We start from the raw sequence: 130,406 nt of genomic DNA on the forward strand, positions 1-130,406 counted from the left end.
TGGGACATGTCATATTTTGACATTTTTGCCATACTATAGCCTTGCTTCTTTTGTCATTTTTTTGACATACCAAATTTTGGTGTTTTTGACTATTTTTACAACTTTCTATGCCATGGCATGTTTTCCGAGAGGTATTTTATTGGTTTAAAGTTGTTTTTAGCTGTTTTTGGGACATGTAACATTTTGACATTTTTGCCATACTATAGCCTTGCTTTTTTTTGTCATTTTTTCGACATACCGAATTTTGGTGTTTTTGACTATTTTTACAACTTTCTATGCCATGGCATGTTTCCGAGGGGTATTTTATTTGGTTTAAAGTTGTTTTTAGCTGTTTTTGGGACATGTCAAATTTTGACATTTTCACAATACTATAGCCTTCCTTTTTTGGTCATTTTTTCAACATCCTATTTTATGCACTTTTGTGCCGTTTTGGATGTTTTTACAACACTGTATGCTATAACATGCCTCTACATGGTATACTTAGTGACTTTTATCTGGTTTTTGGACATGTTAAGTTTTGACATTTTTACTTACTACTACTATAGTATTGCCTTTTTACTCTTTTTTTCAACATGTAGAGGCATGTCATAGTATACATTGTTGAAAAAAAGACCAAATAGGCAATACGCCACAGTATGACGAAAAATGTCAAAAAATAACATTTCTGAAAAACATCTGAAAATCACATGAAATAGTGTGCCAAGATACGTCATAGCATAGAACATTGCAAAAACGGCCCAGAGCATCATAATATAGCCTGTCAAAAAATCGACCGAAAATGTAATACTATAGTAGGGCAAAAATGTCAAAATATAACATGTCCCATAAACAGCCAAAAACTGCATTAAATAGCGTGCTGAGACAGACCATAGCATAGAATGTTGCAAAAACGACCAAAAATACTATAATATAGCATTCAAAAAACAACAGAATACGCCATACTGTAGTTTGGCAAAAAAAAGTCAAAATATGACATGTCCCATAAACAGCTGAAAACTGCATTAAATAGCGTGCCAAGACACACCATAGCATAGAATGTTGCAAAAAAGGCCCAAAACACCATAATACAGTATGTTGACAAAACGACCGAAAAATGCCATACTACATAGTATTGCAAAAAATGTCAAAGTATGACTTAACCCTGAAAACAGCTAAAAAACACATAAAATAGAGTGCCGAGACACACCATAGCATAGAACGTTGCAAAAGCGAACAAAATGAAAAAAAAAAAAACAACTTAAATCCACATAAAATCGCTCATCGAGACACGTCATAGTATTGAATATACAAAAAATGTCCAACAACAAGATTGTGTGTCTTTTTCTTTTCTGAGTGATGGATACCCAACAGCGTTTACTTTCACGGTTGAACAGACCAGGAGATAAACCCTCTACACTCAGGCCGAGGGAGTGTCTCCAGTCCATTCCCTCTTGAGGGATCCTGGGCAGCTCTGGGAGTACCTCTGGTACTACCCCGCCTTATTTTTTTGTGAGTTTTTATTCACTTATAGTCGGTCAAAGCCAAGCGCAGCAAACTGAAAGTTAGCTTTTGTCCAGCAACCTGTTTCTTTTTTGTCTTTTTTTTTTGTCTTTTAGCCACTCACCAGATTCTCAGAAGGATGAATTGTGAAAACCCAAGGATGGTTGAAAACACTGCTTGAGGCAGGCTTTATTCAAAGAAAAATGTCACAAGCGTAAATCAAAAGCAACAGTTACCTCACTCCCGTTTACAGGAGCTACATGTACAGTCTAACACAAGGTCTAAGCAGGATAAAGCAGAAGCACAAAAAGCCCCCCCCAAAAAAAAACAACACAGTGATCTGCTGTTCCTCTTAATCTGGAAGTCCGTCCTGTCATCACTCTCTCCACCCGCCGTCTCTCCTCATTGGCTGGCCTTGGAGTGGCATGTCCAAATAAAAGCTTCCTCCTGCTGCTTGGGGTGTCATGTTTGGGTACAAGCTTCTTTCTCCCGATGCAGGGGAGTTTCCACCCCTCCGCATGTGGTTTCCTGTCGCTGTTTGCTCAGACGGCTGCTGCTGCTGGTTCATGAACATGTTAAACGTGCTCATTAGCCAGGGTGCGGCTGTTTGCATCTTCATGAAGGGGTTAATTTCCCTCGGGGGGAATGGACAGCTTGGGTTAGGATGTGGGTGTGAGTTCTTGGCTGGTCTCCCAACAGTCAGACTATAATATGTCATCCACAATATGATAAAAACATCATACTGTTGTATGTAGTTCAAAATATGACAAAAGTCATACTATAGTATGTCATGAAAATATGACAAAAAAGTTATGCTATGGTAAGTCTTTGAAAATATGACAAAAAAGGCATACTAAAGTATGGTGTTCAAAACATGTGAAAAAAATCAGAAATACTATGTAATCCAAAATTTGATTAAAAAAAAAAAATCATACTACAGCATGTCATTCGAAATATGACCAAAAAGTCATTCGATAGTATGTCGTCCACAATGTGAAAAAAAGTCATACTATTGTAAGGCATTAAGTATATAGGACAAAAAAAAGTAATATTATGTTGTTAAAAATATGACAAAACAGTCATGTCATAGTATGTCATCCAAAAAGTGCTAAAAAAGTCATACTATAGTATGGTGTCGAAAATATGATAAAATATTGTCATATTCAAAATATGACATACAAGTCATAGCATAGTATGGCGTCAAATATAGGACAAAAATACTATCGTATGTCGTTCAAAATATGAGAAAAAAAGTCATACCATAGTGTATAATCCAAAATATGATAAAACATCATTCTATAGTATGTTGTTCAAATATGACAAAAAAGTCATACCGTACATTGTCATCCAAAACATGATAAAATAGTCATACTAGTGTATGGTGTCCAAATTTCCTTTAAATCCTCACAAAAGAAACTCAACAGCTTATAACAAGCACAATTAGAAGAACAGATAAGAAAATTAGATGCAGAAAATGCACATCAAGCATCCACAGCCTTTACATTTACTAAACAAACCTATTTTGAATTCGGAAAGAAGCCACATAAACTGGCAAGACAGCTGCGGAAAAAGTAAAGTGCTAGGACCATTCACACAAGAAAATCAGACTGAGGAACTCTTCACATAATGAAAGGCATTTCGCCAGTTTTATGAAAACTTGTGTATCTCTCAAGCCCAGGCACCTGAGGCGATGAAACATTTCCAAACTACATGTAAATTACGAACTTTATCCAAGAGGGATCAGCAATCCTCAGGACTGGAAATTACAGAAGGAAAAATAAGACAAAAGAATAATGCCCTAAAAAATGGCAAGAGCCCTGGATCTGACAGGTCTATGATTAAAAAGTCAGACTGTAGTATGCCGTCGAAAATATGATTTTAAAAAGTCATATTATAGTATGTCATCCAAAATGTGAAAAAAAATTCACACCATAGTCCGTCGTCCAAAATATGAAAAAGAAAGCCATACTGTAGCATGGCATATAAAATATGATAAAGAAAAAAAAACATACTATAGTATGTTGTCCAAAATATGATAAAAATGTCATATTATAACTGTATACAAAAATCTGAAAAAAGAGGTTTCTCTATAGCATTTCATCCAAAATATTAAATAAGTCATACTATAGCGCGGCATCAAAAATATGATAAAAAAGTCAAAGTATAGTACTTAAAAAAAAAAAAAAAAAGTCATACTATATGATGTTGTGTAAAATATGATTTAAAAAAGTCATGCTGTAGTCTGTCGTCTGATTTATGATTAAAAAAAAAATACTATAGCATGTCATTCAAAACATCAGCACTCTGTCAGGTGCCTGTTCAACCACACCTAGTGTTGTTGATCTCCCATTTTTGCTAAACCTGCTTAACAAAATGAGAAATTAGCCAAAATTATGACAGTGAAAATAATAATAAAGTAATTAATAAAGTAATCATTAATTATAGTACATTCTGCTTAGGGCAGTAGTGCCACTGCAGCTTTGCATACACAACAACTCTACACCAGGTGAGGTTATGTGTGTGTTTGGTCAGGTGACCTAGTTGCTATGAAACACTTACACCAAGCATAAGCTCCTTTGTGGAGCACAATCTATTATTAATACAGCTACCACAGTGAAAACAGCAGGGACACTTCATCATTTGCTCTTTTTCTTTTGACCAGAGAGAATCACTCTCTACACTATGTCCTCGTTACTTGACCATGGGTCGATCAGGACTGCAGAGGTGGAAAAGGTGGTTGCACCAATAGCAAGTAATTTATGCCACATGGTGCTGCTGTGTGACAGTGCGGAGGAACCTGAGCAGTTCAGCCAGCTGGAGGGTGCAGCACAGACTGTGGCTAAAGCTACTGCGAACATGGCAGCAGTGGCCTCCAGGTGGGTACAGGGTCAAGTTTACTTAGGTAAAGAAGATATGTCTGACGTATTATCAGATTAACACCAGGCTCTTTTCTTCCAGGCAAATAATCGACACCGAGGATGAAGTTTTGCACATGGAGATGTCATTGCTTTTGGAGTCAGTCACTGTGTCTGGACAACATGTGCTGCTGGCTGCCCAGAAACTCAGCATCCAGCCCAATTTGACTGAGCACAGAGAGGAACTCATCAGTGCTACACAAAACGTCTTCCTGGGAGTAGTCAAAGTAAAGTATTCTTTTTCTTCTCATGGCTTCAAGTATATTACTAAATATACCATTCAATATAAGACATCACACTATTAAAAATAAACAGAGATAGTGAGGGAGGAATGGCTGCAGACGCAGACTGATAAAAAGCAAAGAAAGTTTCCAACAGATTCTTCTTTCACAGCTGCATCTGCCGCTTTTTCCTAGAGGTTTCCTTAAATGGGAATACTACCTAACACATCAAAAGGCCAAACTGCTGGCTGTTTAAAATTTTACACCATGAAAACTATGCATTCCATTATCCTTGGCTTAAAATTCTAGTTAATTTAGTTAATTTGTGAGGACACTGAACTTTTTCTAATGTTAGCTTCAGACTGTATTTTATCTGTAATGTCAGTGTGCAGACGGTGCAGTTCTACACTGAGATAACATCACATGGTGTGTGACAAATTCTTCTTCTTTCTTTTCTTTGGTCGTGGGAAATGTTTTTGAGATCTGCCAAACCTATTTCAGCACACTAGAATAGCCTATCATATTTTTATACAGTGATTTGGGTAATTTTAATTTCAACATTTTCTTAAAACAACAAGCTTTTACCTTCAGAACACGCAGACATGTGAAAGCTTTGTTTCCCATCATTGTCCAGCGGTTTAAGGAAAGATTGCAAAATGATCTGGGACTTAATCTTAACCCATAATTTCTGTTTTTGGAATATTATTTACTCACAGTGTAAAGCAAGTCGTGGTCATGGCAACACAAGGGCCTTTCAATTCATCAGTGTTTGACTTATGTGCATACAAGCCTAGTTTTTTTTCTAGGTTTAGTCACTGAATTAAGTACGTGGCATTATTGCATGATTAGGTAATATCTAGTATTACTTCATAGGAATACAAGCAACACGTGTAACAAGACTAAGAGTCTGCCATGGCAGCTTTATGTGAGGCTAATGTTAGTATGCTAACATGCTCACAATGACAATACTAACATGCAGGTATAATTTCTACCATGTTCTCCATCTTAGTTTAACATGTTAGCATGCTAACATTTGCTAATTGGCGCTAAAGTTAAAGTTGCAGCTAAGACTGCTAGGTATATCATTCGTTTTGCAGGAATTTTGTCATTTGCCACCACTTAAGTATTTAGCACGTTATTTTCACCTTATTCAGGGGACATGAACAAATCTAAACAAAATTTTGTGTCAATCCATCCCACAGTTGTAAAGACATTTTACCTAAAGCCAAAAATATCAACCTCACGGTGGCAGTAGAGAAAAAGTCAGAGGATCATTAAAGTCAGTTTTCATCATCCACTGGGAACCATGAATGTTGCCAAATGTCATGCTAATTTATCCAGTAGTTATTGAGATATTTCAGTCGAAATTATGACTGACAGGCAGCGTAGCCCTCCACAGTTTCATGCTGCTAACATGGCTAAAAAGCATAACAAACAAGCATTAAGAAGTACCCTCATCTGTCTCCCTGTTCATAGGTTCTGCTAGTGGAAGACGATGCTATCGTCAGGAGAGTTGTAGCCGCTGCTGATCGAGTCTTAGAGTGCCTGTCTGAGCTCGGCTCCGCCTCAGACATCAAGTCTCTACTCAAATCTTTTCAGGTGTTTTCTGAGGCTCTGCTTCTTCTCAACAGTCTGACAGTGGAGAGAGCAAATTCCTTACAGGATCCTAGACAGACCAAACAGCTTTTTGATTCCTTGGAGACCTTGAGGAGGTGCATCTCAATGCTGCACACGGCCATGTGCACTACAATCAAACACCCTACAAGCGAGCTGGCACAGGCTGCCAAGAGGTACATTCTGGATAAGGTGCAGAGCACAGTGAGTGACATTGTTTTAACCCTGAAAAGTGAATGCCACAGTGGATCACTGGGTCCTTGTGGGTATTACACAGGAAGGAGGAACAGTCTGTTGCAGGTCCTATCTAGTTCCTCCACCTTTTCAATCAGAGGCAGCGGCTGTGACAGCATGATAAGAGATCTGGTATTTCACTGTATGGTTGTGGCAAACTCATCTCGTAAAGAGTTTCAGCAAATAGTGGTCAATCATTGTCGTCACATCCTGCAGTTCTGGTCAGACATAAAAAGGATTTCAAAGGCTTCAGAAGCTCCTGATGATTCTGAGCAATACCTTGAGAAAATCTGCACTTTGTTGGCGCAGCAAATAAAAATGCTTGACAAAGCATTGGTTACTACAGTTCTTTATCAAGTCTTGGACACATTTCTCACAGCATCTTCTTTAGTTGAGGAACTTTCAAGTGTAACAAGACAGATCCTAGTTGCACACTCTTCTACAAAGATGGATTTGAACTTCATTCAGCCACTTGTCGAGGATTTCATATCTTCCACTGATAGAATAATCCAAGTGGCAAATTTTATCTCAGCTGTGGCTATTGATGCAAAGAGTTTGGAGAATGTGGAGAATTCACGAGTATGCATCACAAGACTCAGAGCTCGGATCACACCTCTGTCACTGGAGCTGGAGGATAATTCAGTGCAGATTGTTCAAAAGCTTCATGAGGTGTGTCAACAATGGGAGGAGGACACAAGTCAGCTTCAGGATGCTCTCAGTGATGTGATGGATGTGAGGGAGTTCACAAGCATTGCTACTGAAGAGATGGCCAATGATCAGCATGGATGTGATACCGCATACAGAGAGCAAAGCTACAAACTGTTTAATGAACATGCAACAAATCTTATTTGTCACATGAAGCTGGTGGTTCACTCTGTGAGGAGGCACTTGGACAGAAGTGATAACCCTATCTACAGGAATGGCCTCCTGGTCCTGCTGAAACAGGTTCAGTCATCTCAAACCAAAGTGAGCGAGTCAGTCAGAGACATGCTTTTAGGTTCCAGTCTTAATGTGGAGGTATATTCTACCTTTTCAGACAATGTTTCCATTGCTATTCAGCATTTTAAAGTGCTCAGAAAGGGACTGGACGGCCAACTGCATCCACATCTCCTGAGCCCGCTACGAGAGGAGGCACGTCAGGATGAAATGTCACAGTCATGTGAGCTAGTCAAAGACACCTGTGAACTGAACCTGGATCATATGATAAGACACTCTCCTGTTGTGGAGGTTACAGAGAGGGATTCCCAACCCAAACACGAGGAGAACACAGAGGAGGAAACCATAGAAGCCGAACTGGCTCATAAATATGACATCAGTGATTTAAAGATCCCAGCTGTCTCCGAAGAGCCCAGACTGATCCACAAGCCCCTTGAATTTGACCTTTTACCCCTCTTGTATGAAGTTGTGACTGTGACTAAAGGGAAAGATGTGACAGTACTCAACCAGGCCTGCACTGGCGTTCTTGAGCTCTCAAACTGTTACGCTCAAGCTGCAAAGGAAGCTTTGGCCATTGTTGATGCGGCTGATTGTCAGACGTTAGAAAGTTTTAGAGCAGAGCTGGTGTCACTGACCCCGCTGCTCATCCAGACAGCTCAAGAGACGGCAATGAGCTCGGCGATGGGTACTGACAGCATCTACAAACACAGCACACAGTTTACCGACCTTATCAACAACACTCGAAAGGTTTTGCTGCCAGTAGCTGGAACCTGGTATCATACTGTTTACGCTGAGCTGCAAAGAAATCTACCAACAATGGAAGCCAGTGTTATCCAACAACTAAATGAAATGATGACGTTATGTGCTGATGTGGTCCAGCTCTTAACATCGTCTGATTTAACCTCACAAAGCGACAGTCAAGAAACATTCAGCGTTTTACACAACAAGCTAAACAAAGCCCAGAACAACACCAAGTATCTAGTAGAATTTTCCACTTCACTGGTAGGGCAGATAGATCAACTAGAGGGACGATGTATCCTCTGGGGACTATCTTTGCAGATTTTGCTGAGTTCTCTTGATAAGATTTTGGGGACGTCAACTGCAATAAACCAGTTGAGCCCTCAGAAACAGCTATCGGCATTGTTGGAGAACTCGCTTCGAATCCAGGAGGCAGCAAGGCTAACCAGCCTGAATTGTAAAAGTGTTTACAAATCAAAACAGTTAACAGGACACCAGGATGAACTAAAAACCCTCACTGAGGCCTATCTCAAAGCTGCAGAAGAGCTTGACATAATGCCAAGTGTAATGCAACTTGCAAAGTCTGAATTCTTTCAGAGACGTCTTTTGATAAAAATTAGAGTGCTCTGTGGTCATTTAAGTAAAGCAAATAAAGATTATGACACAGCACTTCAAAATATTGTCAGTATTGCTTATTTTGCTGCTGAACACTTTAGGGAGAACAATACAGAAGATGCAGTGCAGAAGTTTGACAGCGCAGCACAAACACTCGCTGAAAGCGTAAAACATGTGACCAAAAGAGTCGAGGACTGCTTACACTACGTCCGTGACCCACGTGCCCGTTCTAACCTGAGGTCCATCAACGACCACCTGTCTTTTCAGATCTCAGATATAATCAGCAGGGCGAGGCTCATGGTAGAGACTCACTACATTTGTGATACCCTCAGTCTGGATGTGCAGATACAGTGCTGGTCCGCCAAAGCTCACTATGTGGCAGAGGAGATCAGGAAGCAGGATGGGATTCACCAAGATGCTAAAGAGCACATCAGGGCCAGTTTGCAGGGCCAAGCATCTGAGGATTTCAAAGAAGTGTTGTCTACAATCCCATCAAAAGTCAAAGAAGTGGAATTTCCCTCTGACATGCTGAAGACATCATGGCTGAAAGGCAACACAGAAGGTGTAGATGCTGCAAAACCAAGTATGAACATGGCAGCTGTTGCCACATATTTGCCTGTAAATATGGAAAAAGATGTAGGTATCACATGATTAACATGATTTTAAAGTTTAGTGATTCTTTTACGTCACATAAATTCCTATTTTTCTATACAGGACTTTGCTGGGTCAGGTGCATACAAAGAGGCTGCTTCACTGACCTACGCATCCCTTTCTCTAAAGCGAGAAAGTGACCGCTGGGATCCTAAGGACAACATAATTGTCCAGGTGACCAGGAAGATGGCGGACACACTTTGTTACATGACTCAGTACCTGAAGAAGAAAGGCCCAATAGCAGTAAGAACCTTGGAGGGCACTTTATTGCCTTGATCTTGATAACTGCAGCCACTCTCATCCACAGTCATTTCTTTGTCTTTTTGTTCTTTCAGAATAAAGAGGCATTTCTCAGTGCGGCCAAAGATGTGATCTCAGACTGCCAGTCAGTAACTCATTTTGTCAGAGTTATAGCCAACCACTGCCTGGATAAACAGTGTACGGTCGAACTCTCCCTCATTGTTGAACAAATTCTCACCATCACTAACCAGCTCAACATCATCTCCAGGTCAGAAAAGTGTGGACATCAATCACATACTGAAAACTTTGTTAGAAAAAAATGATGAATAAAGGTAATGTACCAGTTTGTCTTCATGTTTACTTAGTGTCAATGCTGTAACACCTGGGTGCAAATCATCTGATGAGATTCTAGTGAAGAATGCACAAAATCTACTCCAGACGGCCCTGCGTGGGGTCCACGCTGCAGAGACGGCCTGTATCACGGTAATCTTAAATAAATCTGTAATGATACAAGGTCTTCCCCAAATACGATATACTGATAAGAGACAGCTCAAACTCTCTGTTACGTGAGCTGTCTCCTGGTTCCATTGAAGTTGCACAATCACTCTGTTGTTTCAGGGTTTGAGGCAGCCTGAGCCAAACTCAGATGGTGAGGAGGCTACAGCCTTGTGTTTCCAGTGGAGGAGGAAACTGGAGATCCATCGAGCCCAGCAGACGTCTAATCCTGAAACTGATGAACTGGGTCTGAGGAAGACTTCATCCCACCCTATAGCACCTAGTCTCGCGTTGCCTGTTGACTACAAGTGACCACGACCCCTTAAAACACAAGTAGTATTTGTGTCTCAAGAAATAGGCCTTACACACATCACATTTTTGTCTTCAATTTGAAATAATATAATGCAGAACCCACTCTGTCCATAAAGGGAGCTGTTCGCAGACTATCATGCTCAAGGACACTTCAGTAAGAAGGATGATGATTTTGTGTTAAAGCTAAATTTGATATAATGCTGACAATGCTTGTAATTTTTTTTGAGACAAGACAAACTGATGTGTGATTCTGAAATAAAACATATCATGTTTTATCTTTATTTCAGATATTCATAGTAAAATCACTGAAATGTGACAGGCATATGTGCTGTTAAAATGTCATACAGTATTATTACAACCATAACCACCAAACTGAGAGGAATAAAACAAAGCATTATTCCTTAAAACACTCAAAAACAGACTGTACAGGTGATACAAAATAGGCATTTACAATGTCAATTATGAAAATGATAAAAAAAAAGAAAGATATAGCTTAGTTTTACCCCAACACAGCTCACCTTCACAGACACAGCACTGAGCATAATACCACCTTAAACCCAAAACATTCACCCTTTGTAGAACACATAACCCAAATGAGTTAAAATCAACTCCAACAAAACATAACATGACACATAGTCAGAAATGTCATATTTATATATGTATCAATGCAATCTAACCAAGATATTTATCTCTTTGTATAGTCCACCGCTCTTTCTTATTCTGATGAAAACAAGTGAAAAACAATTTCCCTGCTATTTACAAGATTGTCATCAGTGAAGGTTTTGAGGAATTAAAATGATGAATCAAATTAAAGGAAATGTTCACCCACAAAATGATCATTTGTAATTAAGTTAACTTGAATTTGTGAAGAAAATTCCACTCCTCGACCGACAAACATATTGATTAATTAAAGACCGCCATCTCACAGAAATCTTCATATTGGAGTCTGGCTTTGAGGGGAACATACATGAGTTTCACTTTAAGGTCAATTTTAAATAGTAATATTTCAGAAAAAAAATCTTCTGTTTGGGAAATACTAAGCATACAGCCAGTTAAATGAAACTTAAATAAAACAGTACAAGAGTTTGCAAACTGCTGGTTTGATAATTTTGCTGCCATTAAACATGGTCCCCATTCATCCATATATCAATATTTTTTTCCATTTTCCTTGGAGGCATGCAAGAAAAACACAGTTTTCTTTACAAATTCGGCATAATATAGGGTGAATAATTGATATACAAATCGATTTTTTTAGGGTGAAGTATTCCATTACATTAATCAATATTACTTATTAAATTAACTGGTCGGGCTCTCAAGAAGCTGGTCATTTTGGAAGCCAAAATGACCAGCCCGAACTCTGCACACCAGAAGAAATAAGACAGCCCACGTCCGGTTGCCCGATTCAGCTAAAATTCGGGATATACAGCGCCCCAGAATTGAACCAAATAAACTGGCCTGTTTCTAGTTGCTGATACTGCCATCACTGGCTACTGCTAAGATAAATAGAAAAGCTTACAACAGTAACTTCACATCCTAAAAGCATTTAGGCCACTTAAAATCCAAAAAAGGTCCAACAATAAACAAAACACAAACTTAACGGATGCAACGTTGCAAAATGTATTCTCATCTAAGCAGGGATCTGTCTCATTTTGTAGATAATTATATTTCTGTTTTGATTATCTGACGTGATCATGAGAAAAAACAAATTGCAAACTCATATCAGGGTGTGTAATAAAAAAAATTTAAAAGTAAATATTCAAGAAAACATCTTGACCTATTGTTAAAAATCCCTTTTCATAAAAGTGAGCATAAACAGAAAGAACTCTGAATATAAAAGTGTCTTGAAATAAAAAATAAATATGAAAATACAAAAATTCTCAAGGGAACAATTCTTTTTTCGGTCGATTATTTAGTATTATCTCCCTCTGCTTGTTATATGAGTGAGTGATCTTTTCTACAGGGTGTAATGCCTGGAATTAACCCATGCGGGTAAATACTTAGTGAAAATTATATACAAGTTAACATAATTATTTTTCTGATTGTTAAAACCTACATGAAAAATACACAATGATAAAAGACCATAACATTCACACTTTCAAAACACACATTTCAGCATTAATATGATTATGTTATAAGTAACTATACACTGTGTCTGTGCACATATCTAGCATCATCTCCATACTGATAATGTGTAGCGCACTAGATAGTATGTGATTATATACAGGATCATTTATATACAGAAATAAATAGTAAAGCTAAATAAAGATTAATAGACACGTCTCATCAAAATACAAATCTTTTGCAACTTTATATATTTCCACTCTATATTTACTGACAGAAAGGAGAAGCAGTGGGATCAAAAGTCTTGAAAACATCTTTCAGCGTCCTGTCATCTGCCTCCTCCTCTGGGTCGTCCTGTTTTGCTTTTTCCTCCACATCCTCCTCCTGCTCCTTCTTTTCCTCTTGCTTCTTTTCCTCCGCCTCTTCTTGTGCTCCCGTGGAGCCCTGTCCTCCAAGTTTTGCCTGCCTGGGGTCAGTGTACTGGGGTCGGATCAGTCCGGCCAGTGCCTGGATGGGGAGGTTATGAACTGCGGGGGGTTTGACTGGTGAGGCAGGAGGCACTGTGGGAGAACTGGAAGGTGGAGGCTGATCTGAGGCGACGTCTGTGCTTTTGGTCTCTTCGAAAGAGCCACTGCGTTGGGTTGGTGAGAGCGGCGGAGTGTTGTCTTTCTTAGCTGGGAGTTTGAGTATTCCCGTCTTTTTAGGAGGCTCTGGTGGCTCCTTCTGAGCCTGCTCAGTTTGATTACGAGGATCGTACAGACTGATGCCCCCAAGGATTGTAGTGGGACTCTCCAGCCCTCCACCAGAGGACGCCAGACGGGGGGCATATGGTGGCAGCCTCTCAGGCTCTAACTTCACTTGGACAGTATGAGGAGAGGAGCTAGCACTGGCCTTCTGTAACCTGGGATCCACAACTCCTCCTCCAGAGGAGGGCACTTTCTGACCGAGCAGCTTGGAGTCCAGACTTACTGTACGCTTGAGTCTGGGGTCCAGAGTCTTCTGCTGACGTGGATCTACAGGTCTGTCCGTGGAGGATCTTGACTCTAGAGATCCAGAGGGTAATCTACTCATACGGTCCTTCAAACGTGCAGCGACCAGTCTAGGGTCAGTCGGTGGGGGGCTAGAGACGGGAGGATGGTCAGACAGGCTTGTTCGGTTCATCTGAGCATCTGCAATTAGAGGTGGAAGGGGCAGGTTGATGGAGTGTTCCTGTTTGGGCACCAGGGAAGGGATGAGGTCCTCAGGGGCCCACACAACTGTCTGAGCGAAGGCTGGGCGCTGAAGCAGGATGTCCACCCGGATGTGGCTGAACTGCTTTAACTGGCAACGAGGGTCACGCAGCCCCGCACCAGGGCTGGCGTCTAGAGGGATGAGAACTGCTTTATCCCTGAGCTCCCTCTCTCCCTCATCATCCTCGTCTCCTGCAGGAGGCTTCTGAGGAACAGGGTGGCTCTGCTGGCGGTATGAACTCTGCTCCATGGGTCTCATCTTCCTAGGGTCTCTGGAGAACCGTGGGTCGGCGCCTCCATCTGACTCCTTTTTCATCTCTGTGGGTCGCTGTCGAGGGTCTGTTTTCACACGGGGATCAGTGGGTGGCGCCCTCTCCTTCAAAAGTCGAGGGTCACCCAGCGCTGGAGCCACTGGGGCAGCCTGGGGGGGCTTGGACTGAGACTGCTGCATCTCATTTTGCTTCTTGAGAGTTTTGAGGATGGAGGAAACACAGCTTCCGTCCTCCTCATCACTTGAGTACCAGTTTGTAGTTTCATCTGTAAAAGAAGATTAAATCACACTAAAAATGTTCGTTCTCTAAAGTCCTATTTGAATGGGACTGGTATTACCAGGTGACCTCATGTGATTTAGAAATTATCCCCCCTACATGTTTCGTGCTCCGCATTTGCATGGGACAAGGGGAGTCTGTATTTCATTCAAATTTTATTCATTTTATTTAAATTTCCAAATATTATAGACATGATGCACACTGTCATTTGTAACTCTCAACACAATGGGCGTCATGCAGCAACGTTCTCTTAAATTTCTTTTATATTTTCTCTTACTATTTTGGTAAGAGAAAAAATAAGAGAAATAAAAAAGGTACAAGGTACAATGTACAAGGTAGATTTGTCGTATTCTTAAACATTGTTTAAGAAGAAATGAAATTAAAGTTGACTCTAAATCCTGCAACATCTTTCTGGCGTTAAAGGAGGAGTTGAGGAGTCTCACAGCCTGGGGAAAGAAGCTGCTCCGTAGTCTGGTTGTTCGGCAGCAAATACTCCTGTATCTTTTCCCAGATGGCAGCAGGGTGTACAGACTGTGGCTGGGGTGTCTGCTGTCTTTCAGTATCCTTTGGGCTCTGTGCAGACACCTCACTTCACAGAGGTCACTGATGCTCTGTAGATGGGAACCTGTGATGTTCTGGGCGGTTTTACTCACCCGTTGAACCATGCCATGTCTTGATGTTTCCAGTCAGTATGCTTTCTGTTGCTCCTCTGTAGGAGTTAACCAGGATTGTGCCTTGGAAGTTTCTGTAGGAAGTAGAGCCTTTTCTGTACTTTTTTATTTTAACCTGGGTGTTTATGTGTGATGACCAAAATAGGTTCTCAGTGATGGTAATTCAAAGGAACCTATGGCTGTTCACCTGCTCCACCTCAGCTCCACTGATATGGACAGGGGTGTGTGTCTTTGCCTCCTCCTTTCTAAAATCAGTCATCAGCTCCTTGGTTTTACTAATGTTGAGCAGTAGGTTGTTCTCTGTGCACCACTCTGCAAGATTGTCGTCTTCCTTCGGTATGAATTCTCATCGTTGTTTGTAATACGACCAATTATGGTGGTGTCGTCCGCACACTTCACAATAGAGTTCTCCTGAAGTCTGGGAGTGCAGTCATGAGTGTACAGTGTGAACAGGAGGGGGTGAGCACACAGCCCTGGGGGGCTCCAGTGTTGAGCACTAACTTAGAGAAGGTGTGACTGCCAATTCGAGATGGAAGTCTATGTGACAAAGTCCAGTATCAAGTTGCAGAGTGTTGTACTGAAGCCCAGAGTATTACGTTTTCCAATCAGCTTCATGGGACAGATTGTGTTGAATGCTGAGCTGAAGTCAACAAACAACTGAGTGAAGAGCAGTAGATATGGCATCCTCTGTGGATCTGTTGGTTCTGAAAGCATACTGGTGAGGGTCCAGGCTGGCAGGGATGTTGTCTTTGATGTGCTAGAGAACCAGTTTCCCATAGCGCTTTATCGGGGTCGGGGTAAGAGCCACAGGGCAGTAGTCATTATATATAGATATATCTATATATATATCATTAACTAGCTGATCAGAAGTTTTTAATGCATGTCCAGGAATGTTGTCTGGACCGACAGACTTGTTTATATCCACTCTCAGCAGGAGTTACCTCACATCTGCTGTGGTCACTGAGAGGGGCCGGTCCTCTGGAGGTGGAGTAGACTTCACAGCTGAGTCCTTGGTGAAGAGGTCAAAGCGAGCGTAAAATCTGTTCAACTCATCCGGCACTGGGACCTCACATATGATGGGGGTGCTCCTGCTTTTGTAACCTGTGACATTTTGGATCGCCTGTCACATATCTTTAGTACTGTTGCAGTCTGACTCCAGTCTCTGCTGGATGATGCACCAAACACTCTTAACCACCGAAATCTGCTGTTACCCTGGTGTGCTCAATGATGAATCCCACTTGATCGTAGGTCACCTACTTGCACAGGTAATGCCTCCTTAACACTATGTAAGGGCAGGTTTTGTGCTGTGTGCAAATACTTGGCACAAGGCCAATACTGGAGAAATCACACCAAAAAAGGTTGTAAGGAGAAGAAGAATTTTTGCAGTAGTGAAACTGATGCAGGCTTAAATCTGTTAAATAAACTTCATTTCAGGATGATGCATTTAGGTATTAAAAGTAAAAGTACACATGCAAAAAGGTTTAAATAAATTTAATAAATCAAAATAATTAAAAGAAAAAAAGAGCAAATCCTCATACATAGAGTATATATGAGATCTGGAACCATGAAATGTTTTTTTGTATGAAAAACGACTTACACAAAATAAATAGTTGCCAATTAATTTTGCAATTAATCGACAAATTCTTTCAGCTGCACATGCACATATTTTTATATTTTTGCTTTGTGTGAAAAAATCTTTATTTGTAAAGTAGTTATCTAACCATAGTAGTGGAGTAAACAGTACAGTATTTCCCTCTGAAGTGTAGTGGAGTAGAAGTGAACAGTGGCATGAGATTAAGATAATCAAGTGATGTAAAAGTAACCTCAGATTTGTACTTTAGTATAGTATTTGACTAAATGTACTTAATTACAGTTGGACAACAATTTGTGACCTGTGAAAACAAAATGTTTTTCTCTTATCTCAGAGCAAGTGCTCTGGACCACTCTTAAAATTTCTCTTACCTAAGAGAAAAGAAAAAATAAGAACACATTGGTGAATACCAAAAATCAGTAGGTACTAACAAAATAAGAACAATTGCTGGATACAAGAAAAAATAAGAGAAAATTCATTTGTATAGAGTTTCTTGCATGAGGCCCAATGTCACGTTATTCATTGCATCATCTTTCGAGATTTCACTCTTCTGATGGATTTAAGCTTGCTTTTTCTGTGAATAAGTCACCATGCCGTTTAACGATACGAGCCTCCTACACTCATAATGCTGTCAAAACTTTTATAAATAATTGCCCATGAAGCCTCCATAATTTTCGAGAGGAACAAAGGCACAGAGAAAACAAATAAATAAATAAATACAATGCATAAGATGCAGATTTGCAAGGGAGTAATATCATCACATGAACTCTAATATGATGGGTAATTTGTGGCGGAATATTTCACTTCACAAATTAGTCATGAAGATTTACACAGGATTAAAATCACAGATGACGTCCACAGTTTTTACAAATATTAGAGGTCTCCAGGTAATACTAGTTCAGTGTGATTAAGGCTTTAAAGTATATCTGTAAATTGTCTGTGTATCAACATCAAGGTTCAAGGTTCTTTCAGTGCATGTTGACACATAAAAAGAAGAAAACTAGTCACTCAGGTCCAGCAGCATATGCAAGAGTAACAAAATACGAAAGACTTGCTTATTAAATACATAAATAATACAAGAAATAACTTCATGCCTGAGATTTATGACCAAAAACAGAGCAGCATGTGAAAAACAGAGCAGAATCATAACAGCAGTAACAGCTTGTCACACACATGGTTTGTGACAAGAGGCATGTTCACGGATTTGGTTCGAAAAGGTCATTTTAGATTGGGGTGATGGATTTTACTTTTTTGTTTTTTTTTAAATCTTAATTCTACAATGATTAATTCAACCAGCTTCTTGTCCGTGTGCACTTACCTCTGTTTGCATTATCATCCTGGCCCTCTGCTCTCTGTGGCTCAGTCCCCTGCGGGTGTGACTCTTGTTGTTGCTGCGTCAGGTGTAAAAAGATGGCCTTCTGCACTGCTGGTGGTAAAGACTGCAACTGGGACTCTGCACCCATCTGCTGCAGGTTCTGCATGAAGGCTACGCTGGGGTCTACTACATTAAAAATCAAAAAAAAATTGCCATCTCAGTAATGGTTTCAAAAAAAAAAAAAACCTAATTGGATAATAAGATTATTATAATACGGACCTTGTTGACCCATGGTCTGATTTCGAAGGAGGTTGCTGAAGAACTCTACTGGGTTCTGACCCAATGATGGAAAAGGAAAGAGACTTTGCAGCATCTGTAGATCTGGCATAGGAGGGAACGGAGGTCTCTGCATGTTCATCTGAGGGTTGAGATTGGGTCGGTTTCCATGGAAGGGTGGGGGTTGACCAGGGGGGATCGATGGCTGCATTGGAAATCCTGATGGTGGGTGCTGTCCTGGGGGACTTTGTGGCATTGGTGGTCCTGTGGGGTGACCCACAGGAGGTGATCCAGGGGGAGGAACAGGAGGAGCAGAAGGGCCTGAAGGCACCATGCCTGCACTCTGTGGGTCCTCTGAGCCTCCACTAAACTGACCGGTGTCTTCACCTTGATTCTGGGAGTAGCTGGATCCACTGAAAAAATAATGAGCACAATAAGATTGGGAGATTGGGATAAAAAATCTAACTCTTTAGAGTTGGATTTGCATTTGATCACAGATTATTTTAGTTACCTCAGAGCAATTTTCTGTGCCAAGTCTACAGTTGGTTGGACCTTGATTTCGAACAGGGAGGGGATCTTCTTCCCTGCTTGGCTTGAGTCTGTAGGGCTGCTCTGACCAGGTGTGGGCAGCAAACCCACCCCAGGAGGAGGCTTCGGAAGTGGGGCAATACCCTGCTTTCTCAGATCCTCCAACTCCAACTCGTCCTCACGGGCGTTCTCCTCCTCGGTGTTAATTATCTGATAAATGAGTCAGGAAGCAGAAATAAGACAATGATTGACCATTAGAGCTGAGAATCACTTGGCATAGAGATGATAATTTTTCCTTCTTTTTGTTTTACCTTATCAAGCAACTCCTTGGTGACATCGTTCAAAGCCTCATGGGAGAATTTGCAGTTATCCCCTTGATAACATTTGGCTCCGGTATGAAAGAACTTGCACGGGTATTCATGTGCAATCACAGGTTAGGGAACAGGACTAATTAAAAGCTGTAATGAGATTTAACTGAATTGTGCAATTACACAACTGTGATTAAAAAGCCTTGTTAGTGAAGGATATTGTGCATGTAAATGCAATTATCTCCTTTGCTGCAGTATCCTTGGAGATAAAATTTGCAAAGTTCCTTTTTCTTATCTGGTACGACGAGCTCATGTTCAAACTTGCACTGTTCCCCCTGTACGAGAAAAAAAAAAGAGATTTTATCTTTCAGGTAGAGAAGTGTTTTTACAATTATTTAGCGTGCACTGTTTAAACAAGTAAAAGAACATTAGCGTTGCTATACCTTGATGCATCGACCCTCCAGGAAATACTTGCAGATGTATCGGCCATTGTGTTCGACTGTGTGCTGATTGATAAACTCTTTGCTCATAATTGGCCGTTTCTTCTGATAACCAGAGGAATTTTTTCCTTCCTGTGACACAAAATAAACAACAAATATGGTCTTAGTTTTGTCTTTTTCCCCAAATAATGTCATAATGTATAGTTAAAATATGTACAGCACAAAGCTGAAAGGTACAGTCAAAAGTGGAAACATAGATCACTCTATCACATATGTTTTGTCAATTTTTTATTCAAAATCTTTTCAAGAAATGTATAGAAATATGCTAGAAATATCCATAGAACCTTTTCACGTAATAGAAATATTTTTTAGCACGGTACAATGGGATCTACATCTCAGTCAATATGGCAAAGAGATGATAGCCTTTGCTATGCTCCAAGTCTGGAAACGTACACTGCTTGACTTGAAATAAAGGTTTTCCTCCAACTTTCAAGCTATAGATTAGAGATCTTATACATTATCTGACCCAAGAAAAAAATCATTTATGCTTCAAAAGGGTGTGCCTTCAACTTTAACACCATTTAGCAACCAGTTCTGGATCATGTAGAAAAGATGTTCATTTCCCCACCCCATCTTTTATTTCTTTTGCCCCCTGCTTTTTGTGTCCATTGTGTCTTTATAAATCATTTACCATATTCACTATTGAACTTTTGCTTTGATATGTCATATTGTAAATCTGTAAGGGTGCAATAGGTAAGGGTTACATGTGGATTTTGTTAAAATATATTAAACAGAATTTCAAATTGTATTTTGTGAAACCAAAAAAACTAAAAGAAAAAAAGCTTTGATACTTTGAGTAATAACAGATGCTGACAATCTTAAAAAATAAAAAGATTGTTTCGTGCTGTGCATTAACAGACAAAACAACTCCAAAAAAACAGTAAAAATACGTACAGTACTTTCGCTTGATTCCTCATGACTGATATAATATTAATGTAATTACTGAGGTGCAGTTGTGGCTCGGTATGATTATGAGAGTATGATATTCATCTAATATAATACATCTGGCTGAATTTTCAGGGGCAAACTTACAGGCACCATGTCGTCCATGCCCTGGTCTCCTCCTCTACCACGTCCACGTCCTCCCCAGGGTTTGCCCTTTAGTTTCTTGTTCTTGTTGAGCATCCCACGTCCTCTTCCTGGTCCGCTCCCTCTGCCCCTTCCTCTCTGCCCAACTGAAAAAGACATTTTGATCAAACATAAAACACAAAAAACATTATCAATCACCGTAAACCTACATAATCAAGGAGTAATGTGATATCAAGTGTTTGAATCTGAAAAGCACTCATACACTGCTGTTGTTTCATCCCCCTCATGCTTCCTCTCTTCATCTGCTCTTTAGCATGGCGTCCCTTGCCCTGACTCTGGGGATCTTTTGACGGATACTCGTCATCTTCGTAATCATCCTCCTCTTCATCGTAGTCATACTTGTCATCACTGTAGTCGCTGTATTTGTCAAAATCACTGCTCTTGTGCGGCGGGGACTTCTGGGAGTTGCCGTGACCTCCCTTTGAATCCCGTCCGTGCTGGCAAGTCAGCAATCACAGAGGAAAAAAGGTCACACAATACTGTTTTTATGAATATTAAGCTTCAACATGCCAGTGGTGGAAAACTCACCTGTGAGGACGAGCCATCAAATCCCTGACTCTTCCGGTTTTTGGGTCGTTCAGGTCGGTCATAGTCAGAGTCATAGCTGTCAGAGCTGGAACTGCTGGAGGGGGAGTGGTGCTGAAGAGAGGGAATAAAGGGGAAAAAAAAACATTTAAAGTTAATTTTGAATAAACCAAACTAGTTCCTAACTTCAATGCAGTAGTAGAAAGACATATTGACCAGTAATAACGAATCGGTTGCATCTTACTTTTTGTCTGTCACGCCTCCTTCTTTTAGACCTCCTCTTTTCTCTGGTCTTTTTGTATCTTTTCCTGGAGTGCCTGTGAGTCTTCTCTTCTTTCTCTTTAGCTTTTTCTTTTTCCTTCTCTTTCTCTTTGTCTTCATTCACCTCTGTTGCCTCTTTGTTTTCCTCCTCAATTCCGATCCCTTCATCATCTATTTCTCCATCTTCCAGTTCACCATCCTCTCTAAAAAGAGGAAAAAAGTCAGCACTGTGAGTGTCGGAGTTTATACACTGTATTTTGACAGCCTCGAATATCATTAAAATGCTTTTGCATTTTTATGCAGAGCCAGGATCTAGAATCACCTGCTGCAATAAATTAATAAGAAATAAAAATATAATTACACTAAAACTGACATAATGTCTTTTCCCTTCATTTGGAGCTGAGTACCAAATATCATGCCAGGCAGTTTTCAATAAACCCTGAATGTTTCCTGTTTTAAAAACATCCTGTCATTAATTCAAGACTCAGATCTGATTTCCTATGAACCAATGTGAGGTTATTCATGAAAGACAAATTAAATTTGGGTTGAGCAATATCCATGAAAAAGTCTGATTTCTAAAAGCAAGGTCATTCAGTTGTTTTATACAATGATGACCTGGAGTCAAAGACCAGTTAAGTGTATTTGAGGAACACAAAATCTTTATGACAGGTCCATTATTACTGTTTGGCAAAAGTAAACTATTCTTAGTTTAAAGATGGAATTTCAGCAAAAATGTGTCTGAAAGGACTGAGTACTCAGTACTCACTGAGTACTATAGAAACTCCCAAAAGGCGTAATAGTATTTGTAAATATCTAATAGCAGGGCATCTTCTCGCGAGTGTCCAGTGCTGGACACTGCAATACAAAAAAATTAATGCTTCACTTCTATTCCTTTTATGATCAGTATGTAAGCATATTTTTGTAAAGATTTTGGGCTTCCTGTCTATTACTTTGCTGCAGCACCCATGATCCCTCTGTGTCTGCAGAGGCATCATTAATGAAACATGACTGGGCTGACTGAGGTGAGTACTTCACATTAAAGGTGCAATGATTAATAGATTGTCAACTATTAGATTAATTTCCAACTAATTTAATTATTGATTTATTGGTTTGAACAATTTTATAGGAAATAAAAAGTCAAAATCCTCTGATTCCAGTTTCTTAAATGTGAGTATTTTCTGGTTTCTGTATTTTTTATGACAGTATAATGAATATCACTGGGTTGTGGACATAACAAGATTATAACATTTGGACATATTTATGCATTTTATGACATTTTATAGAACAAACAACTCATCAGTTAATCAACAGAGAAAATAATCATTGCTCCACTTCACAAACACACTGCTTTTGTAATCTGCCTTGTTTCACACAGGGGTGGTAAGGGTACAGTTATAACACTAAAGCTTGGCAAAAGCAAGCTTTTATAACACCTGCGCCAATATAAAATTATGACTATCACCGGTTGTGATTCAAATATCAAAAACTGAAATCAACACATACTGTGCTACACATACTATAGCCTAGATATTAAGTATATCAAAATATGTAAATATCAATAGTCTATCACCATTCAAGGGAAGTATTAATATCCCTTTCATACACATGAAATGTCAGCTGCTACAAAAATATGATACAGGTAGGAGCATGAAACAAAAAACATTCTGAAACAGGAAAAAGTATCCGCCCACTGATCCAGGACTGTTTTTACAGACAGCAGCTACCTCTTCTTCTCACACTAGTGCAGATCAGGCTTTAACCTGACACCCTCCACATCCAAAACCACCATGACACTGAACCAAAATGTCACTTTCATCCAGTTAAAGCCACCTCCAACAGCTGAGGCTACACCAGCTTGGGTTCCAATCAAATGCTACACCTGAGCAACAAAAATAATTGTTAATTGCAGCTCTGCTTCACAATCTCGCTGCTTTTATAATTTGCCATATTTCACAGGGGGATGTTAAGGGTACTGTTATTAAGTTAAAACACCTAAACTTGGCTTTTAAAAGCAAGCTTTTATAACACCTACTCCTACCCTATAATAATAAATGGCCATTAGAGAGCAATTATGTCATTTAAATGCATACATATAAATATAAAAGTACAACAGTGGTATATACTACCAGGTGCACTTTAAATATATTTTTTATAACGTGAAATGTCATCTACTTTAAAAATATGATGCAGGAGCATGAACGTAAACACCCTGAAAAAGGAAAGATTATCCACTGATCCAGGACTGTTTATAGGACAGCAGCTACCTCTTCCTCTGACACAGGTGCAGATTAAGCTGTAACCTGACACCCTCCACATCCAAAGCCACCATGACACTGTACCCAAACTTCACTTTTAGTCAATTTAATAGAGCCTTCAACAGCTGAGACGCTAGCTTGTGTCCAAACCAAATACTACACCTAAACACCAACTTCACAATCACCCTGCTTATATAATCTGCATTATTTCAAACAGGGGATACTAAGGGTACATTTTGAAGCATGCCTTTTTTACACCTACTCCAAACATTAAATTATGACTGTATCGGCTGTGACTATCTAAAACTGAAATCAACACATACTGCATTAGAACAGATGGCTGATACAAAGGAAATATCTCATTTAAAAATATCAATATAGATATCAAGTATGTCAAAGTATGTAAGTAAAAAAGTATGACCATAGTATATCACCATTCCAGTGCAGTGTTAATATTCTTTTCATAACAAGTAACGACAGCTGCTTTAACAACATGGTGCAAGTAGGAGTATGAAAACAAAAACACCCTAAAATGGGAAAGAACGCCCACTGATCCAAGTCTGTTTTCACAGACAGAGACCATCTCTTCCTCTGACACTAATGCAGATCAGGCTTCAATCTGACACGCTACTGTACAGAAGTGTCACTTTTAGTCCAGTTAAAGCAGCCTTCAACAGCTGAGCCGTCTGTTTCACCCAAACACCCGAACCTGAACTTGTGTTAGACAGGGAAATGACCAGGTGAAATCTTTGCTTTGACACTAGCACAACCTTGGCCCTCTTTATTCACATGGTCTGACAGCCCTGCAAGGACCTGAGACCAATCACATGGACACAGGCACGGCCTGGATCCAGCAGAGGCACATAATCTCAACCCTCAGTGAACCCTGTCTCAGCAGTACTGCCAGGTGCCCGGCAGGGGGAGCACAGCGCGAGGATGGGCGTGGCATTTACATCATAGTCATTTGCATAGTCTCCTGCAGATGGCAACAATGAAGCCAATTCATCCCAGCACCACAACAACACAAACGATGAGGTCTGCTATCTTGCATGGAAATGATCATGAATGAGTCTCGTCGACACGGTGATGGGAAATCTATTTGGACAGCGTTATTCAATTGCACCAAAGAGGCATGCAAAGATCCTTTTTAAGGGGGGAAACGGTGGTCTCTGCACCCTGCAATTCATGGTTAAAATAAAATAAGAAAACAGTAACACAAGCATGTAGACCCACAGCACTGAAACGCACAGATGAGCGTATTAAGAATTGCATAAGATTGTTACTCGACCTTTCATCCCCTGCAAGCTCAGAGTCTGTCATGTTTTTGTCAAGAACAGGGGCTGGGGGACTGGAAACAAGGCTCACAGAAGCCATTGGAAAACGGATCTGCCTCCTTTCTCTCCGGTAACGTTACAGGAGTGAATTATCTCAGTCACTCAAGGAGACGTTGGGTTGTGAGAGATGCTGGAAGATTTCAGACTGGAAAAAACTCACGGTGTTACATGTCTCGACAGAGACAGTAAACAGACACTCTCCTCTTTCATATCAATGACGTTTTAACTCTGTGAGCGCAGCTTGATACCCCGCTTTGCTAATGTCCCGTCGGTTGACAGCTGCCATGGTGAAATAGAGGAGACGGAGGGAGGAACAGACAGAAATGTAACCATGTTCGTTGATTTCAGCATCTTCATAGGCTTTCTCAACAGGGACATCATCTCAAAATGGCTTCTGAGGTCTGCAGCACATTCCTGCTCCAAGCCTTCCTCCGCGAATATATAGTCCCGTCGAGATCTATCTAACGTGAACGCAGCAAATCCCCATCAGCTATTGGTCAGACATGGCACGCGCAAAGAGCGCTGCGATTCTCATTGGCTGACAGCAACGTCAGTTATTTTCAACATCTGCAACAATGAAGTTTATACGACGCTCACTTTTGTCCTTTGTCAGTGTTTTAATTTACGACTGTGTGTATTGCGCAGTTAGAGTCACCGGAGTTTGTGGTGTTTTTTAAAGACAAAACAGCCGAAACCAGTTCTCCGTGTCGCTTCGTTAGTAATGTATTTCCTTCCTTGTTTTTTTTTTTACGCTCACGGACTTGCGCGCGCACGCATGCGCGCACTTTCTTGGACTTCACGCGCACGCGCAGTCCCTTCTTTGACCACCAGGTGTAGCCCCGACTCTACAAAACTTGACACTAAAAGACTTGCTTGTACAGCGGTTAAAATTGAGCCAATAAACATAAATTGCACGTTCAATAAAAATTTACTTAGTAGATTAACAATAACTTCAAATATTTTTTCTTGTCTAAATTACAAAATAAGTTATCTTTGGCTCTGTTAAAGTTAGACTACCTGATGCTACAAAAAGAAAGTTTATTATTATTTTAGGTGAGTTAAGGCGACTATTTTAGAGATACAACCTGTTTCATAATAAGCATCATATTTCGAGGAATGCATTCTGAGAAGATGCAATCCTTTGAGTTTATAAAGAAAAGTGAACGTTTTTACCCTTTAAGGTCGTGTAAACAAACACAATTAAGGTCATGTTACACTCGTGCAATCTGCCATAACTGCCTCTATGTTGTGGTAAACTTTTCCCTGGCAGCAGCAGCAGCAGAGAGATGTAAAGAGAAGAAAATACAAATGTTTGGGAGTATCTCAGTGGGAGGGATTCTTGCTGAAGGAAACCTAGGTGGCGTGCAGAGCTCAGAGGCTGAACTTTCCGAGAGCGCAGATAAAGAGACGGGAGAGAGCGCATCTCTCTCAGACACCTGATGAGCATCCTCCAAACTCTTCAAACCAGAGGACAGAAGTTCACAAGAGATAGCACTTTATTGGATTTTATCGAAGCAGCTTAAACAAAAAGCCCTCTAAATCTTGGAGAGGACCAACAAGGAACAGCATTACTTTTTCATTAGTATTATTACAGGACTTTCAGAGATGGCACTGTCTTTTCGACGCAGGTGTTTGCTTTTGTTGTGTTTGACAGCTATCCACAGTGGTCATGCCGCCGTTCAGGTAAGAGCAATTTACTTAGCATTAGTTTAACCCTTTGAAACATGAGCAAATCGGCTTGATTTCTGTCAAAAACAGACCAAAAAATTATAAAGATATACAATTTTAACAGTACAAGAAAATTACCGAAAATAAGTATAACAAGGAAATAAATAAAATGAAATGAAATAAATAATAATAATAATAGAATAAAACTAAATGAAATTAAATTAAAACAAAACAAAAATGGCCTGGAAAAAGTGCTTGTTATTGGAATAATTTTAACATAATTTTAAATATGTAATTTTAATAGTTATAAATATACTTTCCACTTGCCTTTTCCCCTAGATTTTTCCCTATTGTTTTGATGGTGAAGATTTGAAAAGGGTTAACTCTCAGAAATCAGCATCTTAAGCAATCGGACTCAACAAAGTGTGATGGCCTATATTAAATTTTAAAATTTGAGCATACCGCTCTTGTAAAATAATCAGAAATTTCAGGAAAAGTAATCTATTATCCTATAACCCATAAAAAGTCACCCCAACCAATGTTTTATTCTTTTTTATTACTTCATCCATTTTGTGCAGGTATTTTACATTTTGATTTTTGCATGCTTTTTGATCTAAACTTTCTCCTGGAGAATTTTCTTTGCTTTTTACTTTTCAAAAAAAAAAAAAACTTCCCATGTAGCATCCGGATATGAATCCTCTTATGTCTTGTCAGCTGGTGGCATTTCCCCTTTGCCTGGAGCAGAGCAGTGTCGAACTACTGCACAGCTCCAAACTATGTGCACAATGAATTTTAATGCATTGAAGCTAGTTGTTATTGTACAAAGCCCTCCAAATGCCAGTGCAGGAATTTAAGGTATGCTGGAGAACAGAGAAATCTTTCCAATGAGCATGTGATTAATAAACCCTCCTGAAAGGATTAGAGGCACTTTCTCTGAGGAACTTTGTAATGGCTCGTCAAGCTCTCTCCCTCAAGTAACTGCTCGTGGCACCCATGCTATTTTGAGTCTCCCCATTCAGGATTATCCAATGAGGATGTGCCTCCCTACGGCCATGCAAAATATACAGAGGAACAGCATTTTGGACTAATGTCCTACTGACATCTGCCAGACAGCTTTTGTCCAGCTGCATCTGCCACTAGAGTTGTGATAGCGGAGGGGGTGAGGAAGAAGAGAAGAGAGATGTTGGGCCTAGAGTATCTCACATGTGAGTGCAATGAGGTCAAATGGAAAATAGTGAAAAGAAAATATAGTCTAAAATAAAATAAACTATCACGCAAGTACGGTAAAAGCACAGTCAGTGTTACATAATGTAGTTTAATATCATTAAAAACTCTTTGTAACCATAACAACCATGTGCCCACCAATGCGATGGATTTATTTCCAATTACATCATGTTCCACAGCTGCACATTAATGTTTATCCGCAGCTCATGTTTTATGTTTTACAACAGTTAAACTGAGGTAACCATTACCCCTGCGCTCGTTTTCTTGTTGGAAAGTCATCGCATTTTGAAATGTTTCGCCAAGGTGCTTTTATAACTCTTCATTCTGCTTTATTCACAGACGTGCATGGACAAGCACCAGGTGGTTGGGGTGCTTCGTCAAATGGAGAAGTTTCTGAAAGGTCAGGAGATGCGATTTACGGAGGGACTCAGGATCATGAAATCAAAGTTGGCGACACTTCAGAACTCTGTCTCCAAGTTACCTCAGGCTGACCAGTCAGCTGGTGAGTAATAAACAGATAACAACACGCACCACCCAAGGAAACAATTAAAGAAGGAAAGGTCATAGCATCAGTGACAGTTTTAAAATGTTGCATTGGAGCTAAACTTTGATGCCATTTCTTTTGAAGTTAATGGTGTGGTCGAGGCAAATCAAACTATAACCTGTTATATCTTTGTTGTTTCACCTTTGACCGAAAATTCTTCCACAAAATTAAAAAATGCATTATATTATGTGATGTTGACCCACATTTTGTATCTAAATGTGCTCATTTGTTTTTCTTATCATTGATCTCCAAACAGATAATCGTGACCTTTCCTTCTTTTAAGCATGTCATTTTACAGAAATGAGCAGTCATTTAATTTACTATCCACACTGTAAAAAGTTCATGCATGCATCATATGGCTGAGGTTTTGTTCAGCAACACAAAATTCCAAAGTATCAAATTTACAACATTTTGGGAACATTCAATTGTTTGAAGTCAATCTTCAAAAAGTTTTTTGACAATAGAGAGCCAGATATTCTATTAAGGGATTATATATTCATCCAACAGTGCAAGGCCATCTCTGTTACAGAGCTGGGTACTTGACAGGGGAAATGGATTTGAGGAATTGTGTTGTTTGGCAGCGGACGCTGAGACCAATTTGTTAGTGATGGACCAGTGCAGTCCATAACTCTGGAGAGTACTTGGCAAGACAGGAGGAAGCTGATATTTTACATTTACATCAATAAAGGCTCAACAAAATGAAAAGACGGTGGTGAAAGTATTGCACCACCTGCTTTAAAGACTCAGATCAGGATGACCTAAACATAAAAATCCAAATTAAAAAAATAATTAAAATACATTTTTGATTCAGATAGCGCAGGGGTCGGCAACCCTTACTATTGAAAGAGATGAAAAAATAAAATCTGTCTAGAGCTGAAAAACATTTTTGAGCCTTATGATGAAGATAATAAAGCCTAATAAATCGAAATTACCCTCTCAAAATCCCTAAAAGTCCGAAATGAGCATTCATCAATATGTTTTACCAAAATGTGGCAACAAATCTTTGTTGTTGTGTGCATAATTATTTTTCATCAGATTCAAGACTGGCCACCACTATTGCAGCTCGGCATAATTAAGAGAGCTTTAGATGTATGACGCACATTTTAGTTGATGAAATGTTTTTTAAAAATTGTATTTTCTTTATTTAGAGCATATGATACACATTTTTAAAATTGGAAAATGTAAGACTCACCTTATAGGTCAACAAAAATAATAAATGTAAATTAAAATGTTAAAAAATTATTTCCATACAATTTTTGTCAAAGCCACTGAAGATGGGCTAAAGAGCACATGCATAGTTGCAGGTCCTGAGATATAGTTACAATAAATGGATGTGTCAAACAATATAGATTATAACTTGCTAATAATGTTATTTAAACAATACTGTGCAGCATTTTCCATCTTCCCTCAGTACTTATCGCCATTAGGCATTGTTTGCCTATTCTACAGTATGTGTTTCCCTATATACAATACATGCAAAAAACACAGTGCACTGTGTAACCCCTGTGATGTCATGCAAAGACTTAAAGCGGTCAGAACAGGACACAATGGGTTTTCCTTATATCAGAAACACAAGCTGAAAATTGTGGAGGTCTGGCCATGTGAGATTGATTCATCATACAGTATCTTAAGTGTGCTGGCAGTGGTTTTCATTGGAGGTTGAACGATTAGGAAATATTTTATCTTGGTTGGATGAAGCATGCATCCTCATAAAAGTAAAAAAATGTAATTCATGTATAATGTTATGTAATGTCATTGCGTTCTTTATTATAAAAGTCTTAAATTTTCCAGAGCATGCAACACAGCATACCATTGGCTGCTGGTGAAATTCGGACTCTTCTAACTGCTGCTTGACTGTAAATGAGGCATTTGAAGCGTCCTCTCCCATGAAGGCTCCACGCTGCCCAGTGACACGTGTATATCCCCAGGCAGAGAATGCCAGAGGATGTCGGGAGGCTTACTCCACATGTGACCAGCCTCCCTCTCGTGCTTTCTTTCTCTCTCTCACAGCTCCCACCACCTGCCCCTCTCTGGAAGCCCCTGCTCACGGAACCAAGTTTGGCTCAAAGTATTTTGTCGGACATGAGGTCCATTTCACTTGCTCCCAGGGCTACCATCTTGTCGGTTCTGCCACACGTGTCTGCCGGGACAACGGCACCTGGACCGGCATCAGTGCCATCTGTAAAGGTGAGCGAGATGCAGAAACACTCTGCCACAAATCCTCATTTTTAACCATGTGTGAGACCAGTGTTACATTTGATTCAGGTCAGGAATGCAGTCTCACTTCAGCTGAGCTTTGGTATGTTTTCATCACAGGATTAGGAGCTTTTCACCCTTTTCACGCAATCATGACTCTTTCCATGTAAAAACACACTTGCACTACCACCTGAATAAGATTTGGAGGAATGTTTTGAGCGGGCCTGCTATGGCATTATTCACTGTCGAGCAGAAATCCTTGCACCAATTTTTGGGCGACCTTGGCTCAACAGTATCTTGATGCCAGGCTGAAAAGAGATGGCAGCCCAGAAGCCAAACTGAGATACACACACACACACACACACACACACACACACAATTACAGTGATAACAGGCAAAGAAAAGAGGCATTCTTTCGAGTGTCTGGAGCTCCTCGGCACACTGAATGAAGCCCTCGTTAAAATGGCATTAAATGTCTCTGAACACAGAAAAACACCTGTACTGCATTCCACTGTGGGGTGCTTTACCCTCCAGGTTTCTGTTCCTCGTGCACAGCACTGCTTGGGCTACTGAAAGATAAACCCTACCTCTCTTGCTCATGTTTCCCTGGTCCTTTGACAGCAGTCCCAATGGACAGGGTTAGGTCCAGACATTATACCCAAACCATGGTCTGATAGCACAGAAGTATGCTAAGCATGCTATTGATAGCCCCTTCAGCCTGTGCCGGTGGCACTCTTCCAAAAATTCCAAGTGGCGCACTCAGTCGAACATGTGCATACGTTTATTGACATTCATGGTTAAAACAACACGAGAAGGCTCGACAGTGCACAGTATTATCCCTGTTCATGTTTTTCAGCCCCGGCATAAGAGGTCTAAATTTAGACATGCCTAAAAAGCGGTATTGACAGAGTGTGAAAACTTTAAAGTTAAGAAGAGTTTAAAAATATCTAGCAGAGTGAAGTGGGCCTTTTCATGTCATGGCCGAGTGGTGGCCTCAGGGGAAGCCAAATAAACATTAAAGGGATTGGTTGTCATCCAGTAGACTGTGGCCTCAGAGAGCACAAGCTGCTTCATAATTTGAACATCTGCGCAAGTCTCAGTGCTGACTACAGTGACAAAGATCATGAGGCATGATGAACTAATATACCTCCTGTTGTTGACACTTGAATGCATTTTGTAGTATTTATGTATCAAGTGATACATTTTATGAAGGCTTATCACCTTCTTTTTCTATTTAATCAGACAAAAACTGTACTACTGTGCTCACAATCAGAAGTCATGTTATACCAATTTGCACATAACCAGCTGGAGGCCATAAAAACACTTGTAAAGACATATAAATGAAGTTTGCATAAGACATGAGTAGAGCCGCTGCAAACCTGAGACATTTTTATGGAAACTTCACAAGTTTGTTTTGCAAAGAGAAAAAAAAATGTGTATGCATTTGCTCTCATGTGTTTCACAATACTATAAAGATGTGAGTAAAATGCATCCATATAGACAAGCACCAACTTCTACTTTGATGATGCAGGTAGATTTTATTGTATTATGCTTTAAAAGCGAACTATGCCCATTTTCAAGTCAACTTGTTATTTCTATGGTGTTAGACTGTCTATTTGGGTACATTTTTTGTTTCAGAACTGCGAAAAGTACAACACAATAAAGCTCATTTGGGTACAAAAAAACAAACAAACTGTGGTTCAACAAAACCAGTATCCCATGCATTGTCTATGGAGCAGCTCTAGACTTTATACTCAATGAAATCACAAGTTTGAGATGTACTTCTCTTGTTTCATATTCACAAATATTGTTCGAACTTGGATAGGTTAGGAAAATAATATATTAGAATTCTTAATTTAGATGGCGTTCCTCTTTAATAGTCACCCCCATTAGATGTCATCAAGATAACTACTGGTTTTCCTCAAATAGAACAAATAAAAGGGCATCACTGACTCACGGTTGACATACTGTGCCCATAATGACAGTACCAGTTTCTCATTCTTAAGTATCAGTTATCAAACTGGGTGGACACTCATTGCCGCTCTGTGGATTAATAGTGGATGGAAATGGCTTACAGAGACTCTCTAATTTTGGTGACGTATTACTTTTTTCTTTTTCTTTCAGAGCCTAATATTGCCATCATGTTTCCTTATGCTTTTGAAGATTATTTCAGCCAACCATTGTGGTGAATTGTCATATGTATTTTATTACAGCACCTAGCAGTCTTATTCATTTTGTCAAGGCTGACAAAGGCACACTGATAGGTTGTAAAGATATCTGAATAAACTTTTGAGAATTTCGAGCCTAAAGCAAAGATTACAAAAAGAACTATGAAAGCATTGTTAAAGGTGGGCATCAAAAATGAAGTTTCTTATCTTCATTTTTATTTTTAAAAAAGTATCTCTGAGGGAAATAGCTTCAAAAGTGTAACTGTTTTTGTATGCCTTTGAACTGTGTGCGTCATTATGTTGAAAAAATAAAATAAAATAAAAACAGAAGCAGGACTGCAAGTTTTTCAACAAACTGACCACAGTGATAATTCTCTCCTACACCCGCAGATATAAGTGAATGTGCAAGTAATCCCTGCCAAAATGGAGGTACCTGTGTGGAAGGTGCTAACCAGTACAAATGCACCTGTCCCCAAAACTGGAGCGGCTCTCACTGTCAGCACCAAACGCAGACAGGTCGGTACCACAGATGTCCTAGAGTCTTTGATCTACATCTTAACATGTTTACAATGTGTTCAGCTTTGTTTAAATCAGTGGATCCCCACTGGTCCAGCCACTGGGTCCAGATTTCTACTTAGTCATTAGTTCAAGTTCCACTCTTAAGAGAAATAACCACATATTTGATTTTATTTGACAAAATGTAAGTAACATGTGGGTTTAAAACACAATGAAACATATTTCAAGAACAAAGTGCAATTAGTTAAAAACAGAGGTATTTCTTTTCTAGGATTTGAGGACATTGGGGGTTTGCCCCAGACCTCTGTATGAAAAAAACATGTCTTAGGTTTGTTTCTTTTCTATTTTCTTTAGGATTTTTTAGATTTTTTTTTTTACCTTTTAAGTTTTTTGTATATTGTATAAACTTCTTTTTTTTGTTCCCCCCCCCCCCCCAAAAAAATAGAAATTATTGTTGAATTTTTAAGTTTGCGACAGTCCTTGAACACATCATGTGGGGTGAGCACCTCATGCTTTTTTTCCCAAGTCATTCAGGGAGGCTCAAGGAAAATTCTTAGTAGCTTTGGGGAGGGTAGAAAAACAGCCAGCCAGTTTTTCACAAATTCGACCTTGTTGCGAGTCACTTTCGGTCCATTCAGAATTGACTCACGACACACTTTTTGACTGCTAGCCACCAGTTGGAAGCCACTGGTTTAAATGTCAGCACAGGTCTTCAACTTTAATATTTTCTCCTCTGATGCAGCACCACCTGAGTGGAGTGTCATGAATGATCCAGCATTCAGCCGGAGACCTCGCTGTGCTCAAGTGAACCGAGCCCAACACTGCAGCTGTGATGCAGGCTTCCACATGAGTGGCACCTCTGACAACAGTATCTGTCAGGGTGAGCTGTAATTACGTGTTAACTTAATTGATCCCTGTGGGGAAGTTCTCCTTTTGCTGCTGCTCCTCACAGGGAGGCAGGGTCAGCTATAGAGCACTGCCCTCGAGTTGATGCCTCGCTAAACAACATCTCAGCAGGGCACGTAGCAGATGTTGTAGGGACTTAACTGCTGAAAAGATGCCTGAAAAATACCGGGATCTTTTATTCCTCTAGTGATTAATATGGTTACAAGTGAGAGTAATCTGTAGGGCCAGTCTGTGACAAACAAAATAATCCTCTCGAGAGGTCACAAGCTGATTAGCATCCATTTAGGTCACAGTTCAGTTGTTTTTAAGATGTAATTGGTTGAGTAAGATTTTGAAACAAGTGATTTCATGCAGGTTTTCAAATGTGTTAATGTCAGAGATGCTCAAAGAGAAAAACTAAGGGACAGAAATGCTGACGACAACCTGAGAGACAGAAACAACATATTTAAGTTGAGTGCGTTGCAAACTGTATGAAGTGCGTGAGTTTCATTTATATGCATAATGCATTGGCGTGGTCATGTGACAGATGTTTAAGACATCCACTTCTTTGTTTCTTGACAGATGTAAATGAATGTGAAGTGTACCGCCTGGACCAAGGAGGGAAGCTGTGCGTCCACGAGTGTGTGAATGTCCCGGGCTCGTACCACTGCTCTTGCCCCAACGGCTACAAGCTGCTCCCAGACGGGCGGAGCTGTGAGGGTGAGTGACATGAGGGAACAGAGGACAAAGGCTCATTCACAGAGCCCTGGCTGCAGATCTGGCTGGGTATGCAGCTCCAGAGAGGAATACCTGTGACTTAAAAAAGATGAGGAGCCTTCAGCGCCAAAGCTATTAGTTTCTGCAAAGGTGTCTGTCAGCCCCGAACCTCGTTACCACTTTCATTTGCACCCTGAAGCTTACAATGCTTGCCAGTGGAATGAATGACCTCACCCTTTCCCAGCAGAGAAGGGATCTTTAGGACATGAGGCGTTTGTGGGAGACTAAACTTAAAAAACCAAATAAACAATCACAGCACCCCCTGCTCAGACTGTGGTAACCAGGAAGCAGGGAGTCAGTCTGGCAAGTCTCTCTCTCTGCTTCTCATTCTTACATGCCTCCGCTGTTTTTGTCTTCCAGATGTGGATGAATGTTTAAGCCAGCAGCACAACTGCAGCCGAGGGACAACTTGTATCAACACGGGGGGAGGCTTTCAGTGCGTCAACCCAGAGTGTCCCCGTTCTCATGGCAACATCAGCTACGTCAAGACATCGCCCTTGTAAGTAGATACATCCCAATGTGACCTGTCTGCTTTTTTGAAAGCTGTAGAAGAAAATAAAACAGGAACCCATCGTCCACGTGTCAGCAGGAAATTATCATTAACTTTCAAATGACCCTGAGCTAAATCAGACCCAACTGTGAGACGTTAATGGATTCCTGGTGGACATTTTGACTCAGAAAAGCAAGACATACTCATCTTTGCTGTGTTCAGGTGTGCCAATAAACCATACCAGTTTGTCCGCATGCACAATTAGACATTAAAATGCATATAACAAGTGTCATTGACGAGGTGCACTTGGATAAGGTGTTACAGTCTCAGAGTTCTCCTATATGTAAAGGGAAATTCAGCTTTCATATAACTTGGGACTTAAGTTTGGGCCATCGCTGCTATGGTAGACATAACACTGAACTCGCCATGGTAACTGCTGAGATCTGGCGATGCAGCAACATCACGAACTGCCAAGTTAACCAAACCTTTTTTTGAAGAGAAGTCAAAGACTGCAGATGGAATCATTACTGAAACTTTTACAAACATCCATCACAATTGATCAACCAACCTTCTGCTTCTACTTTGACTCACAGCAGCTCCTTTAAGTGTGTGCTTACGGTATTTCTGTGCAATGAGAGATTATTACATTTTCTGTGCACATGAAATCCTGATGATAATCTTCCTAAACTGTTGTTTAAAACCTGTCTGATCTCCTGATTGGTCATAATTATTTTTCCCATCAGACTTTGTTGTTATTGCTCCAATTTTTCCATATCTTACTTTAGTGATTACAGTGTCATTATAACCAATATAATTGATGATGGTAAATCATAAGCGTTGTGGTTATAGTTGTATCACAGTGAAGCAAATCGTTTCTGACAAAGAACATGCACGCTCAGCAGAATTAAACCAGATGACGTTTGTTTTGTTTGTTTTTTTTCTTTAAAACCATGTAGAACGTCTGTCCTGGCCAAATGTTTGGAGACATTATAACTTCCACATCCCTATTTGCCAGTCATCAGCAAGCTGCCTCATTTAAGAGCATGAAACAAAGCTCTGTCTGCTTCTACTGAACCATCAATGTGGTGAAGTACTGCTCCGCTGCCAGCAAAGGGGATGAATAAATGTTTGGGAAAACATTTGTAACAAGGGAGAAAGCTGAGAATCAAGAAAGACAGTAGCCGTGTCCCCACTTCAGACTACATCATAAATGCAGGTCCTGAGATTGTAGTGCACAGAAATGGTTTGAAGTTTGGAAGTACTGCCCACAACACAGAAATAGTTTAGAGCTTGCTATGATCCAAGACTTCAGGGTACATGACCTCATATGTGCTGAATGTATGTGTGTCACTTCTCTTAAGTCACAAAGAAACAGTTATAAACACTTTCCCACGGGGATAGGTTAATTATGTAATCGTTTTCTTAGTAAAAAAAAAATGGCAGGATTACATGACAACTGCCAAACACAGACTGGAAAACATTTACCACCCTGTCCTGTAAAACCCCTGCTTAAAGGGACAGTTCACCTCCAATTAAAAAAAAATGCATTATACTTCTTACCTGTAATGCTATTTATCAGTCTACACAGTTTTGTAATGAGTTGTGGAGTGTTGGAGATATTGGCCATAGAGATTTCTGCCTTCAATATAATGGAACTAGTGATGCTTCAAGTGCCAAAAATACATCTGAAAAACTCAACAGCAATGTCTCTTTCCAGAAATCATGACCCAATTACTCAAGATAATCCACAGACCTTGTTGTGAGCAGTTTCATGTAGGAACTCCTTTCGCAATTAATGTTTATGTCTTGCACGCTCACAAGCACAAGCCTCTCGTCCATGAACAGACGCATTTCAGTAGCTCAGTAGGATAGAGAGAAAATAGTTCCTACATGAAACTGCTCACACCAGGTAATGATTACTGGAAAGATACATTACTGTTGATTTTTTATAAATGTATGTTTCGCACTTTGAGCACCAGAAAATGAGTGCCATTTAGTTCGATTATATTAGAGAGAAGGCAGACATCTCTACGGCTGATGTCTCCAATACTTGGCAACTTACACCAAAACAATCTAGACTGATAAATAACACTACAGGTAAGAGATAAAACAAGTATTTTTGATTTGGGGGTGAACTGTCCCTTTAAGCAGGGGGCATTACAAAACAAGTTGGTAAATTCTAGCTTCTGTGTATTTTGCAGGTGTCATGTAATACAGCCTTTTTTTTCTCAAGAAAATGATTGAATAATTAACCCATTCCTGTGGGAAAGTGTTTATAACTGTTTCTTTGTGACTTAAGAGAAGTCACACATACACACAGCACATATGAGGTCATGAACATTAGTCCCTTTAACATTTCCTTCATTTCTCTCTGCAGTCAGTGTGAGAGAAACCCTTGCCCCATGGACAGCCGCTCCTGCCACCTGGCTCCTAAGACCGTGTCCTTCCACTACCTGTCTCTGACCTCCAACCTGCAGACTCCTGCAACACTATTCCGTATGGCAACCGCCGCCGCCCCAGGGCGCACGGGGCCGGACAGCCTGCGCTTCGGCATAGTGGGAGGAAACTCCAGAGGCATCTTTGTCATGCAGCGCTCAGACAGGCAGACTGGTGAGCTGATACTGGTCCAGCAGCTGCGCGGGCCGCAGGAGATCAGTGTGGATGTGGACATGTCTGAGTACAGCGATCGCACCTTCCAGGCAAAGCATGTGGCCAGGGTTAACGTCCTGGTTTCACCTTACAACTTCTGAGAGCGTGGTGGAGACGGAGGAAGACTAGAGACAGGAAGGTGATGGAGAACGAGTGTAATGGGCACTGAGTTTACTAATACTGTTTCTTCATCCCATATCAGAAGTTCGGTGGCCAAATTACCAAAAGAAAATGACAAGCCAATATTAAACAGTTATATCATGACTTACAATATATGGCAAAACACATCATAGATGCTTCTTTAAGTAGTGTCAGTATGAGCTTTGACTGATGACTGAGTGTGTTTGAATGCATGAAAACTGGCTAAACAAAAAGCATGAATGGGTTGGGAGGGATGGAAAGCTGTTTTTGTTGTTGCTGTCGCTTTATGTTTGTATGTTTATGTTCATCATAATCATATCTGTGTAGCTCAGGGTCCGGCCCCGGGGCTGATGCACTGCCCTCGCTTTATTGACGAAAAATCCCTATAAGACATTAGTGCTCCCGTGGCTCTAATTTATTGGAAATACTATCGCTGGATTTTACATTGTAACATACTGTACGCCACATTTATCTCCCATCATATACTGTATATTTGTTTTGTTTTGTACTAGCTTGCCTCGTTTCAAGCAATCTTCGCTATTCTAAGGGAGCTTCTTTTTTTAACAATAGATGCAGTACTGTACCTGGGCAAATTTTCTTTATTACTCATATTCTGTATGTTACCCAGAAATCATTATATTCTAAATCAACAATTATTTGGCTAGCTTGCAAATGCACTACACAACTTATCTGGAATTTTAGTTGTCTCTACATAACTGAAATAAAGTCTAACTTTTCAGTATTTGTTAGCACTACCTCACTTTGATGCTGAGCAGAGTGCTGTTAAATGTCCTCACGGCGGTGCTTGTTTTCATTCTACATCCATTATGAGCGAATTTTAATGAGCGAAATTCAAACCAATGGAAAGTTGATGAATGAATGCTGGATGGCTATAAAAAGTTCTCTGACTGAATGGATGAAAGGTTAGAGAGGAGGAATGTGTTTTATAATATAACCCCTGGGGCAGAGGTTCAGAGACAATACAAGTGAAAGCAGCGTTTCCCACATGTCTCCAAAAACAAAAGGAGTTTCACAGTATTTCTATTTTATTTTAATACGAGGAGGAGTAACTGTCACATTTTCAAAACATATCTCAATGAGTCTGCTTGTTAGAGAAAGAAGAGACTAATGTTCACCACATGTGTTCTTTTAACTTCCTTCACTCTGTCCTCCTCTCGCGTCTCCATCCAGGGGTTTACATTGCAATAAAAGGGGCCAGAAGAGCTGCATGCTTCCAGGAGGGAGTGGATGGTGAGAATCAAAACACATGTCCTGACAGTACGCACTGCTCTGAAAATGACAACGTGCCTTAATAGCGGACATAATTTCGTTTAGTTGCCTTACCAGGAGGGCTCACATTGCAGCCTTTGTTTCAGGCTTGTGTTTGGGCTGTTGATGTTCACACGTTTCATCCATTCTGAAGCGGAAGGAGATATTGCCAGGGACAATTGGAGAGCTCTGAGCTATATAACACAAGCCATTTGCCTGAGAGTGATGATAAAAATCTAAAGTAAGGGCCTTAAAGCAAAGCCAGAACAGAGTGTGGCTTAGCCTGATTTTAGGTCAGAGTCACAGAAACATGGTGACTTTAGACAAAATAACAGAAACACATATAAATTAGTTCTAGCATATTCAAGACAGCAGACTGATATTTCCAGCTCTCAACAACTCAAACCAAAACATAATGATTAATAAATAGCACTACAGGTGGGAGGAAAAATATATATTTTTTATATTTTGGGGTGAACTCTCTTTGGTATTGATCCCTCTGTGAAAACTGTTCCTCTCTGCCAATACAAATTGCCTGTGCCTTGGTAATTGTCCATGCTAAAATGGATAAAAATGAAATTCAAGTAAAATGTTAAGCTTAAGTATACACAGTATAATTCTAAAACACAGAAACTGTAAATCTATGACTCTCTGTCAAAACAGAAAAGAGGCACGCGTCCTGCTGGTGGGTTAGCTCGTTATGAAAGGCACTGGGGAGGAATTTTTCTGTACTTTTATTATCCAGGAGAGGGGAGAGGTCGCCTGTGGATCATCTTTCATGTGGGATAACTGTTTGGAAGAAATCCAGAAACATGTGAGGGTACTGGAAAGCAGAATGAAGGCCCCTTTGCTTTTGTCTCAGACTTTAAAGTCACATTTAATCTGCTATCACAGGCCATAAAATAATGAGTTGGTTTTTTTTTTTAAATGTTTGAGACAAATAAATTGTCAAATATACAGTCTTACTATGAGCAAAGACAGAAAGCCGAGAAACAAGAAAACTGTTATAAGACTGAATGAATTCATGTAGCAGGTTGCTCAGATGGAGGAACCAGGTCTCTCTAGCTTTTCTACAAATGATGCCATATCTGTTTTTTTGACATTTTATTGGCGATTTCATAATTGTGTGGTTGCTGTTGAGGTTTTTTAAACCTAAATAGCAGAGGCCTAAAGCAGATTTGAAACGGTCTTCTTTAATGGAAAAGGGTGCAAGTAGCTGGTACAAAGTGATGTATGTACATGTTGGATAATAACACATCTCTAAAATGGCATCCTAATTTCAAAGTTTTATATAGTTTGGTCTCCATAAAACAACTTGTAATGTTAACATGGCACATACATTAGGTTGTCTGTGGGCTTTGCGTTGTTTTAGCCCTCTTTATCACAAGCCTATTAAAGGCTAATGGCTTGAGAGAAAAGGGTTTATATTTTGAGCAACTGGGCTTCATTCAAACTCCTCTTTCTTCAATCTGTGTTTCATTATCATTCATCATCATTTTTAGCGCACAAAAGTCCATTCATTCAAGCATTTCTCCCATTTCCTCTTGAAAATGGTATTTACAGCTTTAAAAAGAAACAGATTTCAACTAATGTAGCAAAATGACCACCGTAGTAAAATATGCATGTTTCATTGCCAAATTAATACCGAAAAATCATAGACCGGGAAAGCAACATTCTCTTGTGTTCAATTAATATTTAATATTAATATTGTACATACTTCCTGAGAAGGAAGAGAGAAAAAAACTGCTGGTATGAAAAGTTCAAGCCCAGTTCTTCATGACACCCATGAAATAAAAAAGAAAAAGACAAGTCATATTATCCAGACACCTCTCCACCTGTGGAATTATGAAATAACAGGAATCAGCCAAAACCCATCTGTACAAATAATCGAGGTCCGCTGCAGGTGTCTGCAGTTTTATGTAACAGAAGGACAGCTTGCCATAATAAGCACAATTACTCAAGGTTTCCAACCAATAAAAAGACGGAAAAATGACATTATAAACCCAAGTGATCAGCTTGTGCTTATGCTAACAACATAACTTATCTCATGTGTCATAATATGGGATGGCCTGGACAAGCAGAAAAAGTCCTGCTGTTATATTTAGTCAAGACAACACACATGAACATGACAACAGTGTTCCAAAGCTACACTGACAAAAACACCATTTTCAGAAAAAAATTGAAATATTAAGACTTATTTGACAGAACATGAATGTTATTAAGGTGTCTGTGAAACTGCCACAATGATTTCCATCAGCAAAGAAAGCAAACAGCGCAAAGAAACAAGCAAGTTTGCTGTCCCCCTAATACACCGTGAGATTGTTCAGGGCCCAATGCATTAATAAAATGGAAGCACACATTGTAAACACACTTTAGAGTAAACATGGGTGAACACACTCTTTAACAACTTATAAGTACACTTGAAACAAATAAATAAAGAAATTACTTAACTCCATATTAACATAGGTACAATATATTGCTCCTTATTTCAGAAGACACAAAACCTGTCCAACCACACACATACAGTAGATTCAGACCCCAAATTCGACACTATTGAGCCCAGTTAACATTTAAACTGTACAAATCACTTGTTTGTGCTTCATCCTCCCTCACACACATCAATACTGAGGATGCCAGAGACATGACGACACTTTCATACATATTGATCTCAATTACCTGAACAGATTAGGCCTCACACAAGAACTACATGTAGGCACAACTTTGATCCGCAAAGTGCATAAGAGCAAAATCAATGTGTTTAAATTTTTCTCATCTCAGATTTTAATGCTGACAGACAAAAACAAAAAGTATGCTTCAGACACAAAATACATACTGTTATTGAACTTTTAGATTTACACATAAAGAATGATCCTGTTTAAAATTAACGAATAAACTACAGTCAAATTCTCCAGCTCTCTTCTGGTTGCAAAAATAACTTTGATAAATAATTCTTGGTGTTAATTACTGAGAATAAAAGGGCCTTTTTATTATTTTCCCATCATAAATAAGTATCTTATTTTATTACAACCAACCAATAACATTTACATACCCATAGAAAGACACTATATTAGAGAGCATGTTCATGCATGAGGCCCACTGTTCTTAATTCTCTGATAAAATAAATTCACATGAACATAACAGAAATAAATACCGCACTTAATATAAAATGAAACATTCTCTTTGGAAAGAAAGGCTCAAAACTGATCATAATCAAGGAAATGGTGAACCAGTTGGTCAGTGAAAAGACAGTTTTCCTCTGTTAGAGTCCTTCGCTCTGGAGAAGTTGAGGAAATAAGCAGAGCTCCCCCTAAATTGTGGCCTGCACTTCCCTGCTAAGTGAAGGCCGTACAGGAAGATCCCCTGATAAAACCTACATGGCACCACCCGACTGAAAATCCTGGAGAAAACCCTGCTGCAGAGTCAGAGACAGCTGCTGCGCTCCCCCTCCATGTGAGCTGATGGCTGGAAATGTTTCGCCTCACTCCATCTTTGACATCTCATATCTGATCATCATGATTTCCTGTCAAATAATAGAAAGTTTTAACAGTTTTTGTGAGAATGCAAACATTTGGCCTCATTCACCAACGGCTATAAGAAGAGATTTCTTCTCAAAACCCACTTGCGCAGTTTTCATTCTGACTGTCAACGATGTTTTTTTATTTGGGTTATGTTCGGAAGTGAGAACAGAATCTACGCACACTCAAAAGCACACCTGCACACATTTGGGTACTGACGTGGGTACAAAAAAAGTAATTGGTTATTGTGTTTTATTCAGTTCTACGGTTGTCTGACAGTATAAGATTATAATACATCATTTTTTAAATTATATTTTTAAATAATTATTTTAGTTAATTTACCAAGCATAATGGTCTTTTAAAATAAACTACACTTCAATTCACATCATTTTGTAAACTAGGAACCATGCCATCCAATAATGAGTGATTGTTTATTGGCCAAAGGTAAGTCTATGTCTTGCAATATTTCCTCAGATTTGAGATCCAACCTTCTTTTTTTGTTTTTACGGCATCAGTTGTCCGCCCTTTTCCGAATACAGCATTAACTGAATAAATAATAGCACCCAAGGCATCTTTTTTGTGTGTTATACTGACACTACTAAATATGACAGCCCGTTTAATGTATACTTTCTAATAAACTATTGAAGTTTTTTTTACTTCTGAAGTCCAGTGCTCCACCCTCTCTAGACTTTAGTTTGGGCATTCTTGACTTAAAATTCTCTCAACTTGTCTTCATAATTTCTATGTGTGCACAAAGCCCTGCAGTCTCACGCCCTTTTATGTGGATTGGAAAGGCGTTTACCTATGCTAATCAGGATCAACTGGCACACGCTTTCACTTTACAAGGACAATGGGATTCTTCATTATAAGAACACAGATGTGAACAATTCTGTGGTTTAAGAACACGTCATGAATCTGACAGACTTTTCTAAAGAACAAATTTCAGAAAAGAATTAGGAAGATGTTGGTGAATGAGGCCAAATGTGCCTTAAAGTCCCAAAAGAATTCACTGTGGCTCCTGTCGCTGTGTCCTGAAGTCATTCTCATAACTCCACTAAGACAGCAAGTCAAGTGAGTCTTACTGTTTTTGGATGAAGTTACTCATATGCATATATCTAGACCAGATGTCTCTGGTTAGAGAAATAAGGTGTGTGAATCCTATGATTATGTATATTTAGAGATTCTAAAGTACTTCATACCTCATCTGAGTCGAGCAGGACTGGCAGAGCTCTGCAGTGACAGAAAAAGACTTCGTTAGAATCACACGACTTATATGAAAGCACTCGATTAATAAATATAAATTTGACAGGATGCTTACACATCAGTAAAAGAGCTAGGAATGTTATCCTCCACCCATTTCAAGTCATCCTCCTGCACAAAAAAAAGGGATGAAAACGTAAAAATACTGCCATCTGCTGATATGGGTGATACTTGCACGGCTGCATTTTCGAAACTTGGACAGCTACTCTTATCATGGGTTCATAATTATTAATAAACCAAACTGAATTAAACTAATCAATACACAACAGTTTCAAACCAAGTGTGCAATTGTGTTACTGACTGGGTTTGTTTCTGCAGGCTTCACCGTGCCATTCGTTTCATTTTTAGATGCTCTCAACTTCATGCCATCAGCTGGAAAGAAAAAAATGAAGGAAAATTACAAAATAAATGAGTATAATAACACTATGGAAATTTTTGCAGCAGTGTTCTGGATAAAAGTAACGCTCACACAGAGTGAGCATACCCAGGTTTGTAGAGGCGATGAACTCCTCAATCTCCTCGTCGTCAGAGTCATCCATGAGAGGTGTGAAAGCATACCTGTGGATATAGAAATTAAGTAATTTAAAAAAGCACAAAAAAAGTCAAATCCAGCTAATGTTGGTAAATTACATAGTCAGTGTATTACTTGCCTTTGGTTGTTTCCAGATGGTCTCCATAAAAACATTATGACAAACAGAATGACAGAGAACAAGAATCTCCAGAAAGCGTCTTCCACCCATAGCTCAATCCAATCCTTCAAAACAAAAAACAATTATCCAATTGTCCAATTATCAATAAAATGCAAAAATGTAATTTATTTTCTTTCACACTAATACAAATAAATACGCCAAACCATACTCACAGACTGGCATTCTGCTAGCCGGAATTTTTTTGCCGTCCATGCTATGAAAATGACAGAAGCTGAGGGAGAAAAGGGAAAGGTGTGAGAGACAAATCTTTGAATTGACTTAAATATACTTTCTTTTGAACATTTAAAAAAAAAAAATAAATATATAAAATACTATGCATATAAAAAACACACAGACATAACAGTGAACATATATAACAGATTTTTAATAAGCAGCAAAAACTTCCTGTCTGAAAAGGAGTAGAAAGAAGTAAAATACTTCGACCGCTGATCTATTCTAACTTATTAATCCACAATCACAAACCATCTATGTGTTCATCCCCACACCTGAACAACTGTTCATGCTCCTCATATAAATAATCAATATTATCCCTATTTAGAAAAGAAAACCATTAACAATAATATCACCAATAACGTGCTTTACATTTCCCTTCCTCATCTCTGTACCTCAAATAAATTCCCTTTTTGAACATATTTTTAAACTGTCTGATAGTCTTACTTTGATTTCTTTCTCCAGTCCATTCAACAAAAGCACACCACAAACAGATACACGCATACTTTGAAGATATGTGCATGACATTGTTTCAGCTTGACTTTTCCTCTTACATTATAACCCCTTGTCTCTACAGGACATTTTTTGCATATTGCTTGGTAGTAGATTATTTCTTGCTTTGTACATTATAATTGCAGTCTTAAATTCCACCAGATCAACACACTTCAATGCATGTTTGTATGCTCCCCATATCCAGCATTGTTTATGATCATTATGGCTCTTTTTTGTAGTATGTATATTGATTGTAGGGTGCTTTTGTAGGTGTTTTGTTTTCCTGGGGATTATCCACTGTGTGTGAATAAGGACTTCTGTTTTTTTTTTTTATACTTTGTATATTTATGATAATACAAATCTAGAGCGTAGAGTTATGATTGCAGGTGTATTCATATCACTTACCAATGACAGCAAATATCAATGTGTTTGTAAAGTGCCTGTAGAGAGACAGCTTGACAGGGTTTCTTCTCAGCTTCAGAGTCTTGATGGTTTGTGCCAGGCTGACAAAGATGTTAGTGGCAGTCAAGGCAAACATGTGGCAGACGTTACATAGAAACCATGTTACAAATAAATCCATGGGACCTTATAACCTCTTCATATACTAACTCTTTTGTCCAATGAGTCACTTCACTTACCCACTATAACTAAGCAAATGGAAGTGAAATAAATGTGGCTGATGACTCAGGTTTGATAGCAGTCTGCCTTTAGAATGAGGTTGAACTGAAAGTTTACAGAATGAATATGCCACCATCCGGTCAACCCAAAGCATTCTGGTGTCTTTTTTTAGTCTAGAAGACTAGTCTTAGACTTGTATAGACCAGCCACGCTGGAGTGCGCCTTGGTTGCCTGAAGGTGAACAATTCATATGCAGAGCAAAAGAGATGGGACGCATAAGCAGAAATATATCTCGGAACCGATCTGCTATCATCTGATGATGATTTTAATTTTTAGTCAGTTGTTGTTTTTTTTTTTGTTTTTTATGTATAGAGACTAGCTGAAATGACTGACGTATGGAACAAGGAGGTTAAAAAGAGGGAAGAGGGAAGTCAAAGCGTCACATCATCGGGGTACAGCACGTGCACAGTCAAATATGATGAATTAAGATATGGTTGAGAACAACAATACTGCAATTATTGAAGTGCAACCATCTGCTGTAACCCTCTGACACTGCAGCTACAGTTACATTACACATGTTTTATACTCCATACCTCCTATGAGGTCAAATACTGTGTCCCACCCTTTACAGAACAGCTGTGGCATGGAAGAGGACATCTTTGCCCAGATATCTACGTGCTACACTGGATCTCCAAAAATATTAGCCAGTACCTCCAGAAGCTTATTGTCATCAGACCAACAGCCGAGTGGTTCAGAGATATAATGTGGACAACTGTGCATATATGTATACGTTTTGATTTTGCATATTTTAAATGTTTGTTTTATTGGCTAAATGATAGATGTAGAGGTGAATCAACACATGTTTTTCCAAAATGTAAGTATTTTTTTGTCAAAGTGGGTTGGGCGATTTGAAAATGTATACCATGAGGTGATGTGAATTTTCCATTTTGCCCACTCTTATATAACACCCATATGTATAAGATAATTACACAGGACCACCTCTAAGGTGTGGTGGGCGGGAATGCAAATCAATCATTCTGCTATCAGACCAGCATGGTACATTAATGGAAACAAAGTAAAAAATGACTGATTGTGAAGAAATGAAGCAGAAAGAATGTAGGATTTTAAGAGCAGTTAAAATGATCAACCAAAAAAATAAGTTGCTGTAAATTTAAGTAGAGGATAAATGATGAATCATTAATGCAGGCTGTATGTCTCTCTGCAAAATTGTACTTTAAGTGCTCGTTCATTGCTAATTATCTGGGACAGGCAGAAGACAGTTGCAGATAAACCTCTCCTGATCTAATTTGGGCTCATGTGAAGGAGGTGAGGAGCAGAGAGGAGCCACACAGGGAAAGGTTGTAGGTGCACAAAAGGATATCCACCAGCATAGAGAGGAGTCAAGCAGAGCCAGGGGAATGTTGGCCAGCAGGGCCAAGTCAGAGTCTTTCACCTAGAAGGGAGGACAGAGCAGGACCAGAGGGCACGAGGAAGAGGAGAAAGACGAGGAAAAAAAAAAAAAATCACAGATAGGATGGGAGATGAAAAAAATAAAATAAAATAAAAGGCAGCACTGCCAGTAAAATATAGAACCATTCACCAAAGTGCAAAAGAGAAAAAACCACAATACCAAACCCAAAAGGTAAGAAAACTCAAAATCCCAGGCTTAACTAATTTACAAATACATCCATTTTGTTGTTACATGAGGTTTGATTTTCAGTGCTGCTGAGGAGTACGATGGAAGGATATGAACCAGATGGTGCAGGAGTCAAACACAGCCAGAACAATTGCTGTAATGAGAGCGGGGCCATTGTCTCGACCCTTGATTTTTGGCCCACCAACAAATCAAGAAGATACACAAATCGTGATGTCAATTTTACTCCAAAACTCAATCTGACAACAAACAACAGAGTTTTAATACTGTATTGCTCATTCTTTGTTATTTTTCATACTAGGTTGTGAACAATCAGGCAGTGGTGAAACAATGAGTCATCTCAATGATCAGCGGATACTTTATCAAGTTCAGTTTGATCATCAAAGAGAGCAGGTTAGAACTTCTCAAATCTGGTTATTTTGTTGCTTTCCTCTGATTCAAATGACTTCAACTTCTGTGTGGCACTTGCCATTGTTGACATCTTTATCCACTGATCTCAATTTTAAAAAATTAATAACCAGAGAACACAACTCACCCCAGTGATCCTCAGGACACCTTCGATGCTGGCAAAGGCAAAGTAGAGGATGCCGAGTCCCACAACTCCGTGCATGACATGCCCAAGTCGAGGCCTAAAATAAAAGAAAACAAAAAAAATCAAACAGTTGAAAAGTTGCACGATAATTTGGGATTTTTCAATTACACAAGTAGCTGTTTTTTTCAGACATATGCTGACGTACTTCACAATGCCATAACCAAGGCTGACGATGATGACGAGCAATCGAGCCAAAGTCCTCTTGAGGGCAGAGACCAGCTCAGCAAAGACCAACAAGCCAGGGGCTGGGTGACAGGGATGTTAATTACATTCGGAAACCAAACATCTTACAATCTCACGTGAAAAAAAGATCACGATGATCTGTAGACACTCACATGCAGAGCCGACAGCGTTGGTGTTTTCATACTCGGCACAGAAGACGGCCTTCTCCACCATCCCGAGAAATATGACCCCTGCTATCCAGAACTGGATCCTGAGCAGATCCTTCCAGTAGCACGCTGCCCAGATAAACCACAGAAGGGCGTACAGGATGTACACTACGCACATCATCATGTAGAACTACAAACACACAGAGAAGGATTAGTCTATAAACACATATGGGAGCAGTTGTTCTTCATTAGCTAGAGACCAAATTCCAGACAGATCATCCAAAAACATCTCATTTTCTCTTCAGAGTACAAACTACTCATTCAGCTTCAGCGTGATCTGTGTAAGTTTGTAGTCAAATGAAATGAACTCCGCTCGGTTCCACTGAGTAGACTGTACTGGGCTGAGCAGAGCTACGACCGTTTGTTTAATTGTGTTCCAGGTGAACTCTCTTTGAAACAGTGGACAGATCTGTTGACTCTATTTTGTCATTGCAAACATGCACAAACTAAAAACATTATATCCAACCCTCAGTTAGAGCAAGGAAAGAATTATGGACACATTGGCATTAATGTACATGTATTCTACAAATATTTAATCAATGTTTCTCACATAAATAACAGAAACTGATACTCAAGTCATCTACTTACGATCATGAGAGGCCATTCTGTGATAGAAATGTAGCCGTGGCTGCCTTTCATCACCACATTAACTGGAAAAAACAAAAACAAAATCCAGACATCAGACGAATGTTTCCCAACGTATTCAAAGCTGTAGCTGGTTAAAAAAAAAATTTATCCATATTTGCTGAAACTGTCAGTATGTTCAAACTGCACTAAATGAGAAAATCTACTCTATTGCCTTGTAGCGCTTCTAATGGCCTTGGAGCATGTGGAAAATCAAACAAGAAAATCAGAGCTGAGGAGTCTCTAACGCAGCTGTCAATAATATCTATCACTCGTGAAGTGCAGTCAAACTGTGAAACTACGCAGTGCTGATTAAATATGGATCAAGATTAAGCCTCTGCTTTGCCTGTTTCTTGCCTAAAATGTTTTCAGGAACAAATTTTAGTGTGCCCTTTAGCTGTAGAATAAAAAAGTTGGTCTGACAGTGGGCAGGGCTTGGTACTCTAACATGGTGGCAAGGTCACAAACTTCTTAATTTTGGAGATAAACAGACATATGGTTCTGAGGTGAGTTTTAGTCGATGTCGTAACAGAATCTCGATTCATATTTGATTAGCTCTGTTTGACAGTTTGAAGTTCACTAACAGTCATTGACATGATTGACAGCTGCATGAGAGACTTCTCGGCTCTGATTGGTTGTTTTTGGGGTGCCGTGTTAGTTTTTGGAGAATGCCACTGGAAGCAGTAAAAAGAGGAGAAGGGAAAGGATTTATTTCACAGACTATGTGCTTCATGTACTTCTTTCAGAATATAGTGGCAGTTTCAGCAAACATGACATTAAGTTATTTTCACAGAAGTTACTAACTGTAGCTTTAAAAGTTTGTTTCTTGTGGTTTTTAAATCTAACACTTCTGCATCACTTGCAAAACAGCTTTGCATTCATGAGTCAGCTTCTGATAAATTAGGGAAGTCATTTCTGCAAATTAATGTGCATCATCGATGCTTTGAACTGCATTCCTACGCAGACAAAAACAACAAAGCGTGATAATGCTCCTCTATGCCAGTCACACAGCATAGTAGTTCTTCTACCTCCTTAAAAAACTCACCAGTCAGATTCCAGTTGGCATCCTGTTTACTGGATACAAACTTAACGACCAGCAGATAAGGCCCGTCCTTCCACGTAGTGGCTATGACGTTGTCTTTGATATTTACACTGCCGTTCTTCGTGGTGCTGCTGCTGTCATACTCTTCTGTTATCCATCTGGTGTAATTTTCATCCTGAAGTATGAAAAAAGTTAAAGTTATCTGCAAATCTTTCAACACCTTGTATGTAGAAACTAAGGAAACAACAAAAACACTAAAAAAACACTTTCATGGTTAAAACACATTATTTTTTTAATTCTGTTATTTAAATCTTTACTATCCTAAATTTACATTTTCTATTATAATCAAAGAGCATTCAGGTTTTCTTACAAGCACTTCACCATCAACAGGCGGAGTGACCAGACGAGGCTCTGCTTTGGTTTTCTGAAAAACACAAACAGTGAGCGGAAGTTGAGAGATGACACATGCCATGATGCACAGTATGTGACTCTGCTGAGGCGAGTCATGTAACAAACTTACTCTGAGCATCTCAAAGGAGCGCAGTCCATTGTTACATGTCATGGGACGGTGTCGGTGTTCAATGAATTCTCCTGGTCCAAGGGGGTTCGGATCCAGGCCCTCCCCACGACTCAGAGGCGTTCTCTCATACATTTCCTGCAGACAGAGGCGGTCACAGTTCAGCATTCATAAACAATCAGTGTTTTGACAGATAAATGTCTGTTAATTAGTATGGCATTAAGCTTCTGTACTTACTTCAATATTGTTGAATTCATTGTGACAGGGGTAGTATTTTAAATACCAGTGAATAGAGAAGGTCACCTCCTCAGGACAGCCAAAATACACAACTAAAAGATGAAGACAGAGGCCATAATAAACACGAGGGACACAAAGGGGCACCGTTTTTGTGATAAGTCATGAGCACATTTTCTCGGTCTTACCTTTCAATTGAATGTCAGTGTCTTTATACATGGATTTCCTTAACAGCAGTGGTCTTGAGGTCTGTGGGATGGTAAATCAAGTATTGTTTACTGTTTAATCATTTAAGCAGGATATGTCTAAATGTTTAGTTTATACATTTAGCTCCTCCTCCTCTGTCCCATTTTCAACTTAAACTGATGTTAGTTACAAGAGATGGAGCTAGCACAGACTGCACAAACCTGATCAGGAAAACTAAATTTAGAAAATGACTATACTTACACTGTACCTGCATCATCTGCTATTTGGATTTTATCTACTCCTCTTGTTTAATTGTGTTGTATATGCTTACCTTGTACATGTTTAACTGTATTCTGCGTGTTTTGGCCTCACTGTCTTTAGCCATAATACACATTGTATTCTTCATATTGTATTCTTTGTATTATTTGAAGACACTTGTCAACATCAGGCAAAGGGACTGCAAATGAAAACCAGCTCTAACTTGGGTGTATTCCATTTGTTTGAATGTGGGTTTATGCACATTGTCACCTCTTAAATAAATACATTTGAAACTTGATAGGGTATGAATAATTAGTTCTGTCCTGGATCCAAAGTCAATCAAGCATTTTGTGTGTTTGTTAAGAGGGAAAAAGACCTGTGAGTTAGCTGCCTCAGAAACTTTAATATTGCCAAATTGTGTAAATGTCTGTCTGTATGAAGTCTGTTACAGACCAATGACCTCTTCAGGTTGTACCCTGCATCTCAGCAAACCTAATACCGCAACTAGATATACAGACAGACACAACATAGGGAACCTGAAACTTCTCAATACTTAAATTATTGATCAAGGCTTTCTAGTTCCCCTTGAATTGAGTCAGGGAACTGAGGCTAGAGGAGAGACTTCACTGTAGTATTTGATAAGTCAATTCCCAGGATGTATATAACAACAATGATGTGTTGGATGTTAACAAAAAGGGCAGAAGTCTAAGGCCATCTTAAACTTTGTTATTTTAGCAAGGTTATAATGATCATACATATTAATTACGAGTCTCTTTGCTAAAATACAAGAAGAACATACAGGAAATATGTACAGAGTATTAAAAACTTAAATATTTTTGAATAAAATACCTATAACAGGCTATTTAGTGTGAATACCCTTTTCCACTCAGCATGTCTTGAACTCTCACCGGCAGATAACATGAGATGTTGTACTTACACCAGATTGCAGTCATATGTCCAAAGTTCAATATTAATTGTTTGAGCTACCTTTTGTTATGGATGTACGATTTCAAGTTTCACACTAAATATTGACTTCAGTCTAAAGAAGCCATTTTATCCTGACATTTTGGTGTTTTAATGCATTGTACACTTTCTCTGTATTCTTTGTATGTATTTAAAAATCGAGTCTGAGAAATATATATATCATTATCCTCATTACAACTTTGCTAAAAGAACAAATATATGATGGCCTAAGACCTTTGCACAGTACTGTATATTAAGTCGATTTCCTGGATCTCGGTTAAATAGGACACAGTCTTTGGACGCCTGTCTTACTTAAGGTGAAGCCAGCTAACCTCAGTTAGCCTACAGCTAACCTTAAAGTGCTTAAAAGCCCTTCTACTCAAGGCTAATGCTAACTAGCTAACAGCACACTCTGCTCTTTCATTAAGCACAGTTTATCCAGGTCTACTACGGATATCAAGTCGCAGTCAAGAACGATTAATGTGATACATTTAAGGCAGGACATATTACACGACTGTCTCCTCACTAACAGCTGACGGCAAACGAGCATAACAAGGCTAATGTGGCTAACGTTAGCTACCCGGTGCTGCAGGTATCCGGTGTTTCCGGGTATAAGATACTCACATTTACAACTGTGATTTTCCAAACCCCTGTCTCAGGTGCTGCAACAACCGCATTTATGGTGCTGAGTAAAACTGCACAAAGGACTGCCCATGGATGGAAAACTCCTCTGGTCGGACAGCTCCACGTCCTCATCCTGACTGCAGCAGCCATGTCGGTGTGGGAGTGAACAGCTCCCTGCAGGAGGCGCCGTCAACAACCGGAGCACTGCGCGTACCTGTCCCAGCGCGCAGTGCTGTGTGTCCGTTTATTTGATTATATATATTTTTATTACAAAAGAACAAAGACTTAAAAGGATATGCCCGCTAGATCTTCAGGTTTAATGTCAGCTTTTGTGTCATTACAATGACAATCTACCAGCCACAGATAACACTCACCTGTTAATGACATCGCACATTCTGTACATTACACAGTGATGGAAAAAATATTAAGATCCTATACTCAGGCTGAGTAAAAGTACTTATACCACCCTATGAAATACTATGTTACAGGTAAAATTCAACCTCAAAAACTCAAAATTATTGATACCACCCCCCGCACCCAATCTTAGAAAGAAAGAAAAAAACACCCTAAACTAATGATTATTAAAATAATTACAAGAAGGAAGTTATTTTCTTGTGAGAAACTTAGCACATTATAACGCCATAATCACTTATCACATTATAATGTGATAATCCCTTATGAAAAACCTTATTGAACCAGAAAATTAAGTAAAAAAACATACAAACAAACACACCCCAAAACTAAAACTTCAGCTCACTGATTAATTTACTAATTATTTCAGCTTTTAGATAAATGTATGAGGTAAAAAGTACTGAAATGTAGAAGAGCAGAAATATAACGTGGCATGAAAAGAAAATACAAGTACCTCAAATTTGTATGTAAGTACAGTGCTTGAGTATATGTACTTAGTTATTCCACCATAGCTGACTGTTACAGCTAACACTGTATGTATGACTGCTACAGGTCATTATGCAGGTGTCACATGGGGCCCCACTTAAGGTTTTGGGGGGCAGTAGTGGTTCACTACTGCCTTAATGGGAGGTTTAGGGTCGTTTATGGTTGTAATTGAAAAATGTTCCAAAATGAGTTGCCATTGAGGGAACCTTTTACCTTTTTTTTTTTTTTGTGGGGCCCCAAACATTTTCCTGGTTTTCCTCTCCTGTGCCCCTGAGCATAGATGCAGAAGCAGACCATTCTTTAGAATGAATACTTGAAGACATATGTTTTTTTTTTTGTGTGTTGTTTGTTTTTGTTATCTGTTTTTTTATTTTTAACATAGAAAACAACAAACACAATAATACGCAACAGTACCCCCACATCCACCCCTGGCGGCACCCCAGTCCCATATCACATTATAATAGGCCCTAGGAAATGTAAAAAAAAAAAAAAAAAAAGACAGACAGAGAGAGAGAGAGAGAGAGAGAGAAATTCTAAATACAAAAAGACATGATAAAGGAAATTTAAAAAAATGAAAAAGAAAAACGAAGGAAAAACTGACAGTTACAATATCAAAAAAAACTTGACAGTAAATAAAGTTACATTAGAGATGTAGGGTCTATAACGCAGTAGATGTGCACACAAGATCCTTCACTTTGTCAATGAGGGAAGCCCAGACACAGGTGATTGATTGTTTGGCATTATGTATTTTTGCTTCTGACATCTCCACATATGTAATATCCAGTAAAGATTGTAGCCGTTGATTCAGAGAGAGAGAATAAGGAGGCTGCCAGCAGAGTGCTAAAATTTTTTGCTGCTGTCAGGCCAACAAAAAGTGCAAGTATTTGGTGAAATAAAAAATCTAGAGAGGAGGTATCATTCAATAGAAACAGCTTGGAACAACATTGCACATCGATATTAAGCAGATCAGTTAAGGTTGCAGATACCATTTTCCAAAAATCTGTTACTGCAATTCTAATACATATGTGTAAAAGACCCTGTGTCACCATTAGGGCAGAGCTCACAGATAGGAGAAGCTAGGAGCTTTCTGGAAGTAAGATACATTCTATGCAGAAATTTGACATGCATCAGTATGTGATTGGGATTTTTAGAGGTAATGTCTAAATTGAAATATTAAATCTTGAAGACATAAATTGATATTCATACTTACACTGAAATACTTTGGAGCAGCTCTTTTACTTTCCTATAGTTGTGCCTGCTACTTTCTGGTTTTACTACTTTTAGTTTTGATATTTATCATTTAAATTTACAAAACCAATATGGCCTCTGCTCCCAATATTTTCTTGATGTTGGTCCCCAAGGTTTGAACAGAACTTAGCAATTGCACATTTGTATGTATTCAACTGGTTTTTGTGTTTCATATTGACTGGATTTTATGCTTGCTTATTTGTGTGACATTTGTCTGCTTGTATTTATTGTTGTAACTATGTTTTCTGCTACCTTCTTGGCCAGGTCGCTGTTGCAAAAGAGAATCTCAATGAGACTTTTACCTGCTTAAATAAAGAACATTTATATACATGATGGTGAAGAGACTGTCACCAATGTGAGGAAATCTGTGAATCTTGGCAAAATGTATCTTATTTTAATGTAGTCTTAATGAAATCTATGAATCATTTATTTTACAGTATATACTATCACTTTACAAATATTCTGTACATTTCTATATTTACATTGCAACACAACATTCAATACAGTAAACAATTTCACAGTTCAGTGTATCATAAGCTTATGGAAGATGTGCATGAACATGTCTGATGTTGACACACATAGACAACATTCCTAACACTGACATGTAGGCTGGCCATGTAAAGCATAAACTGCATATGTAACAATTCTTCAAAAAAAAGTCCACATCAGAGAAACTCAAGGTGCTCCCAGTGCAATGAACCATGGTGGCAGTTTTATTGCAGCTTTGATCTGCTGCGTACCAATCTTTACAGCAGGAAAGAAGTGTCACTTGAGCTGTGACGTGGAGCCGTTGCATCAGTAACCATGTCTCCATTTGCTTGACTCAAAGCATCACTTGACAAAAGAGGAGTGTCCACTGCAGGAGATCTGAGGGAGGAATCAGAGGAGATCACCACCACATAGCGATCATCATCATCATCATCATCCTCATCCTCCTCATCCTCCCGGCTCCCGTGAATGTCCGCAGTAACGACAGAGTTTTCTGCTGCGTGATGGCTGCAGGAAGGTGACGAGTTGAACACAGGGTGTTCTGCAGGGAGTGTTTCTCCATCAGGGTCCTCTTCAGGAAAGCTGGTGTTAATATAAATGATGTCATCCTTGCTGAAAGACTCTGGGAGTTTTTCGGTGAGCTTTTCCAACATTTCTCGTAGTTGGGTAAAAAACGGTCGGTCTAGTGGATCGGCCCTCCAGCAGCTGTACATGATCTCATACCTAGACACACAGGTATATAAAGGAGTGTCAGAAGAGCCTTGTTTTTGGACTTTTTGGACTCAGTTTTCTTGTGCTGTGTTCAGATGCCTTTTACAAGCTATATGAAATTGGTATAGCTGCTCTTGAAAACATAGGAGAAAGAAGAAAATAAGCAACTTGGCATGAAATGCCCCACAAATTCAAAGTAAATTCACCTGACAAATTTGTTTTTTTTTTAAAGAATGGAAGATGATTAGAAAATAATCCAAAAATAGGAAAAATTCCCAGAAAACTGTATTTATAATTATGATAATTTCATCTTAAATGTTACAGAAAAAATATCTAAATTAAAGACAGATTTTTTTGGGGCCATTTTCCTGTTTTGTTTTATTTTTCTTAGCTTTTCTTTAGGTATTTTTTTTGTAACTTTTTTAACTAATTTTTTTGGCACATATTTTTTTAATCAAAACAATTTGCTTGGGTTTCAAAGAGTTAATTTAGGTGAATTATAAACTTTTATAAACACATTTGCAAGTTCAGTTTCTGCTTTTACTGCAGATGGCACTGGTGAGCAGAGCAGTCCAGTTTTAGAAGGTTTTTTTTAAGGCTGATGTTGTTTGCTGGACCGAATGTAGCCAAAAATAAGAGAACTGAAGGTCTGAACGCACATCAGTACTTCAAGAGCAAAACAATTTCTAAGATGGTATTTAGTGTAAAAATTTTACTTCCACACAGAGTAAAAAAGAGAAGTCTACATTTTGGCTGGTTGTACTGTGAGCTCAGATACACGCAAGTCACTGCATTTTAACCACAAGCATTTTTCCATGTTTTTTAACTGTCTGAAAAGCTTGCATTAATGAAATCTTTTAAAATTATTAAAGCTACAGTAGGTAATTCTAAAAATAATTTTAATTTGTGTCCTATTTACTGCCACTGTATCAACAAAGTAGTAAATGAGACGGTTCATGTTCTTGTTGTTCCTCCTTGTAGTGATCCTAATGACATTTGCATGAATCCCCCATGGCTAAAGGAAAACAACAAATCAGAGCTGAGCAATCTCTAACTTACCTGTCAATCAGGTCAGTCACTATTCATGAATTGCAGTGAAACAGCCAAACTAGGCAGCACTTGTCAATTTTGACTCAAGATTCTGTTACAGCATTGCCTTTTTCTTCCCTTAGATGTTTTCAGAAACATATTTTAGTGTACCGTTTAGCTGTAAAATGAGAATACTTGCTCCAGGTGGTAGGCAGTGCAATGTTTTTAAGATAGCCACACAATTTTTCTCAACTGACAGCTAAACAAGACCTTATTAAATATGTTTAATAAGGTCTTAGCAAATGCTACAAAAAAGCTTATTCTTTTTCCTTTTTTTAATAAAAGTTACAAACTGCAGCTTTAAGCTCCCATTTTTTATACCACAAAATTCCTCCTATTCCTGTTTTAGACAAATATGGTTAAGTTCTACTTCACCCAGTCTATTTTCACTCTGATGTGGTTACTTCCAACACAATCAAATCCCAAGTCAACACTTGTGTTAAGAAGTGACAACACTCACAGTTCATCCAAACAGTCTGATGGCTGCTTCAGTCTCTGTCCTTCAAGAAGGTAGTCATAAATTTCATGGTTCTGGATGCCGGGATATGGCGTCATACCTCGTGTAGCAATCTCCCACATGGTAACTCCAAATGCCCACTGCATGACACAGAATATTAACTTCAGATGAAATTTCGTGAATTTTGTGAAAAACACTGGATCAATCCTTAGGCTTAGAGTGTGCTGACATGAAAGTGTGCTTTCAATTCACTACAAACTGTGTGAATTTTGAATATATTTGGCCCTTCTTTTCGTTTCCAGTTTTCATTTCCCGTATTTCCAGGTTTCTTTTTCATGGTGTGGTAGGGGGGATAAAAATATCTTTTCCCCATTCAGGTGAATGGGCTAAAACTTTTAACTAATAGATATCACCATGAAACTTCCCCAGGTGATTACTTAAATAAAGACCATTATATTTAGTATTACAAGTTTTCTGAAATTTTATGTTTAAAATATGCAAACCAGGTATTTTCTTTTTAAATATGCTCTTTTTGGATACATTTCCAGAAAATAAACCTGAACTTAAATAAACGGTGCATATAAATGTGTATTTTGGCAGTTTTCTTTCCACAAGTCTGAACAAAGACATGTTATGTGGGCAAAAAAGCCCTAAATCTCAAAACTGACCCAGAAAAAAAACTACACTTTCAACTAGTGTCTCCCCTTTCGCTGCATGAGTTTTGCCTTTTTGCCAAAAACACGAAAGAGGACCTTTGTTTTTCATCTGACAATTCAGATAATTGGATTTCAATCTACAACTTTTTGAGTTCCAAAATTTCAAAATCAGGGAAAAATAGCAAAAAAAAAATAAAATCCTAAAATTGCCACATACTGATACATGATGTGGGAAAAAACAAAATCTTTACCGTTCAAAGGAAGGATGAGTAATTAGCGCTGTGCAAAATCAGCTGATTGCTCTGTGTCCAGCTTACAGGATTTTGAAATTCAGACAGTAAACACATAGTGAAGATGAGGTGTCAGTTCTGTTTTTAGTTGACAGTACCATGTATAGCAGTGCCTGTTTTATACTGGAAGTGACACCAGCAGATGGAGGTACTTACCACGTCACTCTTTACTGTAAAAACTCTGTCTGCCAGGCTCTCCACTGCAATCCATTTTACAGGCATTTTGGCTATTCTTCCCTGCCTGTAGTAATCTCCACTGTAGATCTTCTTAGATAACCCGAAGTCTGCCACACATACTGTCATGTCATCACGCAGCCTGGGAGACAAACAAGGAATGGACTTGAGAATAAACAATAAACCTCCTACAGTGGCAGACTGACCTTTAGTCCTTTTGTCTTACTGACTATTAAAAAAAGTATTTGCAACCTACATGCAGTTGCGAGCCGCTAAGTCACGATGCAGAAAGTTACGACCACTGAGATACTCCATACCCAACGCAATGTCAACCATGAACTTCAGGAGTGTCTGAGTGGGCAAAAACTGTGTGAAAAAGAGACAGGCAACAAAATAATTATAAGTTTAGTCTTACAATATATATTTTAAGAGCTGGGATCTATTTCAGTGTTTGGCTGAAATCTTACCACTGGACTCTCTCCCAGGCGTGAGCGCAGCAGGAAGCTATGTAGATCTCCATATTTCATGAAAGGCAGGATGACCATAGGCTTGGGAAAATGTCCGGATCCTACTTCCAAGCACACGCCTAAAGATGACAAGTCAGTATAGAGGACCAATGTAAGGATGTGCACATGAAAGCGGAGCAGAGAACAGAGAAGTGGGATTCAACAATACTTTAAAGAGGTAGTGCTCCTACCGAGCAGTCTGATGACATTAGGGTGGTTGAAATCTTTCATGCAGGCCGCCTCGTTCAGGAACTCTTCAATCTCCCTTTGAGAAAAGCTATCCACTGTTTGAAAAAAGAGAGGTAAAAATTATCAATTGTTTCTTGTTTTGTAGTTTATAGATGATTAACCCTTTGAAACCTGAGCAAATTGGCTTGATTTCTTTCAAAAGCATGGGAAGATGGCAATGAGCAACCACAGGAGAAATGACCGGAGAATTAGCAAAACATTTTTTAAAAGTGCAAGAAGATTTCCCTTAATATATATTTTTAAAAAAGTATATATTAGTGCTTAAATATAGTTTAGTAACATATTTGAAATATTTAATTACAAAAAGTACAAATATAGTTTTCTAGACATTTTTCCTAGCCTTTTAAAAACAATTTTTGAAATCTACTAATTTCTTATTATTTTTGGAACATTTATTACCAAGTTGGTCAATGCCTTTTCCCCCTTATTTTTAGAGAAGAATCAGAAACACTTTATTTATCCCTGGGGGGGGGGGATTGTGCTTTATTACAGAAGCACCGATGCCAAGCATAGAGAATTATAGAAAGTAGGAAAAAAGTACCAGCAACAACCAATACATACATTTGTTCCATGTTAAATATAACCTACATTCAAGAGTTGAATGAATGATGCACATTTGAATAATTGCACAGAGGATTTCTATAGTACAAAGGGTTAAATACTTGCGAAAGGCGTCTGAAAGCAGCAAAAGAAAAGTGATGTTGATCCAGGTTTCAAAGGGTTAAAGGATGTCTTTTAGTGATGGAAAACTCACATTTCATCGTCTTCACAGCAACTTTTTCAGATGTTCCATCCTGTTGTCTTAAATGTCCCTCCACCACAGACCCAAATTCACCTACATAAATGAGACAACAAACACTTCATACTTTGCACAACATGTGTCATTATCTGTGTATAATCATGCAGATGTGAATGCTTCTCATGAATGCACATTTCTCAAACTGCTCACTCACCCTCTCCAAGAACCTTTCCTATGGAGAGCAATGTCCTCGTGACCATCACATCCTGAAGTTTTGCCTGGAGTTCTTCGCTAACACCAAGGTTCCCAACTGCAGAGAGGACCCACCCAGGCTTTTTAAAAATGTGCCTTCAGCATAGCAACATAAATCTTTGCAAACATGCTCATTTTCCACAGTAATATTCAAGAACATACGTGTAATTCCAACGGCTGATCGATTGTAGGATCTTTGGGGTTTGTACTCCACAAACGGCTGCAGCTTCTCTCCACCTCCAAACAGCCGCCTGCAGGGGGAGACAGTGACAGCGAAAGCTGAACAGCCAGATAATTATTAATGCTACTACAGCTCAGTAATAGCACACAAACACACACACACACACACACACACACACACACACACACACACACACACAGGAGGGTGAACTGAAGTGATGGTCACAGTGAGGAAACCCTCTGAGTGGCTGCCTTCCTGACTTTGGGGTCACATGGTGTTTTCCTATCTGAGCAGCAGCCTGTGACACATTCCTGTCCATATCCTGAGTGGCAAGACTGAGTCACACTCTTCAGAATAATGAATTCCAAAGAATTAACAGCTGGTTCTTGTGCATTACTGCAGCTGCAGAGTTATTACAGACCTCAGGTGCAGTCTATGGTGATTAAGAGGAAGCAAGAGGAAGTTTATTAACAGAGTCCGGAAGTGTTCAGTTTTTTAAAGTGCTACTACAGTGTGCCACTAGAGAAAGATTAAGCAACGCCCCCAGCAACCAAAACATAATGAACTTCAAGATCACAAATCACACATACAGTGATTCCTAGCAACTCCAAAGATAAGACAATCAAATTTGAAGCAAGGTTGGTAATTAAATCAGCACTGCGTTTGCACAGAGAGTGAAGGACTGTCAACATACCCAAACCAAGAGTCAGAGGTCCGGTTGTGTACACAGATAGCGCCCCAGAGAAGAAGCAGCAGAAGGCAGAAACCGCACACAACACCCAGCACAACATAAACTGAGTCTGGAACTGTGGTGTCAGGGCTAGACGATGGGTGCACCACAAATTCTGAGACAGAAGAAGAAACAATGAGCATGATCCAAAAAAAAAAAAAAAAACATTCAGCAAAATGGGATAACTAAAACATGACATTCTCGATTAGTTATCTGAATGGTATTACCATAGCATATAATAGCACTGTAGCAATATTATGTCAACTCATGTTAGTTTATTTTTCATCCAAAATTAAGATGGCAACATGTCTATAGATAAATGACTTTTTTGTGGATCCAAACTATCTATCTAAACTATCTAAAATGAGTAATTACTTTACAGCAATTCCTAGTAATTCTACTGAAAGGTTAATAAATTCCAATATAATTTCCCACTCAACCTCTTAATTTGGCTATAGTTTTACTGTGTCATTACTCAAGAATTCCTAAGTTCTTCTACTCCTATAACTCATCACTACTGGTATTTACTTCTTAAATTACTGTAGTTTCTCTGTAATTCCTTCACAATATGACACAATTACTACATAATTAATGGCCTGTAAAATAAAGGGTTACACAAGACAGCCATGCTGGTGGCTCTGTGAGGTGTGTACTACACAAAACGTTGCTGTGAGCTAAATGTTAACATCAGCTAATTTACATTCTCATACTGACATTGTGGCTGCATCTAACAATTATTGTCATTGTCGATTATTCTGTAGATAATTTTTTCGATGTTGTTTTGTCTATACAATGTCAGAAAATTTGAAATGTTGATCAGTGTTTCCAAAAGCCCAAGATAATGTCCACAAATGTACAACTACATATGTCGACAACCAAAAAATATTCAGTTTACTGTCACAGCGGAGTGAAGAAACCAGATTATATACACATTAAAAAAAAACATAATCTGAGAATTTTAACATTTCATTTATCTACAAAATACTCAAACTGATTAATCATTGCTGACAATCAATTTTATGGATGACAACTAATCAATTAATGGTTGCAACTCTAACAATATCAACATGTTAATATGCTCATTTACACTGAAGACAAAGTACAACTGAGGATGTTGGGAATGTCATTTTTTGCCTTTTTAATTTTGACCTTATGAAAGGTCAGGTAATTAAATAAGCTAATTGCAATTCATTTTTTGGGGATCATGAATGTGGACATAAAATTTAATGTCAATCGATCCTATAGCTGTTGAGATTTCAATCTGTACCGAAGTAGTTGATAGTATAATGGACACTGCCATCCCTAGAGCCATGCTGCTAGTGCTGCTAAAAATACAGCATCAAGCCTTCATAAGCGCTGTGTCCATTCTTACGGCAGTTATGTTGTTTTAGTATCGTACAAAACATCAGCTGAACTATGCTGGTCAGTTTAGAAAGTTAACAGTTTCCAGATGATGAGATAAATCAACAGAGCAGCTTACTGTCCTCTGGCACAAACACCCAGACTGGTGGGCTGACCATGCCGCTCCCTGCCTGCGTGCATGCAGCCACCTCTACACTGTAGGTTGTGTTGAATTCCTGCAGATCTACATAGGCCATGGTGGTGTAACTGTGGACCTGAAAAAACACACAGCATAACAACAGAGACAGTTCAAATGTGGATTGTTGCATGTATATAATTAGATTCCTCTTAAAAACTGATTTTAAGGTTAATGTCTTTGTGGAGTTAACCTGAAGACACTGCGGTTTTAATGATACAATAAGGTACGTCTTTAAACTGAAAGGGAAGCAGATTGTCCTTTAAAGGAGACAATATTTTAGTGACACTCAGTTGGAACAGCACGCTGAGGAACATCTTGTACATTTGTGTAACGTCTCAGTCAACAACTTTGCTGCATGCCATTTCCTTTCACTATGTCTCCTCTTTTGTTCTCAGTTGACCTTAAATCACTATAACAAACGAGAAATGCAATTAAAACGTCTATTAAATCTGTTTTCACTTACAGTGTCAAACCTTTTTGGAAAATTCCGGGGAACTGTATACCAGTGAATATTATTGTATATAATGAAACTCCCTACGAAAAAAAGGGAAGGTGACCAACTTTCTGTATAAGCTCATGTGCTGCAAAGGGAGGGAACATGTGACAGACATAGCGTTGCATTTCACAACACCGCACGGTGGAGTTCCTTTGCTCTCCCAATGTGCTGACGGTCAGACTGGGAACTCTGAACCCATGATTTACGGTCTATCACGTCTGTGGCACCAATCAGTGGCCAACGTGTGGTTAAATGTTCTTACAACAGCAAATCCTCAACAAATTTTGGAAATCAACCTCAGATTCAAAACAAGATTATGACAACACGACTTCTACCATGAAACACACAATTGTGAGCAATAGGAACTATTTATTCCTGTAATTTAAAGATAATTGGTTTATCTGAACTATTTATTTCAGTTTTACAGTTGTACAGGTGCAGGTGGGACTAAGGATTAGATGCATTGCACATTTCCAGTTAATTCCACTATTACAAAGCCTTTGTGTTATGACATCACCACCTGACTAGACAACACATTAGGACATTTGGGCCTACAGTACACATCCCGTTGTATTCATATTCCATTCACTCTACGATGACTCAAGGCCACATGCTGAAGAAAGAAAAACACAGATTGCCAGCTTTCACACAATCAGCTTCCTTTAAGTCCTTGGACAGGAAGGACGGGAAACACACTATTGTATCAGAGAGCACTCACATAGTAACAGAAGCACGAGTCGGCAAAAACAGCATCATGGAAAAATGCACCGGAACTTGATGCATACAAAAGAAATTGTTATTAAAATAAACTGCGCTATTTATTAGAGAGTGTATCTAAAAAAGAGGCACTTCTCATAAATGACTTTCCCTGCCTTCTCGATCCATCGAGAGGAGTGGAAAACTGTTGTTCAGAGATAATAGGGAAGCTGACCTCTGGTTCAGTAGGCAGGACAAAGGGAGGATCACTTATTCCCAAATATGTCAGACGCATTCTTTTCATATTTGTCATCCATGAGTCATTGTTATCAGAATTGTTTAAAAAAAAAACAGCTTTCACAAAAGAAGAAATCATAACGATAACACCACAAACATGAGTATGAACAATAGCATAACTATTGTTCATATTGCTTATACAATAATTATGCGGTATATCGTGAATATGCACTGTACCTGTAGAAATGTCTACACTGATACTTCTCCACGTATACCTTAATGTCTGTATTAGACAGAGGTGGGATTGTTTTACAAGTCCCAGGTAAGTCTCAAGTCTTTGCACACAAGTCCCAAGTCAAGTCCTAAACTTTGAGTCTTGAGCACTAAATAAGTCATAGTGTGCTCTTCACCAAATGAAATGCCATTTTAACAACAGACTAATTAAAAAAAGTAAATTTACAAAAAGTATGATTGCTTTTTAAAAGTTTGAATTTATTTGTTAAAACAAGTACAACTGAATTAATCATGCAGCAGTAGTGCTGACATTGCCCTTTAATAACATATTGCACTATTAACCACTGGCACAACAGAATGAATATTTTATGTTTCAGTCCTGTCTTGTTGTTTAACTCATCTCATATTGGAAAAATGTTCACAACTTTCTCTTGTTGGCTTGGGGGAAGGTATCAAATATTTTTGAGTCAAAAAGCTCAAGTCAATGTCAAGTCATTGGTATTTAAGTCCAAAATGAGTTGCAAATCTTTTTTGACTTTGTCAAGTTCAGTCTAAAGCAACCTCAGAGGCTACAAGCTGAAACCAAGGCAGAAGTGCCAAAAATGGAAGTTCCTCAAGTGACCACTTGAGGATGCAAAACAGAGTAAATCCCCACAGACCCCCACATTAAAATGCCCAACTTTACAGCAGAAATAGCTCACAGCCTGGTACAAAAAATGTTTTTGGTCTCGATAAATAAACTAGACATTGCTATATATAATAAGTCGTGTATGTTTATGTTTGTTCATGCATGCACTACATATACTGTATGTGTACATGTATGTATGAGTATGTATATCTAAGAAAATATGGGAAATTTCTTAAGCGGTTACCTACTAACTACTAATTACCTACTAATTTATATGTGTGCATGTGTCTCCAGTGCGTGTAATACATCAGTTGCTACTCTAGCTTTTTATGTATTTCTTCTTAATTCCAATTTATATTTGGTTAACAGTCAGTTATTGTGATCGCTACATACACAAGGAAACACTCAGTAAAACATTATTCCCAAAAGGCTAAATATTTAATTACAGTGTTGTCGGGAAGCTCACCTTGTTTACTTGTGTGCCATGTCTGACGATAACATCATAACCACGCAGGATGCCATTTATCTTATCATCTGGGGGAGGTTTCCACCTGACCACCAGCCAAGACTCATTCAGCTGTGCTGTGACATTTCGAGGATAAACTGATGGCACTGAAATGAGAAATGCAACAAAATGTGACGAGAAATGCGAAACAGGGGGATTAAGACATTGTCAAGTGTTAGGAAAAAATCTGTAGCTTTCATTTAAAATGCCAACCTATAAAACAAAAATCGAAAAGAGAGAGTGAGACTGTCCCTCCATTGAAATCTTTGATTACAGTTTGGTATGTGGTCACTTCCTGGCACAGTGTATCACATCTTTCAACTAAAATATCCCCTGTGGTGGGTCTAGGAAGGAAATTGAAAGCAGCTCCACCTAGTAAGTACTTTGTGTTTTCTCAGTGAGACCACTCCTATTTCCTGTTACCCTTCAGGAAAACAAGGGATTTTAGTGGATAAGACATTTTTTGTGAGGGGAACATGCCACAAGCAGAGCAGGTAGTTGTGTAACTTCCGTAAATTCCAGTTATAACACGCTGTCCCTGCGAGGAGCCTCACATTTAGCATTTTTTGGATGGGAAAGTAGACAGCTAATTACATAGTTCTACGTTTCTGAAACCTAAACAGGAATCTGCTATGAGAAGAAGACGGCATAACACAGGTTCTTCTGAAAAGTAAATATCCAAGGTGCTTTTTGAGGCAAACAGTCTCATCCTTGTGAATTCAAACATGTACAGGGATGGATTTAATTAGATTTTGGATCAATTTCCCATGCTGCAGCCACGTACCTGCGCCCAGAATCTGCTGGTGTATCATCAACTGTACAAAGAAATTCCACCTGAAAATTGATATATGGCTCCTGAAAACTCACATACCTCCCTCTGTAGTGTTGCTCTGGATCCACACGGTGACTGGAGAGGCTCCCACCTCATTGCTGCAGGAAACGCTCAAGTTGTACCATGTCATCGCCTGCAGCCCAGGGACTTCGCTCTGGAAAGGTGGCACTGTGACATTGATGAACCTGGTGGTCATTACCTCCCCTTGCCTCCGACTCACTTCTTTAACCTGAGATGGAACAACAAACGTATGAGGAACAATCTGAGGAAATTTAGTGACTGTCCTCGTTGTACAGATGTTTGGCTTACCCTGATGTGGCATTTAGTTAGAGGAGAGAAACCATCCTGTCCGGGGCTCCAGCTCAACATCAACTTATTAGACTGCCTCTCTGTCACAGTTACATCAGAAACAGGGCCGGGAAGCACTACAAAACACCAAAAAACCCCACTTTTTAACTAACCTGGTCAGCTTGCAGAGCATGAAAACCTCTTTGAATGCCTAACAGCCCCCAGAAGACCCAGTTTTACCTTTAATGTTGATATTTGCTTCTCTGGAGGTGGTGACGCCCTTCATGTTGTATGCTTCACAGCTGAACTGAGTGTACTTGTCCACACCTGCAACATTTGAGAGGACAATGTTCGGTGTTCAAATTTACAATCCTCAAGGACAGGATAGAGCTAAATGTTTTGATAATTGTGTTATTGTTCTTCAGTACTGGGGAAAAGTTGAAGTACAAGCCAGCCAGACACATTGTCATCATGTCCTATGTTTGGACAAACTAACCGATTTCTCTCTGATGACTCACTCCTTTTTTACACCTCAAAAGTTCACACAGTTGTACCTCATGCAGTAGGATCAAATTGAGCCTCTCTAGTGCAATGCACTGTGCTCACAATGCTTTTGCTGGGTCTCTTTTCCTGGATACACAATTCCTGTCTTTCAGCAGCCACAGATCTGCCCAGTTAGAATAGGACTGGGACAGCTGCTGAATAATGTCCCTTTTGTGCTCTGTTTTCCAGTGTCTCTATCTCGGAAACCTTTACACAAAGCTTATCACAGAACAGCCTGTGAGAGATGACTGGAAACAACTTGGGATGTTTTGTTTACATTCTGCAGAATATCAAGACCTCTTTACTTTCTCATCATCTCCTCAGGAAAACCGGAATAAAGAGCGCTTCGCTTTTCAAACGCCGACTACACCAGGCTTTCACTTGTTCGCTCAAAATTAAAGCATGCTTAGAAGATTGGTTTAAATTATTAAGTTAAATCATTTATAAATTACATTCAAATTAGACATCTAAAATAAAACAATAAAACAATAATAACAATACAACAACATCAATAAAACTGATGTTTAAAGGGACAGCTCAGCCCCCAAAATCAAAAATACATTTTTTTTTTACTTTTACCTGCAGTGCTATTAATCAATCTACATTCTTTTGCTGTAAGTTGCCGAGTGTTGAAGACTGTGGAGATATCTATCGTCTTGAGAATATAATGGAACAAGATGGCACTCGGCTTAAGGTGCTCAAAATGCCAAAAACCAAACAAACAACAAAAAACTAATTTTTTTTCACAGAAATCATAACCTGGTTACTCAAGATAATCCATATACCTTGTTGTAAACAGTTTCATGTAGGAATCATTTTCTTTCTACTAAACTACACCTGCCAACCGTATCACTGTGCAAACTGAGGCATGCAACTACTCATGGACGAGAGTCTGGTGACAACGTGAGATGTAAACATCAATGGGGTCATCATCGGCTGAGCTGGAACATTAGCTAGCTCAGCGGAGGTAAGCGAGTTAGCAGTACATGTAGTAGATGCAGGAGACGCTTCTTTCTGTGCAGTGATATAGTTGTTGGGTGTAGTTTGTCAGAAAGAAAATAGTTCCTACATGAAATTGCTCATAACAAGGTTTGTGGATTATCTTGAGTAACTGATTCATTATTTCTGGAAAGAGACATTGCTGTTTCGTTTTTCAAATGTATTTTTGACACTTTGAGCAACACAAGTCGAGTGCCACCTCCTCAAAATATATTTCAGAGAAGAAAGACAACTCTACGGCCGACTCTCCAGCACTCGGCTACTCACACCAAAACAATCTACATCAATAAGCAGCACTACAGGTAAGAGAAAAAACAGATTTTTGATTTTGGGGTGAACTGTCCCTGAAGTTTAAACTGAGAGTAATGTGCAAACACATCAGGTCCTTTCCAGCCACGCTGTGCAAATGTAATTACCTCATGCCTCATTTGAAACTGCATGGCAAACAGATGGCTGGGGCAGTGAAGGCACTGAGCAGCTTTCACTGTCAACCAAAATGAAACTGATCATTCTTTTTGTATTTTACCAAAGAGCAAAGTGACAACAGAAAACAATCAAGCCAGTAACTGTCATAACACCACTGGTTGCCTTAGCTTTTGTAAAAGTTAGGACTCTTTTGAGTGCTTAATATTAAGCCTTGAGGACTTAAAACAATGCTGCATATAGTCTGATATTTGCTTTTTGTTATCGTGATGATGTTAAAATTATTAGGGACTATGGTTTTTAAAAGTGGAAAATTCACCACAAAAACTTCTCTTATTCCCTGAAGCATTATCCACTTCTCTTCTGTCCAGATATCAGATGAGTTATTCTAAACACTCATTATAGTGTTTAAGTATGGCTAAATAGGGTACTACTAACAGAGCTGAGTGTCACAGAGCAACATGGAAGCATGTACTTGGTAAACAGTATTTTGGTAAAACAATGAATGGTCCCAAAATAATGTAGATTGGAAACACTCATCATTGTTTTACCAAAATACTGTTGTAATATATGACAAACAGAGGGGCGGGTTATGCTGCTGCAGGATCTGTTTCATAAATGGATCCTTTGCCCAGCATCTGTGTTAAAGTGTCAGTCATATCAACTTATTTAAGACAAAATTCTTTTTAAGGAAATGAATAACGTTCAGTCACAAGCATTTCTGCTTTCACTTTACTTGGCAAATAAATCAAAACAAAAAGCAACAGCACTGTAATAAAAATAGATGGCTTGGCAGCTCAAATGGAAACATCACAAATTATGGAGGGGAGCTCTCCAGCTTACTGAGCTGCCTGAGATGTCTGTGTTTTTTCCATTTTTGTATTCAGGCAGCAAATATAGCCAAACTGCTCTGTCAGGGTACAACTAAGCCTACGACTTTTCATTCTTTACTACGGTGCACCACATTTGATTCAGTTTTTTGTTTTGTTTTTTTTTAAGCTGAAGTGCCAAAACATGTATCCACCTGTTGTCCTGACACAAATTAAAATAATGAAAAGTGGATAACAAAGCTATAATATAAATTAAATCCCAATAGATTTATCAGTTTGATTTTTAAGCAATCAAAGTGCAGGCTAATGGCTCTCTAAATAAAACAAACACTCATGTACCACTTCATGTGACAAAGCTCTGATGATATCATGGTATCCAAGCTGTAGTGGAAGAGGAGCCCTGGACTCATAGTATACATGAGGTACAAAAAAGTGGGTTTACACTGTTTTGTTGTGCCAATATTTGGTCTTGCACAGAGCTATGGTAGCCTGCAGCCTCTGTGTCCGGCCCCTCCCTGCTGGGTCGTGGGCCGTCCTGTGAATAAGGTCTTTGTCCCCGGAGCCAACCCCCGAACAGACTCCCTGTACAGCCCCCCATCCCCTTGCTGCCCAGGCCCTTGCACATGCTGGACCAGAGCATAGCTCTGAACCTTTAACCCCTCAGCTTCAGGCTGTATCAGCGCTCGCTGGCTGCAGCGGCAGCGCTTAGCCTGCGGTGAGCTGCAAATGAAGGGTTAGAGTATACAGAGCAGAAAGGTTATGCTTCTAATAACAAATGTTTGCTTTCAAGAGGAGGGCAGCTGGGGCCATATAAAGGGAGAGTCCACGTTGAAAAGACTGCTATGTAATTTCAGGAGCATAACATGAAATTAAAACTCAAACCTAAACTCTTCTTACAACTTCCCTTGACTTATATATTCATTATACTCGTGAAAATAATCAAGTTGCATAGTTATTATCCTTAATATAGAGCTGAAATGAATAGTTGATTTATTGATAAGTCATTCAATGTCCAACAATTTGGATAATCAATTAAAAGTCCTTTTTCCAACCACACATTCATGCTTCAGCTTCTAAAATGTGAATATTTATTATTTTTTTGTTGTTCTGTTATCAAAGTAAATATCTTTGGCTTTCAGACTGCTGATCCAACAAAGAAAGCAATTTGAACATGTCGACTCAGCCTTTAGGAAATTGTAATGGTCACTTGTTAACTATTTGCTAAAATTTTAGGGAAATGACAACAAAATTGTTGTCAGTGTCTAGCCTATTTTAAAGCAACAGTTTAAAATGTTGATAAATGCTTATTTTTTTCCATGTCAAAAGTTAGATGAGAAGATTGCAACCTCAGCAGCTAGCAGTTAGCTTAGCTCAAAGACTGGCAACAGGGGAAACGGCTGTCCTGTGTTCAGAGGGAACAAAATCCACTCAGGCTATGAGCTCCTTAAAAGTAACTTATTAACACAATATTTGCTTAATCCGCACAAAACAGTTAAGTGCAAAAGCAATGTTTCTGATCAGTGGTTAAGTGCAGGTCTATTTTTGGCCTAGTTACCTGGCATTGATCTTTGTTACCTCTGGGTTGAGCCAGGCCAGCTGTTTCCAGTTTCCAGTCTTTATGCTGAGTTAAACTAACCAGCTGTTAGCTAATACAGTACATTAGAGAGAGAGGTAACAATCTTCTTGCTTATGTCTTGGCAAGACAGTAAATATATTCCAACCTAAATGTCAACCCTTCCAGAAATTACAAATATTTTTTCTGGAGTCTCTAATGAGTAGCTGAAGGAAATACACGACCCTTCCTCCACCATAAATAAACATATAATTTAAAATGACCAAAGTCATTCTGATGCAGACATAGATGACGGACAGTCCTTAATCAGACAGCAAGCATTGCAATTCAGCTGTTTAGTTTCCCCCCACATGTGTCACATTGTCTTTAGTATACAGCTAGCAGAAAGGTGTTACAAAAGCCACTGACCATGCGTGAACAACCGCAGTTAACCATTCAGCAGTGCAGCGAGAGGCCCCAGTGACACAGACTGTGGTGATAAATCTCGTAATCAGAAGCTGAGGCAGCGGAGGCAAGGCAGAACAGAAACCACTGACAATGTTATGTTAACCCACAAGTCCAATTATCAGAGTCAAATTTCCCTTCATCTGTCTTAAATCAATGTTTCCACATTAAGTCACAGATTACACATTAAACCAATGTGAAACTAATGAACTCTTTTAAGAAGCTATAGCTTGTGTGTTCGTTCTAGTTTTCTTTTTACAACTTCTTCTACAAGCAAGGAGTTCTAACAGTAAAAAGAAATTTTAGAAAAAACAAAACCACAAATAAAGCTAGATCAAAAAGCACTTTCAATGATTTGACACTGATGAAATAGACTTTTAAGGAGCACTTTTAAAGTCTTTCTACCAGAGGGTATTACTTCTTTGGCTCCCTTAACACATTTTAGACTGACACAGGACCAAAATCTTATGTTAGCACATATTTCTGTCTGATTCAAGGTGACATTCAGCTTTATGTTGAGTCATATTCTGATCATTTAGACGATGTGTGAGGAGAACAGCAAGAAACTCCTCTTTAGAGACCACCTCAACAGTAACAGGCGTCATGAGGGAAGGAGTGTATAGATGTTATTAAGTGGATCACTGTGAAACACATGTACTCTGTTTGTGTGAGAAAGAGACAGAGATGGTGTTGCGTCTCACCTGACACAGAGTAGCTGCTGGGGGAGAAATGAAAGTCACTGTCAGCTAATCCATCACGGAGCCAGCGGATTTGAACAGGATCTGGAGGTCCGACTGCCTCACATAACAATGTGAAAGGTGAGCTTCTGGTTACATTTCTGTCCTCTGGTTGCTGGATAAATGTCGGTAAACCTACAGGTAGATTAAAGAAGTGTCATGAAAACTGTGGATGCCACAAGAAGCTTCCAGCGCTTGTACCATGTTGAAACTCACCTTCCACCTCGATAGTGATCGGCTGAGACTCTACTATCCTCGTGCTGACGCTCACTCTGCAGCGATACTCTCCTGCATCCACTCGCTGCACGTGATTAATTCTGTAATACAGAGGACACCTGTCAGTCTGTGTAATCAAACTGTCACTTTCACCTCCATGTGTTACATACCTGACAGTAGAGAGGAGAGTTGTGACCCCATCTGTGACAGTCTGGAGCTCGTTGATCACCACCTGTTCACTTCCTACCAGTTCCTGGCCATTCTTCACCCAGAGGATGGGGGGCTCTAGCCTGGCATCTGGGATGTCGATGGAGCAGTTGAATTTAGCTTCATGACCCTCTGACAGCTGGATGGTGCCAATGGTGGGTTTAAAGTGCAGCCGTTTGAGCTGATCAGGGGTCAGGTAAACCTTTGAAACACGGGCCGGAATCACAAGAGGCTCAGAAGTCCTGGTGGGACGGTGGAACCGGCCCCTCGGATGTTGAGCTGTTTACAGAGGGAGACATGAAGTTATACTAATGCATGTAGCATTGGCAGCGTTCAAGGGGAAAATATGGCTCCTGGTTTACACACGTGCACACACGTGCACACACACACACACACACACACACACACACACACACACACAAACACGGTTTTATCATGTTAAAGCACAATATTCTACCTGAGATAAATAGCACAAAAGATTTGACATCTAAAGTGACAGACTTGGGTCATGTTTACATCAAAATGTTCACAAAACCACAATGAAGTAGCAAAGATCATGAACGTTTGACAGTTTCAGGATTCTTTTGAATGATTCTTCTCATAATCGATTCATCTTTCTATTTAAATAACTGATAAATAGAATAGCAAAAAATGATCAAAATTACTTAAAGCTCAAAATAATGTCTTCAGATGGTTTCTTTTGTTTGACCAACAACTCAAAAGTCAATTATTTGACATCTAAGAAGTCAAATCCTGGTATTTAATAAACTTTGACCAATGAATTTTTGGACTTTGAGCTTAAAAAATGTTTTAATTTATAGTAATTTAATAATTTATTGGATGATTTTAAGCAAACCAAGTGCATGCTAACAACAATAAATTTTCTGTGATCATTAATCAATTAATTCACTGATCATTTCAGCACTTATCAGATCTGCTAGTTTTTTAAAAAAAGGGAAAGCAGATTCGATTTAATTTTGTAACTTAAAGTGTGTGTCGGTTTTTTGAAAGACAAATAGAAAAATTAGGCCACAAATTTAAAGAAACACTTAGCATTTATGAACTACTGCTCTTTACCATTTGAGTATTTTAAAGTGGTTTATTTACTGTCACATTCCAGTCTACAACAGTGAGCCACATTTTATTACCATAATAAAAAAAAAGCTAGAGTAAAATAGCTTGTAGTGCTATGATAACAAAACAGCAACAACAACTCAGGACTCTGCCTTTTTCAGTTTGTTATCAGGACTTTCTGTAAGTCTAGCAAGAAAAATTCCTTTAAACTTTTCCAGCGGCTGATATAAATCTTTTTTGAATGAGTATTTAAATCTGTTCCAGCTGCTGAGAAGAGAGCTGGGCCCCTGCTGTGCATTTGATCGAGTTCAGCCCGAGAGCCCACTGAGAGGGACATGAAGTTACTGCAGAAAAACACAAGAAAATAAACAACTCACCGCTGACCGGGCTCCCCACAATAATGGCTAAGGTTGCTGTAGAGAGAAAGACTCCAAACCAGCCTGGAGAAGACTTGTTTGCCATGACCAGTCTGAGCTCTTCACTGCTGCTTTCTGTCCCGCAACAGGCTGGAAACGTTGTTTGCTTCTATGCGTTCAGAGCGGGACCGGACACTTTAACTCCGACAATATCCAACATCACCCGCTAGAGTGGCTTCACTGAGGCTTGTGTTAAGAGTTGTTGACCCGAGATCAAATTCAGCTGGAGAGAGAAAAAAAAGTTTACTTTTTTCCACGTCACGGGAGGGATCCCGAGAGGGCGGGGCTTAGTGTGGAAATGCAGCAAAATGCTGAAAACAAACAAAATATTGCAGTGAAACAGCAGATGAAGACAACAAAAGTTTTTTTTTTTTAAAAAAAGTTACAGTTTATGCATTTTTATTTTTCCTTATATTTATTTTTTCTTATTCTCTTTAATAAGACAGAAAAAAGATTGCCTTGTGGATATAACTATATTATCTGATAACAAGCATTATGCGCATGTTTGTAGCCTATAATAACAAATGGAATAGCACTGTATATTAGATATTTTACTATCAATAACTCGATGTCAAAAAATCTTTAAGATAAACAACAGACCCTGGTGGCATACTGAAGTTGTTTGCTCAATCACGCCACCATGTGGTCAAATAGGCTATACAACATTCTAATATCAACAATTTTCATTTTAGACATTCAGACTACCTCATTTGTGTTTCAGGAATTTAGGAATTTATAACAGGATTGAGATTCACTGTGAGAGGTTGCCATGATTTGGATTCCATATTAATAATAACAATCACTTGGAGATGAAAGTAATCAGAGAGGATTTCTATTTAGTAGTTGTTCTGGAGATTTCACTCATCATGAAATTATATATTATTAGAAGAAATTGAACATTTCTTCTGAAGCACTTTCAGGACATTTTGTTCCATTAGCTTATCCATTTAAATGCTGAGATTGAAAATAAAAATTAAAATAAAATAAATAAAAAAAACAATGACGGCCCATTTTATTAGTTTTTCTGCAGCATATTTGTGCAGACTTATAGTTACTGATGTCCACCTTGCCGTAGGCCTTTTCCCAGGTGACATTTGGACATGTGACAAGCATGGATGGATTACCAAACAGGCCTACTGCACACAGGACCAGGGCCCCAAAGTGTCAAGGTGCCCCCTTGGCCTTCACCTGCAAAATGTCTCTCAAATGAACACATACTGACCACTACGAGGAACAAAATGACCACAAAGAGACACAAACCAAACACAAGGACACACAAAATGACCACAAAGAGACACAAATAGACCGCAAAGAGATGTAAAGGAACTGTGAAGAGACACAAAATAACTACAAAAATAGACAAAACAACTATAGAGAGACACTAATGACTGCAAAAGAGACACAAAACAATGGCAAAGAGACACAAAATGACAACAGAGATACACAAAAGGATCAAAAAAGATGCAAAGTTGTCCCAAAGAGCCATAGAACCACACAAGCATGCCTAATGGCTCCAAAGAGATGTAAATCCAGCACAGAGTCTGTGTGTCTTTCCCCTAAATAAGAGAGGTGGTGGGGCCTTTTGGATACCTGTGCCCAGGGACCTGTTGTCTCATAATCCACCCATGCTGACAAGTAGGAAAACTGCAAGTGAAGCTAATGTCTTGAATGATGGCTCCACTACATTCTCCAGCCCAGGTCACCAGTTACAGGTGGTATGACTTACTGGGACACTTAACCGAATAGAGGCCATAATAAATACTGTGAGTTATGCTTTTCTTGTTAGAACCATGTATCTTGTCAAGGAGGCAGATTTAGTGGGATGGAGAAAAAGACTGCAATGCTACAGCAGAGATTTGCCCGATCTCCTTTAGATTCATAGGAATTGTCAGCGATTACTTAATAATATGACTTTATACATCAGTAAATAATTTCCACCAAATCCAGCATGAGTTATATTTCTCAGTTTCTCTCGTCCTATTGTCCTATTAACTGTCTACAAGAGTTTTGCATCTCTTCTCTTCAGGTGAGCTCCCCCTCCTCTTTTAGGTGATGGCTGTGCTGTGGCATGTCATCAAGCCTTGTTCCTGTGCGGGATGCTTTATTATTGGGTCCAGAGTTTTTCTTGATTGTATCCTCACAGCAGTAGGCCTTCATACGATAAACATTGGCCTTGTTTTTACAGCAGCCCATTGCACTCATGAGCTGATACACGTCCTTCCTGAAAGCCTTGGTGAAGATAGCGTAGAGAAAGGGATTGGCACAGGAGTTGATGGGGAAGAAGAGGACCAGCAGGATCTTGGAGTTGGTGACCGTGATGAGGGGAACCTTGAACGCAGCCGAGATGGCAAAGAAGGAGATGGGGGCCATGCAGAGGAAATCAGTGAAGATGAGCACGGCCATGCGCTTGGCAGTCTTGGTGTCAGCACTTCTTCCAGGGATCTCAGGGTTCTTCACAGCCAGATAGATCAGCACATAACAAACACACACGACAATGAAGGCAGCCACGTTGAAGAGCAGGATGATTATGATGAAGGCCTGAGCCAAAGGTGTTTCTATGTCCATGGGTAAGCACATGCTGACTTTGGAGTAACTGCTCACGCCAACCAGGGGCAGCATCCCCAACCCCAGACAGATGAGCCATCCAACTGCCATTATACTCGCTGCCTGAGTGAGAACCAGACGACGCTCTACCTGCAGAGCGTTGGCGATGGTATGCCAGCGCTCCAGGGTGATGCTGCAAAGCGTGTAGACTGACAGCTCGCCACCAAACACAGACAAGAAGCCTGCAGCACTACAGCCAGGCCCAGTCTGCCATTCAATAGCATGCTGACTGTAGTGACCATGTGTGCGCAGGTCTACCGTGGCTATCATCAGAAGGTAGATCCCAATGCAAAGGTCTGCAAATGCCAGGTGACACATGAGGAAGCGAGGCACCGTCAGCTTGGTACGGCTGGTGAAGAAGACCAGGAGCACCGTCAGGTTACCTGTGATGGCCAGGATGTTGATGAACCAAATGGCAACTCTGAGAAAGCTGAAGCCCGCAATGTCCTCACAGGGATTAAAGGCATCAGCTTCAGGAGTACAAACCAGAGTCGGTTGGGTCTGACAGAAGTCCAGTTCTGGGTAGTGAAAATTCAAGTTTCCAAAGTTTTCATCCTCCATGAACAGATCAGCGTTTGAGAAAACTGGAACATCCATGACGAGAGTTGTGTCTGTTGAGCCTCCAATCACCTGCTGAACCCTGAGGAAACAAGGTGAGAAAATAGTTTGGGTTAGTTCGTCATAAACTTAAGAATTTAGAGGCCAAAGTGTTTTTTTTCTTTGTTGTTGTTGTTGGTTTTTTTTTAGCTGAAGCATCTTTCAATTGCAGTCTTAAAAAACATGCCACAAAGTGGCTTGTCATTTTAAATCAAAGGTGCTCATAAAAGCAGTGTCAAGTCACAAGTCAAGACTGACAAATCCAGAGTCAGCTCCCAAGTCCTAAAGTTTGGGTCTGGAGTGCTAAACAAATACGCTCTTTACCAAATGCAATACCATTTCAACAACACAGTAATGTGTTCATTTGATAAAAATCATGAATGTCTTTTAAAATCTGTTTTTATTTGTTAAAAAGTTAAAAGTTACTTTGCTGTTAAATTAACATTCAGTGGCACGTCCAGACTTTTTTTATAAGGGTGGCCCATGTGGGGCTCTGACAGGGGTGGTCTGAAGTATTAGCGCTGCTGTGGGCACATGCTTTGGCATAGCTTTGATTTACCATTTTTGTCCCCACTACCCATACCTATTTTATTACTAACATTGCAGTCTCTTGCATTTCTGTTTATAGTTTAGTTTAAAAGATAAATAGACCTATCAGTCACAACACAACAGAGTGACACCACACAAATGTAAAAAAACACTTCCATATTTTAATAAATAAATAGTTCCTCGAAGGTAAATAGTACAATAGCAAGTATAAAGTGCCAAAAAAAAAAAAAAATAAAGTGCCAACAAATTCAAATAAATGAGCCTGTGTGAACATACTTGTCAACAGGTGTATCAATTTATGTGTATTATATTAGTCAGGCTAGACACTACTCTGGCACATTACTACTGCCTCTCAGGTTTAAGACTGAATTGCACTGGTAAATAGATAATAGATAATAGTAATAATAGTAAATAATAATAGTTTACTTGTCAAATTGTTAAAACTGACTGGGTAGATAACCAATCATAATGGAATGACACTTGGGGTGGCCAATCAGATTGCAGCGGTGACCTGCGCCAACCCAAGCCACTACATAGTCATGTCAAGTATTACCAAATCAAAAGACTACAGTCTGAGTAAAGTCACAATTCACTGTTGTTAAAGTTCAAGTCTTTTTTATATGTCAAGTTGAGTCTATGTTATCAAATTTGTTATTTGAGTCTGACTCAAGTCCAAGTTATTTGACTCGAGTCCACAGCCTAACAATGTTTTACCTTGCTGATGGGTCACCCTTATCACAGTAAGAAGAGCCATTATTCCATGCAGGATTAACAGGAAAGTCCCTGGAGAGAAGGAAGGAAACCATCAAACAATGTCACCATCGTTGCTGTAATAACACCTGATTAGCACTGGGTAACACATATCAGACACTCACAAACATCTATGGAATACATATATTGTATATTGTGGGGGTTTTTTGTCCAGTATTGTTTTTTTTTTAAAAAAACTGTAATACGCAAGTTAGTAAGTTCTTGGAATACAATTTTACTTTTTTACTTTTGGTGTACACTGAACAGCAGTGTGTGGCAGAGCTTACTGTTGATCGATCTGTAAAATGCATGTTGTAAGTCACCTGTGGGTGTTCCAGCTCAGCAGTGCACAGCAGTGACTGTTGTAGGTGAGATGGGCCTCTCTCAGGCTCCACAGTCCCTGCAGAGGAGGCAGGCTCTTTAAGGCGTACGCTGACTGAGCGAACAGCACCAAAACTGACTCCAGTCCCTGCGGTGGTAACATTGCGAGAGCTGTCGCAGACACATCCCTGTGAGAGAACACAGACAACAATATGACAGCGTGGGGGTGTGAGGGCCTCTTTGTGACCATTGTGCTGCTGGATGTGCGCTGCCTCAGAGCATAGAGTCAATCAAAATCACCCTCTCTCCCACTTGTTATTATACTAGTACGTTGCAAATCTTGGAAGTATGTGTCGTTTTTCTCAGCGACAGAAAGAAAAGCTACTCAGAATTGTATGGCATAAGGCCTTATCTTGTTTACCATCTCTCGAGTCTCAACAAAGAATTCAAGCAATTAATCTATCGAGACATAAAAAGCTAGCCTACAATTTAAACTGTCACTTTGCCAAACATCCTCTTCCCCCTGCTGCCCCAAAATAAATTCAAGCAAATAAATGTTGCATTAAGTGACTCTCAGGCAGTTTTACAATATCACTTACAAGACCCCAGGGCCCGTGGCTCCTTTGAAAGCATCTCTGTGGATCACTCTGAGGTTTCGATTATTCTTTAATACCCTGAAATTATAAAACATAGGGTAATGAGGTAAATGCTGAACACTATGAGAAAACACACTTCATCAGTCAGTTACTAAAAAAAGTAAATGTGGGAATATACAGCTTATCTATCTTTGACCCGTTGAAGGCATGGTCGTGTATTTCTCTGATGCCGTTGTTGTACAGGTTCCTGCAATCAGTCAGAAGATTCGAATTAAGGTGAGACGCATTCGTTTCCAACTAACACACAGAGTAATGCAATTGAAAGAAATTTCTTGCATCACTTACATTGTGATGTATTCTTTTGTCATTCCAGTGAAAGCATTTGGAGGTATTTCCAGTAGGTACAGGTTGTCACAGATATCCCTGTAAAAGCATGAATGTTAATAGCAATGCAATGCAATGTGTTCATGGTGCTTTTTGTTTGCATTTGCCATAAGTCTCTAAAACCTTTGCAACAGATGTACTTACAGGATAAACTCTGATTCAAGAGAATTGATGGATGTAATGTCAGGAAAAACTGTTATCCCAGTATTTGAGATGCTCCTGTTAATGCAAAAGAAAATGTGTCATTGTGTTATATGTTTTGTAACTTTTAATGTAAACCAAATGCAAATCAATTGCTTCTTAGCAGTATTTAATACAGTGGAAAAATGATTGACTGGTATCAGTATCATTGCAATATAAGTTAGTATATGTCTGGTGTCAGATTTAAATAGGCTTATTTTTTTGCTGAAGGATTTAAATGTGTTTTATTTACATAGGAATTTAAATAGACCTCACATATATTTAAGTGTCTTACAAGTAATGTAGTTTTGGAAGGTTGGTAAATGTCCTTCTGGCAATATGCATCAGACTCCTGGTGTTCTGGATTGAGCTGCAAAGCAATATAAAGCTTAAATTCCACTACAGTAATCATGACTTTTAATGACTCAAATAACCACAAAAAAAGACTTACATTTCAGAGAGGTTGAGAAGGTTATTAAAAGCTAATGCCTCAATGGTTTCCAGGGTTACACTCTGAGCAATCTCACTGAGTTTAGAGCAGAAACAAAGCAGTTGAATTCATCCAAAGAACACATATGTGACACTGAAGGAAAAGACAGATCAAGAAAAAACTCATTGATCATACACTGAAATGTAATCTTTGCCCAGATTTGTTCATGAGATGAAGCCAAAAAAATGATACAAAGTTGGGGATAATATCATTTTACATAACAATATGCATAGCCCTATTCTTACTCTTATGGTATATCAATCAATCAGTCCTTTATTCCACACTCAGGGTCCATATTTTTTTAAAAAAAGGATAAAACATCACATATAATAAATAAAGTGTGTATATAGAGAGCAGTGGCAATGCCTTTATGTATTTGCTTTAAAGCAAATTCAGCCAATCCCACTGAATTGTGTGCGACTTTGCAATTTTGTCCAATCATCGCAAATTCACTGCAAAGTTGACTATTTAAAATGTTACTCCTTAAATTAAGTTGACTGAATACAGGGGTGACATGCAGCAAAGAGCCACAAGTCATATTCAAACCCTTGGCAGCTGCGGCGAGCCACTGGGCACCCCATAACCAATGTTTTTTGTGCCTAAACCTAGCCAAACTTTAACCACAGCACTGTCACAACATCAAATTTTAATTGAAATAAAATATATATATATATATATGCTACATGAAATGTACAAATGTAATGTATCGGTGATTTGCAGAAATGTATAATGTCAACATTTGTTTCAATAAATACTGAGGAGAAAATTACAAACTGAAAACTGGAAACATTTGTGATGCATGAACTTTCCTTGCAGTTATATGACAAAATGTACTTACATCCTCTGGACTCTTTTCAAACTCTCGAAAGAATGGCTGGAAATTGTTTGCAATGACAAGTGATAGAGAAACCTGAAAAAAGTAAAGGGAGACACACTTTGTCTGTGTTTAAGCTGTGTTCTCATATTTCATACTGTCTGTGAGGCATGCAGTAAATGTTTTATCTAACCCATCATCATGTCTTTCACTTCATCCCCTTTTGACTCCAACTAGTGTTACATGTTCAGTGAATATGATAGAATAATGAAATCACTTCAATATACTGTCAATTTGACAAATTTCAAAGTTCCTGGAGTGTAGGGAATGCTGGTGTCCTTTGACTCATGCATGAAGCTGCTGGCCTTGGTGTTTATGGACACTTATCAGGAGTGACTCAAGGTTCTGTGATTTTGCAGAGGAGAGGTCAAGATTCCCCACCTTCAAGGCTCACGGCTGTCTGCTAAACTTGAAAACTGAGCCCTGATGCTCAGAAACCCCACAGACTGAAAAGATGCACTTGACCGTGTGAGATCAGCTTGACATTTTCTTCACCAGTAATTAAGCTGCAAACATGCAGAGCCCTCTGTTTCCCAACAACAGAGTGTGATGTGCTGTGGCACTTTTGCTAAATGAGGTAAGGCATGAAATGGGAAATATCAACATTACTCAGAAGCTGATGTCCTTCAGTCTGCATTATACTGTAGCTCTGTCTATTGTATTTCAGTGCTATTACTGTTATTATGAAAGGTGTACATGTACAGAACAAGATTAACTGTTACTGCACTGCCCAAGCAACTTCCATTAATATAATTTAGACTGTATAGTAGGCCTATATACATCCATAATGACAGAGCACTCAGATGCTTCCTCTTGGATAAATAAAGCAGCCCCCATTTGTCTTCAGCACCATTGATGTTTCATATGACATGATGACAAACAAATTATGTCTCAAGCTCTTTGGAGAGCTTTTCCAGTGTGTTGGCAGAAAAAAAGTTGCATGTTAAATGGTTTTAAACTACATTTATGCTGCATAATTATTGTGTTCCAAATGATTTTATGGATAGAAACGCAATACAAAGAAATATATTGTAAAACATATTGTCAGTAAGGTATCTCCGCCAAAATACTTGCCATTATACTAATGGAAGGGGGGTGATCAAAGGCTGCACTCGATATTTCTTACTCAATCTGACCATCAAACTGACATCAGGATTTGCTTTATGGGCGGTAAACTGCCTTTGGAGTTATTATTACAGCGCCAACACTGTGCCACTAGACAAACGTCTTTGTTTTAAATTTCGAAGAAATGTTCTGAGGATGTTCCGACACATTATCCACAGTCAGTGCTTGTTGGAGTACGTATGACAGAGTGATTTGGATCCTTAATAACTTGTGCTGTCCTTGCATAAAGGCGAGGACAAAAGCGGATACATCACAATAAACTTAAACATAATCTAACAAATATGGGAAGAAGTTAAATCTGCAATCGTCACTTTTGTATCACTGTATCCAAATTTAAGTGCATTTCAAGTAGCCAAGCCAGCGCGTTTCGGCTGGATCCTGGCTCCGTGCGTAAATACGCACGGAATAATCTTGGTAGTAGCTTTATCAAATGACTTAGTTGCATAAAGAGACAGATAGAAATGAATTTAATGTGACATGATTATTGTTCCAAATGCAGAAACAAAGAAAAAACTGACAATTAACAGCTTCAATCATCATAAATTTTTCACATTACGCACGCACCACCCTGCAGTCGTTACCAGATTTGTGAATCCATGTCAGTGGTGTGAACTTACAGTCTTTTATCTCTGTGGCCCGTCGTCTGAACTGACCCTTCTGTCACATTGTTACATCTGATTGTGTTGGAGAAACAGCGGCAGATCCTCGGACAGGCGAACCCCGAAGCGCACTTGCATCCATACAAGAACAAAACAGACAGAAACGAGAGCACTGGTAGCGACGTCCACATCGTTGTGCTGTCTGAAAAAAACGTCCGACCACACAGGAGCCGGGATGTCCTCTCAATGAATGCTGCACGTTTAGATATATGGCCCTGCCTTGAAGTCTCGTTTACTGCATCTGAAGCAGATAGTCGTGGAGAGAAGAATCTCAGCCTCTTGAAACTCGACCCCCTATCAAGAGCTTTGTGGTAATAGCGTTATGTTGTATTCACAACAATGTGAAAACCAGTCAGTTACACAAAGTCAGTCTTTTTTTGTCATTTGTAGTTGAATATTTGTGGTATATTTCTTTTCAGTATAAAAAATATAAACATAAATATTAAATCAGACTTAAATCAACAGAGTTTCAGTTCAGAGTGCATAGGGGTTTTAAGATGGGACACATCTGTGAGATTATCCTGAAATTTACGCATTCCCATGGAGCACATCTGCTTGTAAAAACTTTGGATCAGCTGGACATCCTTATCTTCACTGGAACTTGTCATATTGATTATGATTTAATTGGAATCAGAACCTTAATTGGACACTTAGCCGTTGCATGCATGAGTAAAAGGTTTACTAAAACCCGACTGACCTTAACTTGAGGAAAACGGTGAAATAATGTCCTCCTCCAGCTGTGCTGCATCTAAAAAACAATCACCTAAGGCGAGGGACCATTAAGCCATTAAATGTTAATTGCACTTTTATCCAAAGTGCCTCACAGTTTTCCTCTCATGCATTCATACACACACCGATGTCAGGGAGTTACCTTTGCAAAGGTGCTGGTCTGGACATCAGAGCAATGTGTTCAGTTTCCTGCCCAAGGACACTTCTACACATGGACATGAGGAGCATCATTTTTACTTTTACTGGAAACCCTTTAAGTACAAAACCCAAAGGCTAAATATTTGCATATCCCACACATGCTGGTATCTATTGACTTTAGTTTCACTATTGCTATTATTCCTTGAAACACCAAGGCTATGTCTTTGGGTGTTAATGTGTTCTCTAACAACTTCTAAATATTTATTTTTTCCACTTTTTATTACTGTTGTTTAGTATGAATTAATTCGAACTCAAGAACTAGACACCCTCATGGACAACTCCTAAGGTGACAGATAAGGCGACCACAGTCTTCAGGGTGTCTAATATACACTGTGCATGTTTATAAAAGTTAGAAGGATTATCTCACTGTTGTGTCTGAGAATGGATGTTTTCCATTTTGTTAATGTATTTACAGATATTGCTTCATATTTTCTGCAAATGCACCAGCTGTTAGATGCTCAATTTTAATAATCTGATGTGGTTGCTGTTCATGTCTGCACAGCAAACATTTAAGGCTAACAGAACTTGTGATTTTCAATCCCCCTTTACTGAAGAGGACTGTCAGAATAAATTGTATTTGTTGTGTTTTCGGTGCCACCCTTTCCTTTTGATTATGTTTGCTAACTCTTGTGTCTGTAATTGCTGTGCATTTAAGGACAATTAAAATGAAGATTACTTCTGGCATACACATGAAGAGCCAAGTCAATGACCAAGTCCCCCAGGAGGACACTGTGACCCAGAGTCAAACACTTCACATAACTGTGTCTTGTTTGGCGCCGGTTACCAGTATGTTGTTGATAAAGGCAACATTATATAGCCTTGACACACAGCATAATGTTCTAACAGATATAATGCTGAAAGGCTCAATTCTAAAATTGAAAATATGGCACTACATGACTGATGAAAACCTGAGGTTAAAACAAGGCATTTAAAAATTGTTGTGTCATTTAACACTAGACTGATATAGTAGACAGTTAAAATTCAGCATGTTAGACATAAACATTAAAAAATAGTCAGATCAATATCAGTAAAAATGTAAAATAAATTAATGAACTAATTAATTTTTAACATTGTACAATTTTTAATTTCCCCCCTAAAAAATCCATTAAACTAATTATATTTGAAACCCAGGCACTTTTGCGTGTCTTAGCTGAAGCTACCATTATGCATGCAAATAGTCAAAACAGTCTCTGTTCAGCACAAGATAAGATAGTAAAACTACCAAGCATGGTCATGACAGGAGGCCATGGCCAAGTAGACACTGTACTGACAATGAAAACTGTTTCTTGTCTTGTTGTTATACTTCCAATAGATGGAGACAAAGCAACAGAAAAGCAGCAACAAGGAGGGGGCATAACAAAGTGGTAATGTATGAAGTAATTTAAATATATGTGAAACAAGTCAATGGGCTAAAACAAACAAACAAATAAATAAGGCCACTGATGCAAGTTATAAATCATTGCCTGGTCAGGCTTTTGGTTTGGTGTTTTTTCTCAATGAATATACTTTTTTTGAAGGTTTGTTTATTTTTTTTTCTTAACTCCTAGCTACTTTAAATCAAATTTTGTAATAAGAATCAGAATTATAAACATAAAAGTAGGATGTAAAGTATAAAAATCAAATAGAGGTATTATTCTTCAAAGTTTAACAGTAGTAGGCTGTGACAAATATTAAGAATAAAATATAAGTAAAATATATATCATGTCCTGAGTATGTAAAGTATGTAGAAATATCGAAATGTATGCATTATGCTAAATTCTAATGTATACACGAATGTAAAGTTTCAGAAATATATAAATATGGCCAAATGTGTAAAGAAAAACCACATATGTTGTGGCTACATACTGCACTCAAGACAGGACTTAGAAAAAAGGATAAAGATTTTAATGGAGCCCATTAAAATCTTTATCCTGTTTTTTAAGTCCTGTCTTGAGTGCGGTATGTAGCCACAACATATGTGGTTTTTCTTTACACATTTGTACTTCTGCTATAGTACCAGCACCTTTACTAAAGCTGTGCATGGGCAGTTTTCTTTTTTTGATATAAATATGTCCTATTATGTTACAATGTTCAACACAAAATATGCATGAATAGAAATAGGAACAAGAAATATGTACAGTATGTGCATTATATAGCCTATAAAAGTTGTTGGTAAGAATAATTCATGATTCTAAGAGCGGCAATTGATTTTTTTTTGTTTTTGTTTTTTTTTTTGCACCAAATACTGCACAATTAAGGCAGCGTGCAAGGAATGATTGTAGCTACCTTTAAGTTACTATTGTACAATTAAAATATAACAGGGCTGGACAGTTGTGAATTATAAATGCTGACGGGTAATTAAGTCCAGTTGGCGGTACATTTACTAGTATATGGTACTCTGAGAAAGGGGCCAACAGCTAATCATATCCTGAATGCCATCACAGTAGGAGTTAAAAAAGAAATTAACTTCTGCTTATTACGTTCACGCCGTTCATTGTGCAATACCACTATTTCCTACAGCACTGAAAGGCAACAACAGTTCTGAGAAGGAGGTGCGGTTAGTTACTTTGCAAGCTGATCTGAGATCTGTTATTCAAAACCTCCACATGGACAACACCAAACAATGTATTGTGAACAAACTGATCCTGAGTCAGCACTTACATAAAAACATCGTTCAGGAAAGGCAGGAAGTCAAACTTGTCACTAACTGACAAAACTTGCAGACACAAACAGCAGACGTAGCTAACGTAACATTTGGAAAAAAGAAATTAGGACTTTTTTCCTACTCATTTTGCCAGCTAGCTTTTAGCGATGGACAAGCTTCGTCGTGTGTTAAGCGGACAAGAGGAAAATGAAGAGTTGGGTCTCACTGCACAGGTAACAGCTAGCTAGCTTACTGTATGACAGTATACGCTGCTAATGCTAACGTTGTGTGGCGTTAAATGGATGAAGTGATGAAAAATTAGCATTGTGTTTGTTTAGTTCCCTGCCAACGTTGCCGTTCAGATACCTACAATAAATGTTCAAATGTTTATTATTGTCTTAGAGCTACTTAAGTTAGCTGTTGGTGAAAATGACAGTTTATGCTAGCACTGTAAGCCTCCATAGACGCAGGCTAACAGTTTCACTATCATGTTTATTTTCGATGTCTTTTAGCTTAGGTTAAAGCTAGCTTTTATATATTATGCTGGCAGCATTTAATAAATTGTATCTGTTTGTTTATTTACACTTTATGCACACGTTTCCGATGAGGAGGAAATGAGGTAAGGTGTTAACTAGAACAATGTTTTTATGTTTCGTGGTTGTACTTTTTAACTTGTTGCAAACTGTAAGTTTTTTCTCTGACACTCCAGAGTCTCCAGTGCTTTCATTTTCTGAATGTCTCTGCGTAGTCTACCTCACAGTTTGTTTTTTATTGGTTCTTTTGCGTAAGTTCAGTGCACTGAGTAATGCTCTGTGACTTTAACTTAGACCTGTGCTACAGTTTGTGTGTTTTAAGATAACGCTTTAGCAAGGTGTTATCTGCTTGGCTAAAGTTAACATGGTTAAATCACCAGCAGAAAGCCTGTTGGACTCTCTGCGGGTTATTAGGTTTGTCTTGTGACATCCTCCCATTGTTCTCACCAGGTCCTTGATGCCAGCACTCTCAGCTACAGCACCAGGGTGAAATGGTTCGTCATATGCTTTGCTGGAGGCATCCTGTGTTCAATACTCGTGAGTGTCTCTTTGCCTTTTCTATTGAAAATGCAGCATTTATGCTCCGTCTGACTTTATACTGACATTAGGAATGCAGAGAATGCAGAGCGTGCATAATACTATTAATGCTCTCTGCAGTGGTCCAAGTTATTTTTTTCATGTGCTATGTGTGCACCATAAAATTCAAGTTATTAACATGGCTGAGTGCAGATCAATGACAAATCCCTGTTCTCTTGCACTTGCAGAATAAAGTTATTGACTTACACTAACACATCTGACTTACCATCTAACACATTAAGTTTGCTTAGTTTCAGAAAAGAGCTGAAAGTTTCAGTTTTGTAGTGAGAAGTTTGCAGTTTAGATGTCAGGAAGTCTTGTCACAGGCTGATAATGCTTTGAAGCCACATAGTGACGATTCACACTGACAAAACCCCAACAGGACTGGGTGGTGAAATTCAATGACGCAGGATGTCTCTGCGCATCTGTCAGTAATCTTAAAGTCTCTTAATGTCTCTTCCATTCATACATCTCAAAACACTTACATTTGACCCCAAAGCTATGACATGCCGCACTTTTTCTGTAGAGATAAGAAATGTCCAAAATTTTCTCCCTCTGTGACCTCTAATTATTAGTTACAGCTTATTGTATGACCCTACAACCCTCAATAATTTACAGCTTTGAAGTAAAATGTTAGTTGTCACATCTTTCTTAAAGCTTTATTTATAACTGTGTTGTCTAAATGTCGCTTCCACGGTGAAATGCATACACTGTTCACACCCAGTGCACAAGTGTGTCACCAGTTCTCTTCAGTGAAAGTGATCCAGATGGTAAACATTCATTTGGCTTATAATGCTGCTCAGGTAGTGATTCTTCAACATTGACTTGTGATATTTTGTCACTAGGGGGAGCCCAGCATGTTTCAGTAAAACCAAAAGACAGCCACAGAAGTCCAAATCCAATATTCATTTAGCTATTTATTAAAATGAGGTGACATTATTCTGTGTAGCTGACAAAGAATATTTTGTTGTTTTACCAGGGTTCAGCACTGCTGTTCCTTCCAAATGGAATCAAGCTTTTTGCCTTCTTCTACACACTAGGAAACATCACAGCTCTTGCCAGGTAAGACTCTTCTTTCCAGGTCAATTAGCTTTGTCCAGGAAATTGTAATGACTTGATATATTTTTCTCACTAGCACGGTCTAGTGCCAGGAACACAACAAATGATGAGCATCTGTCTCATACACTTTGAGATTTTTTTCCCTTGATGCCTTCTGCAGTCAACCATGGCAACACTTCACATTTCTCTACACAAGTTTTATATCAAGGTTGTTCATAAAGAAGGCACATGAAATATTATAGTTACACCTGTAACTTACTGTCTTACCCTCATGTGCAATTACACTCAGTTTCACACAGTGCCATGAGACTTATGGTTTAGATTTATGTTATTTAAACATGATAAACAGTTAAAGGATCATAGCTAAAAAGATAATCTCAATTATTTAATCAGCTTTGCATTAGTATAATCATACAATAGCATTAGTACAAGTTAAATGTACAGAAACTGCCTTAGTTATCACATTGCACTTATTTCACCCAAACATTCAAAATAAAAAGGTGTGGTGAGAATGCTCTAGCCTGCAGCTGCAACTTTGTTTGGGAAGCAGAGACTGCTAATCACTTCATGCAAGACAAACATTAGTTGGGGAGGTTTAATTTGATCAGAGCAGGCACACTATTTTTAATGATTAATATTGCATCTAATTAAGTTTAATTGTGATCTCTATTGTTATACGGTTTCCTCTGCAGCTTAATTGTATGCCGCTTGACAGTGAGTAGGAAATGATTGGGGATAAAGGGACAATGGTCAGTGGGAACAGACTAGCCGTCTGCGTCTCCTAACTGTTTGTTTTCCTATCTGTCTCTACAAGTAGACCAGACATTAGTCTTTGCTCTCATATTACCATTTATAAATGATGTCTCCGCTGTATAGGAACATACAAGGTTAATTCCTCGCCAGTGACAGGACGCCATACTTAAAATTTGTCATTACAGTGCCCTCACACAGACAATATCTATCTTTATTTGTGCATTATTCCAATTAACACAAAAGCCAAACTTGCAATGGAGCACACTGAATTAAGTTTTAATTCTAAAAGTTTCCCTTTTGTAGAGTAAAGTTGATTCAGCCACTATTAATAAAAATTCGTAATGTAAAACTCAGAAGAGGTATTCGCTGTGTGTTCTAATAATGCTGCTACACTGACATATAGATGCTGATATATCCGTATTGTCTGTTGTTCTGACTATCGTAACATAATGGTTGAGTAAGATTAGAATATTGTTTTCTATCACCAGATATCAGCAGCCTTCTGGATTTCTCAGCATTATGGATTATTTAGTCTAGATAATTCCAACAGCTAAATCTGATCAGGATGTCTTTGACAGCAAACCATTGATGAGGGTCTTTTTTCTTCAGACAGGGCAGTCTCTATTTTCAGGTATCATATGTCCAGAAGGTTCAGATGTGTCAAGAAACTGGGTCACCCTCTGCTTTCATAGCCCAGGTTACAGCCGTAAAGGAAAATAGTGTCATATTTTAAAGAGCTTAATGCTATTTTCATCTGTGTCTGACTCTGACTGCAAAAAGATTACACAGAGATTATTGGTTCCTTCATTTTACCATCAGTAGTGTAAAGATATGTCCAAAATAGGTATTACGTGCAAGTGTTTATAGTGTAATAACAAAATAATGCATATCTTTTGCATGTATTTTTTTGGTCAATAGTGTAATCCCCTTTTGATAAGCAATAAAATCTACCGTTTAATCAAAATTTAACTGACTAATTCCTCTGTTTAATCGTAGGCTTGTTAAAAGTATTTTTCTCTACATATTAAACAATACAGCATATTGCTGCCATCCTGCTCCTTAGCTTTAGCAGCATGTGCGTGGATATCATCAGTGTCTGTCATAGTTAGCGGTTGATAAGAAGCATCTATCCCTCTCAGCAGACCAGCAGAGAGAGCCTGCGTCAACACAAACTACTCTTGTGTCTCATCTAACAGATGTGACGCTACACAGACTCCCTCTACCCACACAGCTCTGCTGAGCCCAGAGCTGCGTGCCTCGTCAGCGGGGAAAGCCTTTGTCTTGTTACATTTACTGACGTCACACATGCATCATGTAGGAGGTTTTAAATGTGTCAGCGTGGTGTTGGGCATAAAATATTTACCCCCCCCCCCCCCCATTAATTGCAACATGTAGTTTAAGATTGATTATGGTGGCAACACAATTCTGAGTCATTTGGAAGAGATTTGATTGTGAGTGTACACACAGATGAAGACTAGTCTGAAATCCACAGAGACCATAACATTTTTATGCAAAGTATTGATTTTTTGGAATAAACCCAGATTTGCAGCCCAAAGTATTGAATGTAATACTCATGAAATGCGTGTTAATCATGTCTGTCAGCTGACGACCAAGATGGTTTTTACAAGGCAGATTTATTAGTCATGTTCTAAACTATGATTAAAAAATGAAATTTAAATTTGCCCCTAAATCCTGCTACATATTTTGTAGTCAAAGGATGAGACTTGTAATATCAGCCTGGGGAACAAAGCTGTTCTGTAGTGTGGTTGTTCGGCAGGAGATACTCCTGTATCTTTTCCCAGATGGCAGCAGGGTGTACAGACCGTGGCTGGGGTGGCTGCTGTCTTTCAGTATCCTTTGGGCTCTGTGCAGACACCTCACTTCACAGAGGTCACTGATGCTCTGTAGATGGGAACCTGTGATGTTCTGGGCAGTTTTAATCACCCGCTGTGGAGCCTTCCTGTCCTGGGCCGTGCACAAACCATGCCAGTTCGTTATGTTAACACTCCGTATGCTTTATAATGCTCCTCTGTAGAAGTTAACCAGGATCTTGACCTGAAATTTAGCCTTCCTAAGTTTCCGTAGGAAGTAGAGCCTTTTCTGTGCTTTTTTAACGTGGGTGGTGATGTGTGATGACCAAGATAGTGATAGTAATTCAAAGGAACTTACAGCTGTTCACCTGCTCCATGCTCACCTGCTCATTTGTACAATTTATTGTAATCAAAAGTGTTACAGAAAGAAAAAATACATAGAAATACATGATTTTGGTAACTAGCTTTAGTATATGACAAAGAAACAAAAAAATATTTTCAACACACACACACACACACACACACACATCTACACACAGAGTATTAGCTCCACAGTTTAATCAGTGTACTTTTAAAATACACCACAGTGATAAATGCGTTGCACCTGATTTAAAAAATAAGACTTGGTTGCAGCAGTGATCCCATGAACTAACATTTTAAGAAACATGTCTATGTACCTTTTTAATGATGTTTAAAATGTTTAACTTGTGTGTTTCGTTCCTCTAAAGCACCTGCTTCCTAATGGGACCGCTAAAACAGCTGAAGCGCATGTTTGAACCAACAAGACTGATAGCCACCATTGTTATGCTGGTAAATACCATATGTTTTACTGTTATTTTGAGCCAGATGCATCACAGGATATTAATGTTTCACCTCACTGAATACTGGAAATTAGACCTTGTCACAGAAGGTGTTGGAAGCTGTGTTCTTCCTGATTCCTCCTTGACATAATGCCAAAGAGCATTTACACTATATCTGCTTTCACCTGCTCTCAAGGGTATAAAAGGTCTGTAGCCCTCTGACTTTTGATTAGCAGACTAGGTTCAATTAAAGGTCTGTTCTCCCGACCTTGTGATCTTAAAGTATTGCAAGGATAAAGTATTTCAGCATGACACTAGTGGTGTTTTCTGATGGCAGATTGAGTGGCATCTTTTAGTTAGAATTCAATCAATTATTTGTTCAGTTTTCATAAAGTGTCAGATAGAAAACATCATTCTGTACGTGTAAAAACTGATAACCATTCCTTCTTCTTCTGCCAGCTCTGCCTTGTCTTAACACTTTGCGCAGTGTTTTGGGTAAGTAGATAATACATTGTTTTGAAGCCAGTAACAGCCTTAATTTTTCTTTAGTTCAATTATTAAAATGATCATTTTGTCTTTTATTTTACAGTGGCATAAAAAAGGGCTGGCTATCTTGTTCTGTATTATGCAGTTTCTGGCGATGACGTGGTAAGTGTGATCAACCATCTCTTCACTGTAGCACAGTTGGTAATGAATTTACTCATCACTCACAGCTACTGAGATGAAGCTGCCTTTCCGTGATAGAGATCCCTGCTCCAGTTGCTATGCCTTGCAAGAAATGTCCGTGAGTTTAGTTAATCATGCTGCTGATTCCTTAAGCTGACTTACTGCTGGTTGCACGTGCATGGTTAAATCTATAAACAGTTAAACTTACACGGTCATTGTAAAACTTGCATGTTCAATCACATTTTATCAGAATTTTCCCATTGTTTCAGAGCAACATATCTTTTCAGAAATATTCAAACTTTTCATGAATGTCATGCCATACCAAGTGTCATGTAAGGATAAGATGCACATATAAACTTTTAATGTAATGTGGAAACTTGGATCAGATTGATTTGCCCCAGTTTCCCTGGGCGACATACCTGTCGAGCCACTCATGTTGTAAGATGATTGGTTGGCAGGTTGCCAGGCATCGTGGTGCAGTAGGTCAGTATATTTTTGGCCCATAGAGGAAGAGCTAGTGCCAGGATCAGGTAGGATCAGTGTGGATCTACGTAGAGATGTAAAGACAGACAGGTGTTACCGCCTGTGTTGTTTACACACAAGTCACTGCCAGCTGTCTTTGGGGTCATTATTACTACTAAAATCACAGGCTAATGGTCCAGTGAGAATACATTATACCTCTGGGTCCTTAATTAGTCTAAAAAGTATGTTAAAGATATACCATGCAGGGATTTCCTAAAACACAAGTATAAACTCATACAGAAGTAATCCCTCTCAGTCATCATTTCACATCACGGACTAGATGTGTGTAGCAAATAATTTTTTTGCCCTCTGCCTGTATTTTCTTATTTTCTGTGTTTGAGGAGTTAATGGGCGTGAGGCTTGGACTTTATAAAAAGGTAGCGACCTGGTGCCTATCTGTAAGCAGCATCTATTTAAGAGATACAGTGCCGAAAAAAGGAAAATATAGCAACTATAGCACTTTCCCTGGTGAGCATGTGTATGAACAGTCAATCCTACATAATGCACCTGTGAATTAAGACCTAAACAATTTTAATGTCAACACTGTAATTTAAATAACTTTGGATTTGGACAGTTGCTTGGACAAAACAAGACATGACAAGTATTTTTTAGACCAAACAATCGGTGAGACGTAAAATACTGAATTGATGATGTAAATAATTATTAGGTGCAGCCCAGTGTTGATGCTACTTTTAAATGTGGCTTTCTGAGACCTGCAGATAATTCAGACTAGGCGATTGAGGAAAGAGTACATATAGTCATGAGGTCAAACGGGTTAAGTTCCAACATGACAGTGAGTAATAAGACCTGTGAGTGATGTGTATGGGCATGTCAGCACTTGTATGTTCGTTAATTTGAACATATTTGTGCAGCAGTAACAAAAGACTTTCAGTGTGTGAATGTGCATGGACACACAAACGACCCCCTCCCCGCTGACTCAGGAGGAAGGGAACAGACCGTTTCATTGCATCACTGAGCAGGACTGTGTCCGACTCATCACCGGACTGCTTTTGCACCTACATGTTGTACATTCACTTCCGCTCTGCCTGCGTTCTCAGAGGCATCACCATGGCAACTACAAGTCACACATATCGAGCTCATTCTTAACAGACTGGGGGGCATAGTGCACTCCCACGCACGCAGGCACTCAGACGTCTGTGTGAAGGTGGTTTCTGTAAAAAGACGGCGCCACCGATCCACTCATAGGTGGGCAAAGTCCAATCCTCCAGCTGAGCTCTGTGTAGTGACCATAAGATAGTAAAGCACTACTGACTGACACTGACTCAATGTAGAGCTAGCAGGCAGTAGGAAGTTTTAATAATAAACAGCACTGATACTTTCATGTTTAAGGTTTTTATTCAGTTTTAACATTTAGAAATTAGATGGCAGTCATGCTCAGGCTTGGGCTGGAGTTAATCATTAAATTGCTGTACCAGATTCCTCACATATTTTAAAGATGTTAGGTGTTTGATGCTGGGCTTTTTTGTGCTCAGCTGTAATCATTTCCAACACGGGGTATCGTGTTTTTGTTGTGCTCTGTGTTTGGCTACCAATCTGTCTGGAATCATTAGTGCAAAGATTATAGTGTATCCCATTCATTCACAATCACATTTGGTTAATCCCTCTGCTGAGCGACATCAGAGCCTTCAGCCCAGTGATTACTGCTGCACATGGAGCATTTTAATGCATATTTTACATTTTGGTGTGTTGTTCATCAGAAAGCCATTATTATGCTGCTAATATAAGACCTGAATCTATTTTAGGTCCTCTGTGTGTGTGTGTGTGTGTGTGTGTGTGTGTGTGTGTGTATGTGTGTGTGTGTGTGTTTTTTAAAAAACTTTTAATCTATAATCTCTTAGACATCACATAATTACAAAAACATGACGTGCAGACAAGCTTTATAAAACACATGAAACTCAACAAAGAGATCCTGCAGATTCCAATAATACCAAACACCGCACAATGCTACATCACAGGAAAATGTGTCTACAATAATCTATAAGACATCCTGATCTGTCCATGTAGCAGTGAAGCTTTTTAAAAATGTCAGCTATATGTCAAATTAGGGGTGGGTGATATATTGATTGTACTCAATGTATCACGAGTTTTTCCATGTGAAGTGTATAAAATGACTATATTGTGAATGTTGAAAATAAAAGCACCAGTGGTTCCACGTCGATTTATTTCATTATAGCAGAACATTATTAACTTCAGAATAATTCTGCTTTATTAAACCTAATTTTAACAGCACTTTATTTTATTTTATTATAACATTACTTTATTTAGTTTGTTTTGTGTTCTACTCTAGTGTAGAGGAGATTTCAAAATATTGAGATATATATCGCATATCACAATATAGCCTAAAAATATTGCATCATTATTCATAGGTCATATCACCCAGCCCTAGGATACATTACATTTCTCAAATAATGTATAATAAAAAGTAATGGTTGTGTATCTTGTGTTTAGTTTGACATTCTTAGTCTTAAAATATGTCAGCACTTTCTTCCTCTACAGTCAATAACTTTTCTGTATTATTCTGTTTCAGGTATAGCATCTCGTACATTCCATTTGCCAGGTAAGACAGCATGATTATATGATTTCAATTTCGTCTGCACTGACCTTAAGTGGATGTGCATCTGTCTTTTCAGTTATGTTCACTTGAATGTGTCTCTCTCTGAATTGAGTCCATCTGTAAGAGCCACCACCTGTTTGCAAATGACACTAAACTGCCGCTCACAGCAAACAGGAGAGAATATTATGAGCGACCCTTCAATGAAAACATGTTTTCATTTACCTCCAAACCCTGTTTGCCTCCACCATATGGCTGTAATCCCCCCCCTACGACTCGCACAGGCACTTAGTGGAGAGCAAATGGCAGCTTGTTGTTTCACACTCCTCTGTGCTTTAGCCCTGTGACGCTGTTTGCTTTTTCCATAATATCTAAATGAATATTTTCTTTTGGAATAATGCTCTTTCAGCCAGATTTACCAAAATATTTCTCTCTCAATGTAGCTTTTATATTGCTTGTGATGAGCTTATGTTAAGCTGTATAGGTTTACAGCACAATACTACATTTTGATTAGATGAAGACCCCAATAGGCTGTCCTGCAAAGACACAAGGATGACAATCCCATTGTCACATATTGGCATTTCTCTCGGGTTACTTGTTTTGTCTTGATTGTAGATAAAGCTGCAATATAGAACCAAACAGCCTTGAAATCTTACATTGATTTATTTTGTAATTTACACCATAATGAAGAATTTTAATTGAAAGAAAACACTCCCCTATACTTTCATGTTCACCTCTCAAATTGCTCCATATGGTGCACGAACTCAATGCCTTCCCCAAAATAAGCGTGAGGTGTGATGTTGTTTTGTCAGTCCAGCTGTAAGCAGGGTTATGTCTCATTTGGTGAGAGGTCCAAAGACCCCATGCAGCCCCCCCACTAAGTGCCCTGTGTATTTGGGCGACCCTATAATCCATCCTGACAGCTGAGAGACATCCCGTAACCACCCCGACCTCCCCCTCCCCCAACCCGAATGCTAACAACAATACAAAGCTGAGACAAAGACCTTTTACCGTGCCACCCTTCCAAAAACCACATTCCTACAGAGAAATGCAAATTTGACTGCTGGTTTTTGGACTATCATGATTACTTGTATATTTTTTACTCCGTTGTTATGATGTTTTTTTGTCAACACATTATTGTCCTCCCTCCGTAAGCTTCTTACTTTAATCCATTTTTCATTTTAATTTAGATTTGATCATTTAGCTCTGTATTGTTTGCGATGTTGTTAGAGAGCAGCGTATTTTGATCCCTCTGATTGACACATTTAGAAAGCATTAACCTGCGGTCTCTCCGTATTCCGGTCTGTGGTCAAACTAACTGTGTTACCTGGCTAGCCACGACACCACATGGCTAATGGACGTGATCCTTTAATGTATTTTACCTTGTTGCCTATTTATAACCTCACAGACCTGCAGACCAAGGTACTAAAACCTGCTGCATGTGCACTTCCCACAGTGCTGTAAGGCGACTGTTGCTCTGATATTTAATCCGAAATGGGGAAAAAGTCTCTGAGGCTGATCATTTATTCATGCAGGTTTGGGGGAAGCAAAAATAGCATCAAGCCTCTAGTGATTATATAAAAACACACCTCGGGCAGAATTAGAGGAAAAACATGAGGGATCCAGTGGTGAATGTTTTTTGTTTATACATCAGAGAGACAGATAAGAGCATTTGAAGGAGCAAGTCTCCCGTCCGCCCACCGACCTCCCCTCCTCCCTCTCAGACTGCTTATGATCCCCCCTTCTCCTTTTAACCTTGACCGGTTTCACACCTCCTCCACCGAAATTTGACTGTGGCTGCAGGCAAAGTCTGCATAGCAACACACCGATGGCAAGATGAACACGGTGTGAGGAGGCAGCGCGGATGTGCGGTTACCATGGCGACCGCTCGTATTGCATCATCCCTCAACACAGAGTACCTGGAGAAAAGGGAGCCCCCATCACTCTGAACATGTGGTGCTTCCCAGCCAAAACACACTCACTTATTCATGACCAGCCCCACCCAAGACATCCTAACAAAGGGTGTTTTGTCGCCTTTAATTTTGTACGCATGACGACATTTAGCCTCTGCATTATTTTTTGTAACAACACATTCATTTTTTCCCCCTATTTCTCAACATTTGATGTTTATAATGCTAGCTGTCACTTAAACATTTCTGTTGTTATTTGTTTTTCTGCAGGGATGCGGTGATGAAATGCTTCACAACCTGTCTGAGTTAGGACACCTTAGTCCACATTGTGTGAAGACTGGTCCTAAAATGCAAACTGTAAGAACAGTGCCTTTGTAAAATATACATCTCTTCTGTTTATACATTATATCTCCAGATTTTTACTATGGCTTGTTTCATACTGTGAATTCTCGCTTTTTAAGTCTAGCTGATAACTACAGTATAATCAGATACAACACTTACCTTTAGCTTTTAATGTCAGAGAAATTAGTGCCTTTAATGCTAATATATTTCAAGATATTCCTGTTTTCTGAGGATTTTATACCATTTAAGTGCAGGGAAATTATTTTGATTTTCTGTAATTTACAACACAAATGCCTTTATATTATATATTGTATACATACACATATGTGTGTGTGTAAATATATATATATATATATATATATATATATATATATATATATATATATATATATATATATATATATATATATATATATATATATATATATATATATATAGAGCTATTGCCATTGACCAAACATATGTATTTACATCCTAAACAGTGTGAAAGATTGCATTTTCTTCCAGATTATACATGGTATTCTGACATCTTAACACAAACCTTATTAAATTAGTCTTTTCTGTGTGTGTGCAAGGCAGTGATGTATAAAGAGACTCTCAGATGCTATTCCATATTTATATATGATCATTTTCCCTTTAGCAATTTAGACACTGCTTCACTGATGATGCACTGGGATATATGATATCCGCAGCTTTTTTGAGGTTTTTCTGGCTAAAGAGATTAAAAAAAAAACAGCTCCTGTCTAGTCTCATTGTCTGTATGTGTATTTGAACACACCTGCCCCCCTCAGCTCATCAAATTACAGTGAAATAGCTTCTCTTTATATTTCATTTCCTGCCAGATGTAGCAATGACCCTGTTAATTACGCTTTTCTGAACATTGTGATTTTGATGTGACCTAATAACCCAGAATAGCTGGCATCAAGTTCCCTGTATTGCCTCAGCGTTATGGTGTAGCCTTTGAGGATGCGGTTGTCATGACAACCTCCTCTGGAAGATTCATAACCTCAGCCTTCCCCCCATCTGTGGTGCAGATGTTCACTCATGAGGAGGTGTGTTTTTTTATTATATAGAATAAAGTCAGTCAGTCATGGATCTCTCTTCAGATTGTGAAAAAATAATAATTTTAAAACAGATTTATGAATCAAAGTCACACATAGAAAGTCCCAGCACATGATTTGTATTAGCTGCACGATTTGCTCAGGGTTCACCACCATGCCTCTGGGTTTTCCTTCTGCTTGATGCAACTAAATAACAACATTGCACTTCCTGTTTTTGCAGCCCCCACATAGTTTCATTAGACGCTTGTATAACGTGGCCGTGGATTAGCGTGGACAAAATCTCCCCTCAGTACTACTTGTTCAACTAACTTGGCAGAGACCCAGCAAATCCTTGAGCAATTAATCTTGGGGATAAAATAATTTGGTTGAGTGAAGGGGTTGTTTTTGTGATCCCTTTTCTTTCTCCCTGCTATTTTTGGATTAGGAAGTTTGAGGATGAAAGGAAAGTACCCCTGACCCCAGCAATCTGTTAGAGTCTCCCAACTGTTTCCTTTTTATTACATCTAATCCATTGTTATGTCAGAGAGGAGAGGGATCCCACGCCACAACAACCACTGAAACAAAACTAGCCTGTGCATGTTTTTTAAGTCTAAGACTGAGTCATTAGACTATATGGTGAATCGATTTTTTCAGAAAATATTTAGCTAAAGAAACATCTGTTTGGATTAGAAACATACCACCATGGGCCCAGTGTTACACATATTAATACCTATTTCCTGTCTTTAAAGCAATTCATTTGTACACTTTACTGCAAATTATTTCTTTCACTTTAATTCCCTTTGATTGGGTGATCACAAGAGCAACTACATAATAAATGGCAAAATGTTTAACAAACTGTAAAATCATCCTCAGGCAATATCAAATAAACAGACAAAAAACTACAAACTTGAAAGGAAGTATTGATTTCCTATCACACCCCACACTGAGGGAAACAAAATCACATTGAATCAGTTGTGTGACTGTCTGCGTGAAAGTGCAGATAGCAGCAGAAAGGAGGAGAAATCAATATCGTAGACTATTTGTGTATTTCCCCTAGATGTCTTTCATTAGCTGCACGGCTGAAAGAACAGCAACAGACCATCTACATACATCAGTTAATTGATATTTGAGACTATATTGACTGAATGGATTGTGCCAATGACATGTTTTGTTTATTCAAGGACGGACAGGGTTATCTTACAGCAAGGACCTAACAGTATCTCTGTAACCATATACATGTAAGCTATAAGGAGGTACATTCACATTTGTAGGACTACTTTAACTGGAGAACATGAGTTGAGGATGAAAAATGTACATTTAGTTTATTTCCCAACTTATTATGGTCCAAGTCTGTCACTATGTATGAAAATAACAAAAACATGCATGTAATTGTAGTTTTACCATCTAGTTTTTACCATGTGTTTCAAATTTTAGGTACTTTTTTGTAAAAATGTATTAAGGCTAAAATTAGGACTGTTTCAAGATTCTAAATATATTCTTTTTTTCCCTAACATTTGTTCATTTAAAGGAACAGCGTGAAAAATTTAGAAACCTCTAGTGTCGAGGATTTCAGATTGCAACCAGCTGAAACCTCTTCCAGGCATAAACTCCTGGTTAGGATTCCTTCAGTGTTCATTGTTCAGGAGATTTTTACAGAGACCCAAATTATCCGCAGAGATCTCTTCCTCTCCAAAACCAACGACAAAGTGATTTAAACCAGTAAAACACAGAAAAGAGCAGTGTCACATTAGAAATCTGTGTTTTTCTGAAGCTGTTTGGCATGTCACGGCAGGGCCGCTAACTACGGTGGCCAACCTAAACATGCAAAAAGTGACTATCCTGATCCGGAGCCAGTGTTTGGTTTGTCTGTTCTGGGCTACTGTAGAAACATGGCGGTGCAACATGGCAATGTCCATAGGTGTGTACCTGTTCTCTGTGTAGCTTTTAATGGAGCGATTCTTATTTCCAGGTGATTGAACACTTTAAGAATCTTATTTTATTATATTCAGTTTCAGAAAGTTCCCCCAAATCTTACACACTAGACCTTTAAAGTTACAATTTAATTATTAAAAACTGGGAAAAGTTGACACTTCTGTAAACAAGATAACCCACACCTGTGACCACCACATTCACCCACTCATTATCCCGCAGTTTCTTGAACATTATTAATATTATTCAGACAGATTATCTATAAAACAATGTCAGTATGTGTATTTCCAGTGTGAGTAAAACAGCGGAGAGGCGCTGTGAGAAAAGATGAAACATGTGGTGGAGGTCGCTCATTGCTTGAGGAAGTTATTGGGAATTATGAAATGACATCACCACAGTTTTTTCCCGGCTTTGTTTGGTGCTCCTCCTGACCACGCCTTCCTGCCGGCTCCATCATAAAGCAGCCAGGCCGTGTGTGTGTGCACCAGTTGAGCTCGAGTCAGCGCGGACAACAGGTGCACCACAGCCTCCCTCCACCTCGCTGTTGGATAATGCCCGCAGAGCGCCGCTCGTCGCTTTGCACAGGGCTTCCTCGTCTGCACTTTGAACATTTGCACGTTTTTGTATCCTGATCACTTCCAGCCACACAAAATGCCTTTTCCGCCTATCAGCCTCCAGCAGCGAATCTCCTCTCCTGGCAGGGAACTATTCGGGAAAAAGAAAGCCAACGGAGTGCCTCCTCACACTGAGCTCACCAGCAAATCCGGCGGAGAGAAAGCGGTGTCCGAAAAGGAGAAACAGTCCACATCTTGGACATCGGCGAATTTAAGGAATTTAGGGCGAAAAGCCCATCAGGAGAAGAGTAAAAGCTCAGCTCAGAAGGCGAGTAGCGGCCGGGAGACGCAGGGAAAATGCTCCTGGCTGTCGGTATCCAAACCTCAGGACTCATCTGAAGGAGTCAGGCGCTCTAGCTCTATGGACTCCGCCAGACACCTCCAAGGCAAGGAGGAAGGGAAGAAGGAGATTCAGTTTACCCTCAGCCTCACCCCCGAAGCCATTCTTGTCATCCAAAAACGAAATCTAGAAAAGCAAATGATGGCAAAGCAGCAGAAATGCTGCGCCTCCGCGGACTTTAGGCACAGGCGCGTATTTCCATCCAAAAAGGCGCACGGAGCGTCCAAGGGCTGCGCTCCTGTCGCCAAAGTGGAAAGCGCCGAGCAGGACATCACCGCCATTGTTAAAATATCTCTTTTGAATGATCAATACAAGTACGACGATGTGGAGTATGAAGAGGAGGATGGAGACGTGGATGAGACTGTTGTGAGGAAATGTAAAGAGTGGCTCAAAGGGGTCGAAAACGCCGCCGCTTTGGGGAAAGTCGACAAACTTTCTGCACTCCCGCACCTTAAAGGCTGCTGACACCTGACTTTGGACTTTTCTTTTTGTTTTAGACAGCTGACTGAAGAGACGATGGACTCTGAAATGTATGCACCGATGCTGCCCTGCTACAATGGCATTTTAAATTTGAGTCTTGTGAATTAGCCTAATTGTTTGCAAATGAGAGGAGAAAATCCACTCAAGAGAAATGTCGATTTGTTACGGAGATATTCACTAAAATAGGTATCATGTCACTTAAAACATACCCTTATTGAAGAAATTTGAAATATGAATTGCATTGGAATAAGAGGAAATTTGGCATCAATTTGCCTCCACCAAAATAAGATTTTAAAGCCTAATTGCAGCCACGGTGCTTCTTATGGCTCACAGGGATGTTGCTTTGCCTGCTCAATGTTTTGTTGAAGTCTGAACTGAATACCTTAATATTCTCGTTCTTTGCACATGGTTTTTGTTTTCAGTGGGGCGCCTGTGGATTGGCAGAGGGGTTTGCGTAAAGCGACGCGAAACCGCTCCTTTGTGTTGGAGAACAATACGCTGTCAACAACAGGGCTCTGTATGCGCCTGCTGCTGAAACCAAACTGGACTGTTTATTTTTCCTCTAATAAGAGGGTTATATCCTTTGTAGGAATTTATCAGCGATGTACAGTATTTAATATTTACTAAATGTTTGTACTGTTTACTCAGCTGATGATTTGATGCCATTTGAAGTAAAAACAATGTTTGTTTTTTAAATTATGCAGGTGTCACTGACCTTTTTAAAGCTGATTTGTGTTGTGCCTCTTGAATAATTCTGTTACATGATGCTGATTTGCAGTCATTTAGATTTCTTTTACACTTCTGGCACATTCCCAGACTGTATTTTAAAGGCTCTTTTGTTTTCACTGTACCTACCTGAGGCCATTTGGGCATTAGTGTTCTAAGCTTCTTAGATTTCCTGTTAAGCAGGGTTGACCAGTGTGCTGTGGGGCCCATGTGCATGATCCCTGCAGGAAATTACCTCCAGTCTGCTTTTTATACCAAACATAACAATGCATGTAGCTACTAAAGATAAATAGTGTTGGTACCAAACATCTGGGAAATTATTTCACCCAAAGTGCCAAAAGAGCTATATGATTTGCAGCAGAGGTTTGAATTAAGAGCTTAATCCTGACATTCCCACACTCACACTGAGCTACAAAGACTCATGTTTAAATTCTGTAATGGACTTCATGTGCTGCTCAGGGAGAAACAGCTGGTCAGGGACCTTCTGAGAGCTTAGAAACAAACCACGACTGTTTTTAGCAAAATACAATAAACCAGAGTTACAGAGAAATTAAGCCATAAAGACATGTTTGGCCTCTTTGTTGGTTCTCTTCAGCTGCCTATTGTATTGATCGTTAAACCAGTCAAGGGAAACTGAGGGAAACACACCAGCCTTTTGCACAAATTAAAGGAATACTTCACCCTCAAAATGACCATTAGAAAATCAGTTAGTCATGCTGTGTTACCTTGAGTTTGTGAAGAAAAGTTTGTTTTTCTTGTATTCCTCCACATAAAATAGTGAACATATGGATTAATTGATTGACTGGGATCTTTGTTCAACAACATCAAAAGTCAGCCCATTCTCATTTGAAACTGGACAAATACCACCACTTGGTAACAATGTGATATAGGGGCTGGAAGCTCCTAAAAGGGGACGGGGATGGATGTGGATTGGTCCAACAAATCCTGGACTTTCACCCGGAAGCCCGCTGTTCGCTTCCTGTATGAATGTTGAGACAAACCATTATGTTTTTTTTTCCTAAACCTAACCACTTGTTTTTGTTGCAAAATGAAATTAAAGTAAATATAAGTAAATATAAATGTAGATGTGAATGGTACTAACTAAGCAGCTATATTTGACAAGTTGGGAGGAGAATGTGCTGCAAAACTATATCTAAATATCTGTTTACAAACTCTTACAGCTCATGCTGTTTAATTCAAATCTCATTTATTCAGTTGTATGCTCAGTACTTTCCAGGTGTGTGTTTTCATCAAAACCTTATTATTGGAGTCTAGCTTTGAAGAGAGAATAGATTTGTTTTATTTTCAGTTGAGTCATTTTTAGTGAAAATGCACGTGCATGGGAAGCACTGAACATAAAACCGGATAAATCGGACCTGGATTATACTGCCCAAGTTGTGTGAGAGTTTGTAAACAGTTATTTAGAAAGAGTTTTGTTGTTTTAAAAAAATCCAAATCGATCAGTAAAGCAATATGTTTGCCGTTTTCTGTGGAGGCAAAACAAAATTTTCTTCACAAATGCAAGGTAACACAGCATGATTTACAAATGGTCATTTTGTGGATGTAGTGTTCCTTCAAATCGTCATGCAGGGTCACAAATATTTTAAACGAGTGTCTGGAGTGTAAAAATTCCCTGCAATAGAGCTTAACTCGCTCCATTGTTCCCTGTAACTTGGTAACCAGAGTTTTACTCACAGAGTGTGTGTGTGTGGCACACTTCAAAGCCACAAGTTGGACAGAGGAGTTTTAAGACTTTGCAGTGCATTTTAAAAGCCCACACACCCACAACTGGTAAGCTATTTTTGATAAATGACTCATATCATCAGGTTACAGTGTATAATATTATTTTTGGTTTTTGATGCCGACAATGTTTTCTTCTGAAAGTTAATGGCGGATTTGCAATGACATCTGGGTACAAAGACTTTCATCAGTCAAGCTCTCTGCCCTTGGATGCACACTTATTCCCTGTTGGTGCCAGAAAGGTATTTTAAATAACTCATCAACACTTAGAGTTTCATATTTTATTCTACTGTTATCCAGTTCAATGACATTTTATTCAGGAATGCATAAACAGAGGAATGAATCAGGTGTCAAAACCTGGTTTTGACACCTGGTTTTTTTATTGAGGTCCAGTACATGACATTACAGATTTCTTGTGTAAGTAAACAAAGAAGCTGCCAGAATAAAGCATCTCGTCATGCGCAGATGTTCCCATCCTGTGTCACAAAGTGGTTTTATTGTCGCATGTTGTTGACTGAGATCATAGCTGAGTCAGTACAGTGTGTACCAAGACCCGTTTGGTTCTCAGTGGCTCCTGTGATGATATTATCTACTGGCTCGGTGACGGAAAGTTGTGTAATCCCCCTCTATTGTGTTATTATGTTTTTTTTCAATTGTGTCCTTGTTTGTGTGTGGTATGCACTGCCGTCTGGCTCAGGCCTGAAGCTGAGCCATTCATGACTGTCCTGGGGGTGAGAGCTGCATTATTATGTCTGAACTTGTTCAAATACTTGTGTTCAATAGGAAAAGTAGAATTTAAAGAGAGTTGGGAGCATGTTGCGACGGTTGGCTTGGTTACAAGTGGAAACACTTTGTCCAAACTCAAAGTCTTTTTCATTTGGAGTTGTTAACTCCACCCCATGCTGCAGGTCTCTCTTTTCAGCTCTGTCATTTCATTCTCTGACAAACTGTTTGCACCTGCAGCATCTAACATCTCTGTTTTCTATTTTTGTCTGCAGCCTTTGCTCGTCTCTTTTTAGATCAGGTATAACAAAGAGAGAAAGAAATAGCTGCAGGCTTCTGTCCACCTCACTGCAGTATCATGATCACCGTCTAGAGTGACGTGGTACAGCAAGACAGCCGCATTATCCTCCACTGATTTATTTTGGCAGCGAGCACAGATGGATGCTGCCTTCGCTCCGTCACTGACACTTGGCACACAGCAGTGAGAGCAAAGCACTGCAGGGCCCTTTGCTCTGCCTCGACAGTATTACTGTGGCAACGGAACTGATAAATCCCGCTTTTCCAGCAGCTTTTGTGAGAAAAGACAAAGCAGACACTTCCTGAGCAGACTCGGCCCATAAACTTCAGTAATGTGCTCGTTCAGTGGTGGCCTGTTAAGAGCAAAGCATTTCCCAGAGACGGGGTGACCTCAGAGAGATCTGACAGTATATAGTCCTCCCATAAAAGCTCAAGCATGTTTCATTCTTGGTTTAAGGGTTATAAAATGGAACTCCATGTTTTCTGTAATCTGCTTTGGCATCCTTTCACTTGCATTAGCTTTGTATTCTTTGGTAACATACTTCACATTTGCGTTCCTTTTTCTCTTTATACTCCGGGACAAGACAACATTTGCCTCAAGATAGTCAAAATCTGTCTCTGAAATCTCCCTGTGCAACATCTGCTGGGTATCAGTCTTCATCAGGATTAAATAAGGACAATGATATGCGTAGGGCAGATCACAGCATTACAAAATTGTCTTCTAGAGACATGCAGGAAATAAGGTGAGGGCTTTGTAAGGAGAGGAGGTGGGCATATTCCTCCTGCGTATCTTCTTTTTTTTTGGCTGGGTATTGCAAGAACACAATGTCAGGCTGTTGTGTGGGAGGTTGCTCTTGGCAGATGAGAGGGATTACCAAAAATGCATTCTTTTTTTTTTTTAATCTAATCTTCAGGCGAGCTGACTGATTCACTCCCACAGCGTCTAAATTGGGTTTTTACTGTTGACAGGCAGGGGATGAAGTCAGAGCTGAGCCCCGGAGGAGGAAGGCGATGCACGATAGCGGTACAGACATGGACCGAGAGGCCAAGGCCCGGCGTCAGGCTCAGCTCGAGCAGGTGGATAAATACTGTACCAATAATGAGACACTTTCACTGTCATGCTGACACTTGGTCATCAGCAGGAGAGGCACGATGATGCAGTGAGAGAATGTAACAGAAATATATATCCACTGCTCTTTTATCAATAATCAGTAATTTCATCAGCTCCTTGTCTGTAGTCAATACTCAAACACTGCTCTCTGCCTCCAGACTCAGGTGGCACTTCCTTTTTGCTTATAACCCCTCAGCTGGTGTCCTCCCTTTGTTTATCCTCCAGCGCCATCTACAGGCCTACAGGAACATGCACCGTCTTCGAGATGCTCTCTGTCGCCGCTATGCTGTCCTACTCAGAGACAAGGTCCAGTCACAAAGATTACTGCTGCAGCAGAGAGACGAGACAGCCTCAGTGAAGGCACAAAATGACACCCAGCAGGTAAATCATTACATCTTAACGTGACAAAACTGAGGGCTTTATTTTAGTCATGTGCATGAATTGCAGAGGTCAAAATCTGACATTCACCATGTAATGCTTTCAAATGAAAAAGTGTTTTTCTTCCTATTGAGATTATTTATTAAAGATTATATATTTTAATACATTAATATCATTATATTTAATATCTTTAGGGTCATGTGTTCATATGAAATTATATCACTTGGCTCAAGATTTATTTATCAAATTTACTTACGGATTATGTGAACACAATAACATTTTGAATAATAAAGGTCTCATAAGATTTTGAACTTTACTTGATGTTCTTTAGTGGTACAAATTGACAACATCGCTAACATATTTGCAGTCAACCAAAGTACCAAAAACCACCGGACATGAAGAGATTTGGGGGTTATAGGGGTCTGGGGCAATGGCCTGGTTGGTTATTCAGTCTTGACTTAACATCTTGTTTTACTCCTTCAGACTCCCTACACCAGAGGTCAGCATTACATTCATCCGTGGGCCTTTTCTTTTCACTTTGTCACAGTGAAAACACAAGCCCCTGTTTCCATAAGTTTTGTTTGTTTATTTGTTTTCATTCATTTCAGAAAAAAATGGATTCTTAAATGATCTCTTCTGGGACTTTGTCTTTGCATGTCAGTCTTCACATGGAGACGATATTAGATGTAACAAGGTCATATCTATTGGGATTTACATAAACCTTTTGCTGATATTTGTATCCACAGGAGGGAAAGTTCTGTCACAAACTATGACCTCAGCTTTTATCAGGGGGACATATATTAATTCAGCCCACAGGCTGCTGTTATACACAACCCTGCAAATCAAAGCCCTTCCTGTTTTAACTGCAACACCTTTGCTCTCGCTTTTACTCCTCAGGTGGCATGCATATCATTAAAACAATTAAAGCCACAGTTTATAACTTAAACCTATGATTCTTTAACTCATTTACAGCAGGCTGACACTGCTGATGAATGTGACGTCTGTAAGCACCTATTATATGAACCTGCTTTAGTTCAATGTTAACTTGTTGCAGTTTAAAGAAATCATTTGCAATGGATCAAACGTATACTTACACTGTTTCATTCTATAGAAGAAAAGAAAGGATGTAATAATTTGGTCTAATAAACACCAGAATACCTACTGAAAAATCAATGTTAAAATGTATGTCCTCTTAATTTATAGCATTGACATATTTTATTTTGGAAAACCATCTTATGTGACTTCACAAGGTTTAGATTTCTTTCTTAGAAATTTACTGAAGATACTTTCAAGTTTTGTCATTCCAAACACTTGATTTTATTTTATTTAGGTACATCATTACTAGTGACCCCTTTGATGCTGTCACATTGTTTTCACATTGTCATTGATTCATTGTTATCATAAAAATTAATTATAGTCATATTAATTAAAGCTTGGTGAACACTGTACACTGAAAATACTTAAAATCATGTTTTGAAATTGCACCATTTTTTTCTCCAGAATTTTGAAAGAGGGGAATCCAAACCACAGCTGAGGATACGTGATTTTCAAAACAAAATATGTTTATGCTGGTAATTCAGTGGTATTTAAATATCATCAGTAAGGTTTTACTCATGGTGACATTCTATGATTAGGTAAGTTAAGTAATTTATAAAACTTATATTATTATGGCATTTCTTTGCTTCCATACATTCTTTCACTCCTATTTTTCCTTCCCCCTTTTCCTTGTTTTTTTTACTTTATTTTATTTCTTTTACAAATTTAATTTCCTGTTCTTGCATATAGTTCTCCTTTTTAGGTAGCTGCCGTGATTGACTTTGATTTTGACTGTCTTGTCTCGGTGTGAAAAGAGCAATAAGCTTCAGAGAGTGCCTGCATAGAGGGGGTCTAACATGAGAGAGATCCTGTCTTATCTTCCCCTCCTGTAAAAGCTGAGCTTCTTCAGGAGGATGTAATTGTCTTCTCTAATGACTTGCACTTGGTGGTAGTAGGGGGAGACAAAAAGAGCACAATAAAGGACTTTAGGGGCCCTCTAGTAGGAATCCTTTGCTTTAAATTGCTAAGCAAATTAAAGTACCCGCTGTTTCCTCAGCTCAGATCGAAAGGCTCCACCACAGACACGGAGGTGAGGCAGCACCAAAGGCAAGGCAAAGCAAGAACACCTGCTGGGGCCTAATTGGTCCTTGCTGCTGTTAATGGCTTCCTGTGGCTATGTGTTTACTTCTCATTTGTTCTGTGTACTCTCTTTCCCAGCCCCTGAAACAAGGGAGGCTTGCTTCAAATCTCTGTTCCCACAACTCTCTGTCTCTGACTGTCTGTCTGCCTCTGTCTCTTTTCTTCTTCACTCAGAAACAAAAGAAGTTGGTCCTCTCCAAGCTGCAGCACAATGACTCGTACCTGAAGTCCCTCCCCAAAACCAGCTATTACCTGGTAGGTTTTGTCACAGCACCAGAAGTATGACACCTGACTTTAATCCACTCTGTTATTGATTTATGCGTCATCCCTCACCGTGACGTTCATCAAATTTTTCTGTCACTGTTGCTCTTCTCTAAGATCTTTGGCCTCCAGAGGCAGTTAGCTGAGCGTGGACATCTGAAAACCCACCACGATTTGGAGGACTTTTATAGGTGTATCACATATAATTGTCACCCATCAACACTACATAAAAGCCTGGAGGATGTCAGCGAAAGGAGTTGAGTTACAGTGTAATCTATAAACTTTGAGACTTATTGAGGAAAAACACTAAATGTGACTTTGTGTGTTGATGTAATTTTGACAGTGCTGGAAAGCAGACCTGCAGCTCATTTTATGGCTCAATACAAGACACCAGAAAAACACTGTGCTGCAGAAGATAGAGGACACAAGAACCACTTCAGGTGATAATTGTAATAGTTTGCATTTAAGTGTCGACCACTGATTCTTTTTCTTTTCTAATAATTATTATTACTACTGCTTTCATTATAAAACCTGTAACATTCAGTACTGGGATATGAGCTTATTAGCTTTCTTGAAGAGAGCTAAATGAGAAGACTGACACCACTCTGTTATTCATCCATTGAATGTACAACTACAGCTAGAGGCCGCCTAGCATAGTTTAGCATGAAGTCGTGAATCCCATTACAATCATTCACTGTTCAAAAAATAATTTTAAAATAATCATTTTGGCACATATCATGCGAAATCAAGATATTAATACTTTGAAACTGAGGTAATTCAGGAAATATGATTTAAATCAATATTTTTTTTTGCTTATTCTCATCATATTTAGCAACACATCTCCACAGTTAACATTCCTGTTAGTAACACACCTGATTGAAGCAGCTTTCATTTTCCAGCTGGTGCAGAAGACAGAGTTGACACACAAAGTTAGCAGTCAAAGGATTAAATGTTAAAACAATAAATTGAATTATTGTTATTCTCATTTTATTTTAATATATTTATCACCCGACACCCACAATTCGACCCACATGTTCTTTTTCTCACCCAGAACTGAGCTCAGAAATAAAAATTAAAACACAATACTACACGAAAGTCACCTTGCACATCATCTGCTTAGTACTACTAATTACCCGACCCAATGCAGGACTCTGCTTTATGTACTCAACTATAATCTAAGCTAACTAGCCTCTTGGTTGCAGTTTAGTATCATTGTACAGACATAAAAGTGTTGTTGATCTTAGTCAATAACACACTAACTCTGCAAGAAAGTGGATCAGTGCATTTCCCCAAATTTTGAACAACTGCTTTAAAGTGACACAGTGTCACTTGAGTCTTGATTTCTTTTGACTACATTATGGCATTAATTGTTCATCCGACACCTAATGTTTGTCGAATTATTTTAAGATTTACAGCAGGCCTACATTTTGTATATTTGAGGACCTACATGATACAGCTGGTGTTGGGTCGGGGGGTGGCCCTCAGCTGTAGAGGCCTCTGTGAGCACTCAGGATCTCTGTTTGTCCTGCCTTTAAGAACAAACACCGACTCCACTGGAGGCTTGTTTAGCATGGACCCTCCTGGAGGAGAGAGCTGATTACTCACGTAGAAGTGAGATGACCAAACACAATCTGACCTCGCTGTTGAGGAGACTCTCCCTCTCCGATGGCCACTTTGACTCTAACAAACATCATCCAGAGGAAAATGTCGTAATTATGTCTGCTACAAAAGAGATATAGCAATTGGGCCAGTGGTGTCACTTCATGCCAGCACTGCGAGCAGATGTTGAACTGTTTGGAGAGTTAAAGCTTTATGGGCTTCCAGGCAAACAGCGCCCCATTTACCAAAAAGTGTCAGAGATCGTCTGAAAGCCTGTAAGAGTTTGAGTTGTATTGTGGTGCCACTTACCACCACTGATATAAGGATTATCCCTGTTAGGAAGAATTATTTACCACATACGCACCAGTTTTAAGAAACTTTTTGCTCAGTCTTCAGCTGACACTTTATATCATCTTTGATTTTATATAGTGAATCACAACTTGTTTCTCATTCACATAGCAGCTAAGGCCCAGACTCACCAAACTAACATCAAAAACTAGTGGAAATGAAGGCCGACTGTTGCATCGTCTCATGTTGATTGTATCATGGCGAAAAAGTTGCAATTTAACACACCGCAAAAATCACAGCCAACGGCTAATTAGCACAGATGTTCTGCAGCTGCATAAAGGGAAATAACTCTCCATACCAACCGGGGGTGGCATTCTGTATTTGACATTCAAAAATGGAAACAGAAAGGACACATTATAGACACCAGTTAGCAAATTAACAGCACAATCTGATGATGAAGGAGTAAAGAATATTTATCGTGCGCTATGGAAAACATAAACAATCACAAACCAATTCTACTATATAACATATTCGTTTTGATCACATCCCTTCTTGATTTTAGCAAATTGTTAGCCTTCCTCACTTCCACTTCTCTTCTTGTGCACTGAAATGATCTTGCAATCAAAGTGGTTTCATTCAGTCTCTGCCATCTCCGAAACTGATTTAACACGCTGAATCTGCCAATTAGCTGACAAAGTCCAACTATTGCCAACGGTGCGGGACACACTGCCAAAACCAGGGCGACAGGCCTTCACCTGACATTGACGAACAACCAACCGTCAGCATGGTGTGTCAGGGCCTTTGCAGTTAGGTTGACACTTGCATTACTTTTATTGCATACATTTCTCTTATTCAACTTCTTTAAGTTACTATCTATCTACTGCCATATAAATAACAACTTAAACTTTTTCAGTTTTTTAACCATTTCAAGAGTTTGAAATCCTAAATTTACTGTAAGTGGCGATAGGCATTAACTAATGCCTTGAAAGCACTTTAAACATTAAAAAAAATATATTAATATATTAAAAATATTCCACATAGCGAAGCTCTCAAAAGCTTCTCTTTTTTTCCCTTAATTGTGAAGGCATTCTGCCAATGCCGCTTTATATTAAAATAGACAACAGTTTGGGATTAATTGTTAGTTAGTTTTAAATACAAATTTTTACAAACTATACCTGTTTCCATTTTCAATTTACAGAAAGAAATCTCTAAGGCATGCTGCTCAGATCCACCTTACATATTTGCACCTGCTCACATCCCCCTCAGTGGTCTTTGTGTTGTGGATGTATAACAGATCAGTGTCGGCTGCCGTCACTCTTGTTGTTAATTAGGGCTGAACTCTGTTTAGTAGGAGCATGTATGATGTTAGCACGAGGCTGCCACCGTGAAGCAGCACATTGGCTTGGGGACATTAGAAGCTTAGTAAGAAGGCGAGTGAAGACTTGCGCTGACAAGTCCTCCATCAGTGTGAAATCTCACCGCTCCTCAGACAAACATGGCGAGACAGCAGCCCCCCCTGCGCCCCCAACCCGACTGTGCCACAGGCACATTCCCCACATCCGTAAGAAATACCCAAAATAAAACCAATTAGAGCTGAAAGCAAAATATGGCAAAGCATTTGTTTATATATTTAAGTAATGAGCCAATTCATCCAATCTGTCTGCTTTGTTTCTATTTATATAATTATTATTAGCTGCTGTGATTTATTGGACAGTTGAGGCGGTAATTTGCTATCTTTGTGGCCATCTGGTCATGATCTCCTCAGCATGTTGAATTTCACAAGTATGCATTACAGGTCTACAAAATTAGACTGACCAGAACATACCATGTCTATTACTATAACTTCAATGAGTGGAAAATGTGCACAAGGAAAGGCTGGTCTAGTTGCTTTTTATTTTGTAGGATCCTTATTAGACATCATTTTAAACTAGTTTTTCAAATTAAAGCTCCTGCAATGTCACCTGTCAACATGTCAGCACTGATATTGTACATATAGTGTGTGCAGCGCACAGGTCGACATCCTCATTCCTCCACCTGCCTCCTGCTGTTTGTATAGATCTGTTACCTGCTGCACCGTCCTGTGAGTAAACGCTGCCTTGCTCAGGAGTCCTCCTCGGAGCCAGTTTGCACCCAGCAGACAAAGTGTGTTGTCACCCGAGTGCGCAGTGTTATTGGGTGTGAGCTGCACCACACTATGGCTGCTCTTGAGAAGTAGCACACCATTAGGAATATATTAACAACCCGACATTTTGTGTTCAGGTCAGACATCACAGCAGTAAGCAAGCTGACCTGATGATAAAGACGTTTCAATGCAGATTACCTCAATCATTATCCATTAGGTTAACCCTTTGAAATCTGGAACAACATCACTCTCCCTGTGCTGCTTCCAGATGGCTTTTACAAGTATTTAAACCTCTGGGCCCTGAGGAAATTGGTTTGATTACTTTCAAAAACATGGGAAAAAGGCAATAAGCAACTTGGTAATAAATGTTTCACAAATTGCAAGAAATACATAGATTTAGAAAATTATTTTAGTAAAGCAAAGGGAAATGTTAGGGAAAAGCTGTAGTTCTAATTATCATAATAACATATTTAAAACTATGTTACAAAATTATTAGAATTTTTACGTCATTTCTTTGTTGTTCATTGCCTTCCTCCCTTGTTTTTTTTTTTTTTTTTAGAGAAATCCAGCCAATTTGTTCACGTTTCAAAGGGTTAAAGTATGATTTCCTGTTGATGGCCTGTTCTTCCAGGAATAATCTTTGTGTGTGTGTGTGTGTGTGTGTGTGTGTGTGTGTGTGTGTGTGTGTGTGTGTGTGTGTGTGTGTGTGTGTGTGTGTGTGTGTGTGTGTGTGTGGAGAGCTTGGCGGAGCTATTCTTTGGTGGCATCCAGAAGAAGGATGAAACTGAGCAAATGTTTTCCAAGGTTAGTGTCAAAACCACAGGGTCAGTAATCCCTCCTAAAAAGGGCGGTGAGAGGCAAACACACCTGCAGAAGTGATCGCTGCCTCATTAAACCACAACACTCAAACTGATACACTCAGCAGTAACACATAGGCCTATATCTGTGGGCTTGATAATATATTTTCATCCTCTTAAGGTCAAGTTTATCTCGCCTTTCAGTTTTTTTTTCAACTCTCCCACTATCTGCAAGTAAAAATGTGCACTTTACAAACAAAATATTAAAGTAATAGTTTGACATTTTGCGGAAAATTTCGTTATTGGCCTTCTTTTTGGGAGTTAGATTGAAAGATTGATACTGCTCTCATGTCTTTGCAGTAAAGATGGAGCTAGTTTATCTTAGCATAGTGAAAGCTGAGGATACAGTCAGCCTGGCTCTGTCCAGAGGTTTACAAAAAAAAAAATCAGCCTGAAATATTCTCTAAAGCTCAATAACCTGTTGAATCTTGTTTGTTTAATGCATTAAAAAATGAGAAGAGTTACTGTCAGTGTTAAATGTTAATGCCAAATTTTTTTAGTCTTTGCTGGATGCACGACACCTTTGCAGTGACAGAAAGAAAGAAAGCCAGCACATGCTGCAACCCCTTAATTTGTAAAATTATAAATAGTTGTTTTTACACTTTGATATACTGTGAGATAAAAACTGTTAATTAAAGCTTTGAAGAAGCTGGTGGGCAGATTTTGTTACCTTCAGAGAGCCAGTCAAGTTTTCCCAAGTTTCCAACCTTTGTGCCAAGCTAAGATGCCCAGCTGCAGACAGCAGCTTCATTATGCAGAAATATGAAAATCTACCATGACCAAAAATCTATCATCTAACCATTAACATCTCATTATGGGCATTTCACAAACACTTTTTTTTGCTCCTATTTTCCAAAGGCTTAAATTAAAAGACTTTTTGTACACACACAAAAAGACTTATTTTTTTACCTTTTCCTGTGACCAACCCAAGGCTCAGTTGTATAGTAACATTGCTTTTTAATCAGCATCTTGATATGCTGTCAGGTGGATGGATTGTCGTGGGAAAGGACAAGTCCTCACAAACATGGATTTTAACAGAAACTGCAACCAAAATTTTAGATAAGTCTTGTATGTGCATAGAAAAAGTCTTAGAAATGTATTTTAAGCTTGTGAAAACTGGGGGCATAAGTAAAAGTGTTGCATTATTATTTTTATTTAAAGTATTTTTTCTCAGGTAACAAATCAGAGTTAATTGTAGCTTGTGTCATGAAAAAGACTCACCATGCCTATTCCTCAAAGACCAAAGAGAAGACTTCTAAAAGTATATTGATTCAGTTATAACATTACATGTTCTTAACAAGTTAAGGAATTGACATATTTAGAGTTGATAAAGGCTTAGAGAGCATTATTTTCAAATCATTAAATCAGCATTTCAGGAGCGAGGCCGCCGGTTAAGAGAATCAGAAAATTGGGAACTCTGGAGATGAGGTTATGCTCAGGTGCTGAGATGAGCACATACAGACAAGCACGCAGGACTCATTTTTCTCTCACCTCTGTGTCAAAACGGGTCTGAGCAAACAGAGGATGAGCCTGGCTGGAGGGAGAGCAGGGGAAGGCAAACAGTGGTCAGACGAGACTGGTGAAAGCCAGCAGGCATGCAGGGGCATTACTCACCAAAGCTCCACGCTGACATCTCTGATCCTCCACTGCCAGAGAGGACTGCCACCCCTGTTGACATCCTCAGGGTGTCAAACCAGGGTTCAGGCTCAGAGTGTTTGTGAGGCACCTACAGTACATATGTGTGGGAACTGCAGTGTAGTCAGGAGGCCACAGCTTCCACACTTTATCAAAAAAAATCACAAAAATATGTACATGGAGTGATACAGTTCAATTCAATACAGTTCGGCACTTCAAAAAATTTTAAGCACTGAGAAGGGAATTGTGCTGTTTGGGTTTGGCTTAGGGGAGGAATATAGAAAAATATGGGTATTTATGGTGGAGGGGGGGTCATCTATTTCCCCCTGTGAGTCAGGGAGGGAGATAGATAAAAAACAAAAAAATGAAGTCACACCCCAGCCACCCCTCTCTTTTGATATGTAAAGTCGGTCCCTTATTGAATAGAAGTTTATTTTTTTCAAATTAATCTACACAAATAAACTACATTATCATGCAACAATGCCTAACTATGAGTACGGTTAAAGCAGATGCTGACAGTAACATCATGATTTTAGCAAGTTTGTGTCTCATATAGTTGGTTTTCATATCCTTCAGCACTGATACTCAACTTATACTTAGTGGGAAACTGCAGACCAGCAGACCATTTTCTTGGTTCTGTTTTTTTTTTTTCGTACTTTGAATTGAGATAAGAACCAGAGGCATAAAAAAGCATCAAATAAAGCTTGTTTATTTGAAAAAAAAGCGCAAGTGGTGGATCCCTCGGACTCCTGAAAGAGGTTTCAGCTGATTTAGTTTTAATTGTATATATATATACATACACACACACACACACACACACACACACACACACACACACACACAAATACAAAAATACACATACAATATATATAAAAACACATACACAAATACAAAACATACATAACATATATATATATATATATATATATATATAGAGAGAGAGAGAGAGAGAGAGAGAGAGAGAAGAGAGAGAGAGAGAGGCAAGTAAATAAAACAAACTATGTATATATATTATATAGTTTGTTTATTTACTTGCCCCTATCCTTCTATCATTTCACAAAAGTGACTCCTGGGCAAAGCAGGTTTAGTATCCCTGCCCTGTTGTGTCAAATGGTGGATACCAGTGGTGGCCTGGATGGTGACAATATCAGAATTAAATTCATGCACACAACATGTTGTAAAAACTGTCATCATTTTCAATTTTGTTTATATAGCCCCATTACCACAAAACACAGTTTGCCTCAAAGGGCTTTACAGCATGCGACATCTCTCTGCCCTTAGACCCTCACATCACTGTGGTGATTTGTAGTAAATGCATTCAAACACTGTTATGACTTTAAAACAGAAGCAAAGTCAAGTGAATACACATTTAAATGTGGCGTCTTAAGTGCATTTGAGTTGCACCTGCATTTTACCCTCTGAGGATGGGGGATCTTACAGCACCATATAGATCAATAACATGAATTCACAGTGCTGCAGTCCCACACCAGGAAGTGGCAGAGTGTGACAGTTAGCGCTGGGTGGGGTGTCGGAGGAGGAGAGAGAGGCGCCAAACGGGACACTAGGACTGTGGGAAATGACACTGGCTATGACACCTATGACTTTTACACCATGGTTACCTCAGCTCCCATACAAGGGGACGCCTCCTTTTAAATTACAAAATGATTAATGGACAAGGAAATGATAGATGAATGTAATATGTGCCACCCGCAGATGAGAGCCCCCACATTTGCAACCCTACAGCCTAACTTTATGAGGAACTTCCAGAGCAAGATGCCTGATTTGGTAGGTCAATGTTGCCTCTTTTAGTTGCAGTGTTTGGTAGCCCAGCAAAGAACAACAGAGGAAAATGCTCATGTGTATTACTCTGTCTCAATCACAGATTATCCCTGAGGTTCCTGAGAAGAACAGAAAGGCGGAGATTTACTTGAGACGACTGAAACAAATGCATGATCTCTGTTTGACCAACATGGCTTTCTCCCAAAGGTTAGTAATTCAGCAAAAACATCAAGGGGATGATTCGTTTTTAGCCACATTCAGAACCAGTGAGGGAGACAGGAGATCAGAGGCATATTGAAGAAGTCTTTAAACTGACTGAGGTTTGTTTTTCTCTGCTTGCTGTGAACTCTGGTCCAGACTGCTGGACAGGGAGACAGACTCACTGTGCCGGCAGGAGGAGGGAGGCGACCAGGATTTGGTTAGTAACACAAACCGGCCACGACACAACACAACACAACACCACAGAGCTCCATGGAAGCTAACATGTAGCTGTCACACACTGTCTGCCTTTAACGTTTGTTTCCTTTGGAAGCCACCATAGAAACAGGTCACACCGAATGAAATGACCAGAATACAGAAGCTATTTGTGAACATGACACTGCAGCATTTCATGTAAATCAGTTAATGTGATTTATTAACTATCATCAAGAGATTTTTATATATATTTTTTTTTATCATAGATGCTTCCAGGAATTGACTCCAAACAAGGGAAGACAAGCCAAACTAACCAGCCGCCTGTCTGCTCTCCAAAGCACCCAAGAAGTGTCCGGAGTCACCGCCCCTCACGTCCCCAGCAGCTCAGCAGAACAAACTCGGCCAGGTGCATAAAAAAAACAACAACAAAAAAAAACCTATTCATAATCATTTTTTAATTTGTTTGTTGGAGACAAAAGACTGATTGTCACTTGTGCATGTGTGTGTGTGTGTTTTCTTGGCAGCCATCAGTGTTTTGAGACTCTGGTTTGGGACTCAGCAGCGTGCTGCAGTAAAACACCTGATCCCTTATCCATTGAAGACGTGTGTCAACAAAAGCATGTAGCGGTAAAACTATCTCTAAAGTTGATTTATTTTTGGAAAGATTGTATGATTTTTTAAATATTAATTTTGTTATCTTCTTAGGTAATTGGCCGTGAGTTTAAACTCTGGAGAAACTATAATGAAAACACAGATCGCTGAAGATATCACCATCTCTTTACAGGGAATATTGTTGTAGTGTCGCTTATCTGTAATATGCAATTTATGGATTATTTATGTGTATCTTTTCTGATACATCTCTACATCACAATCATGTTTATTCCATGTCACACTGGTTATTCACTTTTATAATACCATATATAACAATACTAAATGACAACAATAATATATTAATTGGTGGATCTTCCTATACGGGATGAGGGGTGCTGCTGCACTTATATTTGACTTATTACAATATTTGTGATATGTCAATATTGATTTTAGTTATATATGCATGCAAAGTCCATGCACACGTGTAAGTTTGTGGAATACAAGTTATACTATTATAACACTGAACTATTTGAGGTGTGATGACAATAGAGATTTACAACCATAGGGTTGTTTTATTTTAGTGACTCTTCAAAAGTTTGAAATAGTTATTAAGGATGTGGTGGTTACATTTGAGTGTGATTTTTAATCTTTTTTATGTGGTCACTCATTTAATAATTAATTCATCAATGATATATGAAGAGCAATTGACATCACCCAATTGGCACAGTGTTAAACCAACACTGAAAAGGTCCCAGGTTTCCTAAAAAATGTCCTCCAGTGTCTCACTAAATCAACACAATGTGTCAACATTTCAAAAGTTGGAGAAGTCTGGAGTCAAATCTGGTGTCTTCAGGGACCGGAGAGCAGCCCTGGTCGGCCCACAGTGGCTTGGTTTCTGCAGGTGTGTCTTTGATCTAAGTGTCAATGTTAACAGGTTGATGCAATAAAATAGGTTAAACTGCTGTACTCAAAACGCAGTAATCCTGTGGACCTCAATGATATGGCTGCTCCCAGCCAATCGGTGACAAGCCCGCAAAGATCAAAGAGGAGATGAGCCAACCATCTCTGCTCCAAACACCCAGCCCGAGATGGAGCTCCTCTTTGGACTATATATTTGGGAGCTTCATGACGTCCAGAGTCCTCTTGGAAACATCAGATTTAGGAACAGATCGTTTTTCAAATAAGAGCTGCGATTACAATTCCGCCCTGGAGCTGTTGGACAGGATGGCCACAGGCGAGTGTCCCGGAAAGGTCAGTCAGCACCGGGTGGACCACCTCCTCAGTGCGGTGGAGAGTGAGCTGCAGGCCGGCAGCGAGAAGGGCGACCCCACGGAGAAGGAGCTGAGAGTGTCCCTGGATGAGAACGAGCTTTGGCAGAAATTTAAGGATCTTACTAATGAAATGATAGTTACTAAGAATGGCAGGTGAGCTTCAATGCAAACAGTATATAATATCAGATACAATCCGGCACTTATAAGTATGATAAAAAATATGTTTGTTATTGTTTTATCAAGGCGGATGTTTCCGGTGCTCAAAGTGAACGTGTCCGGATTGGACCCGAACGCCATGTACTCTTTTTTGCTGGACTTCGTGTCTGCGGACAACCACAGGTGGAAATACGTGAACGGGGAGTGGGTCCCCGGTGGCAAACCTGAACCTCAGACGCCCAGCTGCGTGTACATCCACCCGGACTCTCCAAACTTCGGGGCGCATTGGATGAAAGCTCCGGTCTCTTTTAGTAAAGTCAAACTCACCAATAAACTCAACGGAGGAGGTCAGGTAAAGTGATGATGCTTGATGTTACACTTTCTTTGTTTTTATCTTCAAATAAAAACAGTTTTGTCTCTTTGATGTCTATTCCAAATTCAATGCTCATAATAAATTAGGCGTGGAAATTATTAGTCTGACACTTCAAATGATTATATTTGTGTCGATGTGTTGTTTTGCCAGATCATGCTAAATTCCTTACACAAGTACGAGCCACGCATCCATATAGTGCGGGTTGGAGGCCCGAGGAGGATGATCACCAGCCACTCTTTCCCGGAGACACAGTTCATCGCAGTAACAGCATATCAAAACGAAGAGGTTAACAAAGAAATTTCATATTTAGAAATGCAAATCGGATTTAAAAGTTTATATTACTAAAACTGACGTAACAATAACGTCTCTTGCCGCGTACAGTGTATGCGTAATTTACGCGCAGCATTTCTTTTATGACTTATTAATGGAAAACAACAATTATAATCATTTTTGTTTGTTGTTTATGTTTGGATTACAGATAACTGCCCTTAAAATAAAGCACAACCCTTTTGCCAAGGCCTTCCTAGATGCGAAGGAGAGGTAAGAATTTTTCACATTCATCATTTAACTAAAGTCTTTAACACGTATAAGTTTTAACATTGTTATATTGTCAATCATTTCCTTTTTTTCAGGAGTGATCACAAAGATATACGAGAAGACGCAAATGAAAACCAGCAGTCAACTTACTCCCAGTGTAAGTACTGGGGTTTTTCTTTTGTTTTTTTCATGTACCCATCTGATTTCTTGTCACTCTTTGTAAGTTATATGCTTTTATCGTGTCTCCTCTCCTCTGTGGAGCCAGTAGGTGGTTGGTTTATTCCAAGCTCGGGCTCTCTCTGCCCTCCTGCCAGTCCTCACAGCCAGTTTGGGAGTCCCATCTCCCTCTCGCCGTCCCACGGCTGTGAGCGCTACTCCACCCTGAGGAATCACCGCTCTGCCCCGTACACCACCCCGTACGCCCATCGGACCAACTCGCCCAGTGAGTGCCCTCCTCAACCAATCCAGGAATTACACCACTTCCTCCTCAGCTATTAACAAGAAACTCAAACAAATGTTGCTGAGTGTGGGATGTTTTGCATTCCTCTGGCTTTTGTGTGAGCGGAGCCACAGAGCTGTAAATGGTTTGGGCTTCAGACGAGGAATGTATGGAGGGAATATTCACACCTTTAACTGTCATGCTGATATCGGAGGGACAGGAAGTCCCGAATCATACTGAGAAAACAACACGTTTAGTGATCACATTATTTCTGTAGTATATTTGAAACCACCAGTGACCTGTTTACCTACAGTACTAAATCCCAGCGCCTCTGTTTGTGTTGTAGTTGGTTACTCTGATAACTCGCCAGCCTGTCTGTCAATGCTCTCGAGCCACGAAAACTGGTCCAGTCTACAGATGCCAACACACTCCAGCATGATGCCCATGGCCCACAACTCCACCTCTGGTACCAACTCTAGGTTTGTGTGGTTCCTCTATGTTTATTTTCATTGCACCCACACATAACAATACAACTCACAAACACAAACATGATCCAGAGCTGACTAATTTACAAAAAACAAAAACAGTAGAAATGGAACATGACTACTCTACAAGTTACAGGTAACAAGGCATTCAAGTGTCACAGGTGCAAGTTAAATATACTCACAGTAAACTGAATTATTATGATGAGAAAAGAAATGACAAAATGTGAAATAAAATTTTGTCATATATCAAATGTTGGTGGGGAAAATTTTTTTTTTTTTTTTTTTTAATTTTAACAGAGTTGAGTAAGAAATCCATTTGTGCTTAAATATTGGGAATATTTCTTACACCTGTCACTACTCTTTGCTTGTGTCAAAATAATTTCACCAATAGAATAAAATTAAAAAAATGATGTGTATCTTACATTACATGAGTATCATTCGCTTACTTTGGACAACAAAAAAAAAATGAATTAAGAAAATATTGAGATTGTACAGAATTTTTAGGTTTCCCATATACATTAAAATCAGATCAATATCAGTGTGTCTTTTTACAGCTGTAACATCCTCAATGACATCAAAAAAAGTCTCAATTCTTTCTCTCCAGGAAACCTTGGAGTATTTCCCCTGAATTCTTCACTTTTATGTATTTGTTCTCACTTAAATTCAGCTTTTTTTTTTCACTGTGCTCTGTAGAAACAGTAGCTTAACATTTTCTGTTTAATGTACTGTGACTCTTAAAGATATCTCCCACTTAAAAAAACAATTATGGATACCATTTTTCAACTTTTTCATGAAGCACTTCTTAAACATCCTAAGCAGAGCTGAGTGATGACTTTTGTATCCATGTCTCTGTACAGTCAGTACACCAGCCTGTGGTCTGTGAGTAACTCGCCCCTGACTCCCGTGTCCCAGAATGGAGGGATAAACAACAGCCTGAGCTCCCAGTTCCTTCGAGGGTCCAGCAGCCACTACTCCAGCCTTTCTAACCCTGCCACAGTGCCCTCCTCTGGTTCTCCCATGTACGACAGCGGCACAGGCACAGAGGTGCACGACACCGCTCAGTATGACGCCTCTCAACATGGGCGACTGCCTTCAGCCTGGACTCCTGTGACGCCCCCGTCCCTCTGATGGAGATGTGTCTGAGAGCTTGTAGTGAGAGGTGATGTCTGCAGGATGATTGATCTGCTGTGATTTAAGGGAAGAACCAACCCCAAATTAAACAGATTGTATATGTTTCCATATCAAATTTCACAGGCAAAAGGCTGTTTACAGTTTTGTTGTGCTTGAACTAATTAAGAATTTTTGTTCACATCTGAACTGGTACCTATGATAAGCTACAGAGACTTTTTTAATGTTCTTTGGTCTAATAAATCATCTAGTGTCTGTATTTTTAGCTTAAAAAATAATCTACTTTACTTTTATTCTTGGTTGACTTTTCCCTTAGGTTCAGCAAATACTTTTGTTCAGCATAGCAGGAAAAACATCTATTTTAATGTTAGTGAACCAAAATGTATTTGAACCTGCTTATATTAAGCATAGCTCAACAATACTCTCAGCATAAAGCAAAAGAAAAAGAAAAAAATGATGTACAGATGAAAAATTATAAAAGATTTTAAATGTTGTTTATAGTGTAAATGAGAGTATCTGAGGTTTACCATGTAAATAGATAAATGGAGCTTTTTGTACTGCAGTGACACCGTCTGAGATGTTATGCTCTTGATTATCTTAAAAATGAAATGAAAGGGTGGATCTAATGCCAATATTCTGCTATGCAGATGATAAACAACTTTTAAAAACATTTTAAGGCCATCTACATGACAATAAAAACTTGAATGTGCTTTATTTACTGGCGCTCATCACATATTGCATTGCTCTTTGTATTGTTTATGTTGTCCAAGTTCAGCCACTTTTATCATGGTGTCCCTTTTTTGTTTTCTGTGCAGTTATGATGCTATAATGATAAAGCTCTACAGAAGCATCGCTCGTGATTTAAATGTGCTGATTGTTGAGACTCATTCCCAGGTTGTCATAAAAACGCCTTGGGCTGGTGTTTCAGTACAGCTGTCAACCCAAAGCGCCGGTATTTGACAACCTGGGAATGAGATTAAATTATCAGCTATCTTTTTCCAGAGTTACATACGGCACATTTAATTTACTGCTAAATGGGACACAACTAGATTTTTGGCCCATTTTTTTCATCCATTTATACAGTGTCTGGCTATGGATTGTCCTCCAGTGAGCATTTCTTAAATTATTACCTACACAGGGGGTTTACAAAGTCTGGTTGAGGGTTACTTTACATTAATGGAGGTCCACAGCAGCACAAGGGACTGTTTGATTTGAGTGTTTTTTGGTTTCTTGGGGGACAAAATTCAGTCAGTGGTCTAATTCCCGTCTCATTAGTGGTTCTTGATAAGATTACCATCATTGCTAGAGTTAACTGGGTGTTAAAACTAAAGCAGCTGTTTTGTTGAGTCCTATCCTCCAGAGTAAGGTCTACTGTGAAGATTAGAAATGAAGAAAATGCACCTTAGCTACGATAATCATGATTTTCCAAAATATATACCTACTGCCGTCTTCTTGTATGATCGTCTCTATATCATACTTTAACAACAAAGAAACATTTTTATCAGTGTTGTTTGGTGTTTTATTTTTCATTTTAACATAGGCTATTACAATTTTTGTATAGTGCTAAAATTTGTGGCATTATCTTCTGAACTCAGATAATCTTTCTTTTTGAGAGTAGAGTAGTGAAGAATGAGTATTTTTCACACATGGGTGAGGAAGTACATGTGTGTACATCTGAGGGAGGAGGTTTGGCTGCTGGGACTGTATAGACAGTGTGAGGAAGTCAGGGTGAGAAACCTCAGAAAACACTCAGCCGCGGCGCTCTCACTCTGTTTCTATTCACATCTCCGTGACATGAGGGCAGTCAACTCCTGAAGGATACTGGTGACACATCCATGGGTGACACATGATCATCTCCTGTGTCAGGAAGCTTGTGAAGGTTGTGAAAGTGCATTTACTCAGAAAGGAACCAACTTATGTCTCATTCAGCTGAACACACACTTGGTTAAACACTCTAAGTTGGATAAAAACATGTTTTTCACACTTTTGACCAGAGGACAAAAAGCTAAATTGTACTAAATCACATAGGCTATTCTGATCATTTTTACGGCTGAGTTAGACATACTGCTGATAGTTTTCTTCCTGTAAATCAACCGGCCATTACAGATATGTTTGATGTCTTTGAAACATTGGGATCTTAAAGAATATTTTAGACAAAGTTAGTAAAATAAATGAATTGAAAAACAGTTTACTATTTATCAAAATTACAGGACTGCACTCTGTGAGTATGCACAGAGCTTTTTTTTTTTAGCACCATCCTGTCATAGTGCAAGTGTCATGATCCTTGTCTGATATCTTGAGGACTTTGTTTTGGGGTCTTCTGTGATGTTTTTCCCATGGATGCATTGGTTTTTCCTTGTTTCATGTTATTCATTCATGTGCTGTTCCCTGTTTTATTTTGTAGAGTTACTCCTCATGTGTCATGTCTGGTTTTACTTCCTGTCTTTGTGTGTTTTCCTTAGTGTGTGTGTTTGTTTGTGTTTGTGTTTGTGTTTGTGTGTGCGCGTGCCCCATCTCACCCGTCCCTCATTGGTCCTACAGCCCACTCACCTGGGGCAGGTTCAATCTCAAAACGTTTTGCTTTGTTTAGCTATGTTTTCTGGATTGAACATGTTTTGTTTACATTTCACACTTGCTTTGGCAATGTTTTCCATGCCAAAAAAGCCTTTGAACTGAACTGAATCAAATCCTGCTGTATTAAAAAGTAGTTCGCCTACATAACACACCAGGGTGTTCAACCCACCAATGTTTCTGTTTAAATTATCGTTATGCTATGTATCTTCGGGGCTTTTTCTCACTTTCCTCTGTGGATCTTGGGGTTGTGTTTATGCAGTTTATGCCATAAGTCATTGACTGTAGGCTATGTAAAGACTGACAACGTGACAGCTCCCCCAAAGTGAGGTTATTAAATCTCGATCGCCCCCTGGTGTCTGACTGCAGTACAGGTCCTAAGACCCGCCCCTCCGTGTTAGTGAATGGTCATAGGCTGAACTATAAACTCAAAGTACACACCAAATAAATTTTTTCCCAAAGATGGTTCCTGTCACTGAAGGTAGTTCTCATCACCCTGATGCTTGCTCAGGTGTTTGTTTTCGTGACAAGTTCGGTTTTAATGAGTTATTAAATTATACAAAAGAGGGCGTTCCCGCTATGATTGACAGCTGTGACAGCCAATCCGTGTGCTCACATTCAATGGTGCTGCTCACGATTGGTCGGACGGGTGTTTGGGCGGGAACCCCCATGCGGATATCGTTACTACGCAGATGCAGGGCTCCCGATGACATCACCCTCGCAAGATGGTGACGCTCGTATCCGGGATGTTTTAACCTCACTTCGGCATAGCGGCGGTAAGTGCGGGCACGTCGTCCGTCTGTGTTTACAGTCTATGCCGATAGTCAATTTAAATGCCCTCCTCATATGGTATTCACAAACTCCCGTTTGATACCAGTTTTTCCCTTTTTTTGCCCATCTCCACCTACACCTGCTGATCGGTTCCCTGTAGGCCTATATTTATACATATGGCTTTCCTTTTGTCAGGTCATTGTCCGTGTTTCAGTTTGTTCTGTTTTGCATCGATCTGTCTGGTCCTGTAAACTGGCACTAAATAATTATTTTTCTTCAAGTTATTTTTGCAGTGCTGTTGCTTTTTTTTTTGCACTTGCGCATGACAGCGAGCCCAGACATGTGTTTTGTTAATTAGGTGAGGAAAAATGCATTAAGTCTTGGTACTACTGGCATAACATAAAAATAACCTCGAGTTATACTAGAGTGTGTTTTTCATATTGGACCCACATTATTGAACTGAAACCGTTGAGACTTTACCAAACACTAGTGACCTTAATTATGACCAACAACATATTCTAACTAATAATGTAGTTTCTCCATCCTGCTACTGTATCTTCAACTGCGAGGGTGGACTGCACATTTTGTAAAACTGTAGGCCTAAGCAAGATAGCTATTGGTCTTGATCAGTTGGATATGATTGCATCATTGAGTAAACTACCAAAAACTCACCTCTTCCATTATGGTAACCCAAACCCTTCCTCTTTGAATCCAGGACTCCACATCTGCAATCTAAAATGAGAAGCTTCTATAATTTTGGTCACAGAAATACACCAAGTTTGCTGTCAAAGTGGAAAAGAAGTAGACCACCTAAGCTCACTCCATGATTCCTGCTTCCTCAAAAACAACCATGGCCCTAATGCTATAAACTTGACTTAAATGTACAGTTAACCCAAAAATTATATAATACAAGCATGCTTCCTTATAATTATATTTTTAAAAATTGTTCTCCATAAAGTCTTTTTTTATTTTATTTTTTAGCACTGTCTTAAGGTAATTTTCTTTCTTTTCTTTTTTTTAAAAACTTTTATTTATGTTTGTTTATTTATGTATTTATGTTTTTGTAACGTTTTTCTAATTTCTTGCAAATTTTTGAGCCATGTCTTTTTGGTCATTGCTGGGGGGGGTGAACAGGATTCATGATATTCTCTGAACCCGTCAAACCAGCTCCCCAACTTTGCTGTTAAGGCTTCACCCATTGTTCTTTTGTTACACTCGTCATCCTTATATGTACCATGTAGAGATTTTATTGGTTAACTGTATGAATAATTACTTATATACTGTGACCCATTCCTAATTTACTGTTACCTGCTCTATTGTCTCCACAGATTATGCATATTGTCACAGGAAGGACATCATGCAGGATACACTCATGTGCCTCTCTATGGTGTTGCTGGTGGTGGACCTTACATGACCTCACACGGCGATGATCAGGTACAGTGCGTTTGTAGAAAAGTGATTTAGTTTACAGGTACAGCTCCAAATGTTGGCAGAACACTATGATACAAGAGCTTCGTCCTGTTTGCTGGAGTTTGGATTCACACATTGAATTCAAAGCCAACATCAGCAAACAGGATCTACAGCTGCTCAGCTGTGTGAGCTGTAGCATCAATTCAGCATATTTTAAAGAAGTGTATGTACTTCCTTAGACCTTCCTGATGTTTTGCTATTAAACATGCGTTGGCTGGGAATTCACTTTTCAGTAGATTGTGAAATTACATGCATGTTGGCTTGAATTGTTGCTGTCAAGCTCAGGGCAACAATCCAAGTCCTGTTTGGTGACCCAGCTGGTGATAAAAACACAGACCAAGCATTGTCCTTGAAAATGTCAGTGTATATGTAAGATTTCATTCAGCATTTCTGACACAGATGTGTGTGGAATTATGACCTTTTGTCTCATATTTTAAATTGTGTTTGCACTTAATTGAGCTGCATAATGGTGATTTTTAACAGCAGCGCACATTTATCTAAAGAGAAAACTCCACATTAATGTGAGCAGAGATGGTATTTGAATATTATATTACAAGTTATAGAGGGACACAAAGCGCGGTGCAGTTGAGTTGAGAAAGTGTAAGCAAAGGCATTATGGTAGAAGAGAAGCGAGGCTGGTCAACAGGCACAAGAGCCCATTCAGCACAGAAGATCAAGGTCAATGTATAAGGACATCGTGACATCCTCCACTTGTACAGGCAGCAACCACAGACTCGCAGGAAGCAACAGACATCTAATCCGCTCAATTGAATGCACAATGGACTGCTTTGCTGATGCTTCAGAGCGTTTCGCTGTCAAACCACTGGATTTGATGGTCTGTGGTCACCATGTGTACATACTATTGTGTGCATACTGAGTATTAATATATATTTGTGTCACATAGATCAACATAGACCAGATTATACCTGAAAAGGGGGACT

At 39.2% G+C, this 130,406-nt stretch overlaps 8 protein-coding genes and 1 long non-coding RNA gene across 13 annotated transcripts; 5 read left to right on the forward strand and 4 right to left on the reverse strand.

Moving 5' to 3' along the window:
- Positions 1–10,712: 10,712 nt before the first annotated feature.
- LOC121954777 (zinc finger CCCH domain-containing protein 6) lies at positions 10,713–25,330 on the reverse strand. 3 transcript variants are annotated; one of them, XM_042502474.1, is made up of 12 exons: positions 25,190–25,330; positions 21,336–21,555; positions 21,095–21,205; positions 20,769–21,003; positions 20,510–20,652; positions 19,421–19,549; positions 19,198–19,312; positions 18,981–19,090; positions 18,653–18,879; positions 18,145–18,554; positions 17,869–18,051; positions 10,713–14,277 (listed from the first exon to the last, which is right to left on the reverse strand). In XM_042502474.1, the coding sequence occupies exons 1-12, from the start codon at positions 25,225–25,227 to the stop codon at positions 12,779–12,781; spliced, it is 3,420 nt and encodes a 1,139-aa protein (XP_042358408.1). In that variant the 5' UTR covers positions 25,228–25,330; the 3' UTR covers positions 10,713–12,778. The 3 variants fall into 3 exon arrangements, with proteins under 3 accessions (XP_042358408.1, XP_042358407.1, XP_042358406.1); XM_042502473.1 differs by having other exon boundaries at positions 25,102–25,330; XM_042502472.1 differs by having other exon boundaries at positions 24,896–25,330.
- A 1,026-nt stretch (positions 25,331–26,356) lies between these two features.
- Positions 26,357–38,941, forward strand: LOC121954734 (fibulin-7). Its single transcript, XM_042502419.1, has 8 exons — positions 26,357–26,624; positions 28,173–28,335; positions 30,388–30,564; positions 33,132–33,257; positions 34,000–34,137; positions 34,725–34,862; positions 35,280–35,418; positions 37,787–38,941. Exons 1-8 carry the CDS (start codon positions 26,547–26,549, stop codon positions 38,157–38,159), a joined length of 1,332 nt encoding a protein of 443 aa, XP_042358353.1. The 5' UTR covers positions 26,357–26,546; the 3' UTR covers positions 38,160–38,941.
- A 2,205-nt stretch (positions 38,942–41,146) lies between these two features.
- On the reverse strand, positions 41,147–53,539 carry tmem87b (transmembrane protein 87B). Of its 2 annotated transcripts, none has more exons than XM_042502368.1 (19): positions 53,357–53,539; positions 51,514–51,574; positions 51,329–51,420; positions 51,095–51,229; positions 50,945–50,998; positions 50,578–50,749; positions 49,497–49,558; positions 48,855–49,038; positions 48,665–48,764; positions 48,463–48,556; positions 47,655–47,726; positions 46,061–46,169; positions 45,106–45,164; positions 44,894–44,997; positions 44,728–44,801; positions 44,545–44,615; positions 44,302–44,354; positions 44,183–44,213; positions 41,147–42,988 (listed from the first exon to the last, which is right to left on the reverse strand). In XM_042502368.1, exons 1-19 carry the CDS (start codon positions 53,504–53,506, stop codon positions 42,947–42,949), a joined length of 1,719 nt encoding a protein of 572 aa, XP_042358302.1. In that variant the 5' UTR covers positions 53,507–53,539; the 3' UTR covers positions 41,147–42,946. The 2 variants fall into 2 exon arrangements, with proteins under 2 accessions (XP_042358302.1, XP_042358301.1); XM_042502367.1 differs by lacking the exon at positions 47,655–47,726 and adding an exon at positions 48,023–48,094.
- Positions 53,540–55,875: 2,336 nt separating this feature from the next.
- On the reverse strand, positions 55,876–75,132 carry mertka (c-mer proto-oncogene tyrosine kinase a). The gene is made up of 19 exons (XM_042501583.1): positions 74,904–75,132; positions 73,416–73,731; positions 73,246–73,346; positions 72,994–73,164; positions 67,721–67,807; positions 67,502–67,617; positions 67,232–67,421; positions 66,322–66,467; positions 63,505–63,640; positions 61,989–62,139; positions 61,276–61,364; positions 61,076–61,171; positions 60,877–60,957; positions 60,065–60,157; positions 59,835–59,953; positions 59,624–59,733; positions 59,350–59,509; positions 58,251–58,387; positions 55,876–56,713 (listed from the first exon to the last, which is right to left on the reverse strand). Exons 1-19 carry the CDS (start codon positions 74,986–74,988, stop codon positions 56,248–56,250), a joined length of 2,850 nt encoding a protein of 949 aa, XP_042357517.1. The 5' UTR covers positions 74,989–75,132; the 3' UTR covers positions 55,876–56,247.
- Positions 75,133–76,964: 1,832 nt separating this feature from the next.
- Positions 76,965–84,202, reverse strand: lhcgr (luteinizing hormone/choriogonadotropin receptor). Its single transcript, XM_042501584.1, has 11 exons — positions 84,030–84,202; positions 82,252–82,323; positions 81,375–81,449; positions 81,219–81,293; positions 80,888–80,962; positions 80,705–80,782; positions 80,538–80,606; positions 80,363–80,437; positions 79,766–79,951; positions 79,407–79,475; positions 76,965–78,186 (listed from the first exon to the last, which is right to left on the reverse strand). Exons 1-11 carry the CDS (start codon positions 84,200–84,202, stop codon positions 76,965–76,967), a joined length of 2,169 nt encoding a protein of 722 aa, XP_042357518.1.
- Positions 84,203–87,582: 3,380 nt separating this feature from the next.
- Positions 87,583–99,455, forward strand: sft2d1 (SFT2 domain containing 1). Its single transcript, XM_042501543.1, has 8 exons — positions 87,583–87,854; positions 88,605–88,691; positions 89,710–89,792; positions 93,082–93,163; positions 93,613–93,648; positions 93,743–93,801; positions 96,890–96,919; positions 99,094–99,455. The coding sequence occupies exons 1-8, from the start codon at positions 87,789–87,791 to the stop codon at positions 99,131–99,133; spliced, it is 483 nt and encodes a 160-aa protein (XP_042357477.1). The 5' UTR covers positions 87,583–87,788; the 3' UTR covers positions 99,134–99,455.
- A 2,522-nt stretch (positions 99,456–101,977) lies between these two features.
- On the forward strand, positions 101,978–105,084 carry prr18 (proline rich 18). The gene has a single exon (XM_042502429.1). The coding sequence runs from the start codon at positions 102,786–102,788 to the stop codon at positions 103,551–103,553; it is 768 nt and encodes a 255-aa protein (XP_042358363.1). The 5' UTR covers positions 101,978–102,785; the 3' UTR covers positions 103,554–105,084.
- A 3,393-nt stretch (positions 105,085–108,477) lies between these two features.
- LOC121954315 lies at positions 108,478–111,410 on the forward strand. 2 transcript variants are annotated; one of them, XR_006106565.1, is made up of 4 exons: positions 108,478–108,546; positions 110,893–110,973; positions 111,097–111,235; positions 111,323–111,410. It is a non-coding gene; the product is annotated as an uncharacterized LOC121954315 (long non-coding RNA). The 2 variants fall into 2 exon arrangements; XR_006106564.1 differs by lacking the exon at positions 108,478–108,546 and having other exon boundaries at positions 110,795–110,973.
- Positions 111,411–121,488: 10,078 nt separating this feature from the next.
- On the forward strand, positions 121,489–124,653 carry tbxtb (T-box transcription factor Tb). The gene is made up of 8 exons (XM_042502679.1): positions 121,489–121,688; positions 121,779–122,043; positions 122,215–122,349; positions 122,543–122,604; positions 122,697–122,758; positions 122,867–123,043; positions 123,387–123,519; positions 124,383–124,653. The coding sequence occupies exons 1-8, from the start codon at positions 121,489–121,491 to the stop codon at positions 124,651–124,653; spliced, it is 1,305 nt and encodes a 434-aa protein (XP_042358613.1).
- Positions 124,654–130,406: the final 5,753 nt, after the last annotated feature.

This window comes from Plectropomus leopardus, chromosome 15 (genome assembly GCF_008729295.1).
Source record: "Plectropomus leopardus isolate mb chromosome 15, YSFRI_Pleo_2.0, whole genome shotgun sequence".
NCBI classification, from domain to species: domain Eukaryota; kingdom Metazoa; phylum Chordata; class Actinopteri; order Perciformes; family Serranidae; genus Plectropomus; species Plectropomus leopardus.

Coding starts and splice junctions, on each gene's coding strand:
- LOC121954777 (XM_042502472.1), bottom strand. CDS start 24,981: ATGGCTTCTGTGAGCCTTGTTTCCAGTCCCCCAGCCCCTGTTCTTGAC. Junction 18,880..18,980: donor CCAAGGAGTTGCTTGATAAG/GTAAAACAAAAA, acceptor CTCATTTATCAG/ATAATTAACACCGAGGAGGA. Junction 18,555..18,652: donor GCACAGAAAATTGCTCTGAG/GTAACTAAAATA, acceptor TTATTTTTTCAG/TGGATCCAGCTACTCCCAGA.
- LOC121954734 (XM_042502419.1), top strand. CDS start 26,547: ATGGCACTGTCTTTTCGACGCAGGTGTTTGCTTTTGTTGTGTTTGACA. Junction 30,565..33,131: donor CATCAGTGCCATCTGTAAAG/GTGAGCGAGATG, acceptor CTACACCCGCAG/ATATAAGTGAATGTGCAAGT. Junction 34,863..35,279: donor AGACGGGCGGAGCTGTGAGG/GTGAGTGACATG, acceptor TTTGTCTTCCAG/ATGTGGATGAATGTTTAAGC.
- tmem87b (XM_042502368.1), bottom strand. CDS start 53,506: ATGGCTGCTGCAGTCAGGATGAGGACGTGGAGCTGTCCGACCAGAGGA. Junction 50,750..50,944: donor CTGTTGATGGTGAAGTGCTT/GTAAGAAAACCT, acceptor TTCATACTTCAG/GATGAAAATTACACCAGATG. Junction 44,214..44,301: donor CCTAGCTCTTTTACTGATGT/GTAAGCATCCTG, acceptor CTGTCACTGCAG/AGCTCTGCCAGTCCTGCTCG.
- mertka (XM_042501583.1), bottom strand. CDS start 74,988: ATGGCAAACAAGTCTTCTCCAGGCTGGTTTGGAGTCTTTCTCTCTACA. Junction 62,140..63,504: donor GGTGTTTGTGCCAGAGGACA/GTAAGCTGCTCT, acceptor CTTCTGTCTCAG/AATTTGTGGTGCACCCATCG. Junction 60,158..60,876: donor TGCTGTGAAGACGATGAAAT/GTGAGTTTTCCA, acceptor TTTTTCAAACAG/TGGATAGCTTTTCTCAAAGG.
- lhcgr (XM_042501584.1), bottom strand. CDS start 84,202: ATGTGGACGTCGCTACCAGTGCTCTCGTTTCTGTCTGTTTTGTTCTTG. Junction 81,450..82,251: donor TTGAAAAGAGTCCAGAGGAT/GTAAGTACATTT, acceptor CTCTAAACTCAG/TGAGATTGCTCAGAGTGTAA. Junction 80,963..81,218: donor CTTCCAAAACTACATTACTT/GTAAGACACTTA, acceptor TTGCATTAACAG/GAGCATCTCAAATACTGGGA.
- sft2d1 (XM_042501543.1), top strand. CDS start 87,789: ATGGACAAGCTTCGTCGTGTGTTAAGCGGACAAGAGGAAAATGAAGAG. Junction 89,793..93,081: donor AACATCACAGCTCTTGCCAG/GTAAGACTCTTC, acceptor GTTCCTCTAAAG/CACCTGCTTCCTAATGGGAC. Junction 93,164..93,612: donor TAGCCACCATTGTTATGCTG/GTAAATACCATA, acceptor TTCTTCTGCCAG/CTCTGCCTTGTCTTAACACT.
- prr18 (XM_042502429.1), top strand. CDS start 102,786: ATGCCTTTTCCGCCTATCAGCCTCCAGCAGCGAATCTCCTCTCCTGGC.
- tbxtb (XM_042502679.1), top strand. CDS start 121,489: ATGGCCACAGGCGAGTGTCCCGGAAAGGTCAGTCAGCACCGGGTGGAC. Junction 121,689..121,778: donor ATAGTTACTAAGAATGGCAG/GTGAGCTTCAAT, acceptor TGTTTTATCAAG/GCGGATGTTTCCGGTGCTCA. Junction 122,044..122,214: donor AACTCAACGGAGGAGGTCAG/GTAAAGTGATGA, acceptor TTGTTTTGCCAG/ATCATGCTAAATTCCTTACA.